Here is a 139236-nt window from a genome sequence, read left to right as displayed (position 1 = left end):
CTACTGTTTGCTGCTCCAAGCTACCTGGAATATGGATCCTGCATCCTCCGTGACTGATAAGCTCTATGATGTAATTTGTGACCTAATTGAGCTTAAAACCATGTGGAAGGAAACTGACAGTGATTACCAGAAGGAGGCTATTCGGTTTGCTTGTGTGAAAGTGTCAGAAAAGCCTTGGCTAGAGGACTCTATTCCAGACTGGGTTAAACGCTTCTTGTCAACTCCAGCTCATTCCTCTGCTAAGGTTCTGTGTGTTTCCAAGCCAATGCAGGAGGCCAATGCAGCCAGCCTTTAAGCTGGAAAACCAGGGTCCAGTACGCTTTCTAGCAGCTCCCCTGAACTCCTGTCTATCAGCTCAGCAGCTGTCTGTTCAGCAGATACCCTCGACTGCAAGCAATCTTTTGAGGGTACTCGCCTAGCCATATTACCTGGGAACCATGGAAGCCGGAGACTGGGAAGAAGACAACATGGCTCCCGACGCCATGCCCTGATTCACCCTCTCTTCAGCCCAGAGGCCTCACTGTCCAGCAGCCTCGAGCCCGTGCTGACCAGTGTTCCAGAGCTGACCAGTGTTCCAGAGCGGACCAGTGTTACCTGTGTTCCAGAGCGGACCAGTGTTACCTGTGTTTATGAGCCCGTGCTGTGCAGCGGCCCAGAGTCCATGCTGTGCAGCAAGCCTGATTCTGAGCTGTTCAGCAGTTGACCGTTGAACCTCCGCTGACGTGCAGCGGCCCAGAACCTCCGCTGACGTGCAGCCGTCTAGAGTCTCAGCTGACGTCCAGAGTCTCCGACGACAGCTCTTCAAGAGTCTTCCAGTCGTCCAGAGCCCATGTCGACCGCTCTCCCAGAGCCCATGTCGACCGCTCTCCCAGAGCCCATGTCGACCGCTCTCCCAGAGCCCACGTCGACCGCTCTCCCAGAGTGTTTGCTTACGGGCAAGCCAGTGATTTTGTCAATCTCCGGCGCCCCAGAGGCCGCCCCCCCCAGTGACTTTGCCGGTCCCCATGTCCCTGAAACTATCCTTGAGACCGCCCCAGTGACTTTGCCCTTGTCCTGTCCTCCAGAAACCTTGCCTTTGTTTTTGGTCAGACCCTCTCCTGCCCCTCGTGTCCTGTCGGCGCCCCTGTCTACCTCGGTTCCCGTTGCCTGTTTGGTTGACTCCAGCCCAGCTGACCCATTGCCTGTCTTCAGCCCAGCTCCAGAGGGGATTCACCTTCACGGACGGCCTCCAGAGGGGTTTGGCCTTCGCCTCCGTCCTTCAGAGGGGTTTGGCCTTCGCCTCCGTCCTTCAGAGGGGATTTGCCTTCGCCTCCGTCCTTCAGAGGGGATTCGCCTTCGCCTCCGGCCTTCAGAGGGGATTTGCCTTCAGAGAGGTTTCGCCTTCGCAGCCAGCCTTCAGAAGGGATTCGCCGCCGGCCTCCAGAAGGGTTTCGCCTTCACGGACGACCTCCAGAGCGGTTTCGCCTTCGCAGACGGCCTCTAGAGGGGTTCTGCCCTGAGGGGCTCTACCTTCGCCGACGGCCGCCTCTGAGTCCTCGACGTCCTGTTCGGCCACCTGAGGGGCTCTACCTTCGCCCACCTGAGGATCTTCGCTGTCCTGCTCGACCTCCTGAAGGTCCTCGATGGCCTCTTTGGCTGCCCAAAGGGTTCCGTCTTCGCTGCTGTCCACAGCCCTGGACTAGCTGGCCGCAGCACCTTGGTGCCGAGTGGCCCCTCTCTGTCCCCTGTTGCCGAGTGGCCCCTCTCTGTCCCTTGTTGCCGAGTGGCCCCAGTGCTCTCTGTTCCCTGTCCCGTGTGCCTCAGTGCTCTCTGTTCCCTGTCCCGTGTGCCTCAGTGCTCTCTGTTCCTTGTCCCATAGAGCCCTCTGTCCCCAGTTCCTCTATTTCCCTTGCCCCGTGTGTCTCTGGTGCCTTCCCTCGCCCCTCCGGGGTTGATTTGACTTTGACTTTTTGGTGTGTCAGCACCTTAGACTCCACTCTCAAGCCACGCCTACCATTTACAGACAGTGAGACAGTCAACTTAAGTGTGTTTTATTGTCATTTCAACCATATACACAAAACAATGTTTCACCGTGGTGTTACACATTTAAAATGTATAAAAACAACTGTAAACACCGAGTATAAACACAGCCGTAAATTTGCGTGGAATGCAGAATGGTCAGCATTTAACAGTCACAAACTCCACCAGCAGTTAGTTGGATACAAGCACCAGTCCATGTTAACACAGCCCACCTCCACTAGTCTTACCCGGCGACAGAGCAGCTGTCCTGGTAGCTGGATAGTCCGGGACACTGTTGTTCAGCCATGTTTCCACAACAAAAACACAGCAGTCTCTGAACTCGCGTTGGGAGTTTTGTTGAAGTTGTATGTAGTCCAGTTTGTTGTCTAATGAGTGGACATTTGCAAGCAGGATTGATGGAACAGGTGGCTGGCTAGCGTTAGCTTTCCACCTAGCTAGGTTATACTCCAGCTCCCGTTCGCGTTTCACCGCTGAGGATGTCCCCTCATGATCGCCCGCTCCGGCCGGTCTGATTGCCCGCTCCGGCATAACTATATCACTCCTAACCTGTAGGGCGGGCCGCAGCAACCTCTTATTTCTGAACATTTATCTCTCCCCCGCCCCCAAAGGCCAGTAGTCTACGAAATTTCCCAGTAGATTTTGTTTGTCCCACTGCGCCGCAGATTCCGTCTGTAATAAAGTTTCCTGGATAGTCTCCGATCTGTACCAATGTATCCCGGTGGTACACATGGCCGGTAAAAGTTTTCTGCTCCCTGTTAGCAAAGCGCCAAGATGGCTGACATTTGTTTTGCTTCGGTAACCTTCGGGTAAAGATGACAGTCCAACCCCCTCCGGGCGGGTTGAAAACATGCGGAAGTAGCTCCTCCTACTGGCTGTAGTCCATTGCCTCTGGGCAAAAAAATCTTCTGATGACGCAAAAATCGTTGTTTTACGTCATCGGAAGATTTTTTTCCAGACCCACAATACAGAGATCTCTCGTCTCAGGGGGACATGAGGAAGGGAAGCACAATCATTCAAAAATACTACCATGTTTCTGCTGATATAAAGCTTAATTCTAAATCGGTGAAGTATCCCTTTAAGTGGTGGAAGCATTGTTAAGTGACTATGGCTCTTGCAACCAGCACTTTAGCGGCCAGGAAGCCATTTCCTCACCTAAGATGACCCGATCAGATTTCACAAATGATAACAGAGAGTTACAAGAGACTCTGCATTCTGAGAAGATTATCAGCATGATCTCCTGATCACACTGATGTAAATTATGTTTACATACAGCAGGCTCTGTCTGTGCTCACTTCTCTGCTGATCTGGTAAACGCACTCTTGTTTTGGAGCCAACTGGTTTACACAACATAGCCAACACAACTGGATGCAACTACATGCTGGCTGTGCACATTAGACCTGCAGTTGCGCCCACAACATGTCACAAAATACAAAGGTTTATTTTTGCCCAAAGTTAAGATTACTTTTATTGTCTCATTGCATTTGTGAACATGTTTTTAAACATGCAAGAACAGCAACATTTGCATAAGTAGATATGGTGAACTTGTTAGCAAAGAGTTGCATACAGCAGATACAAAGCAACATTATCTGGCCCCTGGTGAATGCATGTCCAATATTTACTCTTCTCTGTTTTTTGTCTCTACCAACTCCTGAGGGAAATAAGCTGCTGCGGCTGAAAACGAGGCTATGAGAGCGCTGAAAGTGAACCAACAGTAAAGTTGCAGGCCGGACAGCTACATAATGAACTCAGTATAAAGCTCAGTAATGGTTAATATCAACTGGAAGCAAACTAATTGTGCGCCTTTGACATTTCTCACTTGTTGCTGTAGGCGTGTAAATGCTTGCAAAGTAGCAGGTAGCCTGCTTGTTTGCAAACAAAACAAACCTACAAAATGTTCCAACAATGTATGTGACTTTGTGCCAAGCAGCACTTTGTTTTTGTTTTGTACATTCAATCTGAGATGCAAAGGACATAAGCTACAAAAGAAGGATCGGTTACACTTTACCTGAAGGTATCTACATAGAGTGACATAACACTGTCATGAATGTGTCATAGACATAATAAACAAGTCATAAACGTGTATGACATAACACTTCAAGTTAGGGTTAGGGTTCATGTGTCATGACAGTGTCATGTCACTCTTATGTAGATACCTTCAAGTAAAGTGTTACCGAAGGATCTTAGAAACTACAACAATGATATTCTCCTCCACAGACATTTATCAACAGCAAGTAAAAAATAAAGTTCACCGTAAAGTTGAGAGGAGCTGCAGATTTTGTTGATAATTCCTTAGGTTCATCATTACGAGTTACCCTTTTCACCAGCTCACAGTGTTTTTGCATTGCCATTTGATATATTTTTATTAAAAAAAATACAGATTTTAGCCAAATAATTTAAGTAGTTTGAAGCAAGTAATTGTAAAGTAAATTACCAGATGGTTTGTAAGCACACATGATGATGATGCTACACATTAAAACTGCTTCCAGATGAATTGATGGTTCATTTTCTCACTTAAAGGTCCTAATTGGATAAACTGTTATTCTTTTACATCTGGTTTGATCATTTAGGTAAACACTAGCACAGCTTGCACCAAAACATTGTTAATAATGTATACATTCTAAATAAAACAGTGAAATTGTAGAGTGTCTGACACAGGTAACTGTAACTGAATGAGGTGTTTAGTGTGGGGGTCAGTATCACTTCTCGCAGTATCAATTCTCTCTGGCTCGAAAAAAAAATCTGATACACGCGGATGAGGCCTTGAGAGGAAAGAGCAAAAAGAAGAAAATTTAACCATTATCTTTGTTTACAGTACATCGGGACTGCTCTTTGTTTCCATGGCAACACTTTCAGTTTTGTGTTTGATCAGAAGTGCAGGGATGAAACAAGGTCACTCAACAATCATATCTCAGAGATAAAGCCCGCATGGACGGCACATGCTTTAACAAAAGCCAAGCTGTTTGTAATCTTGGCACATCGTATTCCTTCAGTGCTTAGCAACAGGCCCTACTTTTGTGGTGTAGAGGGTCAGCAGGTGTCAGCCTACACTGTGAGTACTAACAATGGATGTAATCAATAGGCAGGGCACACATTGTTTTCACTCACTAATTACAGCTGTCACTAATGCAGTAACAAGCTTTGCTGTAATAACTGCTCATAATTACCTCTGTCAGGTGAAATTGTCGAGTCAAGGACCTGTTATGGATCTATTTAAAGCTGAGGAAATTTAAATCTGCAATCAAGTGAGACAGACAGAGGATATAATTTAGTTATGTTGAGAATGTGTGAGAGAGAGAGATATTGGAAGACAAGGCATTTCCCAGTCTGTATCTCTCAATACCTGTTAATCCCTTCCTCATGGCAAAGATAAAGGAGTTGATGCACACTAGATGTTCCCAAAGGAAACATTTCATTCTCTATTAATTAACTATGTGGGAAAACAACGATGATCCTCTGTCTTTGAAATAAGAGCCTTGCCCCTGCACTCGGCCAATAAGATGATGTTCCCTGGAGAAGGCAGGAAAAGACTCAGTAGTCAGTGAGTCACTGCCTTGAAAATGTTTGGCTCCCTGTATCAGAAACAAGAATTCAAAAATTGGCTTGTTGGTTGGGATAAGGATGTATTTGCTGCTGGTTTTCACCTGCAGTACATCCTTATTCAGCACTCAGCCCCACGTTTCTTCTGTGTTTTCTCCTCATTTTTCACTCAGCGTGTCTTATTACTAGCCTCTCATCTCTTCTGCTCTGGAGCCATTTTTGTAGCGTGTCAGAGAGGTGCAGCAGCAGTCAACACAGAGTCCATTACTTGGCAAAGAGGACTTCCCATCCCTCGCAAATGACTGAGACTGTGCACAACCTGGAGTCCCTCTCGTTATCTTTGCTAAGAGCTTATCAAGCCAGAGTGGACAGGTTAAAACCGTGACCTGTTTGCTGAGCACTTGGCTTTCATTTTTGCCCTCACTTTTCACTTGTCGGTGCCTGTGGCCACCAACAGCACAGCAAACATGGACAAAGAGGTCTTCTCTACAGCTCTCCAGTCAAACGGCAATGATTTTGCTCCAGGGGAGGCAGAAAATTGCATCTACATTTTGGAGTGGAGTGCTGTAATGAGGCTGAGAGGAAAGCATGCAAGGAAGTTACAGGGTGCAGTCCTGAATATCTTTTTACACCAGGACATGATGATGCCATGTTGAGATTATATTTTTCTGCACTTTAAAGACAAAAGGCAGAGTAATTATCAAAATAACACACCACAGTAATACAGTTTGAATTGTGAATACACTGCTGCAATAGCAGACTGGAGTAACGATGCTTTTTCCCAATGTGTGTAAATGCAATAGTACGTAATAGCAGATCATTTTCTCAAAACCGCAGTGAGCTAAATATGGAAACGTTACATTATGATGGGGTGAGTGCTATTTGATACAGGAAGGGAGTGTAATTGAGCGGCTGAGTGGATTTACCTCTGATGTCATAACCCAGAAGAGATTAAGGAGCCTGAAAACATAAATCTGCTGCACCTTTGCATTAAATGCTGATGAAAAGTCCTCCAAAGCATATAAGAGAAGTGGCTGGATCACCAGCAGGACGGAGGGAGGGGTTTGCGAGGCTTTGATGGAGCACGAGAGGAGACACAGGGCTGAAAGGGGAGATCCATGTTGAAGGAGAAGGGAGGGTGGCAGAGCGAGAAAGAGTTGGACAGAATGTCCTTTGGCTTTTCTAAAACAATTGTCCTGTTACATCATTAGATCAGGGGTGTTTACCGTGTGCCTTTTATTTATTCAGCTCGGGGATGTGAATAATGTAGCACACACTGAGGAGGTTCCTTGTAGGTAGAAGGTGAAGACACAGTCAGATGTGTATGTGTTCGCTAATGTTTTGGATGTACGCCTCTTCGATTAATAGACACGTTGATGCTTTCTGCTGCTTCTAAATTTAGACATCATTCTCAAAGTGCTCAAGCACACCTTCTTGATTCCCATCATTAGCTGGTTGACTATTATCAGATACTGGAATGAGGTCATCCCCCCTGTGAGCATCACTTCCTCTCATTCCCCCTGAACTCTGGCCTTCACAGTGCCAGCCAAAACAAAACAACTGCCCTGATTGCATAAGACACACCCCTCATGCATGAATGTACTGCAGTGACTCCAGTAAGAGGATTTTATAACAGGTTTTAAACTTTAAACTCTAATCAACCTTCATTCATAGCTCTATCCTGCCAGTGAGTGGTTTATTCAGGAAGTCAGCCCAAAAAGCCAATTCAGCAGCAGCTCCAGACAGACAGACATACCCTGTTAAGCTGGAACTGGCCTTTGCAGTTGTTATATAATAGCTGCTGATGCTGATGGCACTGTATGATGAGAAAGTGAATGAGTCAGTTACTTTGGTGCTGGAGGATGTATCTATTATTCAGGTGCGAGTTCACCCTCGGGTGCTCTCCCATGTGCCCCATCTTCCAGCCAAGACTGGACACTCACTCAGCAGGTACAGAGATACAGCCTGTGAACGAGCATCAAGGGTGAAAGAGCTCACTGTGGCAGTGTGGCACAGTTCAGTTTGAAGAAGCAGAAATGGTTTTTATAGAGAGAAAAAATTCACAAAACGCAGTTTAAAAATTAACCAGAAAATATATAGTTATAGGCCTTTTCAGAGCAGATGTTTTTAATTGTTGTCATAGTAGGAAAATTACATTAATGATGGCTGCATTGTATTCTATTTAAATATCCCAGTTAGCCATGACAGCGTGACAGTAAGACGGCATGCACAATCACAGGACCCTGGAATTGAATCAGCTAAATGCAATTCAGCCATTATGTTATTATTTACACATGCTGCTTTTCCTACGTCATAATGTATTACAGGAAAGAAACCGATTAGTAGTTAGTAATTTCTCTATTTAAAAAGTATTAAGATCCATTTTTAAAAAGAGACCTACAGTATAAGAACGGCAAGCAAACAAACACACCTACAGCAAGGGCGTAAATCCCAGGGGGGTCGGGGGGGTCAGGACCCCCCCCCCCATCTAAGGGTTGTCCCCCCCTAGAAATATCATTAAAACAATGCTGTGTATTGTAAATAACATAATGATGTATACTTAAAATATCTGTGTAAGTAGTAAAACAATACAAACCCCAAAAATGCTTTTTAAGTTTAGAAACATTTTGAGCTCCCCCTCCCTTGCCTCACAGTGGTTTGGTCCACTGCATGCTGTAGGATCTGCACTAGACTCACCGTCACATCGGGTAGTGACAGGAATGTAGTAAGTAGGCGGTTCAAGGCTATTTTATTCACATTAAACATCGGATGAAGATTTTATTTTCTCAAATAGAAATTATGCTTAAATGATGCATTAAAAGTAATTAATGAATTAGTCATGACAAAAAGTTCGCTATGTTAGTTTAATATAATGTAGCCTAGCTTGTTTAATAGCTTGTTGGATAGAAATGCACCCACTACAACTAACGTTACCACGGCGATAAGCCTAACGTTATGTGTGTGAACTGATATTAGGGTTAATATTGAAGATCTACAGTTGTGTTTTGCTCAATATGAAGTTCAGTGGCAGATCAGTTAAAAATATATCCTCTGTCCCAGAAGAAACCTAATATTTATGTGGAGGACGCAAGATCATTTCATAATTATAATATGACCGCGTGGTGAACCTATGAACTCATATTTAGACATCTGACGTTACAGATTTGTGTTGTTGTTGCCCAGATAAAATGACAAGAGAAAAGAAAAACAGACATAAGATCCTTTTTCAGTAGGCTTACACCAAAACGCCAAGTAAGTACATTAAGTCCTCATATCAAGACAATTTTGTAACATCTTTATAAGAATGGGTGCTTATGGAAATACTAACGTCACTATGTCACAGGCAAAGGAGACGGAAAGAACTGAGGAACAGGGAGACCAGGGACAGTCAGGTGTGGAGTCTCAGGTAAGTGTGTTGAGCTTAGTTCATATTTTTGGAGGTGTGTGGCTGTCAGGGTGAGCAGATGAGCTTTACCAGTGGCTCACTAACTTACATTATGATCAGCTAATTTAACAAGTGTACAAAAGCATTGTATTTCTTTTATTTGGGGACACTTTTTGAAAATAAGTCATTATGTTTTAAGGTATTTTTGTGGCTTGATTGTAAACAACTTCAAAATAAATAAATGGTTTTAAAGAAGAATATTTTGGTCAATTTAGTCAGCTTTTTCATTGAATCAAGAGAAATGCTGAAAAGAAGGACAATGGTACAGTCTCCATGCTACACTAATGATAGTATTAAGGCTTTCCTCTGTGTACACATGTCCTCTACGAGTATAATTGGCTGTATTATTTGTGTCCCCTTCAAAAATTGCTCTTCCGAAATTTTATGTTTATTGTCCCCCCCTACTGTTAGATCAGATTTATGCCCATGACCTACAGTACTATTTTCTTCTTTACAAACAATTGTTGGCTTTAATTCTGAGAAGGTTGAAAATTATAGTCTTTTAAATTAACCCAGTATGGCAGCCACATATGGGAAATATAGTTGTCATGAAATACTAACATTATGCATGTTTTTGGTGTGATTTATACTGTAACATTTGAATGAGCTGTACATACAATTACTGCATCCAGTCAGAGTGTGGGTTGTGCACAATTTTCTTGTTGTGGCCTTGTTACTCTGAGGCACTATGAAAAGAAACATAATCCGTGAGAAAATACGTTTCCCTCAAAACGTAATTGAGAATGCAGCTTAGTTGTATGGGAACAATGTCCACTTTTTGCTCTACTTTTTGCTCTGTTTTGGTCTCCACCAACTCCTGTTGGGAATATTTGGATCTTTAATGCTCCACTATGTTCACCAGCTATTCGCTAACTGTGTGTCTGTATGCTGTTTGGTGCTGAGCTGGTAGTGAACGGTGGGTTTTTACAGCTTTCCTGTCGAAAACAGCTGCCTGTGGGCTGTGAAAACCAAAGCAATGAGTTTAAACGATTCCGCAAGTCTCCGTAGGGGTGAAGGGAACTACGGAGTGGGTTGAGCGACACCTTTCACATTAAACATTAAACATCAAAAAAATTGTATCCATTATTGATATAAAAATATTCATTAGATCAACTTGAACTCGTATTTTAAGTGCAGGACTTTTTGCTTGTAATAGAATATTTTTATACCATGCTAATTTTACTCTGAATACTTGTTTTGCCTGTTCCTTTTTCCCCTCTCTTTGCACTTTTCTCAGTGATTAAATTAAGGTTTCTTTCGCCTTCAGAGTCATCAAGTGACTCATTTGGAAAGTTACAATGCTACTGCAACCCTGGTACCATCAGATTTGCTGTCTGACATCTGTGTCATGATAATGGTTATCCAGGGTCCAGGGGCGTCCTACACACTGCAAACAAAACCACAATCAAGAGGAAAAAGCCCGGTGCTCTGGGGATCACGAGAGAGAGAGAGAGAGAGAGAGAGAGAGAGAGAGAGAGAGAGAGAGAGAGCTTTACTGTAAATTAAACAGATTTGTTTTGTGCCTGTGTCAGTCTGTAATAATCTTCAGCTTTGGGAACAGCCTTGTGGTGAGCTTTAAGGGATTTGAAAGCTCTACTTCTCTTTCTGTTGCCTCTATTAATCACAGCTCTCTGTACTGGAGTGTGTGGCAGCTTCTGGGAAAACAGGGGTTTAATGCAGGGTCATTATTACAATTCCATCCTGTTTCTGCTGTCATTACCACAGAGCTATGTGCTCAGTGACAAATACAAACAAAACTCACAAACCTCTTCCTCTTACACAAACACAGTGAAAACATTGTGATTCTCAGACGATATGGTGCCCTTGAGCACCTAACTGTGAGTGTCCTCTTTGTGACCTTGAATTTGAAAGGCTTTGGATTAAGCTCCTTATTTTTTGTGATTTAAAAAAAAAAGAGAAAAGAGAGTATAATACACATGATGTCCCTGTGAGATATATATAGGAAGGAATCACATAGAAATTTTATTTTTATGATAATAAATTATTAGTTTGAAAAATATTTTTGCATTGGTTGCACATAACATATTGTTATATGTGAATGTGGATTAAAGCTCAGTCACTACATTTAACAGAGAAGAGATAATGTCTTTGATCATGTGCAATAAAAGTCAATAAGGCCAGAAGGAAGCAGATGACACTTTTCACTTGTTCCGGGTATAGTTGAACTGCAGCCAATTGTAGCATGGAGATTACTGTCGGAAACCATAGAGAGAAAACTGATCCTCAATGTGTTTCTTGTCTATTATTGATATATGATATATGATTGTTTCTGCATAATTAGTGAGAAAAGGCATTGGTGGTGAAAACATCGTGACCATTTAGAATAAAAGAGGAGTTGGGGGGAAAAAGCAGTGTTTATTTTCATGTGTCATCTGAGGATTGCTGTATTGAGTTAAAGGAATAGTTTTTTATTTTGGGAAATACACTCATCTACTAAATGAGAAGACTTGAGTGATATCAACCTTTTCATCTAACTCTTGGCAAAAAAGCAAATAAGCATAGGCTATCTCCCAAAATGTTGCTATTGCTTTTTTCAGCGGGTTTGTATTTTGCAGTTTTTGCAGGAATATTTTTTTTTACTGTAAACTTGTGCATGTGCTGCTGTGGCAGAAGTCAAAATGTGTTTAAGGTTGTTGAACCACTGTGTCTGAGTGTCTGACTAGCTTAAAGGCTGCTTTCCTAAGTGTTCAGAACTCTGACAGCTGGCTTGCATTATTAACTTTGCAGCATCTGTCTGATTTCACAACATCCCACCTGCAGGACTCGGCTCTCTCTGGCTGGCTCTAATGAGGACAGAAGACATGAGCAAGATGGCAGTGGAGGGAAAAGATGAGGACTGAGAGTAAAAAAGCTACTGTATATACTGTACTAGTGTCTGACTGTAGTCCTCACCTGATGCTGATGGTTTTCATTTCAGTTGTCTCATAGGAGCTGGTTTCTAGAGAAAAGACCAGCAGCAGCACCACTGATAGAACTACGTTTTTAATGTAATGTGACTGAGTGAAAAGCTCACAAACTGTACTAAAGACATGGCAAGTTGTTGCATCAATGTTTCACTTTTTAACTCTGGCATTTTTGATGTTCTCATGAATATGTATGTCACGACTATTGCTGTCACCTAATGTTCATTTGGACAGCTAGAGTGAGTAATTCTTTTTCATCAGCTGTCAAACCAGAGAGAATAGGTTGTGCAGTGTGAGCCAGTGAGATATTAACAAAGACATTAGACCAGTGAAAGACAAAAACAAAAACTCTTTATTTCACTAATCAGTCTGTGGCCTTTAAGCTGTTTTAAATCTGACGTCATTGAACTGCCTTGCATAAAATATTACCATGTAAAATTCAATTTTAACATGCCATTAAGCCTCATTGGTCCCAGCTTTATTTTCTTCAAAATAAGTGAAAAATGTGACAGTAGCCGTGTTTCCATTCACATATTGTTATGCATTTTTAGAAAAGCTGTCTGAAAACAGCAAAATTTGATAAAACTTCTTTAATTGCTCAATGTTTTTACGCTGTTGCGCAAAGAACTGATGCGCTAAATGGGACATGGAAACGCCTTTGCTGAATAAGTTCTGACGTAGCGAACATTTAACTCACATGATCAACTGTTTCCTCTGTTAGCGTATTATATTAATTATTATGAATTATTATATACATTTTTCTTCGTCTCCGGACAGCATGAAACTTGGCCAATGCCTGCTAACATAAAAGAACAATTCAAACTTGCCCAATTGAACCAAATTCCTGACAACTTCTCTCCATTTTTCTGTCATAGATGGGTTAGATGCGGCCAAGGTGACTTGTTATGTTTCCGATCTGCATCTCTAATTCTTTTCTAATTACTGACGGATTACAGCCATGCATAGCCTATAGCGCCAACTTCTGACAAAACTACGCTGTATCTTATTCGTTCCAAACCAGTTGATGGAAACGCGCCTAATTCACATCTCTTTTTTGCAACATTTAAAACATTTGCTTAAAATTTGCTTGACAATTGAATAGAAACACGGCTACTGAGAGTGAAATAGTGTAATTCTAGTTGTTGCCATAGCAGTCGCACAGCAAGAAAGGAATTACAATTTAAACGTTTTGAAAGATTGTCCTCTTAAACATCAACTTTTTAGCTAGCAGAATTTGTAGGGATGGAAATGTCAATTGATTGTTCTGCCCACCACTTTGGTCTTGACAGAAATATCTTAACAACTATCAGATAGATTGTCATGAAATTGTGTACAGACATGGGTCCCTTTTCATCTCTCAATCATCAGGTCAAAATGTTGTATGCCTAATACTTGCTAAACTAATGACTAAAAAAAAATCACAGCTTTCACTTTAATTATTTAATTGCCTTATACCTTCTCTTCGTGAAGCACGTAATCACTGATTTTCATGACCGCTATATGGCCTACATTGTTATAATTTTCCCATCAGCCTCAGCTGTACTTTGTTTTAGTTTTTGCTCTAATCAACCAATGTTAACATGCTAACATGCTAATGTAAGATGGCAAACATTGATAAACATTATACCTGCCAAACATTTGAGCCTCACAGAGCCGCTAGCATGGTAGGCTCTTAGCCTTGTTTCACTGCAGCTAATGTTATAATAATAGTCCCATCCACCCGCCACTCCTGCATCACCTGCAGACTCTGACCTTAATAAACCCCCCAATCTCTGCCCAATCTCTGCAGGCTGAGCCTTTATGTTTGCCTGCGGGAAAAGACGAGGTCAGAGTCCACATGCAAACACCAACTCTGTACATATTCTGTAGTCACATAATAAATTGTTTAATGAGTTGGCAGATTGAAATGGATTTATTGAACCACCACAATAAAAAAAAAGTTTAAATAATGTTGGATTTCCATGTTGCTGTTTGCAGTATAATGATAAAATAATCTTATTAAATTGACTTAATGTTATTTGTTTAAAAGAATGAGCGCATTTGTTATGTAACTAAACATTTTCTCTATGGAGAGAAAGAGAATAATCCTCTTATGAAAAATAAAAAGTTACAGATTACATTGACTCCCATAATAACAAAATTGAAAAATCAATAACTGAAAGGTGCATGGCTAATAATACAGTACATCTGGGCTCAACTGTGCAGATGCTCACTGACAGTAAATGCACTTTTATCAAAAGGCTGAGTGTTCATATGTATGGTGGATATTGATGTTACATCTAAAACTACTGAGTTCAAGCGTCCTGATGTGAGCGAGGAAGAGGGTCCAGAATATAAATGCAAATATTCTGCCTTATCAGGACAGAAGAGACTTGTGATGTATGATGGGTAACCTACAGATGGGAGGGGAGGAGATGAGAAGGTTCTTCTTGCTGATACAACCATTAATCAACTGACTGACTGCACTGATTGGTTTCTATGAAAATTACACTGCGGCTGTGGGACATCCTTTGAGTTTGCTGTATGTATGTCAAATCATATGTGACTGTTGCTCTCACAAGAGATTGTTACAGAAATAAGCATCCACATATAGAGGTTTTGTTACTGCATGAAAGATAAACAGTAAAATAATACATTCATGTTAATGTGCTGCTCAGGACTGAGAGAGAAGAGTGTGATGTAACATAGTTATGAGAGTGGTATAAAGCTTCTCTAACTATTTTTTTCTTTTTCTAAACAGGCTGATGAAGACTTGCTTTTGAATCAAAATGAATTTGTTATATATTTGTTATATATTAATATATTTTTCAAACATTTTAATTCAAACATTTTAACTTGTTAGTGCCTGAGATATTTTCTTCTGCATGTTTTGAAACCTTGATTGTGTGTAACAACCTCAAATGCTTTAATGGAACCTCGCTGTTCATGTTTCATGATTTTTATGTACTTTTTAAAATAAAGGTAAGTGGGTTTAAAATGGCTTTAATGGTTTGGCCCTTACAGGCAGGAGAATCCTTGTTATTTTGATCACCCCATGTACTGGCCATACAGGGTATGGCCAAAATAACAGAAAAACTTTATGTTATGTTATCTCCTACTGTATTTCTGGTCCACCAGGTCCATTTAAATTGCTCTGAGCTGTATGGGCTTCTCACAGATGAAGGTTGTGTCTTGCCGCAGTGTAAAGCACAGCAAAGCCCCTGTAGGCCATCTGTGACTCAATCAAGGACATCTCACCTCACTGCACCACCAGCCAGATGCTACAAATGCAACCACAAATTATTCATGGACACTGTCACCAGTAGTATCAAAATGTCAACATCAAAAAGTTATTCACTAGATAGTTTCACTGGTAAGACACATTGTTATGATAATCAGAAATTAACAAGTGAATCAGTCCTATGACATGAAACTATTAGGCAAGTGAATAAAAAACTCGAAGAGGAGTCATGATGTTCTCACAATAAAAAGTGTGACACTTAAAAGAGTCATCGAGTGATGAGGTGGTACGTTTTTTTGCGTATTTTTCCAGTCAGTAATAGAGTCACTAGCATCATTCCAAATCTGAAACATATTGAAAAATAAAAATAAAATGACACTTTGGAATCAGTAGCAATAACTCAAATGCCTGTGTTTTTTTTAATTATTATTACAGTCTTGGCTCCATATTTTAGGTTTGGTGTTATTATGTGTCTCCAGACAGACAACAGCCCAGAGCGTTGGCCCTCATCAGTGACTCAATGTGTGCAGAGGATGACAGTGCCAACCTGGAGCCAACAGAGATTGCTAATTGTGTCTGTTTGGACTCCAATGCATTAGTTTGGGAAATCAAAAGGCACAAACCAGTTACTGTTACTGGTTAGTGTATTCTCTGGCAGTCCCAGGACTCCCAGCAAGCTATCCCAAATTGTATGATGTTTATTGTAAAAGTCAACTTAAAAAAAAAAGAAGTAGATTTCAGTCATGCAGTTTACTCATCAAACTCAAATCTTTGCTGTAAAAAAACGATTTCTTTAAATAGAATGTGTTTTGGGGTGTTGAATATGTCTGAATGGTCAGGGGTTAGAGAAGAATGCAGAATAAATGTTTAAAACTAGGCAGGATGAAATATGTTAAGATCTACATGCTCTAATAACTTTAAAGGAGTTAGTGAAGCATGTGGATCAGCATTTGGTGACACTCTTTCTTTCCATTTCCGTAGATTTAAACATACCCTAAGAAATCTATTTTGGATCACTGCTCTGCATTGCAACCTTATAAAGCAATAAATGTCATTAAATGTCCTGCTCTGTGGGCATTTACCAGTGGGCTTTTTAATTGTTGATGTGCCCAATAAAGAAGGATTGTTTCTAGGATTTCAGGTGTTAAATGTGAGAGCTCCCCCTACTGATGAGATCTGAGATCACAATGGAAACAATATTAGATCAGCAGCTGTAATTTAACATGAATCATCCCACCTGTGTTCTGTTAAATAGGGGAAAAGGGAAGCTTAAAATAATCACAGACCCAACATGGTTGCTAAACACATTGAACACTCCTAATGGCTGGTAATGCATGCTGTGTGTATGAGAGTGTGTGTATTTATGCTCTGAGGTTGTTGCCCTTTTCTTATCTGCTGTGGGTGGATTGGAGGGGTGGTGGCGGGGTTGGGGGGTAGGATGAAGGTGGGGGTGAGGGTTGGGGGGTGAGGAGGGTCTGAAGTCGTGGTTGCCATGTAAACCATTGTATTTCCCTCCCCTGTGATTGGTGCTGCTGGCATGAGCAAGTAGCTGCTATTTCTGTCATTATTCAACACCTCAGACACGAGCTCAGTCACAGGACACACACACACACACACACACACACACACACACACACACACACACACACACACACACACACACACACACACACACACACACAGTACATATAACTTGAAGAGTGGAGCATTAACAACACAAACAAAGAATCCTCTATACTTCAAAACGACTCAGTAGTAGCATCACATCTGGGATAATCATATTTAAAAACACTAAGGGCATTATTTATCATCAGTTGCCTTTAGTTTACTGCTAAAATAAATTTCAGGGGAAATTTAATATCTGATCCTGCCTTCTTCCTACAGATCATATGAGCGACCGCAGCAGCAGCAGCAGCAGCAGCAGCAGCAGCAGCAGCAGCACACAGTGTGATCATCAAACTGTCCAAGTTACAAAATCAACCCAAAAACAACAGCAGCAGGTTCATGTCGGGTAAACTTTGTCAAACAGTAACACCGTATTTTGATCAATAACTGAAAATGTGTTCAATTTACCAATTGATTTTTCAGTAACTAGAAGCACTGACTCATAAACTAATCAGGGTTTGTGGAGCTGCACTTCCACTGACAAATGAATCCCTCAGGAAATACAGTACACTGCATGAAAGCGAGATGTCACATACTGATGTGTGGGAAATGCAAATCCTGAGGGAGGAATAAGCAAGGAGGAATAAGCAATTTTCAGAGCATCAATTGAGACAAGAAAACCTCAAAATAAAGCCCATACACTGTGGGTTGGATAAAAAAGGGGATCACAGTAAAATACAGTAACAAGAAAAAATGAGTAGAGTTGACAGATACAAGCCACCTCAATACATCAAAAGGTTACTTCCTGTGTCCAAAGCACATTGTTATCAAATCATCTCATTTGGCACGATTACTAAAAGTGTGATTCACAGGGAGAACAACAAAGGACATAAGCCAGAGGCAGCAACAATGTGCCAATCTCTACAGTTTAATCCCAAAATAACATTTTCTAGCTAATACGATATCCCCAGACATGACACAATGTAAAGGAACAAAACAGGATTTCCGTACTAATTATCTCATGATATTCATAAAGTTCTACTGCAAAAGCTGCCAAACTGCCTCATATCTCCAATTATATCTCTGGGGCTGAGGTCGATCCAAACATTACTTAACCTGAGTTATTTTTGTCTGATATTACTTTTGATGCCAACTAGGTTGTGCATTGTAAGAAGAGTAGGCATAATGAGATGTACAGCTTCAGCCTACACATTTTTGGTCTGTCTATCATGTTTTACGGGATTATTTTGAAATTCCACTATGTTGTTTGTTGGAAGTAGTTACATATATAAAACAGCTCTCAAGCTTGATTCTTTCAGTTCCATTGAAGATTGTAAAGCTTTATTATCTGATGTTTTTATGACCCTTGTCAAGGACTCCAACTAACATTTTTTTCCTTTATCGATGGATCATTTTTCCAAAAAACAAGTTCTTTAAAACCAAGATCTTGTTTTGTCCAACTAACAGTCCAAAAATCAAAAATATTCTGCAAAATAATATAAAACACAACCATTTGCTACTTTTGCTTGATTAAACAACTGTACTATGCTTATATGTATTATACTATATATATATATATATATATATATGGATCATACTGTACTTCTCACACTGGTAAACAAAGTCATTCCTCAGGGCAGGGAATAGTTCAGGAAGTGTAAAATGTATGTTGTGTAGGCCGGGCTTTTGTAAATGTTAATCTCAGCTCATTAACATTAACCACTGGGATTCTTTTTCTCTCTGCGAATCAACAATGCAGCCTTGTGAGAGGGCTTTTGCCAGATTGTGCATGAAGGGAGATCTTGGGGAGCTGAGCACAAGGAGACAGAGAATCAGAGAAATGCTGATCCAGAGGATAAAGGTGATTTTTTCTCCAAGTTGTTGGCAACTTCTATGCCTGTCAGTGGAACCTGATGTAAGATTAGTTGGAAGGGTAGAAAAGCAGAGCCATCCCTTCATGAGGAGCCCAGAGGTAGTGAGACACTAAGACCCAGTGGAGAGCAGGGAGGCTGGGTGCTGCCTGCCCACCCGCCGCCTGCCTGTCTGCTCTGCACGGCTCTGCAGTTGCCCTGGGCGCGTGCCGGAGACAGTACATGTGTGTATGAAAGTGTGTGTCCAATCTTTGTGCATTATAGGTTGGAAGAAAGGAGCCCTCTCCTCATTTTCTCATCTCTCCCTTCTGCTCCTGCTCTCCCACCTGAATCGAAGACCTGGCTAGAAGACAGCTGAGAGGAGGGAGGTGTGTGTGTCTGGAGGGATGGGGAGGGGGACGGTCAGCTTGGTTGGGTGTGAGTTGATGACGAGATGAAAGGGGCCAGGTGAAGAGGAGACACAGCAGCGCCCCTCTCCTCTCTCTCTCTCTGTGATGTGGTGTGTCAGTGTGTGTTTGCTGTGAGTGGGGGAGAGAAAGCTAAACAGGTCGGCTCTCCTGTAGACTGTGAACCTGCAGAGGAGGAAGCAGCCCTCTCCAGACTGAGGTATGTTACCGACTTATCGTCACACACATCTCCACACATACCTGTCCTGTTAGCGGAGTGTGTGGGGGAGATGTTTGTGTGTGTGTGTGTGTGTGTGTGTGTGTGTGTGTGTGTGTGTGTGTGTGTGTGTGTGTGTGTGTGTGTGTGTGTGTGTGTGTGTGTGTTTAAATATATGGAAGTTGCTAGAAAAGTGGGTCAAGAGTAAAATCTGATTTAAGAGGACGATACTAGAGCCAGTGTTTTATTTCATCATATCACACCTCACATTATGTTTGTGTATCAATGTTAAAGGACACAGGTGTATGCTAATTTAAACTCCTGGTTGCTGCTGAGGAGTGAAAGAAAACAACAGGCTAGTTTTTTCCTCGCAGTAAACACCGTGTCATGTGCATATTATTGGGTCATATGGCTACCAGCCGGCAGCCGGAGAGATTTTGCTGCAACCTTAAATTCTAGTTTTGTTTAAAAAAAATTAGATCTTCTCGGGCAGAGTTTGATTCTAAATTGTACTTCTCTCATTGGTTTGATTACATTAAATGGGAGGATGTGCTGCATGTGAGCCACGTAGTCCCTAGTTTTTCCTTTTATTATTTAAATATTTCTGTTTGTGTAGTTTTGACTTGATAAAACACATTTAAAACACTACATTTTAAACAAATAACAGGCACATTCTTTTCAATTTGTATCCTTTATAATGGCATTTTTGCGGGTAATAAAAGGCCCTTTGAGGGACTAGAACATGTCACTTAACAGAGTTGTGGTAATAATTGACTTGGAGGAAGAATTTCAATTTTGGTGGTCCATAGAGCAACAAAATTACCCCAACACCAGAGAGCAATAAAACAATCAATGCTGATTAGATGAAGAATCTCCATAGGGCCGCTTCACAGTTGTTGACATCATAGCTGAGATGTTGTTTATTGGTTATTTTATTGGGCTGAAGGTGACTATAACCCTTTGACCTATTCAGTAAAGGCCACCTGTAGTATGCCTGCATCTGCCAGGTGATTGTCGTGCTAGATGTGCGTACATGGGCAGGAAAACAACAGGCAGGGATGAAGTCTGTTATACTTGTGATATGGAAAAAGTGCACATGCAGGTGTGCAGCATATGGAAATGTACCAAAGCCTTGCACGTTCCACAGTGTGTGTCGTGTCCAGGTAAGGTTATGACAGTAAACACAGCGCAGGGCCTCTCCATGACTAAACCATTGGCCACACAAACACTTGAAGGTGCTCTGCCACCATTTACATGAATTTTTGATTATAATTTAATGAAGCTGCATAGGTTTTATTCAAAAGAGTATTCAGTCTTTCAAAATGTATTCTGAGAACATGATTGTAATAATATGAAAAGTGTTTATTGATCTTCTACTCCCATCACTTCAGACAGCATGGAGCTCTGTAATGCAGAGTTTCACAGTTTATTTGCTCATCCAGTTTGCTTCTTGACTCTGTTAAGAGGGACATATGGTCCACTCTGCGCTTTTAGCTTCTCCCTGAGGCACCGGCTGCCCTGAAAACAACACATCTGAGGGTGCAGATGTCAAATATGGAGTAAATTATGACCCAGGCTGCAAGTGAGTGCAGACTGCATCAAGTCTGACGGTTTTACAGCTATAGCACAAGAGCAACACGACAACTCACAGCATCACAGCAACAGAAATAATGCAAAGGACTGCATTTAAAGCCATTTGGACAAATAGTAGATTGCTTTAGAATTAATCTAAGTCTGCTTTGATTTGTCTTTTTATGGGTGGATGGACTAAGAAAAGAGGAGTATATTGTCAGTATTTGCAACAGATTAGATTGATGGTTTTTAGGGATTTTCTCTTTAGTCTGCTGACCGTGTGTTTTTTGGGATGACAAATCTTTCAAGTTGTCATATTTCCAGACTACAACCTACTATCTAATATTTCACCAATGTTTTGGCTATATAACATAAAAAAAAAAAAAAATGTAATCTTGGATGTTGTTTTTCATCATTTAGTGACCTACATATATTATACACTATATATATTTTATATATGTTATATTTCATGAACGCATCATGCCATGTTGTGAAAATTAACATAAAACCTTTCTCTTTTGTTTCAGATCTTTCCAACTGAAGGTCATTTTGGAGAGAGAAGGACTTAAAGTTACAAGGAATTGCGTGAAAATTCCTCTGATCGTCTGCAGAGCTCCAGGCTAAAGTCTACCGGGTGTCAGGGCCTCTACAGCTCCAGCTGCCATGCCAGACACCACCGCCTGAGCTTCTCAGTGACACCCTATGACAGGGGAGGATGGGTGATGGGCCCGTGAAATTTAGCGGACTCTCTCCTCCTTATTCCATCCTCTCATGGAGCGCCCTGTCACACCGAGCCCCTCCTGGAACATTTCTTTCTCCGGCCTCCCCATATTTCCAGCCTCACTGCACCCGAATATCTCTAACGTGACCCCGCCCGTTGCAAGCATCCGAGGTGGGGTGGATCTGAACCAGTCCTTGGCGCTGTGTGCTATGCTCATCATCGATGTGTTGGCAGTGGTGGGGAACTTGGCTGTGATGATTGTCATCACTAAAACTCAGCAGCTGCGCAAGTTTGCCTTCGTTTTCCACCTGTGTCTGGTGGACCTGCTGGCAGCGCTGGTGTTGATGCCTCTGGGGATGCTGTCAGACCGAATCCTTGTGGACGAGGTGCTGTGTCGGAGCTACCTCTGCTTGAGTGTGTGTCTGGTGAGCGCTGCCATCCTCACCATCTGTGCTATCAACGTGGAGCGCTACTACTATATCGTCCACCCCATGCGTCATGAGGTGAAGATGACAGTTGGGGTGGTGGTGATGGTACTAGTGGGAATCTGGATTAAAGCCATTGTCATGTCAGTGCTGCCTCTCCTGGGATGGCTGCTCCAGGGGAACCAGGGCGTGAGGACTCCTTCGGTCCTCATTCACGGTCAGAGACACTGCTCCCTCCACTGGATGGGAGGCCGAACCACACGGCTGCTTTTCATTGTCTTCTTTACATTTATCTATTTTCTGTGCCCCGTGCTTATCATTCTGGTGGTCTACTGCAACATGTTCATGGTGGCACGGGTAGCAGCCATGCAGCACGGTCTGCTTCCCACTTGGATGGACACACCGCAACAACGGTCCGAGTCCATCAGCAGCCACTCCACTATGGCAGCCAGCCTTGGTGGAACTGGTGCCCGCACCACCCCTCAGAGGACTTTCAGTGGTGGGAAGGCTGCGGTGGTCCTGGTGGCAGTGGGAGGACAGTTCCTCTGCTGCTGGCTGCCATATTTCTCCTTTCATCTCTACTCGGCTGTGGTGTCTACCTCTCCTGCCTCTCTGGCCCAGCTGGAGGATGTGGTCACATGGATTGGCTATTTCTGCTTCACCTCCAATCCCTTCTTCTATGGCTGCCTGAACCGGCAGATTCGCGAGGAGCTTGGCCGACACCTGGCTTGCCTCTTCAAGCGGCCCAGCGAAGGGGAGCAGCTGCCCAGCCGCGAGGCCTCTATTGAGGAGAACTTTTTGCAGTTCCTTCAGGGCACTGGATGCAATCTGGAGCCCTGCAACTCTCATAGCAGAGCCAGCCCAGAGGAGCCAGAGACTGAGGGCCTTCAGGAATCAGCTGTTCAGCAGAACACGCCAGCTGACTTCCACATCCCAGGGCAGATCCTTGAGGAAACCTCAGAGTTCATACAGCGGCAACAGCTGAACAATAAGCTACATGTATCAGAGAACTACTGCAAAACATAACCAGAGCTGTAGCTGCCTCTCATGTACTGTCTCTTTTGCCATCTACATATAATCCAATAAATATACTAAGTTTTACTCATATTTTCTAAAATTTGTTGAACGAATACATCTGTTGTTCGTGCTACAACAGTGCTTTAAAGATCAAAATACAGTGAACTGCAAAACATGGTAAAATTTTTGAAGAATTTAAGTTGTGTTTCAGAGAAAGACAAAGTCGAATATATATTTTGTGCATCATCTCACTCGTATCCCCAACAGTCATGGAGCATTAGATGTTTTGAGAGCCATACAGAGTCACAGGCTGTTTTTCTGTGGAATGTTAAAGCTAAGTTCCCACTACAGCAGATGGATACTAAACCCTTGTTGTGTTAATCACGGGTCAGCAATGTGACAAACATCACATCAACATAAAGAAGTGCTGAAACTCTGTGAGAGCAGAGAGGGGGACACAGTTTTCAAACTTTATGGAAAACAACAAGAGCCATTAAATGAACATTTTGAGACAAATGCTCAGATAAATGTCAGTTTTGGAATGCATTCCTTGATTCATTTGTCATTAAAAGTTGGGTTCTCCATCAGAATATAATGTACAGTGTGAAATTAGTCATAACACATCAAACATACTGTGCTTCATTTTATCCTGTGGAATCTTTTATTATTGATATAACTTATGATCTAACCATAAAAACCATCTGCTGCACCTCTAGTTCATCTCCAAAAAAGTGTTATTTTGTTGAAATGCCTGTTGGAAGAAAAACGTAAGAAAATGAGGAAGAGGTAAAAGAAAAGGTTGTAAGTTATTGTAGCTGTCGTTGATTTAGGATCCTGGTTCCATCAAAGTGTATTTTTTCCACTTGCACAGCTTCTCATAACACCAAGGAAAATTGTTGTTTTCTTATTAGAAAGGAGTGAATATTCAGAGCCATTCCGTTTGAATTGTTCATTGTATTGAACAGGATTATTTCACAGCTATCACCTCCTCACCAAAATCATCTCAAATTGGTAGACTCGTGATTTCAACCCCTTCTACTCAAAGAACATTGTGACTGGTTTAATTTGTGTGATAGTGATGCTGTTAAGCATTTAAGCTTTTTAAAAACATCTGCTAACAGCGTAGTTAAACTGTTTGTTGAAACGAGGCTGGATGTGGACAGATTCAGACATCGCGACCGAGCAGTCCTCGTTACCCCGTGATGTCTGTGCTGTTTACAGGTAAACACGAGAGCAGTGTGAGTGCACTTGTGTTTGTGCTCAAAACAACCAGGCTTGTTGTGGCTACACAGCAGCACACAGGTGAGACAATGCAGACATGGCAAGCTTTGCCTTTGGCCTCATTTAGCGAAACATGGAAGACTCTGGTGATACTTTCTCTGATCTCAGGTGGAATACAAACAGTTTGCACAAGTCACACAAGCAGTGACAAATGTTCCAAAGAAAATTACAGGGCACAAATCTCTTACTAAACACGTGTTTGTCTCTTTTAATACTTGCTCTTTCTTGCTGCCTTCATCTATTTTGGACTGCTTCATACCGGACTGTTGGCATGATCACAAGACACCCAACACAAGGCGTACAGGGAGGTTCATATTTAGCTGGGAGTCAAAACAAAAAAAGGCCCCTTTGTCAGGAGGAGACACACTGTTCTTAATTTTCTTGCTATAGGACTTTGTTGCTGACTGTTTTGAGTCGTCACGTCATCTTGTTTAAAAATGTTTCTTTTGTGTCAACATGATGGTTCAGTATTGTGAGACGAAATCACTGCCATAATCCTCAATTTCCTACAGTATGTATCAGTTTTTTATTAGTAATATTAAAACTACAAAAATACATTATTATATGAATTATTAATATACAATTGTATGCAACAAAATAACATAAAACTACCTTTATTGATCCCACCAGCGTGCAGGAACAAAGGTTTAATCTCTTTAGTGGACTACAGATGGAAATTAGCCCCTGGGATATAATCTGGCATTTTTACGTGTACTGCTGTACAGGTGTTCAGATACCTGAAATAATAAATACAAATAAATAAATAAATTACCTCACTGAGCATTACTGATCATCTCCTCTTTATGGTAAAATGTTGTAATACATTTAGTGATATTTCACACAGTCTGGAGTTATTACAAAGCCCCTTAAGGTGATTGAATCCACCATTTAATCAGCAGGATTTCAGTTACCGTAGCAGCAAAATTGCCCTGATTAAATGCTAAACTGTATCTCTGCCACCATCTGTTGATTATGAGGAGAAGTAAGCTGTTATGAAGCAAATGACAGATAACAATCCCAGTTTCACAAAAATTCATGGACATTGTCAGCAGTTTTTTTCACTGTAAATCATTAATATCAATATGTTCATTTCATCTTTTTTTTGCTGAAAAGACAGATTCTTAATTATTAGGGTTTGTTTTTCCCTTGTTAAGATTTCCCTGTGTTTTGTTTACCCATCAGTTGAAATCATTAAAGACAGCAAGAAGATTAACGTGAGTGTTGTGGTTGTTGTTGTTGCCGTCGTAGTTACTGTATCGAACATTTTCAGATCAATAACCGCATCTATCATATGATCAATCCCATCAATCATCTCTTTCTCTCCTGCCTTCTGTGTGTGTGTGTGTGTGTGTGTGTGTGTGTGTGTGTGTGTGTGTGTGTGTGTGTGTGCGTGCGTGCGTGTTGTAGCGTTTCTCGATAACTGAACTAACACCCATAGGCACTGACCACCTTCTACTACAACTTCAGGTTCTACATATAATTACCCCAACTAAATGCACAAAATATTGTGGACTTTCAGTCTTTTCAATAAGTGCACTGATGGGTGAATCAAAGAAATTATCCCTTAAAGTTGTGGTAGGCACTTTATTTTCGGCATTGTTGGGCAAAATCTCCATAACAATCTTATAGCATATGGTAATTCAAGTGGTCTGAGAGAAGACTAGACTTCTGCACCTCCTGTGAAAATGTGGTCTGTGACGGAAGACTTTGGCCAATCTCAGGTCATTTCATAGAGAGAAAGGATTCCTATTGGCTGTTCAACAAATGCAGCTGTGCGCGCACACATCCCTTTTGTAAAAATGGCAGCAGCCTGCTACGAGCAGAGGCCGAAGCCATGGCACCGCCTCCAGCTGCCATCCGAACAAGGACACGACAGAGGCGGTGTGAGAGGAAACATAAACACGGCAGACGAGCCCGTAGTTTAGCCTTCTGCTAACCCTAGCTCACGGCTGCAGCTAATTCAAGTTCATGTTTCTGTAGCTAACTAGAGCCTTGAATCATTTCAAAGGGCTTTACAAAGAAAACGGGACGGCCATTCTGATAGAATTGCCGCTATATAACGGCATCAGGATGAACTGAATGACTTGTACTCCTACAGGTTACTGTAAGAAGCCGGTGCATGTTCGCCTTATGGGAGGGGCTGGACAGAGAAGGAAAAGGAAGAACTGCAAGAGGAGTAGGCCTACTCACTCTACTTTGAGTTTTTAAAAGTTTTTTTTTGTTAAATTCTGCCTCCCACAGCTTTAATGATTTCAAATATAAATCTTAAATCTGATGATGCAAAAAGCAGAATAATAGAAATAGAAATTGAGGTAATAGGAAGGGATTCAAGATTATTTAGATGTGGATTGTGCATAAGAAATTAATCATTTGTAAATCAATATTTCTAGGTTATGCTATATTTCTATATTGTTTTGGCATGTAGTTTCAGTTGTTATTTCACCAGAAAAATCCAAACAAAGATTCCACCATCCACCCTGCAGCTCGTACTCTATTTTCTTATTATCCTAATCTTCTAAACCTCTCCTGTGCTGCTCCCCATCGGACAGAGTGACTCATAGCTTTCATGTTGAGCCATGAAGGGCAGCTCCCGCAGCGCAGAGAAACAGTTCAAACAGCCTGACCTTTGTGATGGGATTCGACACGCCCAGTGAGAGTGCTCAAGGACAGATGCTACGATCATGTCACTCTGGGGGCCACTGGGTGCAGAGCACAGTCATTCAGTGCATAGGCGTAATAATCAAAACTGCCCCCCAAATATCTTATCATAATGATGAATGAAAAATATTAACTGTTTAAAAAACATCCCAAAACATGTGTGGTTTTGAATCTGCAGAAAGTTTTGAAAAACACAGGATAATAATATTTCACTTTACATAATTAAAGGCACACTATGCAAGATTTGTACCTTAATATAACAGCTTCGAAGTTATTTCGATGGTAAACAAACTCGTAGCAGGGCGAATCATCCCAATAGCAAAGCAGGGGAAGGACTCCGCTGAGAAAACCAGCAATGCAAGTTTAGGAGGTGGCACCCCGATAAATCTCGCGAGAATCACAAATTGCTTTACTGTCGGTTCTGCGAACATCGGTGGACAGCACCAGATATCTATTTCGAGTGTCTCTCATTATATGCGCAACATCCCAGATGACATAGCGAGACCGCCGGGCTAGCACACAAGCAACCTCTACCGAGCCTGTATCTGTCCAATGCCAGATCCCTGGTGCATAAAACGGACAACTTGGAATTACAACTCGCTGGAAATCGCTATGTTCGTGACTGCTGTGTTTTGATTATCACTGAAACCCAGCTTCACCCGAGGATACCCGATGCTAGCATGCAGCTAACAGGCCGCACTCTGCTCCACTGGGACAGGACTGAGGACAGCACAGCGCAGAGGAGGGCTCTGTATGTACATGCATGAGAACTGGTGTAATAACGGTACAATTATAGATAAACACTGTTCCCCTGACCTCGAGTACATGTCTGTAAGATGCCGACCTTTTCTTCTACTGAGAGAGCTAACAGTAGTGATCGTCACGGCTGTGTATATTCCACCCGACGCCAATGTACATAACACGGCGCTCTCTCTCCTGCTGGACACCATAAACGAATAGCAGCGGGCCCACCCCAACAGTGTTCACATAATCGCAGGAGACTTTAATAAGGCCAACTTGAAGACTGTACTCCTGACATTTTATCAACATGTCAACTTGCTTGCGTTCTATGTTGTATGTTGTTGTGCTTGCTTGTTGTGTGTCAGTTTTTACCACCACCTGCCTATACTTTGTATTGCACTTTTCTGCTTTTTTTGCAATTCTGGTTAGACGCAAACTGCATTTCGTTGTCTTTGTACTTGTACTCTACACAATGACAATAAAGTTGAATCTAATCTAATCTAATTCACAAAGTTGTTGATTCATCCATTGTTGATAATAAGACCAGTCCTACAGGGGGGAGGGGATCAGGCCGTAAGTGCAGAGACGGCTCTGCGTGAGTGGTATTTACGACACTAACGTTAAATAAAAAGTACTCCACAGTGAGTCTAGGGGTAGCTGTTTGACAAAAACGGAAACTGCATCGTATGCCTTTAAAGACAATATGCACTATAACTTGATGCAGAAAAGACCCAAATTGTTGCAGAAAAATTCCCCACAATGCAGGAAATTAAGTGTTTGATGCTCAACATTTCCTGAGGGGGGGGGAGGACCCCAAGAACCCCCCGTTTAGAATTTGTTCAATGATGAAGCAAACGGCCTCGCAAGATAGGTGGAGATCTCAACCCCCCCAAAGTTGACCCAAAGTTACTCCCTTGATTCAGTGGATGAGTTGGGTGTGTTTCTTATAAACTAAACGCCTAAAAAGAGAGCTGGGATCATCTAAGAGGTCACAAATGGGTTTGAAGCTCCCAGACCAAGAAAACAAGTCTATCTGTGAGCAATGAGTATAGAGGCAATGAAAGGTCTCCCTCACTAGATCAGAGAACTCAATCACATGAATTTCTCGTTTACTTTTAAAATCCTGACTTCTCTGAAATCAGCTGTTGCCTCGGTAACCTGCTGATGACAGCGCTGATGGGTCTGTTTGGCAGGAGGAGCAGGTGATTGGAGAAAAAGGAGCAAAGATGAAGATTATTGTTACAGACATAAAGTAATAAATAAAGACATAGGGCTACTATATAGTGGTTCAAAAAGTGAGGTATGGGGACCTTTGATTGGTCTATTAATTAATGAGCTGTTCACTATTAGCAATTCAAAATCAAAAGTCTTGGAATTCAATTTCTAAATCTACATAATAAATTCTTTACTTATCTACATTTAAAGTGCACCTTATTAGGAAGTGGTACTAGTATGATTCACAGCTGCATTATCAACCAGAAAGCTACGGTGGCCGACAGGGACAAACGCCCTGCAACTTAAGAAAACACACGCAAATAGACAAAACACAAGCAAATTAAGAAAACAACTGCAGTTTTAAATGTTTTATTACCATGAGTTTACAGACGTCTCTGCTGATTGAGTATCACCTGTGACAAACGAGAGAAAACATATCTCAAACATACTTAATATTTACTTAATATTTACAGTCTCTCTCTCTCTCTCTCTCTCTCTCTCTCTCTCCCCCCCCAGCTGCTCCCTCTAGAGGGCTGGAGAACTTCTGTTGTGTAATCTGGATGCTGCGTTTTTTTGTTGCATTTGTTTTTTTGCTTTTTGCATCGTTTCATATTTGCAGCGCGTTTATGTATTTGGTTGTGTTGTGTGTATTTGCAGTACGTTTGCTGAATGCTGCGCATGTGTTGTCACATTAATGAAGTTGTTTTTCTTTTTGCATCGCTTCTTTTTTCGGGGTTTGTGTGCTTTTCTTTTTGCATCGTTTATTTGCAGTGCGTTTATGTATTTGGTTGTGTATTTGCAGCGCGTTTGCTGAATGCTGCACATGTGTTGTTAAATTAATGAAGTTGTTTTCTTAATTTGCTTGTGTTTTGTCTATTTGCGTGTGTTTTCTTAAGTTTCAGGGCGTTTGTCCCTGTCGGGCACCGTAGAAAGCTGTATCAACTGACAAAGAAGGCTATAATATGTCATCATGACTGGCAGGTGTAGAAGGTGGATAAAACAATGCATGTTGTGAAAAGGGTGACATTAAAGCCAATGTGGAGAGAACAAAAAATAGAATTACCTGTTATGAAAGGCTTCTTGTTGCCATAGTAACATGATGTCAAATAAAATTTGTCCTATCCATTTGTTCACAGTCTGACACAAATACTGGTGAGGTTAATTCAGAGTAGGCTACTCATAGTGTGCGATATCACATGAAATCCAATAACCTGGTCTTCTGTTCATATCGCTACATGTTTGATGGACTCAAAGTTGCCACTAGATCCAATAGAACTTCTATAGTAGGCTAAGGCGACCAGGGAAAAAAGAGCTTTAAAATTAAGACAAAAGATTGAAACTGAACCTGACCTCTTGTAGCCTACCGAAGAAGTGCGTCGCTTGTTGTCATTTAGCAGTGAAGTGCAGATTGGATAGATCTGTAAAATCTACACCTGCAGGTCAGCTATAAATCCACTGGAGGCGCTCTCACTCCACATAAAGCTGCTGCTGACTGTAGGCTAAATGTAAATGTAAATGTGTGTTCAGCTTGTTTGAAACTACACGACATCATAGTTCACAAAGGCTTCTAAGGAACATATTGATTTGTATCCGACTCTTAGCAATATTTAAGCTACATAGGCAGAATGAGCATATCTAGTAGTTTAGAGGCGACTACATTTCCCATCAGCCTCGGGGGCCGCATCAATTTTCCTTTTTCAGTGCCGTTTTCTTGGTTTGCAGCTGGATCAGCTGGATGAACGCGCGACTGCGCAGCAGCAATAGTATTGAGGGAAAGAATCTGCTGATTTTTATTGAGAATTTTTCTTTAAAAACGTTGGATTATACGACAGATTTTTCATACAAGTTTCTACTTAAAAGTAATTCGATTTCTGGTTTTCTATTTTTTTATGTTCTTCTGTGAGTCTAAACTTCGGACGATTTGGATAAAAAATATTTTAAAACATCTGTTCGGGGAGTATTTTCGTTTAACACCGCGTATTTGATCACCTGTAGCCTACAGGCAGCAGTGTGTGGACTGAATCAGTGTCAGCATCAGACTTCAGTTGGACAGACGAGCCTCCGGTGCCAACGCCTTTTCTGCCTCTCTCTCAGCTGTGAAACTTCACACCGACTCAAGGGCTCGTTTGACGGCGTTTCCCTTCGACTCATGAGCTGCTGAAACTACAATCCGACACTAAAGAAGTAGTTTGAGAGTGAAAATGGGCTGCACGATCAGCGCCGAGGACAAAGCTGCGGTGGAGAGGAGTAAAATGATTGATAAAAACCTGCGGGAAGACAGAGAGAAATCCTCCAGAGAAGTGAAACTGCTTCTGCTCGGTATGAACTGTGTTACTGTCTCTTTTTAATGCATACAATCAGTTTAATCACAATGAATGTTTGGCTACTTTTCACTTTTACACTACAGTCTTTATAGTTTATGACTCCATACACTCGTCCTCCTTCTGTTGGTTTAATGCAGCTGTGGTTCATCATGTGTCCACTGACAGAACCTTTTTCTTTAACTGTCTATGGACAGAACTTGTAGAAGTAAACCGGATGTTGGTGGTGAGAGGCAAATTACTGTACTTTTAGCTTTTCTATGAGTTGTGGAAAGGTGCTCAGAGGACACTACGGTATGTTGACTTGTCACAAAGCATGTTGTAACTCATGGAGGCCTGTTTTACTTCAGTGCCTACAAACAAAACGTTACAGCTGCAGGGGAATGCTGACAATGCTCATACTTTAGCTAAGCACTAAGAAATTGGAACGCTTAACTATTGGAGCTGGACATTATTGTAGTAGATTTAATTTCTTTAGTTGTTCCACATCATTTTGGTGTCTAAGATAATTAAACAAAACAATTTCTGAGTCAGATTTGTCCATATAATGTCCCATAATGACTTCTGAAATAGTTGAGCTTCACATTATCACAAGTTCAATGTAACGAGTAGCCTATCAATAACTTAACTTGTGCTTTTTTCTTGCTGTATATCTACAGACTGTACATTAAGATACAGTCTGTACTGAGTTGTAGGGCTGTGCCTGATGATTTCGTATTAACCTTACGATTACTTGAATAGCCTATTAAACATTTGGACCATAAAATGTCAGAAAATAGCATAAAATAAATTTCCTAAAGCCCAAGTTGTCTTAAGATTGCTTCATTTGTCCAACAAGCGTTCAAAACTTCAAAAATTATTCAGTTTACCATACCATCACATAAGAAAAGCATCAAATCCTCACAATAAAGAAGCTGGAACTGGCTAATGTTTGACATTTTTGCTAGAAAAATCACTCAAATGATTAATTGATGTATCAAAATCATTGCCAATTAATTTTCTATTGATCGACTAATGGATTCATCAACTCAGCTCTATCTGTAGTAATTTCACTTTTTAGTTAGACATTAGATAAAATATTGGGCTGTTACAGTTAACTTCAGGTTGTCTCACTGGAGCAAAATTTCAGCTGCATGATATTGGTGACTTACAGGTTCAGTGTCATGACTTTTTCGACACTGTGTACGGATTTCCGTCACAATATCACACCTGGTCAGAGGAACTGTTTGACAGACAGCTGTGTAGTCTTTGTTCGTAAGGCGACCACTATTTATGCCATCACAGCAGCGTAATTTAAAAAAGTCATAAAACAATGACAAATTGTCCCTGTTTTGCTTTAAAACAATCAATGGAAGGCCCCATGTGTAGGATTTGAAATTGTGGCATGCTGACACACTGACACCTCAGCTATGTTACCAATGAAGGATATGCTAGAGTGACAAAAGTCTGTTACGCGTCCTGTAGCGTTGAGAGGCTACTATCTTCAGTCAGTGACCTTATGCTGGTCGACAAAAAAGTCGACATTCCACGAGACTATACTTCCTTTCGTTGTGGGAAACGTGTTAGCAAACCCTATTTTCACATCCAGCAGATCAGAGGAACATTAGCCTTTATTAGGGCCCGAGCGATCGACAGTGGCGAAGGCCCTATTGAAACTGAAGGAATTATTATTATTTTCCCAGCAAATGAATTGCCAAAATTGGCGGTCGCATCAAGCCTGGTGAAAATGTACGTATTTTAAGGGTTTCGGGAACAGGCGCACAAAAATGGCTCGCTAGCGCCACCTACAAAGTTAAAACAATGTAGCCCCTGCAATGCGTTTAACGTAGACTCACAAAACTTGGTACACATATGTAGCATATTAAGACGTACAAAAAACGTCATTGGAGCCATACCCTGAACCCAACAGGAAGTCCTCCATTTTGAATTGAATGTTCGAAATTAGTGCGATTTTGGCCATTTCCACATCTCGTACTTTAACGAACTCCCCCTAGAGATTTCATCCGATCAACTTCAAATTTGGTCTGTGCCATCTTAAGAGTTAAAGATGAAAAGTTATCAAAAGAAAAACTTTTTGTCATAGGGCATGGCCGTGGCGGGGCGGCCATTTTGTGCGTTTCGCCATCGAAACAGGAAATGGGTGTAACTTGACAATTGCCTCAAAACGTTTTGTAATTCATAAGACTCTAACTCTGAGGACATTTACCGGACAAAATTGACTCAAAGTCATAGCCCCCCCTAGTGGCAACAGGAAGTAGGCCTAAAAGTCAATACTTGACCTTTGCTATACTTTAACAAACTCCTCCTAGAGATTTCATCCGATGGACTTCAAATTTGGTCTGTACCATCTCAACACCTTAGAGATGAAAAGTTATTAAAAGAAAAACTTTTCGTCAAACAGTGTGGGCGTGGTGTGGCGGCCATTTTGAGTGTTTAGCGATGAACGAGAAAGTGGCTGTAACTACAGTGTACATTTGTCATATCTGCTTGAAATTTCCCACAATCAACAAGAGTCCAGGCCTGAGGCCATATACAGGCCAATATTGACTTTTGGTCATAGTGCCCCCCGCTGGCAACAGGAAATCAGCCTTATATGACAAACATCATCCGATTTACATGAAACTTATAATGTGTGGTCTACATGTGATACTGAGCCGCCCCCTATACTTTAACCATGCCCACTTACTCCGGCTCCCCCTTTCATAACATTTTAACCGTTTAAGGTAGACCCTTGTGTGAGGTATCATTGAACTCAGCAGAGAGTTCCTTCTTCATTGGTGATGTTTGGCCCACCCCCTTTGCTTAAGCCACGCCCCTTTCATAACTGGTGACCCGTTTAAGGTAGAGTCTTGTGTGAGGTATCATTGAACTTAGCAGGGAGTTCCATTTTCATTGGTGACGATTTGCGGTGTCTGAGTGCAAGGAGCGGCATCCGCCAGTAACCCCGACGTGCGCAGAGGTGCGAGGTGCGAGTGTTTATGGCCAACTGTTGTTCGTCCAATATTCACTCTCTTGTAGCTCTGTTTTGTTTTCCAAGAGCTCCTGGTAGAGGTATCTGGCTTTTAAGCTGCTAAATGCTCCTCTAAGTTCACCAGCTAGTCGCTAACTTTGTCTGCTGGTGTACAGTGGTTGTTGTTTTTTTTAGTTGGAAAAGCTGTTGATGTGGCCGGGTTGGCTCAGTGGTAGAGCAGGCGCAGATGTACTGAGAGGTTTATGCCTCGACGCAGAGGTCCAGGGTTTCGAATCCGACCTGTGACAATTTCCTGCATGTCTTCCCCCTCTCTCTCCCCTTTCTCACCTAGCTGTCCTATCAAAATAAAGGCAGAAAAAGCCCCAAGAAAAGATGCTGATGAGAACGGTGAGAGTGAACCAAACAGTACATTTGTGGGCCGTAAAACCAAAACAAAGCTGAAATACACTAAAACGCTCAGTAGAGCTTAGGGGAACTGCAGAGTTTGGTGATACTTCTCTGTGGGTTCATCACTTCAAGTGAGCTCTTTCATATACACATCAATTTATTCATTGTTTATATAAAGATATTGATTAGATCAGCTTTAACTAAAGCTACTCTCTGAGCACCTTTTGTGGAATGTTTTGATGTGAAATAAAAATAAAAAAAAATTCATGTCAAATGAATATGATGTGAATCATGACGTGAAAAAGTCCTCACTTATTACCAGAATAAATGTACAAAGTATTTAATGAAATGGATGATTTATCGTTCAAAAGGATGAGTGCAGATGCAGTTATTAAATTAGTCATTGAAATTAAATCATCACTACATTAATTTATGCAGCATGACTTTACCTGAAGACATTACAACATAATGCACTGATTGCACATGATGCCCACAGAGTGCTGAGTCTCAACAAGATGCGTCATTTTATTTATTATGAAAAAAATATATATGTTAAAGCAGACATATCATGCTAATTTTCAGGTTCATATATGTATTTTGTGTTTCTACAAGATCATGTTTACATGCTTTAATGTTAAAAAACACATTTCTCTTATACTGTCTGTCTGAATATACCTGTATTCACCCTTTGTCTTTAAGCCCCCCTCCCAAAAAGCCTAGTCTGCTCTGATTGGCTTGTGAGAAAAATATGGTGCACCTTTGCAAAGCCGTGAGGCGAAATACTCAGATATGGGCCGTATATTCTAATGAGCCTGCATGGGACAAAGGAAGGGAAGCCAAATCTGAATGGCTTGTTGAATCCCATGTTTCCGGATCTAGGCAGCCCACAAAGAAATGACTTGGTTGTCTTATTTTTCAGTTTGTGGGTTGCTAGGCACTCCAGATACCGAAATGTATGTGCACAAGCTCTGAAAAAGTGTTTCATGATATATCACCTTCAAACATAGTAAGGATAGTATCTGTGATTTGTTCTGGAGGGCCAAGAACAAAGTGTTGGATAAGTCCCTGAACTGTTTTAGATCAGACTGTGTTTTGTATTAAGAGGGGAACCCTATTAACTGTTAATCGCCGAACAGCATACTGGGTACAGCTCGCTCTCCGTCGCTCGCTACAGTACATTCAAGAACAGATGGAGACTGGAGACGTTTCATTGTAGCAAACTCACATTTCAAGCATCAGCAATGTAACTTTCAGAATGAACACTTTTGTTACTGTAAAGAGCCTGTTCCTAAATTGCTAGCTGTTAGCAAATGACACGTATACTTTAGCATTGCTAGTGAAGGCAACTATGTCATGGCAGATGTGTATTGCACAGGACCCAAGGAAGCGCATTGTCAAGTTTGAAGTTGTTCTGATGAGCGGTTCTCGAGAAAGCTGCAAGCAGCAATACCAGAGGCCAAGCAACATTCAAAACGTGGCCTGTTTAGAACAGGCAATGCACTAGTTTTTACAAAGAAAGGCAGTTGTCCTTTTATGTTTGCACCTTGATCTAAAATATATGGCAGAACAAAACCATACCAGTAAATCTGCTTTCTACCATTTCAGAGTAAGTTATACCCAGAACTGTGAGGAGATTTTTATCAAACTGTTTCCACTGTTTTGTTGCTAGATTACAGCCTGATTGCGTCGTTTTGTTGCATGGAAGACAAGCTATTTTAGGTAGTTGAGCCCTGAGGGGGAATGACTAGTTTAATGTTGGATCACTTTGTCAAGGATACAGATGAATCCCACTAGCCAGCAGCTAACTGAGCTGTGAGGATTAACTCCAAACCAATATGTGTGGTGTTGCCAATGCAGGTCTCATTGTATGGACACATTCATTTTAAAGTTCTGACCACAGAGTTGAGGGGAAGCGATTTTTCCAGGCAGTGCCCTCCACTCCCTGTCTGTGCTGGAACAAGAGAGTTATAGGGGAAAAACAAAGATGAGTTTGGCTGCTGCTCTTTGTTCAAAACCACAAAGCTGGAGAGCCAACTCAGCCGTCCAATGAGAATGGTCTCCTGTTTGACCACGAACAGTAATTCATATAACAATCTGAATTTCAGATTCTTGTTAAATGAGGCTTGGTTTAGAGTCTGACTTCTGCATGGGTTTGGACAACTCAGTGATCTGTGTAAAGTTGGTTTGTGAACTGGCAGGAAGCCATGGTTGATGATCAGCCAAAAAATGCCATGAATAGGAGAATTGGTGACTGAGGGAAGGGATCAACACAAATTGTCCTCCCTGTCTGTGTGAACGTGAGTAAATCTCTTTTGCTGGTGACAGCTTTACTAAAGAATTTGTGGATTTAATTCTTGTTGGACGGCCATCTGAACATGAATCTACTAGAAGACTCCTCGACAAAATTCCTCTGCTAAGGATTCCTAACTAGCAGTAGGTGTTTCACCACCTTTTAGGGAAAAAAACAATATTAAGACAATGTACATCCTTATTTAAAAAAAATCACAGGTTCAGACATGTTCCTGGCTGCTTTAAAAAAGAAGCAGGTATCCATATTTCAAATTCCAATGCCAGAAAACGCCTTCATCCTGCAGTTGCTGATAATTATTGTGGTTATATTAAGCAAAAGGGGCTTCACTACCAGTGTAAACTCACCCCAGATGTTTATGGAAATAATTTCTCACTGGTTGTGTGAGTTTGACATCTAATGTTTAAAAATTGCTGATTCTACTGTAGAGTTAGCCAATGTATGGCACAGAGGCAAAGCACTGAATTGCCTCCACAGATTCTAGCAGTGACTTGGTTGTGTATTGTAACCATTGATCTGTTAGGGGGGCTATATTTGGCACAGCCAATCAATCATGCTGCCAATTTGCCCCAGAGGCCAACTTTGGTACTGCAGCAGTATACATGAAACAAACCAGAAGACGGTTAGCAAATGCCAGAAGGCCGATGCACTCTTGGGCCGATTTGGGCCACTTTAAAAAAGACAAAAAATGTGGTAACACTGGTGTTTCACACTAGTTTGACAAAAATATGCAAGACTGTACGGCTGCAGCCTCTGTCTTCGTACTCCGGTGTTTTGGGAGTTAGAGTATGTAATAATATGTTTTATATATGCAAGCACTTCCATTCTATTCTAGGATGGTGGCATGGTAGTTTATTTGAAGGTTTTATGAATTGCTCCAGTGTGTGTGTTATTTAAATATGAAAGCCTGTAAGTGAGAGATCACATCCATGTCGCTGTTGTAGTGACTCCTAATGGTTGTTGTAGCCATCTTCACAGAAGGGCTAAGGTAGTGTGAACCTTCCCTGTCCATTATCATTAAAGAGGTTGCTTTGCTTCTGTAAAAAGGGAATACGAGATCATGAAAATAATTTTCCTATTCAATAAAGAAACCTGTGCTGGTTGACAACACTGCATGTTGTGATTATGCTGTTGTGCAAATATACTGTACAGTGGGTCAGATAACAAGTTTGTTTTGTTTAGATTGCAGACAGACTTTTTAATTATATGTGATGTTTTTATGGCCCCTCTGCTCTCCAACGCCCAGATAAGCATAATATCTGGGATTGTCTCTCCAGTGGAAAAACACTGGCTCAGCCAGGAGCGTGAAAACGGTTTCCTGTTTGGCTGATTGTTGTAGAAATACGGTAAAGGTTCCTCATGTGAAATTATTGTTGCAGTCATCATTATCAAATGGACTTTATTGTAACTGAGCCTATGATATCAACAAGTCATCAGTTCAACATTTGTCACAGATGGACAATATTGTGAAAGCTCTCACTTCCTTATGAGGCGCCCCAGCTCATCACACTACTCATTATTTCCCATGATGCTCTCTGTGTTTCTACACCTCTTCAGCTCCAGCCTGTGGTATACACATTTCATGATAAGCAGATAAATAGCAAAGCAGAATTAATGCACCCATATACCCAAACCGCTGACTGGTGCATCAGATCGCTGCAGCATGCAAAGGAGAACTTCATGACCGTATACATTCCCTCAGGCCCCAGTCAAATGCCTGCTATTAAAATTGATCTCAAGCATGCTTTTTCTTGTTTTCATTTATGCAAACATACTGTACACTGCATTATTAAATGAGATCAGATTAAGTTCATCCACTATGAAAAGCTGGTTTGACCCATCGTCCATATGAGAGGTGTTTTTGTTGCTGCTCTCGTATAACTACTGTCCCTTTTTTTCAGGTGCTGGGGAATCTGGGAAAAGCACAATAGTAAAGCAAATGAAGTAAGTTACAGCTTGTAACACAGTCCTGATAACCCTGCACATGATATTATACCAAACTCCTACATCCTGTTAGAAACTTTGACGCTATTTTTGTATTACGTTGACGAAAGACAGTCCCTCACTCCCACTTTTAGCTGCAGCCTTGTTGTCAGAGGTTAATATGGTGGGAGAGCTTTGGCTAGAAACAGGGTTCATCTTTGTGGAAATACTGTGGAGGCAAAGTGGGACCCTCATTTTACTTTGCTTAGGCAGTGTAGGAAGCTCCCTTTTGCATAACATGTTAAACAATGGCCACAGAGGCCAGCCGTAGCCTGGCAGGACCTGAATAGGCTCCCCCAGTTCCCACATTAGACATGCTGCATGCTCACCAAAGCTCAAATTCCAGCACTAATGACAGTGTTGCATGAAATGTTTGAAATCTGTAATCTGTTAACATTTGTTAAAGCCATTGTTCACACTGTCAAATATTTATATGGACACCAAGAAATTCTAACAGTTTGGATTTTGTTTCTTTGTCAGAATTATTCATGAAGATGGCTACTCAGAAGAGGAGTGCAAGCAGTACAAAGTGGTGGTGTACAGCAACACCATCCAGTCCATCATGGCCATCATCAGGGCGATGGGCAGGTTAAAGATAGATTTTGGGGAACCTGCACGGGCAGTAAGTTAACTACATTCAATAAACATGACTTTTAAAGAGCCACATTCTCATTTGTGATATGAATTATTGCCTTCATTGCCAGGACGATGCCCGCCAGCTGTTTGTCCTGGCGAGCTCGGCGGAGGAAGGGGTAATGTCGGCAGAGCTGACTGGCGTGATTCAGAGACTGTGGAGAGATGGTGGAGTTCAGACCTGCTTTGATCGATCACGAGAGTATCAGCTCAATGACTCTGCTGCATAGTGAGGACTCTGTTCACTTCTCTACATACAGACTCACCAAGGGCCAGCTACAAGCTTATACCATTTGTCAAATTACAGATGCCTGCACTGTGGTTCAGGGAAAATAATCTGCAAAACAAATGGTTTCTCAAATAATTTAGTCTTGCAGTCAGTCTTCATAGAAGAATAGAATAGAATTCCTATTGTCAATGCACACACATAAAGACAGCACATCGTATCACACTCTGAAAACCACGCCCACCGGAGGGGAAAACATTCGGCGCCACAACATGCAACTAAGAGCTGAAATGCTAAAACAAAGTGCCTGTAGCTACAGGAATATAGTTAGTCTAAAACTGACTTTTGGATATTTGACTTAGTAACAAAATGCTTCCTACACACGTAATGTTGGGCATAATGTTAGGTTGGTGTCAGGATCCCACAGTCTGCTGCAGCTTATAAAAAACTTAGTTATGGGTTCTTTACCATGTTAGTGCATCCCACCACACGGCAGCTTTTTGGCATTTTCTGTTGTTTGCTAGCAGATGGAATTGACGAGGAGGCAACTTTGGAGAATTGTTTTCCCCTCTGGTGGGGGCGGGACTTAAATGCGCTCTGTCTCTATAGATATCCTGACGGTGCTTTCACACACATCAAACATTAATAACAAATAGAGAAAAATACAAATATATATTATAGAAATAAAATATTAATTTGCTGTGACCTCTTAAAAACTAGGTCACTATAATAGCTGAGATATTGCACATTGGCTGAGTTGTGGCCCTATACAAGTAATATGGTTGGAAATAAATGGGTACAAAGAAATACACAAAGGTGCAGTTGGAATGTAAACATCTGTGCAGTGTTCTATACAATGCAGCTGTAACTGTAAGTATTGTATTGCTGATGGTCAATGTAGACAGTCGGTGTCAGTGTTTGTCAGTGTTCAGTTCTTTATGGCTGTGGGATAGAAGCTGTTTTTAGTCTGTCCGTGATTTGATGGACCTGAAGCGTCTATCAGAAGGCAGGAGGTCAAACAGATGGTGTCCATGGTGGGATGGGTCTTTTAGTATGTTGGTAGTCTATATCAATGGCATTTCATTTACGTGGTAGTTCCGGTTTCGCCGGATGTCCCTCATTTTCGAATGGATGTCCCTCATTTTCGGCCGGATGTCCCTCATTTTCGGCCGGATGTCTCCTCAGATCTCTGCAGAGTAAATCGAAACAACTAGCTAGACTATCTGTCCAATCTGAGTTTTCTGTTGCACGACTAAAACAACTTTTGAACGAGCACATGTTCCACCAAAACTAGTTCCTTCCCAAGGCTATTTTGCAGAGGTAGCGTTGCTGTGTCTTCCCAAGATGATTGTGATTGGTTTAAAGAAATGCCAATAAACCAGAGCACGTTTTTCTCTTATCCAGTAATGTTGTGTGGAGGGACCAGAGTCAGACCTTCCTCTGCATCGCTGTGGTGAAAGGTCTGGCAATGCAAGACTATTATGTTGGCTGTTCTACTGAGGCAGCTAAGGCTGAACCCTTTACTTAATCCTACAGCAGAAAGGATTAGTTGATTAATCAATCAGTCAGTCAGCAGAAATATAATCAACATCTTCTCTGTTGTGAAGGTTGGCTCTTTTCTTTATTTTATGTGATAATAAACTGAATATATTTAGGTTTGCGACTATGGACAAAACAAGAAATTTGATGACATCACATCGGCCTTAGGAAATTATAGTTTTTTTCATATCATCATATATTTTATAGACCAAACAATTAATCTAATAGTTGAGGAAAATAATAAATAAAAAAAATAATCTTCAATTTGCAGCCTTACCTGATTCCAAATCAATTTCCAATGGATCAAGTGTAGGTTTCTTGATATTACTCAACTTACTGACACAAATTCCAGATGGAAGTGAAACTGCTTCAACAATTTATAGGGAAGTTAGAAATTTGTTCATCCCTCTCCTTTCTCTTAAACTGGCAACGACATTTCTCGTAATCTTGTTTCCCTCTTCATAAGAAGGTAGACAAGTTTGACTCCGTAGTTTTCCTTTCTCATGGCTGTAACATTTCCACTGGAACAAAAAGGGAGGCAAGATGTGTCTTGTTCTCCATGGTCTTGTGTCAGCTTGTCGTACAGCTGATTGCATTCCTGAAAAAGGAGAAACTTGATGGGAAAATGTTTCTGTCATCTTGCAGCTGTTTATATATTACTTCACTTGACAAAATAGTTTCAGATTATAATGATAGTCAACCACTGGATACAACTATCTGATGAAGAAAATAAAGCAGTATGAGCTAAATATAGTCCAGTCTTATATTATCTTGACATAGATAAAGGCCAATGTTTTCTGTTGCTTTAGCATTTATATCACACTCTCCTTGAAAGAAAGTTGCTCAAGGACACTTTCTTTATTTTGAAAACAGCCTGTCATGGTGCACTTTGTCCACACTGCGAGTCAAGAGGACCCAGTGTAGTTAGTCTGTTTATACTCAACCCACAAGGAGCCAGTGTTTATCAAGCACCAAAATATGAGCCCATATTTAGTATGGAGTCCTCAGACGTCTGTCTGCAGAGCAAACCCTCGACTTCACCAGACATAAGTGTCTTTTTTTTATAAAAAAAAGAAAAGCCCTGGATAAACTAATATTCCCACGTGATGTCTGTTTTTATGAAGCACATATTGCCTGTACTGCAGATACCGCTACAGCAAATTTGTACTGTGATGTGTGTATTGCCTCAGGGATCATCTTCATACACCCACGTCTTCTGTTTCTCAGCTACCTGAATGACCTGGACAGGATCTGTCAGCCAGACTACATCCCGTCTCAGCAGGATGTGCTACGCACACGTGTAAAGACCACTGGCATCGTGGAAACTCACTTCACCTTCAAAGATCTCTACTTCAAGTTAGTGTTGCTGTAATTTATGTGCTCATGATGGGCCCTGGCCTCAGATGGGCTGCTTGTGCCATAAAAATAACGTATTAAGCTTAACAAGCAGTTAGGGCCTGAGCTGGTTTCAGTCAGCATTTAGATGTTCTCATTAACTAAACACAGGGATTCCCAACCTGGGGGCCTGGACCCTCCTAGAGAGATTATTACCGGGGCAGGAAACACTGAACAACTAAATTCTGCTATACAAAATTATGTTTATTTTTTGGACTCCAGTCTTTGAAATAATCTCTGAAATACTGGATAGTTTTACCTCTTCATATGCAAATTGTGATGATGGGTCACAAGAAAAAAAGGCTGGGAGTCATTTTATTTTATGAGTGTGATGTTGTTTTCTTTGATCCATTATCTAACAGCGGATGATCATCGTTGTCACAAAAAATGAAAACACTTGATGAAAAATGACTTTTTCACATGCATTACATTTTATGTAATATCTCACTGTTCTTTATAATGTATACTAGATCTATATCCATGCTGGTTATACGCTATCTGTCTGTGTTTATCATGTTGTCATAATGCTCCCTCATCATATTGATTCATTTTGTAGTTATTTTATGACTAATGCACCTGGTCACAGATGATTTTTCTTTTTTAGAAACTGCATATTGAAGTGCCGATTTTCAAGCCTCTTTTATAACTCGTAAATGCTGCTGACTGGCATTCAGCCTAATACGACCCACCTTTGTAGAAGTTAATGTGATTACATCTCTTCAGTCCTTTTACATTATTTCATTATCTAGCTCATGTACTTATACATATTGGTGAAACATTACTGTGCCTTTGTAAAACCATAAAAATCGCTCAGGATCTGGAAATGTGTAATCACTGAATTGGTGTTGAAGCACACAGCGGTATTTCATTTCTGTGTCAGTTAAACAGCTCTGTGCAGATTCATTTTGCCTCTGAGGGCCTCAGGTGGACACAGAGGCAGCAGACACAAGCATGCGTGTGTATGTGTGCTCTTGCCCTGGATTTATGAGGACACTCATCTTCATAAAACACTGGAATTAAAATGGCATTACAATTCAAATAAGCACATATCCACTGTGTGTGTGTGTGTGTGTGTGTGTGTGTGTGTGTGTGTGTGTGTGTGTGTGTGTGTGTGTGTGTGTGTGTGCGTGCGCGTGCGTGCGTGTGCAGGATGTTTGATGTTGGGGGTCAGCGCTCGGAGAGGAAGAAGTGGATCCATTGTTTTGAGGGAGTCACATCTATCATTTTCTGCGTAGCGCTCAGTGACTACGACCTCGTCTTGGCTGAGGATGAGGAGATGGTAAGTGATGGGTGCAAAATTGTGTTCTATTGAAATGTCCTATTAAGTAATGACAGTGTGACAGTAAGCCGGCTTTTACAGCTTGTAAGTGCTGGCAAAGACACAACAGTACTTCTTCCATTTAGATTCAGCAACTAAAAGTCATGTAAAATATGTTTTTTATTAGTCTGTATCTTTTACGATGCTTTTGGTACACATGCTATTTTATTTACGTGCCACACAGCCTTTGATTCAGGTCGGAGTAGACATCAAGCATAACCGGCACTGTGACAGTTGAAACCGAAATGGTCATCATTCATTTGTATTATTCACACCTGTGTTAAAAGGCCTATTATGGGTAAGTTCACATCTGCTCTTTCCGCAGAACCGGATGCATGAGAGCATGAAGCTTTTCGACTCCATCTGCAACAACAAGTGGTTCACGCTCACCTCCATCATCCTCTTCCTCAACAAGAAGGACTTGTTTGAAGAGAAGATCAACAGGAGTCCGCTCACTATCTGCTACCCCGATTACCCTGGTGAGACAAACCTGTGTATTAGCAACTTATTGAAGTTTTAACGTGAAATTGTTATACAGTGTGTCGTCGCTCTTGTGTTTCTAGTGTGTGTCTAGTGTTTTGATGAATGGAAATGATGATTGTGTGATTGTGCTCTGGATTAATTTGACCTTACTAAGAGAATAAAGCACATTGGATCTCATACTGATTCTGCAGCAAAAGCCAGTTTTGTGGTTGCAGTGTGTGTTAAATAAGCTTTGAATATAAAAGATGTGCATGTTTGATCTAGTGACATTTTTACCAATCAGACAAAGGCTCTGTGTTTTACTGTTAAGCTGTTTTATCGCACGTGAACGTCATCACTATACCAGCATATTAAGTTTAACTGAATCGTTCACTGTAGCCCATTTTGCTTGTCAGTTTTGTTCACCCAGGTCGTTCTAATGTCAATGATGGATTTTGACAGTTTTATCTATTTATAGTTCTCTAACACAAGAGTTTGTTTCACGGTTCATCATTTTTAAGTTCTTAATTGTGAGCATCACTAAAGGCGTTTTCTACAGAGCAGTCACACAATTTAACAGCCGCTTGCAGAATAAATTGCATGAAAAATTATGAGTGCCCTTGTTTGCATTTCAAATGTTTTGCTGGTCACTTTTTTCACAAAAAACAAGCTCAAAGCACCATGTATCCCACAGTAGAATGAACAAAACCTGCATCAACAAAAAATAACAAATATTTGTAAAAGGTGACAACCGACAAGCAGCTCACTGGCAGGAAACCACAGCTGGTCACAGATTAATGGCATCTTTGTTTCGCTTTGGTGTGTTTAACCCATATTGTTAAAAATAAGATGAGCTGTTTTCCAGAGATCATACAGGATTGTTCCATGTAAATTATAACCAACTTCTTTTTATAAACAACTTTTTTACTGCAGGTGGCCACTCATACGACGAGACTGCAGCTTATATCCAGTGCCAGTTTGAAGACTTAAACAAACGAAAGGACACCAAGGAGATCTACACCCACTTCACCTGTGCCACAGACACCAAGAATGTGCAGTTTGTGTTCGACGCGGTCACCGACATCATCATCAAGATCAACCTGACGGAGATCGGGCTCTACTAAAGCTTCAGGCCCTGTAGGTCAGCACAATGACTTTAACCTGCACTACTGATTATGCAGAATGATGCAGACATGGTGTTGTTGTCATAGCCAACAGTTTTTAGATTGTTGCATCACCGCAGAGACAACAGTCAAGTCTCTTCTGTGACTTTGCTCATGTGTTGGCCTGTGAGGTCCAGAGTTAAATAGCTTCATAACTATAACTATATTCATACTATACGGAATTGCAATGGAATTTGGCTAAGACACATCAATCTTAATTACTTGGTCATCACCTGAGTTTTTATATAGTGCCGCTAACATGTATAAAATTCATGACAGCATACATTAAAAAAAACTATTGACAGAATATGTCAGCCTCAGCCTTCATACTGAATAAACTGGGCCCATAAAAGAAGTCAGAAAAATACAACTGAACAGTAATGTGAAACCGACAAGGCTGGCCAAACTGTTGAAACGCATGTGGGTCAGACTCCATCCAAAACATAAAAGTACATTGATATCAAAGATCAGCATTGTTTTAACATTTTTAAACTCTACACATTACTAACTTAGGCTAAAAAAAGTGCTAAAAAAACTAAGGTTAAAGTTAAATATAACAAACAGTTTGGCTTTTTACTGTTGCTGTTACTTTTACATAAAAGCTGACTATAAATGAACATGACCTAAGTCAAATGAAGTTTAAGAAGGGTTAAGTTAAGAAAGAGATATATGTGGATGTAAAAATGCTAACATACTTAACACAGTGCGAACAGGGCTAACAGAAAATTGAATTGAATTGTAAAATTGAAGTTATAAAGTATACGTTATTATTATAAATAAGGCAGAGATACGTATTTTGTGTGTGGATGTAAAAATGCTGACAATGCGAAACGTTATGCTAACAAGCTAACATGCTAATCTTTAAAACATCAAACATGCATGCTAAATGTAACCATCAGAACATTGGCATGTTTCACATCTGTTACCATGCTAACTGTGTACATTTTAGCATAATAACATTAGCACTCAACTCAAAGTAGAGAGGCTGAAAAGTGTAGCTTACACTGAAGTTGTTCCCATCTGACATTTGTATATATACCTAGTATAAATAGATGTTTTCCATCCAACTATTTTTTTCTGGTGTGTAAAGAGCCAAAAAACATCTAAAAATGTAATTTATCATTACCAAGCAGCTTATGAGTGAAGATGTAAATGACATGTTTAGGGGCATTATATTTATATTCAATATTAATTAATTAATGTTTTTTTCATTTACCTTGCAGGTGTCTGGAGCAGAATCAGGACTTCTGGGCAGGTATGTCTTGTCTGCAGAGGGTGTATGTGTTACTAAGGACTGAGCTGGTGGCCACACAGCATGCCGGACCTAAATTCCACAATTTGCGGACTTGATACTACAATTGCTTTTGTCTTAATAGATGTTATGATGCAGAGCATACTGGGAGGAAATTATAAGTGTGGGAGGCTTGTGAAATGATCACTGTGAGATCTGTGGAGTCCTGTCATATTTAAGACCTTTGCATCATTCGGGGGCTGGCAGGAAAAGCCCCTCTGACGTCTCTGACACATTTATACTTTGTAATGTACAAGGACCAAAACAAATCCATCACTGCATTTCACAGTTTCACAGCTGAATCATACAGCAATTTCACATGTAAATTTTGTTCACTTTTTTCTGTTGCATCTTCTCTTAGCCTCTCTTAGTCTGTATCACATCACTTTTATTGGAATAATTGCATTTTATTTTCATTTTTGAGTTGCAATTGTATAGTATTTCCACTTCTGGATGTGTGAATGCAATAACTTATGTATGGAAAGAAGGTTTTTTTGTGAGCAGTTTTGATGTATATATATCGTAACCTTTTGGGTCGGGGATTAGTTAGCAAGAGTGTACTCAGTAGCAACACGGCTGTCTACATAGTTAATTATTAACTAGACAACATTGTATTGAACAATATTTTTATACATGAGACACATCACTGCAAATCAATTTGTAAAGGGAGATCTTGATTTCCCTGTGGGTTTTTTAATAGTTTTAGAGTTTGAATATGACTAATATTATTCAATCAGTGGTTTTTCAAGGTACATTTTTTAATCCTATGGATATCAGTGAAGATATATAAACACATAAACATACAAACATAAAGTGGGATAGTTTGAAATAGCCAGAGGCTGTTTTTGTTTTCTTTGGCTGAAGCCATCACATAATAATACTACTACTACTACTACTAACAATAATAATAATAATAATAATAATAATAATAATAATAATAGGAAGTCTGTTACTGATATACAGAGTACTGTAGTGGAGCACAGTTTGGGTTGCATCACTAACTTCCTGCACAGAGAAAACATCCCTGAAGGTTCAAGTTTAGCTTTCTGTACATTGCTGAAGTTGTGTTTTTTTGGGGGTTTTTTTTAACATCATTAAATGATGGCACAAAGTTGTCTTCCCTTCCTTACACCATAATCTTACCACAGGCAACACCAATTAGATGTTATCCACTCTGAAGATTTGTACTTAAACCATGCAGGGAAGGAGGTCATGTAAATTGGAAACATTATTTTTAGACTTTGACACATCTGTATGCTTGAGCTGAGGGCTCAGTTTGTTCCGACTGCTGCACAAACCACAACTCACCAATATGTCCTCATTGTCCAACCTTGTATGTTGTCTCTGTAGTATAACACTCCATGGAAATGTATTAATGACATTAGTTATTATCAGAACATAGATTGAAAATCAAGTCAAAATGAGAGCATGAATGGACAGATACAGCATATTAATTTTTTATGCCAAAAATCCCCAATTTGTTCAGTTGAAAAGATGAGGCTAATGATATTCTATATTTTTCTTTTTCTCAAAAAATCCCTTCTCTCAAAACCTTCTGACTTTCTGTCTGCTGCACTCGGCCCCAATTCCATTTTAATCAGAAGAGACTTCATAATATGTTGATATGTTAGAGTATTGGGCGATTAGACTCCATTGCAACGTTAAATTATAAGGGGTAGAGAGGCTGTGGATATATAGGAATATCCCCCCGATGGAGTCTAGACACTGGTGGAGGTGATGAAGGGATAAAGGAAGCCTGAAGATCTGAATGGATGTGATGTGAAGGCTTCTGATGGAGAAACCCTGGGCGCTGGGAATGATGAGAACTGGAGGTGAATGGGGTGAAGGAGGGTTGAAATGTGAAGCATAGTAGTCTTCCTGAATGAACTTACGCTGAGCTTCATTAGTTCCTAATGAAGACATAAATCTTCAAAACAAGTCACAAATGTATAGTTACATTTAAAGCCTAAGAAATTTACTAAACCAGCTAGGTACTGTAGTTCTGAGCAAATGTTAACCAGACTATTTTCAGCTGTGGAGTAGTACAGTTTGGTATGCTAGTGAGTGTTTACATCTGCAGAACGAAGAATGTGAAATGAAAGTCAAAAACTACAATAGCAATTAATGTGTATTTAATAGTTTTTAAACAATAATGGAGGTTTATGGCTCAGAGGAATAATCATTGGATAAATTATTTGTTGGTTTTGGTCGTTTCATGGGATTTGTTAATAACATTAGACTCATCCTTTAAGGTCTGACATGTTTCTCCATCTGTTTTAGTAGACTCTTGAGTGCTTGAGAGTTTCAAAATGTAATTTCTGGCTAAAACACCTTAGCAGTATGTCTTCCTGTCAGGGAAGTCTCGCTTTACCAGACCTTCCTCCACAGCGCTGTGGAGGAAGGTCTGGCTAGTCCACACAGCACTCCGAGATAGGAGAAAAACGTTCTCTGGTTTATTTATAACGATTTATCACTGTCTGGATTTACCCTGCCAAGATCTGAGGAGCAGTTAACCATAGTCCTTATAAATCCACCGGAGCTTAGAACGTCAACACAAACACAAAGAAAGCGGAAGGTGAGGGACACCCGGCCGAAAATGACATGACATTGGATCTTCCGGCAGCACCGGAGCAATCCCCTAAATGAATCGTCGTCGATATGGACTACAGTCAGGGTTATACTGCATCTTTTTTCGCAGTTAAAATTTTGATGGACAGATGGAAATACTAATGAACCACACTGGGAAGAAGCTTGACAGATTGAATGAATTCTGCCCTACTTTGCCCTGGAGTTTGATTTAAAAACAAAGTACCAAAACTAACATGCAACTTTAAATATGGGACCAAAATAAGCTCTACTGTTCATTCAAATCTAGTGATGATAGTTCCTCTTGTCAGCTCCAAACACTGATTACGCATTGTCCTTGCTTGCTGTCAAATTTGATGAATCTGTCACTGCACAATCTTGTCACAGTGAATCTCAACGTGCAGATTAATTACCGCTTTAATTTGTTTTGCTCTCTCAATAGGTATTTTGTTAATGAACTTCCATATGCTGCCATCTCCCCTCTGACTAGAACATGGTATAATAGCGGCATTGTCCCCCAAAAGTAACAGCCTGTTCCTTCAGTGTCGACAGCCCTGTTGTTCCTCTTTATTCGATATACATTATTCAGTGATTGACAGTGTGATTCTGCAGCAAAGAAACAGAGACACAGGTGAAGTTAATGCATCTTTATTTCATGCCTCTACATTTCATAAGAAAGGACAAACTCAGTAGATTTCATTCCCTTTTCATAATAAAGCATCATCTCTCTAGTATTTCACTCTCTCTCATATAGATTTATCTTTCAAAATATAGTGAATTACCTACTCTTATGTACAAAGTTTCTCTACTGTGTTTGACCTGAAATTGATTTATTCAAGTGAATTGAATACAATAACACTATTTAGATTAGATACATGTACAACTTGGTTTGTAATCTGGATAAACTGCGAGCACTGGGAATATCTGAGATATTTGCTTAGCAACTTTTTACAGTTTAAATATCAAGACCACAGAGTCTACTGTACTCAAAAACAAAAACAAGGTTTCAATGTTGCTATTCAAAATATTTATATTTTCCCCGATTTTATTGTTTTATTTATTTTTACAGAGCTTGAATTTTAATAGTAAATATAACTCACGATACAGTAGTCAAAAGGAAGCAACGAGGATCGAATGAGCAACTATTTCATCTTCATACCTTCAAACCAGCAGCTTCTGGTGTGAGACAAATACTGTACTTTAGAAAACCTTGTAGAAAGCTGTATGTCAACAACAATATGGTGACTCATTAGTTGTTTCAACCCAGCTGGGCGTGCATTGTGTTGCAGGGATGTACTGTTGGAGATGCTGATGTGCTAGAAGCAGTCAAGGACCGGGACTTGGCATGGAAGCGATGACGTGAACACAACAAACTTGTGGATCTTCTGTGCTCCAACAGTACACTTCTCAGTTAATGCCAATATGTGAGGGGTTAAGGTAGGAAAGGAAGTTCTGCAAAGAAGAGAAACAGTTAAAAATCAACCTCAAACATGTTGAAATCACTGTATAGCATATGTAAATATAAATAATATATTTTGCAACTGTCTTTTAAAGGTAAACATGTTGCCACATGTATAGCTACATAATATTCAGGTTGCAAGGTATGTTTGTAAAATGAAAATTTAACTTCCTCTGCAGCTTTGGCAGGAACTGGTTTTAATCACAAATCACTACAGGGATTGCTTTGTGCTTCTCATTATCTTGCTCATCCTCAGCGGTCCGAAAGGGTCTGAATTGTCTGTGTGGTTGGAGTTTGTGTTGGCTCATTTTATGGTCAGAAGTTGTTGCTTGGCAACACAAGACTGCTAGATATGATTTGCTGTACGAGGATTAAATTGAATTGTCAGGGGTCTGCCTCATCTGGACCCTATTACTCTGTATCAACAAAGTCCCCGGGAGTGATGTGGTCACCGCGCACCTCTTTTCACTCTGGAGCTGCTTAGAAAAGACCGCAATCTTTAAGGTTTTCTTTGATGATGATGTCTGTCACAGCGTTGAACACAATCTCGACGTTCCTTGTGTCTGTGGCACAGGTCAGGTGGGAGTAGATTTCTTTCACACCCTTCTTCATGTTCAGGTCCAAGAACTGCTTCTTGATGTAGTCGCTGGCGTCTTCGTACGTGTTGGAGCCTAAAAGAAATGAAGGTTGTGAACATGGGAGTGGATTTATGAGAAGGTTCATGAGTTTTGTTATAAAAGTACCTTGATCCTTCATCATACATTAATCCCTCTGCATCACAGTGTCAGTCAGCTGACATGACGTAAGTTTAAAACATATTTTATTTGAGGGAGCAACACTGAGAATCCTTACTTAATCAATTTAGTCTTCCTTATTTATTTTTTTTTTCTGAGCAGTTTGGGTCACAAGTGAATCTTAATGTGTTGTGTTTGTCTGCATTCTAGTGCAATTTACCAATTGGTTTGCTCTTTATACATTCTCCCAGTACAGTCTCATATTAATCAAAGCTGAAGCATGACTTGCTGGCAGCTGACAGTGATCCACTCTCACTGCATGCCTGACAGATGTAATCTCACCATGTCCCTGTCCATCTAGCCTGATATTCTCACTGCTACAGCAAACTTAGTCCTGTCATTTAACTCACAAACCGTTAAAGCAGCATCAGTCGGTCTTACCATCATAGTCTGGAAAGCAGATACTCAGATGGACTTTCTTTATCTTTTCTTCAAACAGATCCTTCTTGTTGAGGAAAAGCACGATGGAGGTCAGTGCAAAGAATCTGTGGTTGCAGATACTGTTGAATAGATGCAGGGACTCATGCATGCGGTTCTGAAAAGGTCAGAGAGGGTTTGGTTGAGTTTACTAGCCAACATGTCATCTCATGTTTTACGATCAGGTAGTGGAGTGTCAACTCACCACTTCGTCGTCCTCTACCAGCACCATGTCGTATGCACTGAGAGCTCCGCAAAAGATGATGCAGGTCACACCCTCGAAACAATGGATCCACTTCTTCCTCTCTGACCTCTGGCCACCCACATCGAACATCCTGTTCACCACACAGAAAGTCACAACAAAGTCAGTCCTTGAGATCGCTGTGGTGTGAGGTTTAGTCAGTTTTGCTGGTGTCAGACTTTTGTTTAGGGCCCCCTTGTGAATTACCTGAAGTGCAACTCTTTGCAGGAGAACTGCTCTTCAATAATACCAGTTGTTTTGACTCGAGATCGCAGCACGTCCTGCTCAGTAGGGAGATAGTCTGGTTTGGTGATTCTATCCATTTCATTGAGGTAGCTGAGAACAAACGGCACAGGAATCAGGCCTCAGATTTGAAATCATCTTTATCAATAAACACTAAGCCAGCAGCCTCTTTAGTTTTACGTGTAACCCCTCTGCTGTCTCAATCCCAGTAGTAGATATGGACTCACTAGCCAGCAGAGTCGTTCAGTTGGTACTCAGCAGCTCTATCATAGCCAGCCTGTACACCAGAATCTTTCCACAGCTTCATGATGACATCAGCCAATTCAGCAGGCATTGTGCCTTCTTCAATGGAGTCTGCCAAGTTCTGCAGCTTCTGTGCAAGCTCCTGTGGTTTTAATGCACACAGAACAAAGATCCATCATCCCCGGCACATTACTTCAACTTTTATAGTATTTTTATGTTTATAGTATAATTTTAGTCTGTGAAAATGAGCTAAAATGAATAACAAGTGAATCATGTCTGGTGTACATCTTTTAAGTGTTATATGAGACCTGTGAGGTGGTCGAGCCAAAATCAATGGCCAGCATCTCCATGCCTCTGATGATAGCCAAAGCAGACTGCAGGATGTTGCCAAAGATGATCGCTCTGAACTCCAGTTGTTCTTCTTTTGTGTAACCACCCTGATGTAGAATCCTATGCAAAGGTAAAATTGTTTTAGTTCAGGGAAAAGTTTTGCTACAATAATCCTCTGCTGAGCTGGTTGGAAATTTATATATCCCTAATATATAGAATATTTTTATAAATAAATTGTGGAAATAAGAAATATTAGGATCTTGAAAGATGCTCAGTTTGGAGTTCATACAATAGAGAAACAACCTACAGCGCCACCCTGTGGTTTGTTTCTGGCCTCACTCAGCTCTTATTGTCAGGGTGTAACTAACTGCACAAAACAAGTGCTGACAAATCAGAGTAAGCGGATGTTTGCCCTGTTGACCTCTTGTCACTGCAAGTGAAACAGAGCTGAGGGAGCTTTGGCCTGCTGACTGTATGCCTGCATGCTTTTTTTTAATCTTATCGATCATATGACCGATAAGATTAAAAAAAAGCGTTCATTGCTTCCTACTGACATGGTGTGGATGACACACAAAAAAAAACTAATATTATCACTTATTTTAATACTTACTTCATTTGTTTTACGATGGTGCTTTTCCCTGACTCACCAGCACCTGGAAGAGAATAAAAAGGTTAGCAACAACACACATAACTGCTATGTATCTCTTTGACATGCGACTAGAGTAGAAACACACTGTAAAGCCATAAACAGCCAAACAATGTGCTTGGATGATGCAATTCAATTTAAAGGAGCAGTCTGGCCAAAATAAACAAAAACGCTGTGACTTTGACCTGAAGTGCAGTCTACCTGTTACCTATAGATAGTTTCTGGATGAGTTTAAGTTTGCAGTTGTCTGCCTTTATCACATCATTATCACAGAGTTATGCTAGAGTAACTTATAAGTAACATCTCTATGGAAATCATGATAATGCTATTCAAAAAAGTCCACTAATCACTGTTTTTTGTATTAAAGTTTCCCTGTCTATCTCCATGCAAATAGATGTGTTAAAAACTCATTTTTCATATGTTGTCCTAGAGCCAAATGTAAACAATATATACAATATTAATGAATATAAAATTAATATAAAACAGAGGCACAGAAAGATACTCTATAGCGGAATAGGCAGAGCAAACTACATAAGTGACACATGTAACAAATCAGCTACAGTCAAGAAAAATTCAGGTGGAGGCAATAAGTAGCAGATTGTTGTACATTGAGCACCTTATCCTGTAACAAATGCCACTGAACTCCAGTGTGTTGGCAAACATCTCCAAACTTTAGCAAAACAAACTGAGTAAGGCAATCCAGACAGGACGAGAAACATGTTTTCATTTTTAGGGAACGGCTTCTCTGAATGAAATGTACCTTTGGCATACATTGTACATTAATGCATCATGTGGAATGCTGTTATATCCAATTCAAATCATAGTTGGATGTGCTGGCTGAAGAAAAGCTTGCAGGCAGATCAGGCTCTCTGCGCACTGTAAGCTAACTCAGACCAGAAGGAATTTATCGCAGAGCAACCAAAGCTGGCTGTCCTGGAGCCACATTAGCTCCATCCTCAGACTTTAATGCTTGAGCATTTAAAGAAACTCGTGTGGCCTCATCCAACCCTCTCTGGGAGAAACTATTGGGTTTTCCTCTGCTAGCAGTCATTAGCAAGTCTTTGAGGTGAGGTAGTAAAGGTGGCACTGTGACAGTATCCAGACTGGTTTTCATCAGCTGTGAATATTTAATGAAGACTGCCTTTATCTTCTCTGTGAGTCATTCTTTCGCCTTGTGCTCATTAGTGAATGTGGCTTTAGGCTTTGCAGTGACATTAAATCTGGGCTTTAAAGGGGAGCTCTGTGTCCATTTTGATCCTGCTAAAGATACCATACATAAATTATAAATTAAATGGTGAATATTTTGCAGACAACATTTTTTCCGTTTTAATATACAAACTGTAGGAGATTCCATAAAGACTTGCAGCATAACAGTTTTGGAAGTTCCCATTTCGGTTTCTTTAGTATATCTTTTGGTGGAAGTCTTTGCAAAAGCTATTTTTGCATATCCTAAATATTCAAGGAGTTTTAAAGTTTATTAAGACATGTACAATTTCACCAATGTGTATTACTGTTTCGCACACCTGCACACAAGGACCTAACCACAAATATGTTTAGTTCAAATAAAAATGTCACAATGTCCACCAGAGCCCACAAGATGGCACTCTTCTTATCTTTACCCACTTAATTCTTATCTCTGATACTATACTGCTGGAGAAGAAGCTCCCCTGTGAATCTAATGGAAGTAGATATTAAGTCTTTGAATAGTGTTTAAGACACTATAGACAGATAAATTACACTCTGAAAGAATAATGCAATGTTGTGAGACATAACATTTATGGTTTTAGTAAAATAATGTCTCAATTAAATACTTTATTTTAAACATCCATCACCGTCAATGCTCTGCAAAGATCGATTATTTAAAATAAAATAAAAAAGTCACCTGACTTCTATTTGATAACATTATTGTATGCATTATTGCATTTGTTATGTCACAAAAACCAACTCTTCAAATAGAATCAGCAATAATCTAAATGTTTTTTTTACATTGTCTTCTAGATTTTCATCAAAATGTTTACTGGTAATTTGACACTGTGAATGTTGCTGCTATAACGTTGGTGGGAATAAAAACACATTTTATACTTTCTGTGCGAGTTGACGGGTCAACACAGACCTCACCAAGTGGATATGCACTAAACCAGTTAGCTAATTGGCTTGACATATCACAGCTGGGCTGTGATTCATTTAGACCAAAGGCTATGATTGTTTTAAGCTCCAATGTCATGAAAAGTAATTTATTTTAAGACAGAGAGAAGACAATCTAAGTACATTTTGCCACTTTTTGAAATTTAATGTCTTTGTCAAATTATATATCTATTTCTAAAGCTTTCATGGCTAAAGCCAATGAGACATTTTATTGAGACATTTTAAGTTCTGCAACTTCTTTAAAACAACTCACCATAATGGTAAAACCACAACTTAAAACAGCTGCACAAACTCAAGTCTCTGCAGTATTTGTATTGTGTGTAAGTATAAGAAGTTAATGTGAAAGTTTAATACTTATATTTAGTTTTTAAGTATACTTTCAAATCTGTTCTCTAAATTCTTTAAAAGTATTCTCCTTTTTTGAGCTTCATCTCAGATCCTTGTGTTAGCTTTACATCCTGCAAACTTATTTCACTTATCTCCCTCTACTTTACTCCCGCTAATGCCCTCTCAGTTTGCACAAGCTTAAACAGTCCTCCCCCCTTTCCAATAAAACTAATGTAGGGCTTTATCCAGAAACAATTCATCTGCACAGCCTGTAAATCCTCTGAGCATACCATATCTTACATCTAACTAAGCAGAGAACAGCTGTGTTGGAGCAGTTTGATGGCTCAAGGTGGCTCATAGCCAAGATTTGAAGACTATGCAACAAATGAGTTAATAAACTCAAAGTGAAGCATCCATTGTTAACTTATAAATACATTATTATGAAATAAATGATCATCTGCTACATAAACTAACTCTCATCCTAAAACTTAGAACCAGTTGTGAACCTCTCAGGGTTCAATGTAAGCTGACTAAAGCTACAGTAAATATTTTTCAGTTACACCTGTTGAGTGTTGGCTGACTGCATGATTCATATTCTTCTCTGGAGACCTGAACCTCCACTGAAAAGTTGTTCAATCAGAGATGGAAAGTTAAACGTCAGTTTGTCAAGTACTGAATTTTTTGACATGAAAACCCATCAGTCTGAGCACTTTGATCATCTGCAATCTGGGACAAAAAAGAAAACTTGGTGCAAAAAGACTATTCATTAGTTCACTTACCAAGCAGTAATAGCTTGACTGTTTTAGCATCCTTATCAGCATCTTGTTGGAGTTGCTTTTCCAACTCCTTGGACTTTTTGTCCTCGGCGCTTGCTCCTGCACCCATGCTTTCTTCCTCCGCAAACTCAAGATCCTCAAGGATAGAAATTTTGACGGTTCTCTGTGAGCTGAAGAGCAGAGAATCTGGATGCAACACTAATCGTGCTGAAAGGCGATTTCCGAGCGGAAGGGGATTGGGAGGGAGGTGCTTGAGATTGGCTCCTTTGGCCTTTTTCGATTAGGTGATCAGAAGAGACCCGTACCTCTCAAGGATGAAATCAATTTAGCAGCTCTGACCAGCAAAGATCCACCCTTTAATTCCTTTTGACTAAACCCCTGACTTAGGAGGTGCCTCTTCCTGATTGGCCAGCCAATCCAATTAGTGTAATAAGGGCAGTAGTGAATGATGTCAAGCAAAGGAGAAAATAAACTCTCTACCTGGGCTCAATGAGAGTCATTGATCTTGTCACTCATTGATTTGATATGTCGATAAAAACAAAATGTGTGTAACTATTATTGTGTGTGTGTGTGTGTGTGTGTGTGTGTGTGTGTGTGTGTGTGTGTAGGGAGGAAATACACTATGAATTACTCAATACAAACTGTATTTCCTGTCAGCCTCATCAGCCTGTTGGTATTTATACATATACAATTAATTAGGTACACTTGTACAATCTAATGTGGTCCAATACAACAGCTCAGCAATAACACTGTCAGAAAGGTGATAATTCTACTTAGTTTATTATTGAGGTTGTATTTGGTGGTGGTGTTGTACTGGAGTGCATTATATTGAAAGGTGTTTTTAATATTCTGCCCCTCTCATGTATGTAAATAGGGTGGACAAAATATTTATCTTTTATGTAGTCCAGTTCAATGTTACTGCAAACTACAACCTCAATAGTAAACATGTAGTTAAACGAACAACTCTCTGACAGTGTCAATCAAAATTGAACATTATTACCTTCATAAAGGCAGAATTTATGGCAGAGCTGTTGTATTGGACCACATTAGATTATACAAGTGGCCAGTGAGTGTATAGATAAAAATGTGGCAACTGTTTTTAAATATTTAGAAAGAAATCACTGGGATCAATACGTCCATTTAAATAAATGTGTTGTAAATGTGTTGCTCTTTTGATTCATGTTGTATTTCCTGCCTGTTAGACTTTTGACTTCAATGTCAGTCACATGGATGAAGCAGAGAGGCATTAACGTCTCATAAACTACTTATAGTTAAGACGTTTAAATCCCAGGTGGTGTGGTGCATGCTAAATAAAGTAACTGTCACTGCACTGTGCTGTTTAGTGGGGTCTAAGCAATAACATAACCAAATTGTGTTTCCCAAGTTACATCCAACATAATTTAAACTTATCTCAAAAATATTAATGTTTTCTTTTAGCCAGAGCAGCAAGTTTTTAAGAAATGAGGTGGGAAGTTATGTGCAGTACGCGGGTTGGAGCAGCTGATCTGGGAGCATGTCAGCCCTGTGGGATTGATGGGTGGAGGTCAGTGGGACTGGTGTTAAGGGCTGTGACAGCCCTGTGTGTTGTAAGAGGACTTACACTGAGATATCTGAGGTTATAAATTCAGTCAGAAGTCAGGTTGCTTATATGTTTCCCAACAACAAAGTGTTTACAACGTGTGGTTTAGTTTCATAACTTTAGAGTCCCAAGCTCTTTAGTTAAGCTTTTAAATGTATCTTTTACTTTACATACTTTAAAAAGCCTTGTATTCGACACAGGAGCGTCATATTTCACAGTCGATTATCAATTACTGATGTAATGACACTGCTATGGAAACATTTATTGTATGTAAAAGGATAGGTTTACATTGTTCAAGTGTGTTTTAAATGTGTTTTAAAGTTCAGCTGAAGCTTAATGAAGCCTCAGATGTTTGGAAAAAAAAGAGCATTTCATACTAAAAAGATTGATTAACTTAGATTTGAATGTGAATTTAAACAAAATATGAATGAATGAATGTGAATATTAAGTTCAGCTGAACTTTAGAAATGCTTTTTATGAGCTCAGCTGTAGTTCAGAGTGGTAACTCTTCTTGAAGTTGATGCTGAGTTTCTTTTTCAGTTTGTGTGCTGTACAATTTATTCCTTTGGAATATTAGAGCAAAATGTCTATATGACATGACTGTACTGTTACGAGTGAAGGTGAAGTCCAGGTCCTGAATAGACTCTTTAAAACCTCCTTAGCAGGTTTTATCAACTGGGTAGATGAAGTGCAGGTCATCACTTCCCTGTGGTGACATCTGCACTAGATTCTTGTCAGTGTGTCTTCTGTGATCTTCTGCAACACGCTGCTGCATAAACTGGCATATCAATCAAGAACGTGATTTTATGTTTATGGCTTCAACATATGGAGATATTTAATACAGTGTGTGTTGTGTGACTATAAGCATGTTGAGACAGAAATATCTGCTTATCATTCATTAGTTTAATTATTGTATGTTTTTGTGTTTAATGTGCTGTGGTGATTATGGCTAAAACTAGGCTGATGTGTTTGTTGTGTTTAACTTCAGCAATACATCAGCAGTAGGACATTGTCTTTTAATCAGGCTTCAGTTTTGGAGACACACCCAGCAGCTGTTTAACTGCACAGTCATCTACATCACCCCATAAAGCATTTTCTTCTTTTTTTTTTAATCAAGTAGAGTCTAATAAAAGCAGGCAGCAACGGCTCAACCTGAACAACCTGGGAAATATTGTATTTTAAAAAGTCCTTTTGTAAAATGTGCTTGTATTGTTCGGCTGTGTTTCTGCAAGTTTCTGCATTGTAGGAGGAGCAGGTTTAAGAGAACTTGGATCAGACAGTCTCAGTGCCAGTTCAGTGATGATCAAAAAGGCTCAGCGGGAAGCTAAAAGATTGACAGACTGAGATCTCTGAATAAGAAAAAGTGTGACACATGAACGAAGGTGAAAACAGAAACAATGATTGCACAGAATTTCCCAGTGCCTTTAAAGATCTTCTTTATAAAATCTTTGTTTCCTGTTTTTTAAAGGTGAAAATATTAAGTTCAACCTTACAGGCAATAAATACACAATACAGTATATCATTTCACTCCCGAGTCTTTTGTAAAACTTTAATAGCCCAACAAACATAAAAAAACAATACTTTAGGCGTACAATGAATGCATCAAAAAAACAGTAAACCCACTTTCCCTTTCATACTGCTTCACTTGCATCATGTCAGAGTCCAGTCCTGTGCTGAGATACTGAACATTACACTCATGTCATTCTGCCTAAGCATGTAGTGCTAATTGCCTGGGGCAGGGTGTTTCAGGTCTAAATCCTCAAACGCTTTCAAGCAGGCTAATCGCAGTAGCACATCTAGTGATGGCGGCCAATCCCATTAGGAGATGGATGGCGTAGCCCCGGTTTGTGCTCAGTCCCTGCATCTCTGATCTGTTGACAAGATTACCCACAGAGCCTCAGATCAACCCAAGAGGAAGGGGGATTAACATATTGTCTTTTTGGGCAGTGGGTGCAGGGAAACTGAACATGTAGGACTTGTGTTTTTAGCAACATACACATCACGGTGCAGAAAGGAGGTCGCACTGTAGAGCCTCTTTGAACGAACATCTGAGTAGGGAGATAAATAAGCAGATAGATAATAACCAAAGATCTCTGTTAAACCAGTGATGTTCCTATATCCTATCATATCATATCATATCCTATATGTCAGGATCAAACTGACAAACTAACTTGTGTTTGATAGATACAGATGAATCGTGTGTGACTAGTGTGACTAGTGTGACGTGTGGTGATGTTACTTTGTAAAACCTCTGCAGACTCCATTAGGATGTCCCCACCTACTGATGAGCTTGTGGTTTTACTCGACAAGCTTTTCTACAAGTCTGGAAAAAAATATAAATAAGTGAACTTCCTCAGATGACGCATAGGGGAAGCTTGGTGACGCCGTACTGTCTGCGTACTGTAGTAAGATGTTGTGATACTCGCCGTTAATCCTCTTACACAAAACATCTTGAAACTCCATCATATAGCTACCATTAAAGCTTTAGTGCGTAAGTTTTTTATATTAATGAGCGTCCGTTACATTCAAGACATTGCCAAATGAGTTGCTACAAAGCTAATTGGGACTCTAATGAACAAAGCTAATCTCAGTATGGCTATGTTCAGAGGATTGTGTCGTCCGGTGACTTACCTCTCTTACTGGGACACTTAATGGAACTGAGCCATCATTAATGTCATCTATTTCACCAGTGTTTTCCTGCTATGACAAGTCAGAATGTCGGCTGTGAAAAAGGTCTATTCTCTTGTCAATGACTGCATGTATGGATGTGTCTTTGCCATAGGAGAAACTGTGTGTCCAAGGTCAATGTATGTTTCCCTGCAGTTGAAGAGGGATTAACCACAGACAGATTAACTTTAGAGGCAACGAGTGAAAATAAGTTAGAGTGCACAAGGAGTGGAGTTAAGGTGATTTTGTTCATGGATACAGTACAACAGACTATTTGTCCTCATTCAGCTGTTCACTTACTGTCTGATACAGCAACACATTGTGTTAAGCTGTCTGCAACTCTCCATCACTGACAGGCACTGCATGGAACCACAGTGAAATTCAGAGCACCTGTTCACCTGAGCCATCCATCCTCATCTGCTCTGAAAATGTTCTCAGGGCAGAAGATGTTGTCACATTACAAATAACCCATCATCTTATCAGCGTCATCGCTCCTGCAAAACACCACACTATTTGGATTCCTCAACATCCTTCACTACAAGTGTTTTTACTTTGGACCCATTAACTCTCACTGACCATGATCTTCATTTTTACAAACATTAGACGGATACATCAGCTTGTCAATGTTTGATTCTCCGAAAGATAAAAACCTGACAATCTCTGAAAAACCCAGAAGGTTGTTTAACAACACTAAACACTGTTATGAAGGTATTGCCAACATATTTAAAGACTATTTTAACCATCTGGACAACAAAAAACATCAGCTGCACAATAAAAAGCCTGCGTCCTAAATTGCAACTCTGTTTCTAATCCAAACAAATACAGACTGCAGTATGACGTTGTGTTGCAGTCAGTTTCACTACTTCCCCATAAATACCACAAGAGGGCGACAGCTCCACAGTGCACACTCTGCTCCAGTGCTCTTCCTTCCTGTTTTTTTACTTAATCATTATTTATCAGTTAGTTTCCAGTTTCTCATTTCACATTTTTAAAAGTGGAGGATTGTATATAGTTTTTGTTTTACACATATATTTATGTGGTTTTTAGCCAAGAGGTGACTCTAACTCCTTCAGGACTGAATAGACATGGAGTTTCGGTCAGGATGGCATTGGATAATCCGTTTTTCAGCGAGCTTCTAGTCTGTATTCATTTGTGCTCTCATCTGCATTTCTGGAACAATTAATGATTTCTGCACATCCTGCATTGATGTCAAGGTAATTACTCTTGACAATACTTGAGTACTTTAATTGTGCAACAAATGTTACTCGTTTTACCTAAAGATTTGTTTTGGAAGTACATCTAATGTGGTGTTTGGTTCACTAAATGTGTTCTTTGATTTTGATTATAATGATTTAAAGTCTAGCCATTCTCTGTCCTTTTCTTTATTCTTATTTCCCCCTCTGAGATTTTTCAAAACAGCAAGTTGATTTCCCAGAACACTTTGTACCGCAGGCTGCTCTGTCACTACTGTCCTCTCTTGTCACACTTTCTCCACTCACCGGCTTGTGATAAGTCACAATAATCAAATAATAAGAATGAATGTGATGATAAAACAGACACAAGAGTCATTCAGGAAGGAAGGAGCCCCACAGAAAGGGTGGAACAGCACTGAATGTCGAGTGTATGTGATTATACACTGAAAATAATTAGAGCGGATATGATGAGTCGATTAATCAATTACTTGACTTGGTTGGTTTATGACTGTTGGACAAAAAAAAGCAATTTGAAGATGTTTAAAGCCCAAAAGAAAGCCCAAAAGACATTGTGAAGATTTGTTTTTACATTTTACAGACAAACGATTAAACAGCAATAGAAAATAACTGTCAGTTGCAGCCCAAAAAAATAATATATACAAGACAAATTAAACAAAAATTAGTGTGTCAAGCTATTTTTCATCCAATCACCTTTGAATTAATAGTCACTTGACAGTTTTTTTAGTTCCATGTAAAAATTGTAACTTTTGTAACTGTTTCATGAATTCAGCTTTTGTCTGTTAATAATTCTCCACTTCCACGTGATAGAAAAGAGAGGATGACTGAAATGATTTAGTCACAACAACGTGTGCTAATTAGCACTAAACAAGTACAGCTGAGGCTAATGGGAATGTCATTAGTTTTCCTTTTTTGTTTTTGGTTATAAATCAAAGTATTAAACACATTTTGACCTGATGATGCAGCTAGATGAAAAGTCAGAGGATCACTAAGTCAGTAGGATTCATCCTCTGGGCACAATGAACGTCTGCATAACATTTAATGGCAATCCATCCAATAGTTGTTGAGAGTTCTCAGTCTAGACCAATGTAATGGACTGACAAATGCCACGTTTCTGTAATTTTAAGTTTTTTTACTTTACACCACAGACTGTGAATTACTATCATTATTTTTATTGTTCATTATCAATATTTTTATTGATGTAGAATGTACAATTTTTCTCCCCACTGGTTTGCCCACACATAGATTAGGTTGTCATGGAAACAGCAGAACTGCAGGCTGCTGTGTGTGTTTTGTATCCTCCGTGTGTGTATTTATACATGGCAGGGGGGAAGCCAAGCCCCTCCATCCCACCCCCAGCCTCCATCAGCGCTGCAGCTCAGGCACGAGTGCCTTTCGGAGTGGGTGGGGTTTGTTTCGCTGCAGAGGGATGCTCCACAGCCCCACGCTGGACCAACCAGTCTGGAAATTCCTGCTCACAGGCACGTAGCACACACACACACACACACACACACACACACACACACACACACACACACATACACACACACTGACTGCAATCAAACCCCCTCGAGCTCCCAGCATCTATGCTACATCTCTTCCCTCTCCTCTCTTATCTTCTCCTCCTCTCTCACTCTGTAGCTCTTCGACGCTCCGTCCTCAGCAGCTCACTCAGCTCTTCCTTCCCAACCGTGCCAAGCTAAACCCTACAAACTGGGATCATGTCCTCCAACCTGCCCCCAGTGACCGCTGCCGGGGCCAAAAACAAGCCCATCTCACCCTTCAGGAAGCGAGGCAGCCTGCAGTATGCAGCAAGCACAGGTGAGTGGAGGGCGCATGGGGATGAAGAGGGTGAAGGTTTGAGTGTGTTGTCTCACATAATCTCACTTGTGTCTCTGGACTGTGCAATGTGAATTTTGTATTATATTTAAATTTCTGATTATTTCTCAATGGGCAAAAAGCACTCATCAGAAGAAGATGCAGGGTACAATACTTTTTCTCTGTGAGAAGTTTCGGGGAAATGCAAACCTGTTGATTTGGGAAGGTAGGAGCAGAGGATGCTCTTTGTGAAGGATTTCAGCATTCATACTCATACTCATTCACAGCTTTTTCCCTCATCCCTTATTTCCCGGCTTGTTTTATACGTAAATGACACAACATGCATACATACATTCTGTAGCATCAACCAGAAGGTAATTTTCAGTAGGACCAGCCAATGCTGTTTGAAAACAGTTTTTGTTTTTGACGTTGTTGACATGTTGCATAACTCGTTTTCAGATAGGATTACCTGCTGCTTTATGTGTCAGTGACCCTTTGGCTTGTGAAAAAATGCACCTAAAAATACTTTATGTGTTGCTTAGACAAATGTGATGACGGTGTATTTCATTTAGCCTGATGGCAGTATGTGGCCTGGAGAGAATATATAGGTTGGTACCTCAGGTCTTGATCCCCCGCTGAATGAGAGGATTAACCTCCACTCTGATGTATGCACACGCTGGTCAGCCTTTCATCCAAACTACAAAGACTGTAGAATGACCCTATGACGAAATGTCAGCCATTTAAATATCCCTCCCTCTGCTCAGTCAGTGTCATCTCTTAATCTAAACACATTTTCTCTGGAACATAAAAGAGGTTCATTCAGTACATATTAATATCATGCATTTAATGACAAAAAATTGGTGTACTTGTGTCAAGGAAAATGAGTTCTTGATATCTTGAAATGTGTTTATTTGTATTGGAAGCAGATGGTATAATCTCCCTCCACTGGCAGATTTCTTTAAATATATTAGAATGATATAACACACACACACACACACACATGGCCTTCAAAATATGCTGTATCTTTAAGAATCACCCATGTCATGTTACCACTGGGGGCATATACCGACAGAGACGTTGCTGTGACATTACGATGACTGTCAAGGTGGTCAGCGATTGATTTGTAGTCCTGACAACAAACAGCTGGAGGTCCGTGTGATTCACCAGCCCCTCCTCCAATCAGGATGCTCTCTCTGTGATTATCCTCATTTATTGCTTAAAGTTGACAGTGGCTGTTAGCAATTGCTCTGGAGGGGTACATTGTCGCTGGAATGATGAGAGACAATCTTGGCTTTTATATTCAACAGAGACAGATTTGTTTTTCTGTTTTTTAGAAATATAGAGGACTGTGCACATATTCTGCCTCTGTGGTTTGATTTAGAAAGTCTCTGCTGAAGCACATTATGATAACATTCACATTTTATGTTGTTAAAGCATCCAGGGGACCATCTGAGTCGGCAAAGATGACATTTAGGTGACTCATTGTCTGTTGGTTTGTTTTTTCAAAAGGGCAGTAATTTAGTTTTGGGCAGATAATACAGTTCAGTCTGTGTAAATAGTGATACGTGCAGTTAAAACAAGCTACAGATACACAATTGTTTAACTGTATTAGATGGACTAATACATGCCAGTGTTATGTCTTTAAATGTTTAATAAATATTTAATAAAGTGATTGCTATAATTAAATCTGCTGCAGTCGCTCATAACAAGATCATAAATTATTTATCGTCTGACACTTTTATTTCACTCGTCTGCCTATCGATTGTCTAAATCAATACTTGGCATGCTGCAGGAGCTTTGTTTTATTAGATTGTTTCAATAAGAATTCTGAACTTCAGATCCAATCTAATGGGCCAGTCAATGAGCACAGCAGAGTGGAATAGACGTGGAAGGCTGCAGCACATCTAATTGGCATTAAATGAGTTTGAATTACTCACATCTTAGCATTCTTTAAAGGTCATGGACCCCCTATACACATAATATAGTGCTCCATGTCTATCAGACAGCCCTTTGCTCTCTTGTGCAGTTATCACGTGAAGAGCTGAGGCAGAGTGGTGTCCATATTTAGCACACTATTGCACGTTTGTGGAGTGAACTCTGCAGAGAACAGCAGTGTGTGAATCACTTCTCTGGCTGTGAAAAAGGTAGTTCTGATATTAGAGAGCCACCCACTCACCAGTTTGTCTGTTCTGTGCCTCGTGCTGTTTTACACTTGTTGAACCACTCAAATCAGAGAAGAGCGTTATGTACCAGCATATTTGCTGCTTACTGATGAAAGCTTTTTACAGTACAGTGCAGTAAGTGACATAAACAGCCATTATTATATCATTTAAGAGCAAAAACACTCTCTTGGAAAATATGAACGTATTATATAGCACTATATTACTTTTCAAATATAAAGACAATGAGATAATAGAACAAATCACAAGAGCACATAATATACATGATAAATACATATTTTAAACATCTTGTGTCTTTGATAAAAAAAATACTCCATTACAAGTAAAAGTCCTGCATTTAAAAGTACACTAGTAAAAAATACTGAAAGTATCAAAATAAAAGTACTCATTATGCAACAAAAGGGCTCCTGCCAGGATTATATTATCATATATTCTTTTATAAGATTATTATTACTGATGCATTAATGTGTAAGCAGCATTTGATGTTTGAGCTTTATATACCATTTGCTAGTTGAACCTATACCAATCATATTTTATAAACTGATCACATGCTTTGTAGGTAAAATTGTAATCTGCAAAGTAACAAGTAATTATGGCTGTCAGATGAATGTAGTGTAAAAAGTATGTTAAATAAGTATATCATTACTTTCCACCTCTGCAGGAAAGCAATACTACAATAACATAAAACATGAAATAACTACAATACAATCAGAGCATCATTCAGAATGATTATTTATACAGTAGAGGAGGTGGATAAGGGACCTTTGAACACATTGTACTTTGCCCACATCTTGTTCACGCCTCCTTTAAATGTGTCACTTCTTGTCATCGTTACGTGGCCCCACATGTTGGGGTCTGTGCCAGAAAACAAATAATTACAGGATTGAGACCCTGTAGGTTAAATGTTAAGCCCCATCACTCCCCAGTAATGCAATCAATACAAATAATGATTGACCACCCCAACACACCTTCATCCGATAACCTTTAGTGAGTCACTCCTCGTGTGCATCCACACTGCATACTGTTGTTTAGTTGTCTGTGTCTCTGCTGCTCATATGAACCAACATCTGGCCTGTTAGAGGTCTCATGGACTTGTGCCCTGTGGGTGGGACTAATGGCGTGCTGATGCAGTAGATATAGAGTTACCTGTTGCCAGCTGCCGTTTGCAACACATCAACCTGTGGACCTGTGTCTTGTTTGAAAGGTACACTGCATGCTGCTGTAGACGTAATCTGAAATTAAAGCAAAACTATCTAGTGGCTGAAATATTGTAGTGTTTTGTCTATCGGCTCCTTTTATTCGTTAGTGGAAAGTTAACTACGTTCATCTAAGTACTGTTCTTAAGTACAATGTTGAGGTACTTGTACTTTATTAAAGGCATACTATGTAACTTTTCCCTCTTCTGTTCCCCTACAGGTTGTCTCATTGAAACTACAGCTTGCACGGCTGTAGTTCCAATGAGACAACCTGTAGAGGGACCATTTGTGTTTCCATTTGATTCTGCTTAAATTTCTATTCCACTACATTTCAGAAGGAAATACTGCGCTTTACTCTGTTACCAGTAGGTGATTGGGGATGCCACCCCCACTTGTTAGCAAAATGACCAAAATTCATGTCCCTTGTTAACCTATATATTATATATAATAATAATGTATTATTATATATATAATATTGTCTAAACTATGTAGCTGGATAACAAATAAACTGAAGACATAACATTACTTAGAAATGCTAAGAAATTGTGAATGCCATGTTTTCACAATTAACTAAACAATTAATTGATCAAATTAACTTAATTGATAATGAAAATCATTATGCAGCCCTGGAAAGTTCATACAAAACATGTCATCGTGTTATAAAATATGATGCATTGCTAATGAAAGATAACATTCTCAAGACTAGTAGTTTTCAACCAGCTGCAAAATCAAAAGGCTATTTTAATGAATCAATAATAGTAATATGATAATATTAATGAATTTAGTTTGCCAGCCTTGGGGGTTTAATCTTCTTCTTTGACTGAATGCCTTACACCAGTGGTTCTCAAACTTTGTTCACTGATGTACCCCCTTTGAAATATTGTTTTAGTAAAGTAACCCCTGACCAGAGCAAAACATTTTTGGTAGAAAAAAGCATGTATAAAGAGGCACATTAAAGAGCTGCACCATCAGTATCTGATTTGACATTGTAACTGAAAAACACTTAAATGCTATTTCAAATGTTTACAATCACCAAATTCATTCATTATTATAGTATAATTATTTTAGGAATTATGCATCGTATAGTGAGGTAATCTCGGTCTAATGTTAGACTACATTGCAAAAATATCACCATGCATTCATAACCTCGTGATTCAGTGAGAGTGAGCCCAAAACATCGGAAAGTATGTTTTTGTGACATTTCTTTATTTACATTTTGACAAAAAGAAAAACCAATAGCAAACATCGATCTCCTCGGCTGTAAACCGCTCCTGGCGTGCGCCCATGGATGTATTAAGAACGTGCACCTAGCAAATCCACCATTATAATTAGAGATGTTCCGACTCTGATACTGCCTAAAACGCTGGTATCGGTATCGGGAAGTACTGGAGTTTATGCACCGATCCAATACCACATAATAAAGCCCTAAAGAAAATCTACGTTAAAGTAGTTTATTTATGTTCTTTTTCCGTTATAACTGACTGTCAAACTGCATAATAAAAGAAAGTTCTGTGGCATTCATGTTTCAGAAAGAGTTTAACCTGAGCCAGACCAATAACAAAGACAGAAATAATATCACATCCATACAGGGATAGTAGTATACAGTTGTTAAAACATAATAAAATATATGACACACTGGTATCGGATCGGTACTCGGTATCGGCCGATACGCAAGTTCAGGTATCGGAATCGGTATCGGGAAGCAAAAAATGGTATCGGGCCATCTCTAATTATAATAGCAATCCGCCATGGAACAAGTGTGCCTGCTTTTAAAGGGAATGGAAAATAACGCTCTGATTGGTTTATTGCACGTTACGCCCAAACCACACCTATGACTAATGTAGCTACTTCAGACCAACCCATTTTAGATTTGCATCAGGCGCAAGAGTCATTTATCCCACCGGTATAATAGCAACAGTGCCCGAGATCCGCCCACAAAACTACTTGCGTTTGGCGTTTGATACTTGCGTTTCACATCGTTAAAATAGGGCCCACTGCCTTAAAGGCATACTATTTAACTTTTCCCTCTCCTGTCCCCCTACAGGTTTTCTCATTGGAACTACAGCTCGCACGTCCCACCGCTTCGGTCCCCCTACAGGTTGTCTCATTGGAACTACAGCCGCGCAAGCTGTAGTTCCAATGAGACAACCTGTAGGGGGACTGAAGAGGGAAAAGTTACATAGTGCCTTTAAACCATTACAAGCTGGTGTTGATTTGTGTGTGATGCAGCATTCGGCCATCAGAGGGAGTGTGGTCCGAGTAAATGCAGCTGCGCTGATTAATCAATGAACAGCAATCTTGTTTGTTGTTCTCCTCTTGACAAACACAATAATTTAACCTTGAGAGACAGAGCGGTCATTTGCTTGTAGTCAGATTGCATTTGACTCTCTGTAGTGCCCAGGGTTTTTTTCTCTCCAGCTTGCTAGCAGTGCTTTTCAAACTGGATTGCTCCAGTTTCAGAGCAGCTCTCTCCAAAAGGATTTGCAGTATATATATATATATATGATGTTCAAACTGAAAATAGAATAAAGCGCATTATTTTTGCTTTTATAACAGACTAGTGCAGTGCCCGATGAAAATGTACCTGTTTGGAATGGGCGATTGCTTGGCCTGTGGTATTGCTGCTTGTAGAATTCTTCAAAACCAAATTGTACCCCAAAATTACTTAAAGAAGGACCCCAAACCACATAATATGCAACTCCCCTGTATAGCATACTACTGACTTACAGTTTAGGCTGCGTCTACATCAGTGGAAGACATTGTACTACTGTATTTACCTGACAGAGAACTGGGCAGATTCAGAATGTAATCACAAAATATCACAATGAAAATGTGGAGTAATCAGACATTAGCGTCATGGACTTATGGCAGTGTGCTACCCATCTGGCCCGTTATGAGAGCTAATCACCACATATCTGCGTTCATCAACCACCAGAACCGGACCATGTGTGTGTGCGGAAAGAGAGAGAGAGAGAGAGAGAGAGAGAGACGTCTCGTCGTATGATCATTAACAAATTTAACACTTCAGCAGAGGTGCTCATTTCTATACAGGTTTAGTGGCTTGACGGTTAACGGTGATATGGATTCGATCCGCGGGGGTATTTTGGACGGTAATGTTATTAATGTAAGTTAGCAGTAGACTTAATTAACCCGACCCAGGGCGAGTCTGATGAAAACTGGTTCAACACTGAGATTTTCTTGCATTGCACAGCACTGTGAAGGAATAATCTCCGAGATTACGTTATGTTCTGCCCAAACACGCCCCCAAACACAGACACACATACAGATACGTCTCGCTGCCACTTGTCTGTAGCTGGCTGTGCTTTGCATGTGTGGGATTCTGAAAAGTCCTTAAATTCAGGAATTGTCGTTTGTTTATTTAAAGTCAAAGACAGTCCAAAGTAGTGCATTTTTGTGTGTCTGAGGTGTATGTCACATTTTAGCTGCCAAAGCTCCGCTGCTCTCTGTCTCTGGTCCTCTGGGTGAGAGGGGGAGTGCCCAGCGGCTAGAGCGGCAAAAGCCAATATGTGCTTCTTTTACCTATATATTTAACGATATCTTTTGCCTTTCTTATCTAAACAACATCAAACTTAGCACTGCGCTTACTCGTGCCCGTAGCAAGACACCTGTCACGTTTGAAATCCATCGGACTAACGGTTCGAGAGATATGCGCATAACACACAGATAGACAGACAGACAAACAGACAGACAGACGTTCCTGCAATTTAGAAACGATTGAAGGCTGGCGAAAGTCTGTATTTTTTTCTTATTGTCAACAAACCTCTTAAAAAAACAAATCCAACAATTCATATATGTAGTATTGTCTGTGCCTAAAATTATTTACGGTTTTTAAATAAACAAATAGTATATTTATGTATATATACAGTATATACCATATAGGCTAACACAGAGGGGGTAGGTACAACAATAACAACAAATTTATAATGTGAATGTTGTCTGCCTTATCTTTTGTAAAAAAAATAAAACAGAGCACAAATGCTTAAATAAGATTCTGCATTAGGGTCAAAAGACAACTTTAGTTAAACTCTACACAGTATTGAGCAAGAGAAGATAAGATAGGCAGTGCAAACACTTGCAATGTAATGGAATTCTTAACTAACAATAGATTCAATAACATTTGTCTGTAAGGCGTGAAACAATTTCTGAAAAGCTCAATTAGGCACCCATGCAGGTATGGATATTTTCTCAAAACTTTCTTGACTTAAATGTCAGGAACATTGGATAAATGTCTCATTGTTTCGATCTGCCATGACTGGATTGTTTTCATTTTTCATAACATTTCTTTTGCAATACAAGCTTTGGCTGTTATGCAGAGCAAATTTGCACTTGGTGCAGAAGTATAATTGGGAGAGATATGGCTGCGGAGAAACTTGCACACAATGACAGATTTCACAAAAAGTCATCATTCTGTCTCGGAATGAATCAATTGCATCAGTTTACTGAATTATTAATATGTTATTTCATCCATTTAAGCATACACACAGTTCGGTGTTTCTAGCATGGGAAAGCACATTCCAGAAATTACTGCTGCAACCATAATTGGGACAACGTGCTGGCCCTTTAATTTCATTCATGTGAGAGGACATGGAGGGATACAAGGTCTCATTTATTAAACAGTCATCTCCTTCCTACTGCTGCTATTCAGCTGGCAAAAAAAGACCATGACGTGTCAGACCTTACAGCTGAGCCAGCACCATTTTATTTACACACACAGACAACACAAACATCCTGAACACATGGCCCCCTCAGCAAAACACAGCACAGAGGATAAAGTAGAGGACAGGGGGGTGCTGTTAGAGAAACTAACGGCAGGAGAACCCACATCCGGCGGTTATGTACGCCCCCCCAAACCCTGCCTCCTCTCCCTCCTGTGGTACGTTCCAGATAGATGTCAGAGGCATTTAAATGAGGAGGATCAGCTCCAGAGGCTGCTAGTGCAGCGACAGCTGGCCTGAACAAGGAGGCAGACAGAGCAGAGGGAGGTCACACACTGGGATGTGAGGGGGAGTTAATGGATCTGCTGGACCAGCTCTTTGTACGTATCACATGGACAGATTAAGGGAATACAGGATGTGACTCTTGGACTCTGTTAGTGCGTCGATGTGAGAGCATATGTATGTTTTAGCCAGTTTTTATCATTTGACTGAGTGTTTCAAGTGTTTCTTTCTTGCTTCTCTCTCCATCCCTCCTTCGCATCATGTTTAACCCATCTTAAAAGGAAAGCACACGCTATCCTGGGCCATTTGCTGTTTGGCATGCTCCATCTCCCTGCCAGGACAGCCTATCTTTCCCTCTCTCTGTCTCTCTCTCTCCTCTCCCAGCCCTGCTAGCTGCTGGTTAATGCAGGCTCTGAGGAGACAGGTACGCTCTCCCCTCATCCTGTGCAAAAGCACAAATAACGCTCTCCTCTCTTCCCCTCTAACCCTCCCCCCTTTTTCCTTTACCTATTTCATACTCACACTGCCACTCTCCCCTGCCTGTCCTTTAACTGCTTTTTGTGATAGCCCTGAGCAGTGCTGTGCTGTTTCGTGTGCTGAGGATAATATATGCCAATTGATTGTCCCTCAAACTAGCTTTCTCATGTTTTTTGGAGATGGTATAAAGGTGCAATTGTGCACAAAGAAGCGAAGCAGATCGATACACCTGCAACTGTAGGATCTGATCGAGAGGGTTGTTTTCAAGGCTAGTGGGCATCCTGCTTTTATATTTTTAGCATTCCTTTTCTTTATGGTTCAAGTGAGAAGGCTGAGAGCAGTAAAGGAACACAGGAAAGAAGTTTCTACCAAATTCGAGCTGCAGACATGCAGTTAAACCAAAGAATTTCATTACACATCTTGAGAGACGTCAGCTGTTTGATGCAGAGCCATGAGAGAGGCTGGAGGAGTAAGCATCCTTTAGAGGAGCAGAGGAGCGTTGTTAAATCCAGCTTCATGCTCCCTGCAATGCATGAGTATTTGTCCTTTAGACGCGACACTTCCTATGTGATAGTGAGCAGCCAGATTTAATTTGTTGTATGCTGAACTGTGTCTCTGCCATATTTTCTTGTGAAACACTGGAGTGTAAGATAAGTGACATTTTCTTTCTGGTTTTATAGATGTGTTAGTTGTGGAAGCCAAACAGCTTTGAGTTGATATTCTGGGACCAAAACTGGGGCTGAACTTTGATTGTTTTTTTTGTCTCCAAAGCACAAAGTATCAAAAAATCTCAAATACTGTAAGCTGGCTTCAAATGGCTTGTAAGATTTGTGATCTTGTTTTTATATTGTTCCTGAAATTAATCTAAAGGTAGCCAGTTTTAGACTATTTTGTTTTATGTATGCAAAAGAAATTTTTGTTTTTATTTGAGACTCTAAATTACGGGTTATGCAGAAAAACATATTCAAAGGTACTAAAAAGGGTTGTTTGTTATCTGTGCTGAAACTGAGTGAGACCTCCAGTGCTGCTTTGTTTATATTGGTATTCCTGCTTTCTCAGCAGCACTGACACATGTGAGCTGTGAGTACATATTGGTTATCGCTGTGAGACATTTGCCACAGAGGTTATGAGTCACTGGCATTTCTTGTGGGCTGAATACCAAATCTGCATAGTCAATGGAAGCAGGTAGACAGGTGTTGATGATGCATGGCCTGTCTGATGGTAGAAAACACAGAGAGAGAGAGAGGATGAGGTGAAATAAAGGGAATCTCTTGATATTAAGTATAATCATTCAGAATGATGTACTTATGTTGAAATGTTATTCCATTCAGACAGGGATCCTTGTTGGCCTCTAAGAAATTATGACGTTTCCTGACAAAGGCAAGGGGGGAAAAAACAGTACTGTAGATGAAGTTTCACACAATATCTCTTGACATTATGACCTCTGGCCTGTAGGCTTCGGAAAAACGTTCCTCTTGTCATCTCATCCCCGAGGATCTGTTACACCGCACCATCCAGTTTGACTTAGACTGGAGTTATGGTTAAGACACTATGACCTTATTTTGAGGCTGTGGAAGATGAGCAGATGTGTAGCATTGTCTTTGGTTCAACATGTTGTCGTATTAGACACCTCCAATCTGTTTTACTCATGTTGCATTGAGCCCCCGTGCTGCTGCTTTCCTCCAGCTCTTATTAGATCAATGAAAGCTTTAGGAAACTCGATTAGGTGGTATATGTTCAAGTGAAATGTGGCTGACTTTAATTTCTGAGTGGTTTGCTCTCCAACTGCAGGGGGATGAGTTGTTATGTAACCATAGATGCTACTGATCCAAATATAGCCGCCATTAGGGGATTAGCTCCGGGCCCCGGCAGGCTTGGCTAGGCTCAGCTTTGCTGTGGCCCAGTATGGATGTCTTTGCCGCTGGTCGCCTCCTGTCCTCCACACCAGTGTCCACTGTTATCACAACAAATTGATGTGCGCCCAGACCAACAGCAGAGATAACATCTTTGCCGGCCATTACATCACACAGACATGCTCCCTCCTATCACAGGAGGGCAACTATCTGTGGCTTGACTTTGTGTCCCTTGTGACTGAGACTGGAGGACAGTTTGTCATCACAGCATGTGTCCTCATTTTTGTTTATTCAAGCTGGCTTTGGATAGACAGATGTTACTTACAATTGTATTATTTCTTATTTATATTTATAATTATTTAACGAATGTGTCCAGTAGAGGTTTTTCCATAATGTTTGCATATAATGCAACATTTGTTCTTTCGCTTTTAAATAGTGCTGCAACTAACAATTATTTTACATTATCAATTAGTCTGCTGATTATTTGTTGCAAAATGTCCATTATATACAGTATTTCTTAACTCACTAGATAAAGTCTAAAAATGTCTTGTTTTGTCTCACCAGAAGTTCAAAACCCTACAATAATGAATTTACAATCATAAAATGCAGTAAAGGCAGCAAATCCTCACAACTAAGTAGCTGGAACCAGGAAATGTTTGGTGTCTTTACTTGAAAAATAATGCTTATTCAAAAATAGTTCATAGATCATTGTTATTTATTTAGTTTGATTTGAATTTACTCAGATTCAGTGCTCAATGTTGGATCTCCACTATTCAGCCTTTTAAAGGTGGAAGCACTTGAATATTTATGCGCTGAAGAAGTTTGTTTCCCTCTGTTTTTGCTAAAGTATTTTAGTCTGAGATACTTCTGTGTTTTGACGTTGCTGTCCTGCTGTGCATGCAAACGTGTTCAGCGTGTTGAGTGGGATGTGTTGATTGGACAGTGTTATTAAGCACAAGGTGATAAACAACGTAGTGAATTGTGGTCTGGCCAATGATTGCACCATCACCTCTTTTCTCTTTATGGCCACCATTCCACCTGCCTACTCAAGTGTTTTTGTACCTTTTAATGAAGCTTTTTGTTGAGTTCTAATGGCCTCTCTGGTCTCATTTACTGTCCCCATAGAGCAGACAGATCAGACATGCTGGGTTGAATAAATCAGACTCTTAATTTAGATAGGGCACAATAGTACAAAGACATTTCAGACTGCAGGTATACCACAGTATACCCTCTTTGACCTTCTTGTGTGTATGGCCTATAAATACTGACAGACCACAGGCCCAATGACACTCTAGCACACACAGGATGAAATATTTAACAGATTGATGAATATTTCAGTGGCAGGTGCGACGTTTCGAGGGAAAGATTAATATCATTGCAGACAGGCTAAATATACACCTGGGGGGAAACACAGCAGTGAAGGCATTGTCTGTTTCTCACAGATGAATGCCTAACATCTCTGTTTTTTTCATCGCTGTTGACAACTTCCTCGCCGTCCTTGTCATAAGACCTTTTTCAGTGACCATCCCCCTTTGTTTTCCCTTAGTTTTTTCCTTTCCATGACAACTGGGTTTGTACAAAACTTCTTGTCTTGCAATGGCAACAATGGAGAGCATTAGCCGGTGTATGTGCTGATGGGCTCCCCACCTGAATGGTCCATTGTGTCTTGAGGAATAAACAGCCGCTGAGCTCAGACCTCCACTGTTGTGGAAAGACCCACTGATGGATGAACAACAAGCTTCTGCAGACTGATTTGGTCACTATGAATTAAGTAATTAATTACATTCATTATGTTGAAGGAATTAAAAAAAACTCATAAAGACTGAGTACTCTCATAAAACTGATTTAGCTTATTCATAGTCATGTCTATCCCACTTTTTCAATGCTTGGTAAAATGAGAAGATGTTTTCTTTTCTTTTTTATCAAGATTGATAATCTCCTTGACAGTAATTAGGGTACAGCTGTTGCCAGCGAAACTGATTTATGATCTTACTGAACTGAAATAAGGTGTTACTTGTCTGACTACAATAAGATGATACTGAGGTCCTTAATGTGCTGTTCTTTATTTCTGGACATTCATCAGTTCTTCAAAATATGCATAGTTTTCTCACTCATTTTATGATTTCTTTCCCTCTTTCCCCTCCTCTTTATCTCCAGCTGATCACCGTGGTGCCCGCCACCTCCTCACTTCCCAGAATTCCTTGCCTGGGATCCCTGTGGCCTTGAAACAATCCATTGACCTGCGTACATCCATGGACGGGAAGTACAAAGATATTGCTGAGGTTAGTACTCAGTGATTGTGCTCAGTTATAAACCCAATAAATGAAAATGTATTTTGAACTGACTCGTGGCTAGATGTGTAGACTAATATAATGTTGTTTACTGTATGTGTGAAGGAGCTGTTCTCCCGCACACTGGCAGAGAGTGAGATGCGCAGTGCCCCGTATGAATTCCCCGAGGACAGCCCTATCGAACAGCTGGAGGAGAGACGTCATCGCCTTGAGCGACAGATAAGCCAGGATGTCAAGTAAGTGCAGTGAAAGGAAGGAGGTTGTTAGTTAATATACAAACGTGACGATATTTGCAGCCAGACTCTGCTCTGATGATCCTAAAGCTAACAATGATGAGCCTCTTTTTGTTCAGGTTTGAACCCGACATCCTCCTGCGAGCCAAACAGGAGTTCATGAAGACTGACAGTGCCACAGATCTCGAGTGAGTGTTTTCACTAGCTATAGGCAACAGTGGTGTCATTATCCATTGAATGTATATCTTAAGTACCAGAATAGAAAATAATTTAAGTCATTTGTTTGTTCTCTCTATTATTAGATACATGAAGGAGAAGAGCCAATTTCCTGACCTGCAGGACCTGGTTCCAGAGAAAGAGTACCAGCGAGTGGCTATTTCTGGAGATGAGAAATGTGGGGTAAGTCAGAATCACAGTAATGCAGGGAAAAGGAGAACACTTTTTCTTAGTAGAAGCACTTTGCCCAGAATTCCTTTTGTGGCATTTCTTACTCCTCTCTGAAAAATACACCTTTTTTTCTTTTCTTCTCTTTATTCCTTTTGTTTCATTTATCTTCCATCAAGGTTCCCTTCACAGATCTGTTGGATGCAGCCAAATGTGTGGTGAAGGCTCTGTTCATCAGACAGAAGTATATGGGTCTGTCGCTGCAGAGTTTCTGCAGGACCACCGCTCGTTACCTACAAGAGCTCAGGGAGAGACCTCTGGACTTAGATAACTATGAGGAGGAGATCTCAGAGACCGCAGTCACTGCAGGTATATATATATATATATATATACACACACATGTACATATCTACACCACCACACTAAGATCTTTATATACTGCACACTTAATTCATGCATATCCAACAAAAGGAGGCCCTGATTTGTGCTGAATCAATTGTTCGATTATTTCTCCAACAATTATAATAATTGATTGATCTTAAAGTATTCAAGTAATTTGTATTTTTCTGGTTACATCTTCTCAAATTTGAAGATTTGTTGTTTTTAGTTCTTTTTTTTTTTTAATCATTGTTAATTGAATAGCACAAAAAAAGTAAGAAACTTCTGGAAGTGCTACAGACAGACATGCAATAGATATTGCATCAGTAGACAAAAACAACAATCGATAAATCAAAGTAACAATCAACATGAAAAATTAAAATCATTGTTATTCACAGCTTTATTCGTGATTGCTCCAGAAATTTGATTGATGATGATGTTAGATTAGTAATCTTATGTTAATATGGGAATATAAATCATGTCCATTGTCATGTACCGTACTCTCACATTAAGACATAAACGGGCACACCCACAGATTTCACAATCCATCTGTCACACACCCCTGACCAGGCTGTCACAGCGTGCAGGCTGTTCAAATGAGACCTTAGTTGCATGTGTGTTGCCACCTCGTTCAGAGCCGTGACACAGTGCAACATTCTGTCTCCTCTCAGATGCCACAATGCACCCACCTGTCTCTAAAACGCACCCCTATGAGAACCAGGACCCTGCCAGCATGCCCCATGATATGGGTTACGGCTACAAGATGGTGGATGGTGTCATGCATGTGTACACAGCGAGGAACATTATGGAAAAGTGAGATATTTATGATGAATCACTTGCATGCTTGCACCTCGATGTGGTTGGATGCTTGTCTGTTTTTAGACTCAGCTCACACATTTTGTTGGCAGCAAAGAGTTTCCTGCTTAAGTTTTGATGTCGCCAACAGGAGCACAGAGCTGGACCTGCCGTATCCAGACCTGCAGGAGTATATTGCTGATATGAACGTCATGATGGCCCTCATTATCAACGGACCAGTGTACATTTTCCTTATATAGATTTTCTTTTTAAATGATACCGTTCAAGTTGTTTATCACAAGACTTTCTTGTCTCTTTCCTTTTCTCATCTGAACCACATTGTCAGAAAGTAATCGTAACTTGTTTGTGTTTCTCTTTGCCACAGAAAGTCCTTCTGCTACCGTCGTCTGCAGTATCTTAGCTCCAAGTTCCAGATGCACATTCTGCTGAATGAGATGAAGGAGCTGGCAGCACAGAAGAAAGTCCCACATCGAGACTTTTACAATATCCGTAAGGTGAACTTGGAAGCTGTTTTCTACTGAGCCTAATCAAAATTATTTATTGTAATCCAGAACCGGACTCCAATAGGCTATATACTTTTTTGTCTGTTTTACAGGTCGACACACACATCCACGCTTCATCCTGCATGAACCAGAAGCACCTTCTGCGTTTTATCAAAAGGGCCATGAAGAAGTATCCTAAGGAGATTGTGCGTGTGGAAAATGGCAAGGGTCAGACACTCATGGAAGTGTTTGAGACCATGAACCTGACAGCCTTTGACCTGAGCGTGGACACCCTGGACATGCACGCAGTGAGTAACGCCCATGATGGATAGATCAAAACTGTTTTGAAATGACGAATAGGGACCAGACAACAGCTTCAGTTAATCAATGAGAGATTGTTTGAATCACTTTCTTACTTGCAGGACCGAAACACTTTCCATCGCTTTGACAAGTTCAATGCCAAATACAACCCCATCGGCGAGTCCATTCTGAGAGAGATCTTCATCAAAACAGACAACTACATTGAGGGGAAATACTTTGGCCACATTATTAAGGTGGTTACTGAATCCATTAACAATCACTTTACCACCGATACCTGCAGAATGAGTGTATGAGACGGACACTGGCCCCTTCTGCTGATTGTTTGTGTCACTGCTTCTCAGGAGGTGATGGCAGACCTGGAGGAGAGCAAATACCAGAACGTGGAGCTCAGGCTGTCCATCTACGGACGCTCCAGAGACGAGTGGGACAAGCTGGCCCAGTGGGCTGTCAAACATCGGGTCTACTCCACCAATGTGCGCTGGCTTGTGCAAGTGCCACGACTCTTGTGAGTAACCCCAGTGGTGGGAAGTATGATACTACATTTACTCAAGTGTTATACTTAAATATTGAGGCATTTCAACCTCATGCCACTTTGTATTTCTATGCCACTACAAAAATATTTTAGTTAATGTACACATTTCAATTCTACATATAAAACATAGAATCAATGTATGATATATAATTCGTTATAGATATAACCACCCAACAGAATATAAAGTATTAAAAATGCCTGGATAGGAATTAGAGGGTCTTTAACCTTTGTAAAGACAACCATCTGAAAGGTGACTATCACATTTTATTCACATTGATTTTGAATTATTTTTGACAGTGACAGACTTTTACTTAACTAAAATACCTGACTACGCTTACATCACTGCGTAGCCCTTATTGAGGTTTACAAACAGCCACATCAGTCGCTAAGCATCTTTAAAATATATGAGTAAAAAGAGAACAAGAAAGGTAACATTTCAGCAATACAACCATACTCTCACAACTGACTTCTTGATTTGTCTCTCAAAGTGACGTCTACCACACGAAGAAACAGCTGTGCAACTTCCAAGAGATGCTGGAGAATATCTTCATGCCTCTGTTTGAGGTTACAGTCAACCCCGGCAGCCATCCAGAGCTGCACCTCTTCCTTCAGCACGTACGAAGTCTTTGCTGTGCAATCAGGAGTTTATATTATTCATATGTAGCCACACTTCAGATGGTTTCATTGATCTCTCGTTGCTCCCTGACACAGGTTGTGGGTTTTGACAGTGTGGATGATGAGTCGAAACCAGAGCAACATATCTTCAACCTGGACAGTCCGCTGCCAGTCAACTGGACAGAGGAGGACAACCCGCCCTACTCCTACTACCTCTACTACATGTACGCAAACATGACTGTGCTGAATCACCTGCGCAGGTACGTACCTACACTTCAGTCTAAGTGGTTGCTGTTTTTACTCGTATATTTCTCAGATTCAATGTATGGACTCATTTTAAGATTCTTAAAAAGTCTTAAAAAGTACTCTTATGCTTTTCACAATTATGCAAAATAAAATGTATATATACAGTAGGAAAACTATTTTTGCCTAAATCCGGGGGATTTCATTGTTACAAAATACGATGTTTTTTTATTTATTTATTTGCACACATATATGACATTTGCATAAAATCCAGATAATGAAAAAATAAGAAATGCATAAGGAGAGGTCAAGAAGCCACAGGCGTATATGTTGTTGGCTTTATTTGTATTATTACTTAATTTATCTTAATGTAACACCAAAAATAAAAATATTGAAAAAAATTGAAATACTACATTTTAGTTTTTTATCCTTGACACAAAACCAGTTTAAAACATATTAAATATCCAAGACAAATTGCAGTTTATTTGCAAATAATAATGGAATAACAAACATTTCTTCCCAAAGGTTTACATTTTTTGTCTTTCTTATATTTTATCATATTTTATGAATCTCATACAGTAGAATTTGATTACAGTTTCACCTTTTAACATGTCAGCTTTTCTTTGTTTTCCTTCACATTTTTCCTGCTACAATTCATAATATGTTTAAAAAAAATCTTTAAGTAATACAATTATTAGAGAATGAGAGAATGTTTTGCATGTAAATAGTTTGAAATGAAATAAGATTGAATAACTATTAAATTAACAGAGCAATTACAGGACTCCAGCTCTTTTAAAATGTTATAACTGTAGTAATAGGGTAACAAACTACAAAATACATTCTTATCCTTTTTGGATTCATCTGCCCTTTAGTAGTCATCTGTTTTATATTTGAGTCACTGGAGAGCAGCAATGAATGTTCATTTATGCAGACATACTTTGCCTGATTGTTTAGAAGACAAACAAAGCTGAAATCTGTTACAACCCTTTAATCCGTTGAAGTCACCCTCTTAGTACCTGTGTCTTTTTTGTTCAGGCAGCGGGGGTTTCACGCACTTGTCCTACGTCCTCATTGTGGGGAGGCAGGGCCGATCCATCACCTGGTGTCTGGTTTCATGCTGTCAGAGAACATCTCCCACGGGCTGCTGCTCAGGAAGGTGTGACCTCAAATATCACAACAGCTGCTTTATTAGTCTAAGAGTTTGTGAGGAAATGATTTAATAAAAAAATTGTGCCAGGCCTCGACTCAGCTAGATCATGTTTATTATGTTTGTTAATGAGTCATACTTTAGTCATAATCTCACTTCTTTACTCATGGAATGTACTCCTAGCGCATTGATTGTTTATTACAGCACACAACATTATGGCTTATGTTGCTCCAGGCTCCTGTGCTGCAGTATCTGTACTACTTGGCCCAGATCGGTATCGCCATGTCTCCTCTCAGCAATAACAGCCTGTTCCTCAGCTACCATCGTAACCCTCTGCCAGAGTACCTGTCCAGAGGCCTCATGGTCTCTCTGTCCACAGACGACCCTCTGCAGTTTCACTTCACCAAGGTCAGTGCCAGTCAAACATTTGTAACACCTTACATTTTAGATTTTCATTTAAAATTTAAAATGTGGAAATAAGTAATATGGTATAAGCAAATTGCTATAATAATGATACTAAGGGATAGTTATATATATAGATGAAGTGAAGAGTAAGTTTTTAAAAAGGCACCTGTATTGTAAGTATGTAGTATGGTGGCTTAATTGGCTGCCTTCTCCTGCACACTTGTCCTCAATAAAACATGAATTAGACACTTAGTCTAAGACTGAAAAATTAAAAAACTATATATTACAGATTTTATTAGACAAAAGGTGTATCTATTTAAGCAATTTTAATTAAAGTTATAATCCTCAGTATTTTAATTATCAACACCTATCTTTATAACATTTATGGTTCTGGCAGTAGAGTCCACATTGTAGACTTTTCAGTTGCAAGACAAATAGTATATTGTAATTAACTTTCAAACCACCACCATTCCTATGAATACTTATTTTAGGGTATTTGCAGATTTAACAAAAAATGCTACATTGTATTAAAAGTCCTTCAACAAGCAGTGCATGCTTAACTGTGATATTATCGTGTGCTATGTGTAGGAGCCCTTGATGGAAGAGTACAGCATTGCTGCTCAGGTGTGGAAGCTGAGCTCCTGCGACATGTGTGAGCTGGCCAGAAACAGCGTGCTGATGAGTGGATTCTCTGATAGGGTATCAATTATCTTTATCTTTTTCTCATTATCCAGTGTTATACCGTGGTCTGGGTGAATACTCAATTCTGATTGGCTGCAGGGTGTCCATAAAAAAAGTGATATAGGATACCTACTAAGTAGTTCCGGTGAATGGATTAAATAGCAAGGTGACCAGTAAAACTACAGCAGACGACTACCCTTGGCTAAAAATAACTTACTTTAAGATGCTTCTTCAGGTTGGAGGTGGAGTAATTTGGATGCTGAAAGGAAGTTGGTTGCTGGCAAGCAGAAGTTGCACTGCAGTGCACAGTTATATTTCGTTCTCTCTTCTCTTTCTTTAATGTGAAATGCTGTTTGAATTTCCAAGATAGAAACACATTCCTGCCCTGTCTCTGTTGTGCCGGTTCCGGCTCCATCTTTACCTCTATCAGTGATCACGCAAATAGCTAATTTTTTTGTTTTCATATTGGGGCTTCTGGGAAATGCATGGAGTTGCAAGAGTGAATAAACCCGTGAAACAGAGAAGTATCGTCATGTAATCCATTGAGTGCGACTTTACATTCTCCTACATGCTGATTTACTAGCCCCAGAGCCGTTGAAAGACTAGCCCCGTTTGACATGTTAGCTAACGTTAGCTAAAATTAGCTCATGGTAGCTTAGACTGCGGTTAGATTTTTGTAGTATGCAGTTCGGGACTACAAATACAAAAATCTAACTGCTTGTTTAGGTACACATTCAGCCAGTTGGAACAGAAGAACACACCAGAATAGGCCTGTTTAGTAAGCTGTATGTGATGGCCGCATTCCTATTTATAAAATGGAATTCAATGTGGAAGTAATCCAAGTATTCAGAATACGTTACTCAGATTGAGTAACGTAACGGAATACGTTACAAATTACATTTTTAGGCGTGTATTCTGTACTCTGTAACGGAATACGTTTTAAAAGTATCCTTCCCAACACTGCCCTTGGATCTTGTAGCCACTCAGACTGCTTTTACCGTAATCAGAAGCATGAAACATGTTTTACTTACTGTGTAAACTTAACTATAGCCCTCCCTCCTCGGTCTTTTGTTCTGCAGATGTTGTGCCCTTAAAAAGGGGAATAGTAACGGGAGAAGGATGAGGAAAACACACACAGCTCTTTCCTTCACTCGTCTGTATTGAATCTTATTTTAAACAATGCATACAAACAACAGACAAATATATATATATATGCGCACACTCAGTTTTAGGACCACAGGTATCATGAGTGTATTTTCAACATGTTCTAAATTATCTAAATTATTGTTTTAACCAAATAAACACGACATGTAAATTATATTTTTAACAAGCTAAATTATCATGGAACTTTCGAATAATGTATTATTATCCATCATTATATAATGTATTTTTAAGCTGTTGACTTATCAATTTTTGTCATTATGACATGAAGTAGACACAAATATATACATATATAAATGAAACAGTAACACGCTTAAACACCAATGTCAACATTCAGACTCTACGGCGTGGCCACGAGGTATCCGGCTACTAGCTTACACGTCTGAGTTAGCAAGAAATTCAACAACAAATAAGTCCAACAAAAACGTCTTTTCCATGTATTTAAAATCACAGTAACATAAAGAAAAATACTATCAACATGTGTTCATAAGTATACAGTGCTTTGCAAACAGTAATTACCTTAAAAAGGGGAATAGTAACGGGAGAAGGATGAGGAAAACACACACGCAGCTCTTTCCTTTACTCATCTGTATTGAATGAGGAAGAGTACCGCGATCCCCATAGACAGTATATAAATGGACCAACAGATCCCGTTGCTCTGGACGGAGACCAGTGAAGTATATTAGAAGCACTTTTCCGGTGATGGCTGAGCGGTACTGCGCAGCCTCCAACTGAGAGAGACGATGTAGATGTGACGTGAGCAATGTGTCTGAAAGTTGTAAGTCTTCTGGTAGCTGTGCCAAGAGAAATCTCAATCATTCCCAATCTTGCAGCGACGGAGAGCGTAGGTATATGTAAGGAGATAACATAGGCACAGGCTAATTATTGCTAACTAAAATGCTAGTTAACATTAGTAATTAAACTTAAACAGCTAACGTAAGTCGAAACTGCCTGCGAGCTTCTCCTGTACTATATGGTAATTCCTCTACTATGCGACGGTAAGTCGTGTGGTTATGACACAATCGTTAGCCTATTTTTACAAAAACGTCTGCTACGGAGCCATAACGTGAGGTACAAGGTAATGGAGCCTTTTATACATTGTCGTGTTTCTTTAGAAATAAACAATGGACAAAAAAAAGTATTTAAACGCTTCAGATGTAAAGTTATTCGCTGTCAAAGTGACGTCAAAATGAATGGCAGTCAATGGAATGCTAACGGGAGGTGATGGCTTGGTAGCATCCAAATGCCGCCATAGGAGGTTCGAGCTCTGAAGCGAAGCTTACCCCCTTGGCGATCCCCCTACTGGAGCCCCTAGGCATTACCAACAGATCGACGAACCATTAAACCACACAGATAAGGATCTGAATTACCTATCTGCATTCCTCTTCTTGGTGTTACTCACTAGTTGCTTAGTCTTCATATACATTTACAACTACCATAAATGAAAATACATATTTTGAAAATAGATACTATAGTACTGTGATATCAAACTGAAATGAGCTTTTTTAAATGAATGATGTTTAACTCAAAATAAATTGTATGTATGAATACATTGTTATATACAACTTGTCACACAGACAGTTTAATTTCACTTTTCTTCTGGATCAGGTGAAGTGCTCATGGCTCGGACCGAAACACATCAAGGAGGGGCAGGAGAGTAATGACATCAGGCGCACCAACGTTCCTGACATCCGTGTGGCGTACCGGTATGAGACCATGTGCGAGGAGTTGAATTTAATCACACAGGCCATCCGCACAGATGAGCTGGAGACCATCGAGGAGGAGGGGAGTCTGTATATGGGAGCTGTGTAGGAAGAGAAGTGAACATGCAGCACAACACAAACACAATTCTCACTCACTACATTCAGTTTTCACATCAGGACTTTGTACAGATTTGCATATCAACATACCACACCTGTGAAAAGAGAAACGCTTTGTACAAGAAGATTATGAAAGTTGCTACGGTGGCGGTGTGAGAGAGGACCTAAAATCTGTGTATCCAAGGTGTCTACTTCCTTTAGTTTCCTTTGTTATTCTTTGTTTACTTTGTCATGGGGAGTTCACGATGATTCTCAATGTATTTATTTAAAATTTTTAGATTTCCACGGTTTGTGACTACATTTTGTCAATGTTTCTGCAGTTTTTCTACATACAGGGCTATAGTTACCATGATACTGAGGTCATGTTCTTTTGGTATCTTTTCTGGCAATTCTTGGGGTTTTAGTGACTTTGAGTGGAGTTTACTTTCTGCAGTTAAAAACTTACACATGGTGAGTATTTTCTTAGGCAATATTTATATTTATTTTCTTTCTTTTTGAAAGGTATTTATAGACTCCAAATATTTCATTTGGTCTACCTTTAGCCCCACAAGAGACAAAGTTCCTCTATTTTAGTTAGTTGTGATTTCCAGGAGCTGGTTGCACCAGCTGTTAATTTCAAACTTAGCATAGCTATAAGTGCTTTCTAAGTTGAGATTTATGTATCATCAAAATAAAACATGTTCCACCACACAAAGCTCTTACCAAGAGATTAGTTGTTACTAGCTATTTATGCCAAGTAACTGCTATCTAACAAATTGAACTAACTGGCAAAGATAACATTAGCTTGCTGATAACGCTGGTGAGGTCAGAGCAATCGTATATTGACATTTACATTTACAAAGAATTGGCAGTTCAATATGAGATTGGTGGACCTCCAAAAACTTATTTTGGAAGTTATATTTGCTTGTGATGCACTTCATGTTTATTATGTTATTATGTTGACTGCTTTTGATTGGACAGTGCTACAAATGTCTCCTCGCAACCGATTTACACATTACTAAAGTTTTTACATTTTAACATTTCTTAAGTTGCTTTAGTGCAACCTGACTTAGTAATATCCCAAGTTTGAACTGAAGTTAGCTTGAAATTGTTACTAAGAATTTAGAAACAACTGTTAACACACAATTAGTAATGGATTGACGAACAGCTGGTGCAACCTAATCCAGAGGAATTTCCTTGAAAGCACTACCCCATTTAAATAAAACTTGTAAATATTAAATGAATAGCTAACTGAATAAATAAAATTGAAAGATCCAAATAAAATAACTCAATTTGGTGTCGAGGTGAGTGATGGGTGAGGCGAATTACAATTGATGACCTTAGTATTTCTAAAACCTGCTACAGCAATGACTACTTACCAAATCATAAATCATTGCAGCACAATTAGTTTAAGGTGTGATGCAAAAACCTTTCAAGAATATTCATAAAGTCAAATTAGAAACACTGCATGAATCGTTGTCTGTTTGGTTGACATAGTGTAATTATCCACAGGACAAATACCTCATGCTGTATAACTAGCAGAAAAATCTCCATCCTCCGTATTCCTGTTACTGGTAACAGCATATTTCCCACAGATGTTCTGTGTCTCATATTCTTTCTGTCTTTACAGTTATTCAGCAGAGTTGCATGATGTCACGTCAATATCTGATTCTGGTGTGCGGTAATGCTACTCAGTTGTAGCATCTTATGATACTAACTCTTATTTTGTGACATTGTTTCTCCTGACAGTCTGAACAGTAACTCTGATCTGATACCATCTTTCCTTGCACACATATTTAAAACACATACATTTGAGTCATAGTACAGTGAATGAGGCATGATCTGTTCCTTCAGTTTTCAATCCTTGCATGAGTCCAACTAGTGCCAAATTCATGAATAAACAAATTTTTAGAGAACTGAAAGTCAACTAACTCGTGTACCCATTTTTAAACTCCTGCCTTCAGTATAGGTCCTGGTGTTATCTGTCAGGCTATTTGTTGCTATTCAAAAGTACTACATGTCCCTCCCAGAGAAGTATATGTGCTGTTTGTGAAATATTATTTGTTTGTATTATTTGTGTCTTAAAAAAAAATAAATGTTCACATTGGAGTGCTTGACTTGCTGCAGTTTTTACAACCAAAATAGTAAATGAATGTCTTCTGAAACTGAAAACGCAAGTTACAAAAGTAATAAAGACAAAAAGAATTTAGACAAATAAGGTCTGTTAGTTTTACCTTTAGAAGTTGATAGTTAGTAGGTTTTCTGTGGTCATTTGTGTTAGTGGGTAAAAAAAAGTGAAACAAAGAGTGCATTGTGTGGCGTGTCCATAATATTCAGCTCATTATACTCCAATGTGGGTCAAAGTGAGCAGAAAGTCCCTAAACAAAATTCAGACCAATTAAAAGGTAAAAGGTAATGAGTCTAGAGCCTATATTGGCTACTGCGAGAAATCGGCTAACCCACATTAACCTTGCATAAAAGTTATTTAATTCATCTGCTTTTATCTCAATTATCGGCTTTATCTTAATTATCAGTTACTTTTTGTGTAGGCTAGTAGCAAATTATTGCACCAAATAAACTATTTTGTATGCAGGTTACTCCATACTTTTATAGAAGGTCTATTACAGTAATCCCTGCATACATTCTTGTAGTAATAAGGTGACCAGATTTCTGAGACAAAATCCGGGGACATTTTCAGCTCAGAAGCGTAAATACCTCCAAAAAAGGTAATGTTGTTATCTTTGTAAAACTTAAAACGGGGACACTGCCCAAGGGGCATCACAAGACCTAGAGCTGCACTGGGGCACAAGCCCCCCTAGGGGAGTCCATGGGCATGCTCCCCTGTAAGAACATTTAGTCTATTTTAACGTTTAAATGCATCAATCTGCTGCACTTTGAAAAGAAATTCAGAAGTAAGACTTGATCATTCTTATCTATGGATGTAAATACTGTAACTATTTTGCACTTCAGAATTTTAACCATGCACACACAGGTTGAATAGTTTTTTCTTCATATTTTTGCATTAATGTCACTAGGAAGCATACTTTCTTTTCTTTCTTTCATTCCAATTTCAGGTGTGTCAGTCACAGTGAAAACCGGGGACAGGTCACCGAAACCGGGGACGTCTGGTCACCCTTTTGTAGTAGCTTACCTGTACCTAAAACGGTATTTCTAACAGAGAGCAGCTAAAATTGTCCAAACATCGGGCTGAACAAACAACTCCTACTGTCTCATATTCAGTGTTGGGAACGTTACCTTAAAAAGGTAATTAGTTATAGTTACTCACTACTTGTTCCAAAAAGTAACTGAGTTAGTAACTGAATTACTCTATAATAAAAGTAACTCGTTACCAGGGAAAGTAACTATTTGCATTACTGTTAAAAAGAAAAGTTGCTATATGTCAAAGAATTTGGCATTCTAGAACATATCTGAGCTCTGAGCAGCGCTTGCTCTGGCTTGAATTTGCGCGTGTAGGGTGCGCGAGTCAGCGCGACTATATGTTTGGTAAATGTTTTCTTTCTTTCATTCCAATTTCGGGTCTGTCAGTCACAGTGAAAACCGGGGACATTTCCGGGGACAGCTCCACCCGGGGACAGGTCACCGAAACCGGGGACGTCTGGTCACCCTTTTGTAGTAGCTTACCTGTACCTTTTATTGTGGTTTCTCTAGCTATGTCATGGGAAAAGTCTGGACTTGCAGCCTCAGCATGATTCTGCATCTGTTTGGAAAAATAAGATTTCCATAAACAGTACCTGGTGTCAATCATGTAACGTTACATTTGTTATATCAGATGGATGTATGAAGCAAAGCTGTCGATCGTATTCATATTCACACACCTTGAAATGTATTTGTGCAAACAAAAGAACCGGTTAACTTGTGTGTAACCGCCGCCCGGTTTACCCCGCCCAACTCCTAGGCTCGTGGTACCTCACAGGCTGCAGAAAAAAACCACCTCACTATCTCAGACCAGCGCTGTTTAAAGGCAGCCAGCCACAGTTTTTCTCGGAAAGTGATCCAAAATGACCATGAAACTGGCTTACTGGGATATTCGTGGGGTGAGTTCAGCCGTCTTCCTTGTTAGTAAAGTAACGTTAGCTTCTGTTGTTTGCAGCGCTGTTGATGTTAATCTTAACGGCTGCCGCTGGAGAACATCCACCAGACCCCGGTTTAAAAAACACACCGCGTCCCTGACTTTCAAACTCTTCGTATCTAGCTAACTTACTTCCTAGTACTGACATTTAAATTGTACTAACGCTACATGACGTATAACAACTGTATGCATATCGCTCCGTGAAATGTTATGTAACTACGATACACCTGGGCCTGGCTCCGTGTGCACATCACATGCTGAAAATGTCGTCAACCTCACATTTGAATCAACTGTTGCTTACATTACTGTTGCTACTAACGTGAACGTTGCTAACGTTAGCTAACCTGTCCGATTTTAAATTAGCAGTAGCGTTAATTATCCGGCGCTCTCTCTGGATGAGCAATGTTATCAGTAAAATTAACGGGCTGTAACGTTAGTATATTTTTAAAAAGGACCAATAAACCAAAAAAAAAACGGTATTTCTAACAGAGAGCAGCTAAAATTGTCCAAACATCGGGCTGAACAAACAACTCCTACGGTCTCATATTCAGTGTTGGGAACGTTACTTTAAAAAGGTAATTGGTTATAGTTACTCACTACTTGTTCCAAAAAGTAACTGAGTTAGTAACTGAATTACTCTATAATAAAAGTAAATCGTTACCAGGGAAAGTAACTATTTGCGTTACTGTTAAAAAAAAAAAGTTGCTATATGTCAAAGAATTTGGATTTTTTTTTTTTTTTGAGCAGTTTTTTTGTTGTGAGGCAGAAAGATCTAGCTTTTGCTGCTTGGAGGACTTTGCTCCGAGCCCTTCTTTGCTAGTGGATGGTGAGGTATCATCTGTGGTGGAGGTATCGGTGTTTTTGGCCACTAGCTTTGTAGATGCGTGTGTCGTTGTGAGATGCTTCATTAAATTAGAGTTCCTTACAACGGATGTCGACAAAGTCTTCGCTCCTGGACGTAATGTACACATTACATGCACGTTCTTGCCTTTGACCACAATGAATTTGAAGTAGCGCTTATATCTCCACCTTGAAAATGCCAACTTTTCATCGGATTGCTCCTGACTCGCCATCTCTGCTGCTTCATCGAATCTCTGTTTAGCTGTTGTGTGGCGCGTGTGCTGGCATGTGTGTAAAAACACTGGCTCTGATTAGCTACCATGAAACATGACTCTGCCTTAGCCAATCATAATCGCTTACCTCGTTATTAACCCACCTCCTCACTAGCTGTGAGCCAGGGGTGCGTTCGGATTACAGTTTATTCAATCAATGCATAGTAACGCACCGCATTTAACGTCCAGTAACGTTAACGGCGTTGTAACGACGGGAAAAGTAATTAGATTACCCCGTTACTGAAAAAATAACGTCGTTACCTAACGCCGTTCTTTTAAACGGCGTTATTCCAAACACTGCTCATATTTTAATTTATTTTATTAATTTTCGATTAATCGGCCTTAATATGACATTAATTTTACGTGACCAAAACTAAGCAATCAGTTAGTTTTGGTCAACAGCCTTGCCTTCTTTTTCTTTCTTTTTTGCAGGTGCTGTACACCTTGTAGAGTTGTCAGACTTAAAAACCTCAGTGGTTAAAAAGATATTAAACCGCAAAACTTCACATTTGAGAATCTGCAGCAAATGTTTTGTATTTTAACCTGATAAATCACTTATATTTGTGATTGTTGACACAAATACTTTATTGATCCCTTTGTGAAATTGTTCAGTTACAGTTGCTCCCAGTCATATTTAAGGCTTAAATAAGAGTACAAAAAAAATTTGAGTTGAGGATTAAACAAGTTAACAGCCCCAGCTTACATCCAGGACATGGTCAAACCTATACCCCAACCTGCCCACTCCACTCTGCATCAGCCAACCTGCTTGCTGCCCCCTCACAGCGAGGGACAACTAATCACTCAACGAAATCCCGACTGTTTGCTGTCCTGGCTACTAAAAGGTGGATTGACATCAGGAAGGCCGAAAGCCTACGCATCTTCCGACGAAGGCTAAAAACACATCTCTTCCGACTGATTAAAATTTTTGTGATTTTATAAAAAATAAAATAAAAAAAAAGACATGTAATAGAGCTCAACAGTCCCGCCCCTCCTCTGAAAGACCTTGGGTTCCGGAAGTAAATTTCCCATTCATTTCTCCCATTGACGTCTGGAAGAATCCGTATATAAAGAGTTTTAGACCACGCCTTAGGCTAACCAGATGGTACGTGACTCATAAGCATACAACGTATCATTTCCAGTAAAAAAACGAACAGAAAATCCCCAAAAAGTAAAAGGTACAAGACTTTGTACATATCGTCATCTCAGAGCGAAGGAACTACTCATCCCATGAACCACCGCGCACCACTGAAGAAAGGAAGCTAACGTTAGTTTAGCTAACAGCTAATTCGGCTAACCGCTAGCTGAGACAGCATGTAATAACTTTAAAAGACCCTCAAAATAAAACCTGAAAATAACCGTTAACATATATAACGGCTGTTACGTCAGCTGTAGACGGCTTTACCAAGTGTTAAGTTTTAGTTAACGTTATTTTAGACTGAATCAAGCTGTCAGCTAGCGGTTAGCCTAATTAGCTGTTAACTAAACTAACGTTAGCTTCCTGGCAGAGGCCAACGTCAGAAGCGTGGAACAGATCGTGATTTGTGCAGTGTCATAAATCCTTGTGACGGATCGTGCAGGCAGCAGAGATCGGGTACTGACACCCCCCCTCCTCACCAGCATGAGTTCCACCAATATGAGGCATCACTGTGGGATTATGGGATTGTTCAGGATTGTGGGTAATGAAGTACTTGCGAATTGCGAATAAAAGACATTTATCTCAAAACAAGGGTAGTGCCCCATGATTTGTGGTGTCTATATGAGCATATACAATCGCTGAGTCATGTCGGCATGCTGGTTTTAAGTCTACCATCGACGGTTACAATTTTATGGCTTATACTCCAATTTGTCAATAGAGAAATTGCATTGTATTTTTACTTCCGGAACCCGCTGTGGGCGGGACTGTTGAGCTCTATGTAATGTAATGTAAAGACTTGTATCCATTGTAGCCCTTAAACAATTAACATGCTCTGATTTTTGGACACTTGTCCAGCTTGCCCAGCCTGCTCGCCTGCTGCTGGAGTACACCGGCACCAAGTATGAGGACAAGTTTTACATCTGTGGTGAAGGTAACTCACCAATTCAACTGACAGATACACAGCTGTCATATTTTTAACCAAAGAAGTGGCCTAAGTGTCCATACAACATACCTACTTATTCATCTAACCCACATTTCTCTCGCACAGCTCCTGACTATGATAAGAGCTGCTGGTTTGATGAAAAACCAACACTTGGAATGGACTTCCCCAATGTAAGGGAGTTTAACTTGTGAGTATTAATTGAAGTGTAAAGCTGGTTTAAAACGTCAACTAATAATGGTATCATGTGACATCTCACCATAGCTGCCCTACTTGGAGGATGGAGACAGGAAGATAGTGCAGAGCAATGCTATCATGAGATACATTGCTCGTAAGCACAACTTGTGTAAGTATTGTTTATTCCACATATAAATAATTTGTTCAAAAGAGTTTCAGTTTAATGTAATTTTTTATTCATACATTGTGAATGTTTCAAAATAAAATATTTTGAATACTTATGGTCTCTTAAAAGAAGGAACCGCACAATTATACACAGGTTTCAGGTGCAGTAATAATAATAAATTGAATTTATATAGCACTTTTCACGAACTCAAAGTCGCTTTACAGAGTATAGATAATAAAGACAAACAAAACAAAACAAGATTCAGGCACAGATGAAAAGGGGAGGGGCATGGGGCTAGGGATAGGCAGTGGTGAAGAGATGTGTAGTTGTGAGGCGACTATGCGTTACAGGGTTTTAGACAGAAAGGGGAGGTTGGATATTGGGCGGTAGTTGTTGAGGGAGGAGGGATCCAGACCAGGTTTTTTAAGGATTGGGGTGACAGTGGCAGTTTTGAAGGCAGAGGGGATAGTTCCAAGGGACAATGAGTTGCAGAGATCCAGAGTAGAAGTAGGGAGGGTGTTGGTCCGAGGCTTGATGAGGTTGTTCATTGTGGAGAAGAGGGTTCTGGGGTTTTGACGGGTTGGTGAGGATGGTGGAGAGGTAAGTATCTGTCTCTAGTGTCTTTAGTCCCTGAGTGTCTAACTAAATCTGACCTAATCCCAGGCGGAGAGACAGAGGATGAGAAGGTCCGTGTGGACCTCTTGGAGAACCAGGCGATGGACTTCAGAAACGGCTTTGTGAGGCTGTGCTACACTGACTTTGTGAGTACTACATTAAAAGTTGAATAACATTGAATGTGTCATGTTACGCCTTCAATAGGGCCAACATCACCTCTCTTAAATCAGGACAAGATGAAGCCAGGGTACCTTCAGATGCTGCCAGACGTACTGAAGCAGTTCTCAGATTTCTTGGGAGACAGGAAGTGGTTCGCTGGTGACAAGGTATGTCAGCCCTTAAACATGGGAGTCTTCATATGTTGAGCACAGTCATTTTTAAATTTGCATTAATCAGTTGTTTTTTTACACCACAACCAGTGTTGGGGAGTAACTAGTTACACATAACGGCGTTACGTAATTTTATTACAAAATAAAGGGAACTGTTACTGGGAAAAAATTTCATTAAATTACAGTTACCTATAGTCATGTTTCCATCTAATTGTCAAGCAAATTTTAAGCAAACTTTTAAAATGTAGCAAAAAAGAGAATGCGTTTTAGAAGTGTTTTAAAACTAGACTACGCGAAGCGTAGTTTCGTCACAAGTTGACAAGTTGCAAACCGGCTTTAAACCAGTTTAGAAGCTAAATTCTTTGGCTAAATGGAGAGAGGGAGCATTGTGCAAGTTGGCCAGCTGTGCAGAATACAGGGTTGTGGCAGAGACATTTGGTGTCAGCGAGACAACCGTTCACCACTGTGTATATGCGGTGTGCAGGGCCAAACAATTCAAGCTGTTGAAACAATTCGTCAATTTTCCCGACGTGGCTGAGGCACAGACAATAGCGCAGCGCAACTCCACTATGCACCTAGTGCCACAAGTGTATGGCGCACTGGATGGGACCCATATCCTTCCCCCATCTCATATTAAAGAGGTGCTGAAGTCTGACATTGTGGTGGCTGTTCTTCAGAATTAAATTATAATAATCTGAATTCATGTAATGAAGGATTTTAAACTGAGTTTGGCAGTAGTCAGTGTTGAGTACTGCTGTAAGGTTAACACTGCCAGGTTTAAACTTTTGAAAATGGTTAACAGTAGAATACATTAATTAGAAATTTAGAAAAGTAATTAAATGTAATAAGGTAAATGACTTGGATAAGTAAAGTAATTGTTACCCTATTTAAAATTGAATAGTGTAGTAAATGTTCAAAGTAACCTTCCCAACACTGGCCACAACAGGCGGAAAATCATGTTTTACATTGACATCAGGGCATATGAAGTAGCATTCACATTTGGAGTTGTTTTGATAAATCTAAGTGTGTCTTGAGCTGCTAGATGGTCACTAACATTGTCTGCCATTTGGTGCTGCGCAGGTAGTGTACAATAGATTTATTAGAGCGCTTTTGCTGAAAACAGCTACCTGCTGTTGGAAACACTGTTTATTTGAGCTGATGAGGTGAGACGAAACCAAGCACTAAATTTGTGAGTAGAAAAACCAATGTAATGTGAAATGGGTCGCTAATAGTGACAAACACTCAAGTCATTTGACTGACTGACTGGTCTAAAAACAACTGTTGATTAGTGCTACTTTTGAAGGTTAGTTTGGGCTATTTTTTGCTTTCAGCATGTTTTTTTATATAACGTTTCTTTACAACAGATCACTTTTGTCGACTTCATCATGTACGAGCTGTTGGATCAACACAGGATGTTTCATCCTACGTGCCTGGATGACTTCAAGAACCTCAAAGATCTTTTAGACCGTTTCGAGGTGAGAACAACTGTTGTCAGATACAAACAGCACATCTTACACATACTACTGAAAGTTGCAGTCAAGAAATAAAACGTCCTGCACTTTAGCACCTTTTGTCTTCCTCTGTGTTGTTGTGATAGTGTGTGTGATGTCTATAGGTAAATGTGGAGTTGCTCCTGTGCTGGTCTTGCAAAGTAATTTTTTAATGGTTTGTTATATCATAGGCTCTGGAGAAGATTGCTGCCTACATGAAGTCAGACAGATTCATGAAGACTCCTGTCAACAACAAGATGGCCAAGTGGGGAAACAAGAAAGAGAAATAATGCAAAGAACAAAAGTTCCCAAGTGCCACTGACTCAACAACTTGTAAATTCAGGACTAGAGATAAGATTGATTTAGTATTTCTTTTTATAAGTGATTTACTAACTAGTTCTGTAGATTTCATGCCCTTTAATCACGTTCTACAGTTACCCAAATATGTATGTGCCAGTTCTAAAATCATTTGCAGTTCAGTCAGAATTATGTAAAAAAAGATCCAGGTTTGGATTGATATTATAAGCAGAATTTAACTTTTAATTTGAATTAAAGCACTTAATTTACGTGTCACATTTTAAAACATTTTTGGGACAAATTAAAGTAAATATTGTACTGACTTATTTTCTTTGAGTTTGTGAATCAATTTCAACATCACTTTCGCACAAAGTACATTATAAGTGAAATAAATTAAGTAAAAATTAACACAATTATTGCTGCTGGTGATACATTACACAAAATGTCAAGTTTCATTCAGTAAAAGTGCTTTCCCTTAAACAACAAATGCTGAAAGCAACAAATGTATGACAAGAGGATGAATTAGACAATAATTCCAGATGATCTGTAGATGAAGTCAGGAGAAAACAAACCAAAGTGAAGCAGGACATTAGTAGCGGCCGTTGTACAGGCCCGATGGTTCACTGGCGAGCTGTAGGGAACAGGATCAAACATTACTAATGCGCTGCAGTTGGCTGTTGGGCAGAAACATGTTCCACGCCAACATGCGCTCTTGGAGGTAAACAGTCCTCGAGGGGGTGACATACATAGAGCTTATCAGAGCGTTTCCATGACCACAGTGGTAAACAAACTGCTGTGCTTACTGCACAGAAGGAAGAAAAAAAAACAAAAAACGGACGATTGAATGTGTGTCTCAATGTGTCCTAAATATGCTGATGCATACAGACCTGTTCAGCTAGGGCTTCGTCAAACTGGTCAGCCGTGGTTATTTCGAGCAGAAGTGAACCCAAACAGAAGGGGTCAGCTTTCTCGTTTCATGCTATAGCGCACATAGCAGCAATTCTCAGACTGCATTACAATTTTCAAGTGACACATTCCAGAACGCAACGCCGCATGAAATCGATATTGCGTAGTTTAAAGCGTTTATGTACTTGGTGGACCCTGTTTCTGCCCTTAGTGTGTGCATATCACATGGCATTACTTACCGCAATGGCTGATTTAATGGCCTGAAGCTGGAAGAAGACCTTGCCTCCTTCCTCAGGACACACAGTCCTAATCTCATCCTTGGTCATCCCCAGAAGCAGTTTACCATTCAGCACCCCGAGGCTGGTTACAGTGCTGTACACGACAAGTCATGAAACACACAATATCTGACTTCATCATGCAATACAAGTCTTATTTAGAGTACAAGCGTCGTACAGAATAGCTCCCAGTCCCTCTGTACATTATTTCACTCACATTTTGGAGAAACGTTTGTACTCCAGCCAGGCTTTGACCTCAGCAGGTGAGGAGGACATGTCCAGAGTCACAGGACCACGAGTGTCCCACTGTGAGGGAGCATGAAGAGAATAAAATATCTCATGTGAAATGTTAAGTGGTTATTCAGCGGAGCTACGTGTAGCTTACCAGTAGAGCTTCCATGGGCCCGTCGCTCTCCATCTGCTCCAGAACATTCTGAGGAACGTTGCCTTCCTCATTGCGAGCGTTACGAACAAGCCACCATTGCTTGGATTTCTGAACCACCTGTAAAAAGCCCAAAGAACAAGCACCTGAATGTTGATAATGGCAGGAATGATTGCCATTATCAAGTCCGTTGGAAGCATTAAACAAACAGCACGTTTCTACTGCTAGATTTGTTTTATTTTAATTTGCCAGCCTGTCACTGAATTGCAACTGTTATCAACTGGAAACTTAAATTATAGACAAGTAATTGCACTGTCAGTGGTTAGTTTTATAGTTATAATGTCAGGAAATTATTTATTTATTTTATTTTTATTTGTACATCCAGTGTAGAATACAGTATGGAACACATTGGCTAGACTGGCTGGAAAGATATGAAGCTGTTTGTGGTGGGTAACTAATATATTTCCTGTCCAGTGAAAACAAAAAAATGAATTTGAATTTGTTTGATAAACTGAAGGATGTGTTCCTTTATTGGTTGAGAAGATTATCCTATTTCTTAAGATAAATAAACAATTTAACAACCCCCCCTGGCTCAGCTGGAAATCATCACAAAGCTGAAAATGGCTATTTTTCAGGTCAGCAATGCTACAAACATATGATAATCTTATAGAATATGATGCAGTGCTGTAGATTAAACTACCCAACAGTATATAAACAAGTTAAAATTAGCACCACCTTAAACATCTACAGATACACATTAATGCAGAAATAATATTAATCCAGAAACATTATATAATAGTTATTGTACTCTTCATACTTTAAGTACATTTTGCTAAGAAAACTTGCATACTTTTACTTACAGTTTATGAATGTGGGACTTTTACTTGTAGTGGAGTATTTGCACAGTGTGGTAGTAGTACTTGTAGTTAAGTAACATAAATTATGAATGCTGCTTCCAACACTGGTGACTACATCTGTTGTCCATTTTTCTTTCTTTTGGAGCCGAAAAAATATTTAGCATTTTTGTAATTTGTTAATTAAAGTTTACGCTGCCCAAGAAAAAGCAAACCAGGGATTTGAACAACAGTCAAATGGACTTTTGGACAATGGTTTTGTAACTATCCCATGACACATATGCTGTCAGTTTTGTCAGTCAAAAACCATATCCAACTCCACTGACCATGTTTTTCATCTCACCTGAACAACATCTCCCTTCATAATGCTTAGCTCTCGGTTGTTCCTGGCCACGAAGTTGTAAATGACCCGCATGTACAGGGATGGCTTATGGGGGCTGGGTGGTAAATGCTCGCTCCTCCTCATTGGACCGCTCCGATTAAGGAGTGGGGAAGGCGTGTGTGAGGGGGCAGGCGGCTGCCAGCCATCGTAGAAGTCAGGGATGTAAAGTGGGACATCGTCGTCCGGCCATCTGGACCTATGAGGTGACAGGAGGGCAGGAAACTTAAGCCAAGTTAAAAACAAAAAGGGAGTATCTAATACTGAAGCGTAGAACAATTCCAAATTTTGCTGTACAATTAACTGTCTCAGAAAAAATTGAGATTAACAGTATAATTGTGTCTTTCAGTCAAATTGAAAAATATTTATTTATTTACCTTTTTTAAACAAATTAAAGATTTGAATGAATTCCAGGATATATCTTTTGGTTATATCACTGTTATGTGACCCAGATAATGTCATAACACAGGCCCACTGCCTATGAATTAAACAACACCTCTTTATTATCATAAAACTACTTTCTAAATGTATCCCCGCCCTTGTCATTTTTGTTGCTATGAACATGTATAGGATCAAGTGCCAACAACCATTGACAACAACTGAAATAATAAAACTATAGTCCGACCAATTGACACTTATATAATTACAATTTGGCATACGTAAACAAAATCGACGATTACCAGTCATACGCCTTCAGACCTTAGCTAATGTTATTCTATTGTCATTGCGGTTAAACAAAGACATCATAATTATATAAACAAATTGACAATTAAGACAATTATGTAATAACTGTTTCAGGCCCACTGAAGTGACATCTTAACTTGATTTCACGAACATTGTTTCTACAGTAATGAGCTTTTTCAGACACAGTAAGAAGGCAGGTCCTGGCATGTCAGTAGGAGTTATAAATGTTTTATTTACAAAATGTTTTCGTACCACATTCTAATGAGGCCCCCTTCATGAAGAGTTTGTAAAATAAAATTAAAGTAATAGTTCGACATTTTAGGGAATCTGCTTATTTGCTTTCTTGCAGCGAGTCGACACCACGTAAATATGAAGCTTGAGCCAGCAGATTGTTAGCTTAGCATAAAGACTGGAAACGGAGAAACAGCTGGGTTGCACAAAGGTGAAAAAAAATTACATTTATGTGTTTATCCTCTATAATGCCGCTATTAAAAGTAAGTGTGGAAAGTTAAACACTAGTTGGTCTAATTAATGGTTCATAACTGATCAATAAAGCATTAGTAAACTAATAAATAAAATGATGTCATCCAATGTATTTCCTTGTCCATTGCCAAAATTAACTACTCAAGCAGAAAGTACAATCTTAAACTGAAATTAGCAGTAGTTTAAAATTAAAACACTCCTGTCTATCATGTTTTCCAAAGAACATGAATGCAGCATTAACTCTGACCTATATTTACATATCAGCAAAAGCACACACTACGCCCCAGGTTAAGGCAAGTCTGGGCACTTAAAGGTGCACTTACAATCAGAGAGCTATATATGAGAAGGTGACAAGCTTAGTGTGTGAGGGTTATAAAGGCCGTCCTACCTGGGGAAGTTCCAGCAGTCTCCCAGAGACCTCCACAGCTGGTCTTCCTCCGGGTTGACCACCTGACGGAGCAGCTGCAGGGCCGCCTCTGTCAGCAGGGGGGAGAGCACAGTGGGAGGTAGGTCTGCAGGATACTGAGGCAGTATCTGTGGAAAAAATGAAGGAAGTAGAGATGTTGGTATCGCCTCCGATACTGCCTAAAACGCTGGTATCGGGAAGTACTGGAGTTTATGCACTGATCCGATACCACGTAATAAAGCCCTAAAGAAAATCTACGTTAAAGTAGTTTATTTATGTTCTTTTTCCGTTATCACTGACTGTCAAACTGGATAATAAAAGAAAGTTCTGTGGCATTCATTGCCTGTGTTTGTTCATGTTTCACAAAGAGTTTAACCTGAGCCAGACCAACAACAAAGCTAGAAATCATATAACATCCATACAGGGATAGTAGAATACAGTTGTTAAAACATAATAAAATATGACACACTGGTATCGGATCAGTACTCGGTATCAGCCGATACACAATTTCAGGTATCAGAATCGGTATCGGGAAGCAAAAAATGGTATCGGACCATCTCTAGAAGGAAGTATCAACTTTTAAGGTCAAGAAAAATATGAACACAGTGGAGTGACAATCGCTGTAAATAATTGGTGCCTTGAAAGTAGATTCACCCAGGCAAAAAAAAAAAAAAGTTTAAAAGAGCTCACCATGCCTAAACTAGTGAAGAAGATGTGGACAAAGTCAGCAGCTGTGGGGCTGGTTAGTGCCCCTTCCAGCTGGCCCTGTAATACAAAGAGCTTTTCAGTCAGACTGCAGCCAGCGCACATTTCAGTCATCACATTAGAGCGTTCACCCAAAATCTTTCCAAACCACTCTGGTCAATTTATAATCTGCGGAGACATTTAAAGTATTTACCAGCAGATTGAATCCATACTTGATTTTTTGAAGACAGGAGATATATTCCTCCCAGGGTGGCAGACTGACAGCTGCTGCTGGTGCTGCAGGAGAAAAAAAGAAACGTATCAGACGTGCTATCAGCATGTCAGCACCTATAAGGAGGTCATTTATAATCATTAATAAACATTAACAATAATCATGTTCCTCTGCCTCCTCTCAGTGATCTTTATGGCATTTGCAAGTTTCCACCGCGTTCAAAGATAAACAACCAATCATTTGTTACTGCATTGCCTATTTCTTGCCTCAAATGTTTTAAGAAACATATTTTAGTGAACTGTTTAGCTGTACAATGAGAACATTTGTGACCAAGTCGAGCCAAAAGCAAGCTTTGCCCACCAGACGGGCAAACTTTCTCATTTTACAGCTATTAGATAATAACAAAGTCAGCCTATTACCACCTTAAGAATATATCAAGGGTTAAAGGACTTATGTCTCAGCAGGATTTGGAAAAACTTGTCCACGCTTTTATCTTCAGTAGACTTGACTACTGTAACGGTGTCTTTACAGGTCTCCCTAAAAACTCAGACAGCTGCAGCTGATTCAGAATGCTGCTGATCGAGTCCTCACTAAGACCTAGAAAGTGGATCACATCACTCCAGTTCTGAAGTCTTTGCACTGGCTTCCTGTACCTCAAAGAATAGATTTCAAAATACTTCTGGTGGTTTATAAATCCCTAAATGGTTTAGGGCCAAAATATATTTCTGATCTGCTACTACACTATGAACCAACCAGACCTCTCAGGTCGTCTGGGACAGGTCTGCTCTCTGTCCCCAGAGTCAGAACTAAACAGGGGGAAGCAGTGTTCAGTTTTTATGCGCCGCATATCTGGAACAAACTCCCAGAAAACTGCAGGACCGCCGTAACTCTCAGTTCTTTTAAATCAAGGCTGAAGACCTTTCTTTTTGATGTTGCCTTTTTTTAATTGCTTATACTGCACTGTGTATTTTATTCTCGTATTTCATCTGTTTTAAAAAATGGTATTCGTTATTTGCTTTTTGATGTCTGATTGATGTAAAGCACTTTGAATTGCCTTGTCGCTGAAATGTGCTATATAAATAAATTTGCCTTGCCTATTAATATATGTTTCTGAAAACATTTGAGGCGACAAATAGGCCCACTGGGTTAGAGACTCCTCGACTACAATTGGTTGTTTTCCTTATGCCATTAGGAGCACCAGGAGGAGGCAATAGGAAAGTGATGATTTTCAGAGATGAACTGATTCATGTAGTAGTTTGAGCAAATATGACAAAAAGTTATTTTTAATTATAGTTATAAACTGTAGCTTTAATTAGATGTGCCCTTGGAAAGATAAACTGGAAAAAGGATATTACCATTTTTCTTTGATTTCTTCTTCCCCAACGCATGTTTTTTCTTGCTCTTGTCTTTTTGTGGTAGAGAAGACTCATTTGCTGCAGCAGACACTTTGGCCATGAAGATCTCCAAATCATTTATAACGTGGTTTAAAATGTCCTGTGAAAAGGAGCACATGCATCAAACTGATATAATCCACTACCTATGACTTATAATTTGTGGAAACGGTTCAATTGGCAGTACTGACTGTGTTCCTCTTCATGTTCATTTGCTCAGCGACCTCTGTGCTACTCTGTAATTCATGAAGATCAGGATGGTGCATCGTTGCCTCTTGTGGGGGGAAGAAGGGTGGAGATGGTATATTTTCTACAAAGAACAAAAATTCATTGTTTGGAGACAAATATCAATGTTGACACAGTACAAAACGTACTGGATAGTTTATTGCTGAACCCATTTTATTTGCACAGAACACATCCATAAACTTTTGAGATATTTGAGGAACTTAAAGGAGTTTCTCCTCCATGATGAAAGATTTTTTTCATATGCTTTCAGTGGATGCGATCAAGTCGTACCTGGTTCTCTGCTCCTCCACTGTGGGTGCGGGTGGTCCGGTGGTGGTGGGGTCCTCTGTTGCTGCACAGGACGAGGCCCAGCCTGCCAGAAACTTCCTGGAACATTTTGCCCGATGATGTTCTCAAGATTACTCCTGACATCCACAACAGACAGTTAATGCATTTTACGGTTCAATTTATTTTCAATTAATGTGATTTTATCTCCCTTTAGACTGTATTCATGTGATGTGACATTGTACCTGATGTCAGACTGGTCTCTGCGTGGCTCCACAACATCACGTCCTTTTTGTGCTGCCTTATCCAGATCACTCTTGACGACTTGTGCCTGGTAAAACAGACCTGCTTTAAATCAAACTCCTATGTGACACCAGCAAAAAATGCTTGTTATGAAATAATGGTTTCAGAGATTTTACAATTGAGAATGACTATCAGATCCTCCCTTCTCTGGAAGCTTTCAGGAGATCAAAGATACAAGGAAGAGGTCACTGAGGGTTCTGGTGAAATGTGACTCACCCCAGTTTCCTCACACTGGAACATGAACACCTGAGGGATGCGTTTATTGCATTGCTGCACAGTTACTGTCAGCAGAGAGTTGTAGGCACAGCTATCCAGCACAGCTTTGGTTTGCAGGATGCAGCTCAAAGGCAGCGACTCCAGCTCTGCCTGCAGAATCAAGATTGAACAGAACAAGCGCAATGACGACAGGTTTATGAAATACAGCTAATATTGAAAGTATTTACACTCAGACAAAAGTGGAGCTATGACCCTCTGAAAATGGTCACAATTCCTTTTTCTAGTTCCAGTTTTTATTTTGTAATAAATCTAAATGTCAGACACTGAATGCCACACGAGGCCAATGATGGAAATAAGTCCAGGGCTTTGTCGTTCTATCCCTGACAAAGTCTTATATGTTGTATTTTTACTCCGCCGGGGAGAGATCACAGGGCAGATGCACACATTATTTTTCACAGGGTGCGACCCGGGATGCTACAGACAGACACTTAACGTCTCATGTTAAATACAAACATAGCAGAACACTTTGAATGAGATGTTCAACAATTAAAGTGGAATGTTATGATGTCCACATACTTTTGGCCATGTGCCATACTTGTTTAAATTATCTGAATCGTGTAGCTAGTAACCTTGGTCTCGATATCACTGAGCAGTAGATATCCACCCTGAACCTCCATGATCATCTCCTGAGGCCACAGACTACTTTTGGCATCCAGCCTCTTGAGCTTGGCCAAGCAGTCGTCTATCGTCTTCACCTCCTGGCCGTCCAGCTCACAGGTGAACAAGTGCTGCAGAGTCAATGTGGAGAAGTCATGGATGAAGAGAGCTAAAGGTTGTACTACGTGTCCATGCTGGTGCAGATTTCAAAATCACTTACCTCCACTCTGACGTGAAAGTTGTCAGGATGTTTGCTCAGCGCCTCAGAGTACTCCTTTCTCTGCACTGATGTAAAGAAATTTGTATTTAAAAAAAAAAGGTGTGACATTTTGTTATCACAAAAACAAAATAATTCGATGAGGTTTGTTTATGTCTGGGCATACTGTATATTGATTTCCCACTGGGTCTGGACATGTTGTTTCTCTGCAGTGGAGCCCCCTTGAGGTCATCTTGTTGGAAAGCTCGCCTCTGCTGAGGGAGGTCCTCCTGTGAGAAACCCCTGAGGTATAATAAGCACAGTGATCGGAAGATAAACCCCCAGCTGCACTGTAACCATAACACAGCAGTGTTGTATCATGGAAGGACATGAGCTGGTGTTTATAGTGTTGGAAAGAATCTAATTGGTACTCAAACGCTTCAACAAATTAATTCCAGTGACTTGTTAACCTGAAAGTGAAATTAAACTTACTGACCTCGGGGAATACGAGAAAGGCCCGTTGTTTCCAAACATTCTCAAACTACGTCTGTCTTTTTTGGAAGTTTGTGTGTTGAAAAGTTAAAGCTTCAGATTGGCAAGAATTCCTTAAGAGCCACTCCAACCTGTAAGAAAAGAGGTTTCTCATGCTGGTAATCTGACACAGTACGAGTTGCAAAAATGAAACCAGGACAAATGGTTGCATAGACACACTCAAATGGATTTGTTAACCCAGTTGGAATATTTATCTTAAAAGTAAAACTAACTTCTCAAGGCCAAAATATCACGTTCTTCCTTTAACAAGTTAAAGGTTGAATTCACAAGCAATAAAATGAACCTTTTCTCAGTTCAGCACTCACAGCACACCACTACAGTCCCTCCTGGTTGTGCAGTTAGTGTTAGAAAACTTTAGATAGATTGTGATTACACTACCTTTTACTATTTACCAGTATCTTGTGATTGTCACATGGCTACAGTTGCTGCTATTCAGCAAAAGGTGCATAGCTTTGCTTTAATACTAACTAAAATGCAATCAGAAGCAAATATAAAGAACAAAGAATGCAAATTCAACCACCAAAAATCTAATAAAATGAACAGATTCAGTAATGATTAATCTGGAGAGTTCACCTCCTTCACCAGAACAAATTGTGGATCAATGAAGGGTATTTTGAAGCAGACACACATTTTACAAACACCTGCTGCTCCAATTCAGTAACAAAATGTAATCACAAGTACACATATTAGTTGAAATCCATGTCACATACCTCCTGGATTGAATGTAGGCTGCAAGTTGAGTTTCCTGTCAACAACCCACTTTCTGCAAGACAAACTTCTGAAGAGGACGTAACGCCACCGTTAGTCAACATTTATTCAACCTCCTTCACTAGAATCACCTCTAATCAAATCACCTTTACATAATGTATTCATTACCTGTTACTGCCAGCTCTGCTCTGGTGTCATCCTTCCCTTTTTTTTTTTCGCCCCCAATAGCAGAAAGCATCTGCTCCTCACACAAGACTACCGAGAAAATTTCCTGGATTTCCTGCTTGAAGGCACCAGGATCAAAGTGCAACGATCTGACGGGAGTGACGGATCAAGAGGGTTGGCCCGATTTGTCATTTGAGGTATGGTGAAAGGAAATGCATCTCTGGCTCGTTATGAGTCCAAAGGTTTTGAATGCTTCACAGTATCTCCTCCAGAGTGATCAAAGGTCTTAAGTGCTCCAGAAAATGTTTCTTTTTACAATTATCTAGCTCAAGTGTAATCTATTATGGCTATAAAAATGGTGGTGACGGTAATTATGTTCCACATTCACACCCAACGTCACTGACGTAATACATAAGCATATGCTTGAAGTGGAAAAACACAAACTAGCCAGTTGAAGTTGGATAAGAGAACCATTTATTTCACCATCAGCTGACGTGTAAATACTGTACACACCCATGACATATTGACAGACAATCTTTAAAGAAGAAATAGTTTATTCTGTAAATAAAAGTGAATGTCTCTTCTTGGGACCACGAGTTGGGGATTAGAGAAGTCTTCTCTGAAGACTTGACAGTTTAGGCTGTAGCTCTGGCCTGAGTGGCCTTGGCCAGAACCTTCAGGTCTGAGATGCACTTGGCGATGCTCTCTTTCTCCTAAAAAACAAACACACAGATATGAAGCTCTGAAGTGTCACTTGTTGATACATTATATATTTGTACAACACAGTAAGAACAGGGGATACAGTTCATTGAGAAATCCCTAATAACTTCACAATAAAGATAATTTTATCATTGTGATGATTCTTCTTTAAGAACCCTGTCACCTCATGGATTAAATATAGATTATTTAGTGTTTTCTGTAAGGTACCTCTACATATGTTTAGACAAAGTTGTTAATTATGTTCATCTAGAGCTGATATTTAACATTTGCTATACATCTATCATTTTCAATATCTATGTATTTTTAACATAGACATTTTTATAACTAACATCTCTATATATGATATGAAAGTGGCTCTTGTAATTTTATTTGAAGTAAATGTGATTGGCTGCAGCTCTTGTTTGTTTGATGTAGTAATTTGCTGAAGGCTTCTTGATTTTTCTCACCCTAAAAGGTGGAACATGATCTAACCACAATCCGATGTGTGACTAGGGTGTGGCTTATATAACGTTAACATCAGTGCATGTGTCTGACTTAGATTGTACAACGTCAACTGAATAAAAAGAGAAATGCATATGGAGCCAGAATGTGTCACCCTTTTCACTACTTTCAAGTCTACTTCCAGTGATCACCACCTCAATACAACCCTTGGTGTGCGTTACTTTTCTATGTTATTCTGATTTGTATCATTTTGTCAGAAAACTATTTTTTCTGTTTTGTCAGGCCAGTTTATCCTACGGGAGTTTACAAAAAAGTATTGAGGTTTGATATCCAGGCCTTAAAAGAACGAGGTGCCCGCACTCTGCTAATTCTCCCATACGTTTATTGTGCTGCAACGTTTCGACCCTGCTGGGGTCGTCACATTTTGCCTGAGGAAGACCCAGCAGGGTCGAAACGTTGCAGCACAATGGAAGAATTAGAAGAGTGCGGGCACCTCATTCTTTTAAGTTGTATCCAGCCCCTTTTGCCCTGCACCTCACCGGTGGGGATGTGCACACTACCACTACTGCTCTACTTGATATCCAGGCCTGACAATGAAATTGTCGAGCATGAAAACAACGTGGCAATTGTTTATTAAATTAAGCAGAGAATATAAAATTGCTAACTTAATTTCCCTAAAAACTAATGCAACAGTATACACTCCTTTCACATACGTTAACATCCAAACTAAGAAGCATCATCTAGCTTGAAGCTTCAGACAGTTTTGACACAAAAAGACTGACCTGCTGAGGAGTGATGCTGCCAACGACACTCTTCTCCACCCAGTTGACCATGTGCTCCTGCTCCATCCGGATGTGGAGATTCTGCAGGGCCACCTGGTAGTCCAAGCGCCTCTTCACCTCATTGGTCACCATGTGTAGCCTCTCTCTGTAGTTGGTCTCCAACAGCATGGCCACATTGTTCTGAGAGGAAAAGAGGAGTCCGTGCAGTCCTTGTTAACCACACTGTCAAAATATCTGGTCTACACTTGTGTTGCTAAAACTGTTGGCGTTTAATGCATCTTGTCTGAATTATACTGGTTTTATACATGTTAAAATCGCCATTATTGAAGGAAAGAAGAAAAACGTCAATATAACTGGCAATTCTAAACTTTTGAATGGTGGCTGTGGTAGTGGGCAGAATTTCATTATGAACTGTATATTTAAAAAAAAGACTGAAAATATATAATGAGAAGCAAATGTATCACTGCAATTCATTGAGACAGCTGGCTGGTGTGTCGCATCAGTGTTGAATGTAATGACCTTTATTTATTTATGACTCTTATTTTATTTATGGACTCTTATTTTTGAAGATATTCATTTATTTTTAGTATTGCAGCTCCACACATTCATAGTAGCCGTTTCAGGTTTCTTTGGCCAATCTGTGATGTTGTTGCAATTTCTACTTGTTGCCAGCAGAGGTCGATAAATGTCAGAGATCACATAAAGATGCTGGGCAGCTTCCAGCAATCAATATGGATTGTTATGTAAATATGAAGCACTACATTATGAACGATTAATATATTGGAAAATAAAAATGTCTACCAATCTATGCTGCTTACCCTCTTAGCGTCGAAGAGCATTGATCTTCCCTCTGCTCTCCACTGTTCCTTCTTCTCATCCTCAATAGCCTGAGCCAGGCTGGACATGGCGAGGTCCTTCACCTCCTGAGCCTTGGCCACTTTCTCCTGCAAACACACAGAGAGCAGGATCACAGGGGTGCTTGCAACGGTTGTGCACAAAAGAAAAGGACCAATGATCTTTGAACAGTTCTTTAACAACAAAAAACAGTTTAATCTGAAATCTTAAAGTATCCAATTATTAACCAAAAAAAGAAAAGATGAAAATGCAAATATGTATGGTTGCCAGCCCACCTCATTCAGTTTGTCAGCAAAAGCTGCAACACTTGGACCAAATTTCTTGACACCATAGATGATGACGGCACCGATGGAGGCGGCAGCAAAGGTCTCATGGTTGATGACATAGATTTCCTTGGAAAGCATGTAGAGGAGGAGGCCAGTGCCCAGCATGTAGGGTCCTAGTGAGGAAAAGAAAAATGTAGATTTTTCATTGTAAATGAAATAGTGTTCATGCAGCAGCTTATTTTTTTTTCATGACAATTTAAAATTCAGAGATACAAAGCATTGTAGCATTTAACACACCAAAAATAACCCATACATATATCCATATGCACAGTAGGAGTGCACACACGATGTGTTACTGTCAGATGTCAGATTTTATCAAATTAAATGTGGGACTAAGTATTCATATCTTGCACATACTATGACTTATTGAAAGATTTCAGTTGACTTGTTTAATTACCGATGGAATAATTGGTAGAATACTCAACTACTAAAATAATCGATAACTGCAGCCCTAAACCGAAAGTTGAATCTTGCTTCTGGCTACTGACCTGTGACTCCAGTTTTGGGGTACAGGAGCTGGAAAATCTCCTCTGGGAAGATGCCATGACGGACTTTGCCTCCCTTCTCTGGCAGAGGGGGCACTGGGGCCAGACTCTGGGACGATGTGTGCAGGGAGCGAGACGCCTGGACCAGACTGTGGGAGACAACATTATTAATAGCTTATATTTAGGATATAGGATTTATATTAGTTGTTGCTAAAAATGTATCATGTTAGTAACAAATACAGTAAATAAAACAATTTCTAAAGACGCATACCCAGCTCCAAGGGGACCGCTGCTTTTCAGGCCACTGGCTGCAAATAGAGGAGAATAGATGTAAATTCAGGGATGCAACTAGCTAATGCTTGTGTGTGTGAATGATTTCATTTATGTTTAATCTGTTGATTATAAACCTGTTTTAATTAAAAGCTTACCATTATAACCTTCATGAAGGTTGGATGTATTGCAGAGCTGATGTATTAGCTAAGTGGAACTAATAAATTAGCAACAAAGTGTTTATTATGACAAAAGTCAACAGAAACCCAGTTAATCGTTAGAGGATGAGGCCATTTTAATACCTGATGATAGCATAATATTAACTAATATAAATGCCTGGTAGCAACTAAGCTAGCTTCAAATTAACAACTTGGCAAAGCATTAAAATAAAAAATAAACACTTTTGGTTTTGAAACGTGAAGCCAGTGGACTTTATTCTTACTACAAACGTAAAGAGCACAAAACCGACCAACACTTGCTGTCAAAAGGTGACATTTACAGGAGTGTAGAGCTAACGCTAGCTAAAGTAGTTTGGTTTGCTACAGTAAGCTATCGTCCTCTAACTTAGCTGTAGTTATGTCTTCTAGAAAAACATGAAATGCAACACAGTCAATAGTGCCACCAAAAACTGTTGACATAAAATATATAAGCAATAGACTAGCTACAGTTTCAGAGCGTATACCTTGCTTGTAGCTATGCTAGCTACTTAAAGCTAGCATTAGCATGTCTCTCATTCAATGTGCGGCCTTCACTTTACCCTTCAGCTTCAAATTAACTTTTATTTCTCCTGCTTGACAGTTTGGTTATGCCAGAGCTGGGTGAGTTTTATTAATTAATAAAAGCAAAATGAATGCATACCTGACACAATAACGAGCCTGGACAACATGTTTGAAGGATGAAGTGTCGAGTTCTTGCTACACAGGGGCACCCTTGTTTCGGCCTCTTCGTGCCCTTCTGCAAAGAGCCACAAGGCTGGCGGAAACACGAGATATCCCCCTGAAACATCGCGAGAGTAGAATAGTTCTAGTTTTGGAAGTAACCGCTAGATGGCGCTTTACGACAATTTGTCACTGTCCTGACGTTGAATTGGGATTAATTGAGGTAATGAAGGAAGCCTACTAATGGAGAGATTTTGAGGTTAAACATGATGCTAAGATCCAGTTTTTTGGGTTAATTAATATTGGAAAAAACTCAAGACTTTAATCAAAACTTACACCAAGTAAAATATAGGCTAACATATGAAGTCAGTCAGTTTAATGCAAATAACACATACCGGTACACAGGCATAAACCACCAGCAAATGATGAAGCTGATGTCATTTACTGCTTCATCAGATCAGAGTATTTAACCCATTTTAATGAAAAATGAGACTGCTGTTATTAAAAAAAAATAAAAAAAAGAAGTAAATTTCCAAGAGGCAACCACACACACCGCACAGCTCTCTCCCATGTGGTGTGTTTTATCCCAACCTGTCTGGGTCTGTGTGTAATCTTGGGGCCCACCCGTGTATGGCATCAGTTTGATGCGAGTGGCTGGTGAGATAGAGGAACACATGACGCTGTGGTTCACTTCACTTCCTGTAAAAATTATGCTCAACAGAAACAGCTACATGTGAAAGACAGACAAAACCCCCGTACACTATTTCAGAAGAGTGAGAAAATGGATGACTTCTTAATCACCTCATCAAGACTTTTTCCTACTGAATGAGATGGCATCGTAGGTAAGATCTATCATGTGTTTCTGCTTATTAAGCAACATTTTATCTTTGCATTATCTTCCCTCCACAGCCTCAATCAACACTTGCCAGGGCCTATAGTCTGTCTTTGACAACTCTGATACTCAGTGTTAAAGGAGCTTTCTGAGAAAATGCAACAGCAATACAACCACTGCAACTTCTAAACTTCTACATTACATGTACAATTACTACTACTAAAAGTACTACTATATAAGCTGCTACTACTACTGCTGCTTCTATTACAACTGACCCACATGGTTCACAAAGAAAATGCATTTCTGTGCAACACAGAGCATCCTAAATTTTATTTAAAAGATACTGTTAAGGCTATGCATTTTGCTTTATTTTATTATACATTATTTTCCTTTGTTTAGGTAAAAGTCTCTAGACATTAAACTATCAGAAGTGTTTGTTCTTTATACCACCCAAGTTTTAGGGCATATTTCAAGTGTTTTCTATGAAAATGAAAAAATAAACTGAACTGTTAAATACAGTTATATGTTTTAAATATACAGTATATATCTGCACCTGCATCACTTCATATTTTTCAGCTAACTATAACATTTCATACACATCAATAAATTGTGTTTATATTCTAAATCAATTGTTTACATACCATATATTTCATCATTAGAAATAGTTATAATCAATCTCCTGATACATTTTCGCTGTAGGCTTGAGGCACGGTAACAGCCAGAGGAGCTGCCATGGACGCCCTGGCAATCACTGGAATACAGCTCTCCCCAGTGAAACACTTTGACCAATTAGTGGACATCAGAGCAGAAAAACGTGAACACCTGCGAGGACGTAACAACGTGACATCATGTCGCAGCCCTACGAGAGAGTTTGACACAAGACTGATAAAGAATGAACTGAAGGAAAAGAGGCATCTTGAGTTTCTGAGGAGGAGATCAGTGAGCCCAGAGCTGTGTGGTTTGAATACTACAAACTATTCTTCCAGGAGAAAACCTTCACCAAAGACATTTTCAATGAAACATCACAGTTCAATCAGCAAGTCAGAGGCATTGCATACAAATATTAAAAATACTCCCACTGCTAACGGGAGGCATCCAATGATGATTTTAACACCAAATAGCAGCATAAGTGATGGTCCAAGCACCAGCAACTGGGTAAATATACTTTGGCGTTAGTATTATTGTATGTTTCATCTTTCCACGTCCACAGGGAATAACATCTGCATCTTCTTCTCTCTCCTCATTTCTTCAGGCTTCATTATGGTCAGAACAGGCAACACTGATGAGACAAGAGAAAGGCCATGCAAGAAAGCAAGCATCTACCTCCACACAAGCGATAAAGGAATCAAACCAGCACAGGATGAAAAGCTCAGATAAAAGAGAGAATAGTATGAATGGTAAATAGCTTGCCTCGTTGCATAACATTTTGACCAGAGACTGTCAAATTATTTTTCATACTTATAATGCTGTTTTTTTTTGTTTTTTTAAACTTTTTTCTCAAAGCTCAAAAGACAAGCATCAAAACATTCATCCAAACAGAAAAGATTCATCAGAAACTCTCCATTCAAACTGAAAATATTCTCAAAAAAAAGATACTGCAAGAGACCAGTGTGCAGACGGAGTGAGTTGAATTTAAAACTCAGATTTGATGTCAGATGCAGCTGTGATCAGTGTTTTATATTTCTATAATGAGATATTTTCTTCTGTGCAGGTCTGGTCTTGTCACTGTCAAGGAGTCAGTAAGTTTCAAACTGTTGCTTTATTCACTGGGATTTTAAATCTAAATTGCATATTAGAAAAAAATAAGATTTAATGAAATGTAACTGTTTTAATGTCTATTATCTCTCACATAATAGGATCTTCAGAAGTTAACTGACTACTTGCAGGTAAACTATTATTTCCTTAAGTAATCCTGCTGTTGGTGTGTTCTTTAAGTCACTTTGACAGATGAAATAACACATTCTTCCTATAATAAATGAAAAGTTAAATTCATCTATATAAGAATTTTACTGATACAGCCTCATTTATTCTGGTATGACCTGTAGCTTATGCTGACTTATGGTGACTAATGTTAGCGAACTGACATTACTGAAATAAGTTTGTGACTTTTCCCTTCTTGTGCTTCTGTTACACTATATTTTATAATTTACTATCATCCAATACTTGTCACTTGTGGCTACAGTGGCTGTTAATAAGCAACAGATAGTTTTTCTTTGTTTGAAGCTACTGTATGGCCTGGAAGGTTAGCTAATGGTGGCTAATGTTAGCTTGATTTAACTTACAGTAACTGAAATAAGTTTGACTGAATGACTCTTCTGTAGCTTGTTTATATCTCCTGAAGCTACAGTAAACACCATACTGTGTGACGTTAATTGCCTGCCTTTCAATGTTTTAGGACAAAAATAGAAAAATATTAGTTTTATTTTCACGGACTACATGAGATAACCACTGATGTGGTGACCATAATTTAAATATAAGGTTAAAACCTGAACAGAAGATGGCTTAGTATTTGCATGTTGTTGTAGCTCTCTCTCCTCTGCTGTGTGTTTTCTGCCAGGAGGCCCTGTGGAGAGAGGAGGCCATGAAGAAGAAGCTGGCAGCCCTCCAGGAGAGCACATCAAACCTCATGAACTCCTCCAACAAAATATGGATGGTAAGACTCTCCATCAGAATGCACACAGGCTATCATCGAGCACACCGCCAGTGTTTCACAGTTACAGTCTCCAAATACCAAACACATATCTCTTGTTTATAAGGGCATGTTGTTTCTTTGGTTCCCTGGTTGATATTACACTGAAAATGTCTTCGTCACAGTTGTGTGCACAGCAGTGTATGGCAGCTGCTACCTCAGGAAGGCCTATGCAGTCTGTGGTTTGGAGCTTCCTGCTTCCGCTCTAGCCCATACTGCATAGGACGAGTGCAAGCTGTCATTCTTCTACAGGAAGGGCGTGACAGTCAGCAGCTATTATAGGTGCTATGCATCCTCATTAGCTCTCTTTTGACTACTCTGGCTGTAATGAATGGAGGGGAAATATTTGTGTTTCCCTTTTTGTTTTGTTGATTTTTTTTATTTAAATTTGAACAGCTGTGGATCTAGAAGATGATGTAGTTTAAATAATAGTTTAAATAATTTATGCTTTTTCATTCTCACTCAGGTATGTCATTCTCAGGCAACTTGTTATCTTATATATTTTTTCACACTCATAGCAGTATGGTGCTGCAGAACACGCAGATATTGTGATCTTTCTTGAGGCTCACTTATGCTGCAAGTTCCCTTTGTGCACCAGTGAGCGCAGGCAGTGAAAGAACATGCTGTCACAGACTCTGGTAGATGAACCATTCATTTTCCATCTGCAGGCTACAACGTGACAGCCAGTCATTTCCTTTCTAACCCACACAGGCTCGCTGCAGTGAAGACCTGCTAAGAAACAAGATCAAGGCTCTGGAGGCGCAGCTGCAAGTCTGCCTGCAGGTAAGAAAAGCAGCTGGTGGTTAAGTGTTTTAATGTTTTTCTTTTAAATATTATTTCTATGCAACAACCCAAACATTTTGTCAAACAGCCAACTTGTTTTACACTTTCACTATGTCATGCAGTGATAGTGCAGTGTGTCTCCTTCATGGTTTGGGTTTGCTTCTCACCCTTTAAGTGTCTGTAGGTTTAACTCAGCAGTGTTGTATTCTTACAGAAGTTTCCCAAGGATGGAGTGAAGAAGCTGGTGATACAGATGGAGAAGCAGAAACTGGTGTATGAGGAGAGGGTCCTGGTCGCCCTGCAGAAGGTCACACAGGAGAAAACTGAAGCGCTCAGCAAAGCTGCGACAATGCAGGTCAAATATAGCTTTTAACTAACTTTTGACTATGCTGAAAGACACATCAATGTCACTAACTTATTTCAGTTTTCTGGTGATAAATGTGTTCTGTTGACATATTGCAGCTGGATTTCTATGGTACTTTGTATTTTTTGCCAGCAGGAAGCGCTAATTACAGCAAAGGCAGAGGCACAGAGGTGGCAGAGCCTTTGTGAGCAGCTGAAGCTGAGCTCTGGACAGCTTAGGGAGAACCAACACCTCAGTAATGACCAGCTGCAACAGCTGCACAGCCATGTGGAGGTACGGTATAGACAGTTGGACCACGTGGATGGCCAGAAGATTCAATGTAAATGGTTGTGAAAAACATTTGTGTCCTGTGCAGCTGTCCAGAGGCAGAGAGACCGAGCTGAGGGAGGAGGTGGTTTCATTGAGGCAAGAGAAGAAGGAGCTACAGTACAACATGTGTGTTCTGGAAGAGGACAACCAGATTTTAAGAGAGGAAATCCAGAACCTCAGAGGCAAGACACTTAGACCTCAGAGTCATGTTGTTATAATCTTTGTAAGATTTCAAATACAACATGGATCCTTTATTTAAACTGCTTTCTGTTTACTAGATTGCAGCAATGAAAGCCAGGACTTAATGATGCAGGAGCGTCTGAAATCAGAGGAAGCAGAGCCACAACTGACGGCAAGGAGGGACTCTCAGGTGGAGGAGCAGCTCCGTCACACTCAGGAGAAACTCCGACTCAAAGAGAGAGAGGTAAAGTAGAACAGTGTACTACAGCACATTCACAAGCTTTGTGTTTTGTTTGCTTTCAAACTGCCACACTGGTGATAATTACAGTTAAGTCTTTCACATAAAGCTAGCTTCACTAATGTGTTAAAACTATTAAAAATGATTGATGATGTTCAGCTTACACACTCATGCTGCTAAATTGAGACTAGTAGTACACTAGGTCACATTCAAGTCACAGGTTAAAGCTGTTCATTTTATAAACACTTGTAGGCCGGGCCATAGGTTAACTCTGGGTCTTCAGAGTTGAAGGAGACTGAGCAGCTGTATGATAAGTAACAAAATGCTTGGGCCTGTGTGTCTGTCTCCCAGGTCCCAGGCTCCCAGATAACGCCACACACACACACACACACACACACACACACACACACACACACACACACACACACACACACACACACACACACACACACACACACACACACACACACACACACACATCTTGGGTTCATGATTTAGGTAAGCAAATGTGTTTACGGCACCAGTAATATCTTTGTTTGCATCGAAGGTTAGAGAAAGCTTGTATTTGTTAAACAGCTAAAATTAACACCTCCAGCATGAGTTAAATACACATTGAAAGGGCAGAAATCCTCAGAGTTGGGATGGCACTCCATGACACTACACTGTGGTTAAATTGTACTGCTTAATCCTAATTATCTTCAATCGAGATAATTGATGCTTCTACATAAATCATTAAAGTCTCCTGCAACTTCTTCAAGTCAAGAATTTTAGCTCTTGGGCGCCTGGGTAGCTCACCTGCTAGAGCAGGTGCCCATATATGGAGGTTTACTCCTCGACTCCTGTCATTCCTATCTCTCTCCCTTTTCATGTCTTCAGCTGTTCTATACAAATAAAGGCCTAAAATACCCCAAAAAGAATAAAAAAAAAAATTCTACAACACATTTCATATTACTTGCCCTCTTTCATGGAAAACATTTTAGAGATAAAGATACATTTTGCCATCTCTGGCTTTACACACATATCTTTAAAGATCACCTGCATTGTGTGTGTGTGTGTGTGTGTGTGTGTGTGTGTGTGTGTGTGTGTGTGTGTGACTGGCACAAAGACATCTCAGACAAGGTGGAGAAAGGGTTGCTGCTGTCTCTAGAGATCTGAAGCGCCAAAACAATAAAAGTATAATACATTTCAGTATATAATTCCAACCACAGTGCAAGGAGTTGCAGACAGAGCTGCATGCCATGGAGCAGGAGTGTCAGTCCAGCCAGGCCCGGCTGTCGCAGTGCAGGGACGAGCTCCGGCAACTCAGCCACCGCCGCAAGAGACCGGTGAGCTCTGTGTGTGTGTGTGTGTGTGTGTGTGTGTGTGTGTGTGTGTGTGTGTGTGTGTGTGTGTGTGTGTGTGTGTGTGTGTGTGTGTGTGTGTCCTTGCTACACTCAAATGCTCTGATTTGCCCTTACATTGTCATTGTCACATTTTCTGTACCAATTTATTTTGCTTCAGTTTTGCTGCAGTGACCAAATCAGCTACAACACAACATCAGCAACAATGACTATGATTCCCTGCTTATATGTACAGTACTATATATAACTTTGACATTTCTTCCCTCTTTATTTAGACACAGTGTGGCTCCTGGTGGAAGATGTGTGTGTTCTTCCTTCTTCTCCTTGCTGTGGCAGGGGTTGCCATGTTGTGGCTGTGGCATCCTCCTTTCAGGGAGCAAGTTGAAGACCTGTACTCAGACATAGAAACACGCATTGAAGACTATCTCATGGACATGGCCTCTCCTCAACACTCAGGCTGTTTTAGACCGATATGATAATGTCACTGTTCAGGAACATATTTTTTGTTGTTTTGTAGCTTTTCTAGGATGTAGTTTGTTGATATTTTTGTATTTCATTCAGTTTTAGACATGGTACTCAAAGTGTGTGTGAAAATGTTGTGTTGACATGTGTAGGATGTTTGCAGAAAGTTCAAATACAAGTGAACACTTCCAGAAATAATCGTGTTTTACATGATATGATATAAAGAAATAGTGATTACAAAAAGAGTTACTGTTTGTGTAGTTTTCTTGAAAAAGATTTTTAATGTTGGTGAGTTGAAATCAAATAAAGTGACATTGGTTAGAGTCTGGAGTTAATGGTGCATTGGGTTAAGTTTAACGGGAGATACGTGAGCTCTCCATAGTGAAGACATTGTAAAGAAGGGACTTCACTTAAGTTGGTCAGAGTGGACAGTTTCTCGTTTTATCCTTGTGCATCTTAAACAAATCATCATCCACCGACCAACATTTACTCTCCTTTGGATAAGGTCTCATCCTACTTAGAGAAGTTCCTGAGTACCACTGGACTCATCCATACTTACCTAAAGTCTGTATGACTCCTACACTGTCTTAAACCTTTTAACTACTATATAAAAATATAAAATTGTACATGAGTACAACAATAAATGTATTTCATCACATTTCACCAGTGCATAAAATGTTTGTTATTGCATTTAAACAAGATAAGCTTTTGTCAAGTGTATCAATACTGACTTATAGTTTAATCATTGGTGCATTTGCAACACATTTCATGAGCAGAGCTACTATAGAAGATTCTATTTCAGGTCTCTATTTCATCTGATTTTATTGAATTTTAAATTATAACAGCAATAATGCCAAAAAAATAAGACAGATATACAATTAAATTAAAATGAAATTATATAAGTATAGATTCTTTTTATACAGAATATCTTTTAGTTTGGTTATGGCCATATTACTCCTATACTAGATCATGAAGTACATGATAGGAAGAAAAAAAATAGTTTTGTCGTTAGAAATACAAATGATTGTCACTGCAAATACTGTATCAGAGGTAGAACTGTCCCCATCACAGTTAAGACTGTGCCAGTGTTCAGCATTAATTGTGTCAGTTATGTGATGGCACTGTGTGGTAACTACCAGCTGCTCATGTCAATGCTAAAATGACAGAATAATAAGTTTCTACACAAATGTTCATGAACTGACAGACGACACCGTCTATTGTCTGATTACACTCAAACTCAAAGACAAAACACACTATTGTTCATTGTATTCAGTGGTTTTAACTGTTCCAGATAAAGCTCCATTCTCAACAGGCACTGACGCAGCACAACTACCACACAGATCTTTCACCTACGTTTACCTGCATGCTCCCCCAAATACACCACATTGACTGAGGTCAATCTCCTGGTGAAACTGCTACTGAAGGTAAGAGGCTGCAAAGTGTGTGCAGATGAGTGAAGAGAGTTTTTGCAAAATATTTCACAATATGACTAAGAGGATCTTACCAAACAGAGTTTGTTTTACATACAGAGTGACAACCCTCTGCAAGATGAGGACTGCAGTTCTGCTGTTTGTTGTGGGGTTGTGTGTGTTGAACGTCACATCTTCCCTGAAAATCTGCGCTTTCAATGTCCAGAGTTTTGGTGAATCAAAAGCAAACAACAAGAAGGTCATGGGAATTCTCCTAAAGGTATTTTACTGTGCCGTGCATAACAACTAAAGCAACATCCACACAAAACTAGACAACTGATTGATCTTTTTCCTTTCTTTTGCTCCCAAGATTCTTTCTCGGTGTGACTTGTGTCTCATTCAGGAGGTCCGAGACTCCAAAGGAGCAGCAATACAAGCTTTGGTTAAGGATCTTAATAGGTACAAGCTTTCTTTGGTTCAAAAACTGCTAATTTAATAAAAATCTGGTGAGGCCTCTGTAACACCTTCAACTTTAAACGTACCTCATTGATGTTGTTGTCAGCAGATTTGACAAATCCAACTCATACTCCTATGTGGAGAGTGAAAGGCTGGGGAGGAAGACCTACAAGGAGCAGTATGTCTACATTTACAGGTAACCCCTATGAAACACAAACCGATGCTGTTGATGGTCAGTTTAACGTGACATTCTTAATGTTGTCTTTTTCCTCTCTCATCTTCTCCAGGAACAATGTGCTGACAGTCAAAGAGCATTATCAGTATCCTAAACTAGAAGGAGAAGGGACAAATGAAACAGATGTTTTCTCCAGAGAGCCTTTCATTGTTCGCTTTCACTCCCCTACGACATGTACGATAAAATAAAAGGCATCTTTAGAATGATACAGGAAAAGAAATTGCAAGTTAGTACACACCAGCTTCACGAAGATAGACTTTCTTTTCCTGGTTCTGGGTTTTTAATCATTCTCTGTCACTACTGATGATCCGAGGAAAAAACTAAATCACGCAGAATGACAAATGCAGCAGAGTGCAAGCAGCCAGAAAACAAGCTGGGTTCATCCTCCATGATTGAGGTAACAATAACAGTTGAAATAACTGATTTACTGGATTTGGAGGAACAAAAGAGAGGCCTGCACTTGCGCAGACATCGGAAACCTGGATAATATCATAATTGTGTATACAGGGATATTAATAATCCGGTTTCTCTGTGTTCCATGTGAACACCGTATCCTGAATAAGATCAAAACCAGGAAAAGACTGAAGTCTGCATGTGAACACATTCATTGAAAATGTGTCATAATGTTTTTTTGTTTTTTTGCAGTGGTGAAGGATATTGTCCTGATTGGGCAGCACACTTGTCCGAGAAATGCGATGAAGGAGATTAACGAACTGTATTCTGTCTTCAAAGGAATTTACAAGATGTGGAAGACTGATGTAGGTTAAATCGCATCATCATCATCATCATCATCATCATCCTCCTCATCCTCATCCTTAAACTAATTTTGGTCATTTTTGTATCCATGTATATCTTGGTCAGAGTTCCTCAGCTTAGCCGCCTCATATTGGTTTCTCTCTTTCACGTAGCCTATGATGAGATTTATGAGTAATTTCAATCTGTTGAACTTTCCTTTTTGCTTCCTTTCATTCATCCAGAATGTAATAATCTTAGGAGACCTCAACGCTGGCTGCAGCTACGTCACCATCAAGGGCTGGAGAGCTGTGCGCTTGAGGAGCGACCCCAAATTTCGCTGGCTAATTGGAGATGAGCAAGACACTACTGTCCGTGAGAAGACGCACTGTGCCTATGACAGGTCTGTGACTGCTGAATACTACATAATTCTACTGAAGTCATAGAAGTAGTACTCAACAAATACTTTGCATGTATACTCTCTATAATGATATGATTATTATAAGGGCTTTCTGCTGCAGGGTAATGCCTTACAATATGTTTTTTTTTTTTTTACATTTTCAAACAGGATCATTGTCCATGGACGTGAGATTATTTCCAGTATAGTGCCAGGTTCAGCTCAACCGTTCAACTTTAAAGAGAATTTCCATTTAACAGAGGAGGAGGTAAACATGTTAAAACTATACCTTTCTTTAGTTCAATGTTAATTATAAGTATATATATATATATATATATATATATATATATATATATATATATATATATTTAACATTAATCCTGTTCTTCATTTTTAGGCTCTTGAGGTGAGTGACCATTTTCCTGTTGAAGTTGACCTGAAGCCCAATCACCGCTACCTCCTACGCAATGAGCTGTAGGACAACCATCAACAAACCCGGATGTCTTGATTTTAACTGTACTTTTACTGGATTTTAGTTGTCAAAATAAAATAAAAATTCCCAACAGAATATTCACTGATAACAATTGTTCTTTTATAACGACTCTAACTCATCATCAAAGTGGCACTGCACTCATCTTAGTTACATAAGACACCAATAAACAAGAGTTGTTTCAGCATGAAGGAACTGCATGTTTGGCTGCTGGAGTTTATATTGTGCATCGGAAAATCTAAACCACATCAAAGCTGACATAATTTCATGAGCTCATGAAGGTGAGTTCCTGCAGCAACACAAAACACAAAACATTACTTTTGCGATTTCACTTTTCAGAGAGACTTTTTTTTTTTTTTACACGTGATTATCTTCAGTTTTATGGTAAGGCTTACATAATGTTGACATTTGTAGTTATATATTTATCCAAATATATTAGTTTTGATGTGTAATTTATGCACAGTCTGTTTGACAGGAAGCCACTTGCAGCAACAACAGATGAGAGTGACTTTGCGCTCTCTTCCTTTCTGAGAAGAGATTATCTGTGGCAATGCAGTAATGCTTGTCTTGATATAACTTCTGCTATATAAACTACTGTTTTCCCTCTTTGAAAAGATGGAACAAAGTTTTGCAGATCTACTCAGTGATGCTTTTTCAGGTAAGAAATATGTCTTGTTGTATTTATTATTTTTTTCTTTCTTTTACTATTTACTAGCAGTATTTCATTTTCAAATGATGGTGTTGTTACAGAAACATCTGTTCCATCATTCCCTGATGGAGATTTGGACTTTGAGAATTTAAATTTTGATGAAAAATGTGAGGAAGACAAAACAGACATCTCTCATGAAAACTTACTTACAAAAGAAGACGAAGCTCTGCAACAGGAAGCAACTGGTCCAACTGCAGTTTCGTCTGGCATAAAAACTAAAGATATATACGTGGCTGAAAATGTTGATGAAAAGCAGTGTGATGATAAAAGCGATGAGGAGGATTTTGAAGGTGCAGGGTTAATGAGCATGGCCAAAACACCGGTGGAGGATTACACAAGCTCAGAGTCTGAACAGGAAGGCTCTGTCTCTGGAGAAGATGAAGAGAATGAGGAAGAGGATATGGGAACAGGAGAAAAACCAGGGGATTTGCTGAGGTTGGTTCACTGCAGTGACGAGTTTTGCAATGGTAATAAAGAGGACAGGGTCTTTGCTGAGGGACCACCTCTGGCCCCGGAGGGTGCTGAAAACCCTCAAGTTAGAAATGAGGAGCAAGGTGAGGGTGAGAGTGATGAGGAGGAGTCCTATTTTGAGAGAGTCCCTAAATGTGGCAGTGAGATGATGATAAAAGGTGACGGGATTGAAGAGGATGAGCAAGAGAGGGAAGAAGAAAATAAGGAAGAAGACGTGTGTGATTCTGAGTGTGAGGGCATGAGAATCGAACAAGAAGAAAATGTTCTCGCTCTGTGCTTTGAGCAGAATCTTGAAAGTCCTTGCAGAGATGGCCCGGGGAAAGCCAGTTTGAAGTTTCCAGAAATATCAGTGCAAAATCTGCAGGATCTTATTGCTGAAGTTGATAGTGAGGATTATGGAGAGAGAATGAAGGATTTCTCAGGGGACGAGCACCAAGACGCAGGTGAGAGCTTTGCAGATTATCCCTCAGACTTGTCTTCTTGTGAATATATAGAAGGTGGAGCAAAAAATCAAGAGAGTAATCACCAGTCAAACGCCTTGGCTTGTGCATTCGAAAGCTGTTCAATTGCAAAGCAGAACACCTGTCTGGAAAGAGCTGTGACACATGGAACAGGGATGGGAAAAGCTGAGGACACTGATGAGGAGAGAGACGGGTATCTGTACAGCAGAGATTTAGAGGGGGATGCTGATGAGTTCAGGGGCTTGGATGTGGCAGCTGGAGAAAAAGAGATTGTGGAGAATGTATCGGGCGATGCAGCTGTAACAGGGTTTGATGATGGAGGTGAGACAGGTGAGAGTGATTCCTACATCTCCAGTGATAATGAGGACGAAGAAAAGAGCAGCAATGAGGAAATCATTGATAGTAGACAAGATCTTAAAGGCAACAAGCAACGGGTGGAGACTTGCGGCGGGAGCAGTGCAGCGTTTCCTGACGATGATGACGACAACAGAGTGAATCCAGCCGATTTCGACATAAATTGGAATATAGATGTGTTGACAACTGATACCCTTCGGTCTGAAGACCTGTTAACCACAGAGGACACAGACAAAGCGGAAACACTGCCTTCATATGTGACTCAGCGTCCTCCAGAAGACGTCAACAGCTACTCAACAACCACAAGCCCCTCTAACCAGGGATCCCTGGATGATAGTTTCTTCTTCAACACTGAACCTGAAGCCTCTAGGATCTACGAGCTGGGACAGTTGGGAGACGACGAGTATGAAGAGGAGAGAAACTGGGAACAAGAGCAAAAGAGAATCAAGGCTTTCTATGAGTTTTATGACAGCGACGAGGAGAATGAAAGACAAGGTAAGTGAAGATGATGAATGGCATAATCTTTATATGGAATAACATTTTCAAACAACTCGTCAGTTTCCATTTGTGCATTTTTATAGGGAGGCAGACAAAAGTTCAGTTTTGTGCAGATCCATTGTCTCAAGTCATTCACTATGAAACTGACAGGTGAGCAGACTTTCTAGTAGGTTTTCAACTTTTTTTTCCCTCTTCAACTACAAACTTAGACAGATCTAAACGAAAAACAACTGCGACTGCTTCCTCGTTTCTCAGCAGTGACAGAGACTCAGTCAGCAGCTCCACAGAAGGGGAGGAGGACCCGAGCTCTGCAGAAACATCTGAGGTTTGCATGTGGACACATATGAACACACATGAAAACACATACGCTAGTTTTTTTAAACTGCTTTGTCTTTCTCCAGGAATGGAGGGAGCCTGACCACACCATGCAATTGACACCGGCTCGTGATCCCCCGAACACTCAGCTACCAGAGAACGTGCCAGATATCAGCAACACACACATTTGTACCAAGAAACACAAAGTACTTTACTCACTGGCCTTTACTTGAACATTCACTTTGTTCATTTGTTACTGAATTGTTTGGTTACTTTTACCTCTCTGTCCTGTCCTTTGTTCCCACAGTGTTTCAACATGCTGAAGCTGACACTGAAGATGGGTCTGGTGATACTGACAGGACTGCTGATGTTCTGGTTTGCCACAGACAAAGCGGGCTGGCTCAGCCGCATGTCGTTCTTTTAGGTCAAAACCTAATTTTGGTCCTTAAAACTTGTTCACATGCTTACGGGTGATAATAGAAAAATCCAAAATGACAATATTGTCTTGTAAAAATGCGATGTAAAGTGCTTTCATACATTCATACTTGTGTTCTGTTGTCTGTAACATGCAATGTTGTGCTTCATAAAGAGGGTAAAAATCTGGCTTGTTTGTGTTTCTTAAAATCAATCACAAGCAGCTGTTGAGCCATGATACTTTGCAGATAAAAGTTTTTACAAACACAATCAAACCTTTTAAAAGATACAATACATTGTTACAGATATTACAGATTAAACTATGCAACAGTATGTAAAGTGGTTGAAGTTAGTTGTTGTTTGCGTTATGTTAATGCTTCAGTAGTAATAATCAAAACAATATACGACACAGACACTGAAAAGGGCTATTCGGCTTAATGAGTTATTCTTATTATTTTTGATATGTTATGAAGGGTTACATTTACATTTTGGTGTCACTACTTTTACTTAAGTAGGCTAAAGGATCTGAATATTTCTTCCGCAATTGAGTAATATGACAAATAGAGAACAGTCTTGTTACATTAATATGAGCATTAGCTTTACCATTAGCATTAGCATTAGTAAACATATATTAATATCATTAGCCAGCTGGTGGCGCTGCTTCATTTCTGGAAGAAAAAAATAAAACAGAACAGAAATAAGAAACCATGGAAGAAGAAGAATGTGTCAAACGGAAAACGGAAATGATGTACCACTGACGGAAGGCGCAAATGTTTTTACACTCGGGTCAACATAGGAGGGCGGGGTTTACTCTCTCTCTCTCTCTCTCTCTCTCTCTCTCTCTCTCTCTCTCTCTCTCTCTTTCTCTCCCCCCCCATGCTTCCAAACTCCCGTTCGACTTCACACAGAGGACCGTCCCTACCGCCCGCGCGACGAAACGAGCTCCCGCTTATTATCGATGGGAGGAGTTGTTGTTGCTCTGTTTTTGGCCACCGAAACTAACAGCTCAACTGAAACAAGAACACACACAAAAAACATATATAAATCAAGTCGCAAACATGTCTTCGCTAAGAAGTAAATCTGCGCAGGACATTAGCGACCTGCTGGATGAATACGGGATAAAGCACGGGCCTGTGGTCGGTGAGTGGCTCTGATTCAATGTTTACTTTGCGCCCGTTTTCGAATCAACGTTCACGCCAGCTAATTAACTTCACAGGCCTCCCCCTACCTGGGTAAAGTTACTAACTACTCCAGTAGTAGTTGTTGAATTTCCGTGTACATTTGATCATTATGTCTCAACTGTACGTTGTGTGTGACTCTCATTGTACCCAGACTCCACCAGAAGTCTGTATGAGAAGAAGCTAAAAGAGGCCATGGCCAAAGGGAAGAAAGGGAAACCATCACCTGACAAAACCTACTACAGAGAAGAGGGTAACTGTTGTATATTCATTTAACATCTACACAGCATCAAGCTTTACTTTGATAAATACATGTACAGTCCACAGGTGTGCCAGAACTTACAGTATGTCATTTTACATGCCTCAGAGTTTACAGGTACAAGTGTAAATGTTCAACAGAGGATTAAATTGGACATTGTTGCCCCAGTCTTAAGCATGGTCAAAACTGAAGCAACATAAACCAAGATATTCTGACTTTTAGTTCCTTATAACCTTAATGGGACCTACCTGGTTAAATAATTAAATAAAACATAGGATACTACACTTTCCATAATGCAGCTACCACAGGCTCAAGCCTCAAGCCAAAAACGAGATCATCAAGGTTAGTTTTGATTAGGGGTGAGACGAGACACCCAGCTCAGATTTTAACACTATTTTACAGAAAACTTCAATGAAGAAATAAGACTGGAAAAATAGTCCTTTATTCAATCGAAAGTCACAAAATGAAAACCGAGCACTGAAAGGTTTTGCCATAAACTTAAATGGCTGGCTTCTCTCCTGTATAACTACAGTTACACAGTTACTTACACCATATGTATGGTGGAGAGAGTCTCTTCACTCAGAGAACCAATATTACAACATGGCAGTAGTTGAGACCAAATGTGTTGTACTTGTGTGGTATCCTAACTGTAATATCTTAAGAGTAATATTGAGTTACAAGAATGCTTATCTGTAAGCTATATCAGTTACTTAGCTATGAAGAATAATAGTTAATTTCCTTATACTGTTTCTGAAGTTAGCTGCTAATAACGGATGTCCCAGAAGGAGGCGCTATTACATTGAGTTCTGAATCAGAGTATGTTCAGCTGTCCGGATGTTGACCCTAGTTAAGAGAGACCCAAGAAGTTGTTGCTAGTCAGGGACATGTGAAAGTAACTTGTAAGACTGTCGCTGCTACGTCAACCGGATCGTTGGTCTGATTGGTTGAAGGACTATCCAATTGCGCCCAGAGGCCCATTTGGAAATGGGCTGTGAATGAACGTTCCCCAGACCCACTCTCAGTTACAACTGAGAAGGTTCTGGTGTCAACCAGGCTAGCTAACTGGATGAGTAAAGGGCAGCAAAATATACTTGGACAGAAATTACTGTACTTGTGTAGGCTACTTAAGTAGTGCAAATGTGTGGGTAATAGTGTAATTAAAATATACACTGGCACTGACACTTCCTGATGTTTGTGTTTTAATTTTAGAGGAGGAAGTCACCTATGAATACAGGACACCTGTAAGTATCTCTGTCCATGGTGTTTTTGTGTATTTGTCGCCTGATTTTAACAACAAAATAATTAAGTCAATTCCATTTATATTGCCCAATGTGTGGGCACATGCCGTAATGTGTATGAAATAGGACTTAATACTATTTGTTTTCTTAAGAAGGGGAGTCCCATGGAAGGACCAGAGATACAAATATAAATCAAACGTAACGTTAATTCAATGCAGTGACAGTTAAAGCCGTTGGGCATATAGGTATGCATTCTTTATACCAACACTGTTGTAAAACTTATCACTGCTTCCAATTTTGCAGGTCAGGAGTGACGGTGCAGGAGACAGGTCAGTTCTCTTACAAATCCTCTGTTATTAGCTCCAAACATGCATTGCCTTTCTTCTATTCAAGTACATAAAATTAGCAAATACAAATGAGTCTATAATTTAGTAATTACTTTTTTCTTGTCTGTCTAGTGGGTCTTACATGAGGTCAAGACCAGAGTGGAGTGAGAGAGAATTCGAACATGAGTAAGTTATAATTATATAAATGCTATGCAATAGTTGTTGCTGTCTCAGTTGGTGAGGAGTATACACATACTGTATGTACTGTTTTATGTCACTCTCTACAGGACATCCTACTCGAGCTACTTAAGGTCAAAGCCTGAATACAGAGGAAAGGATTTTGTTGATGAGTAAGTGTATTTATACAAAGTCAAATATCGTCATTAGATGTTATCAGCCTACAATCTATTTAGGTTCAAATTTGCTAAATTGTCACTTTTTTTTTTTTTTACTTCAGTACTTGTACCTAGGGCTGGGCAATATATTGATATCGTGATATGAGACTAGATATCGTCTTAGATGTTTGCTTTCGTAATATCGTAATATGACGTGTTATCTTTTCCTAGTTTTACAGGCTGCATTACAGTAAAGGGACATCATTTTCTAAACTTTAGCTGTTCTTTTATTTGCCTTTACCCACTTAGTTATTATATCCACATCACTGATTATTATTTATCACAAATCTAATTGTGTTAATATTTTGTGAAAGCACCAATTGTCAACCCTACATATCATCGCAATATCATTATTGAAGTATTTGGTCAAAAATGTCATGATATTTGATTTTCTCCATATCGCCAGCCCTACTTGTACCTTACTTACTCACTATTTCCATTTCATGCTACTTCATGCTTCTACTCCATTACAGTTCAGAGGCACTGCACTGCATTTGTTAGAAAGCTATAGTTACTGGTTACTTCAAAGATTAAGATTTTACATACAAAATTTGAGCTTATAAAATATGATTGTGTTTTATATTAAAAAAATAGTTATATCAACCAACTACAGCAACAGTAAAACTAAGTACACATTAATGCATCAGTATCTAGAATGGCACTCAGGAAGTCGTTCTTCCGCCTCGCTGTGTTCATGAGCTTGAAGCCATAATGTGGAAACAAATATTGCTCAGAGCATTTAAATAACGCATTGATAGCAGTTTCCAGTATTTGCATTACAACGATTAATTGTTTAGTCTAGAAAATTGTCCGGGGGGGAAGCCCAGCACAAGTTTCCTCGAGCCCAAGGTGACAACTTCTTATTTTGTCCGACGAACAGTCCAGAACCAGAAAGATATGAAATTTACGATGGTTTAAACAATTGATTATCAATAGTCTTGCTGAAGATCTGTCAAGATGACATTGATTATCCCATAGGGGGGGCAGCACCGCAATTATGTTCAATTGTGATTTTAGGTAACAATAAATCTTGTCACCTCATTGTTGTTTAACCAACATTACAGTTGTTTGAACCAACAATAACACCGGACTTACAGGTCAAAACAAGGTCACATTTAGTGCTACTTTGTGATGGCGAATTTCAATTATGTACTGAAGCATACTTCATTTAATTCCCTTTCAGGCCCGCCATGTACGACACGCCGTACGCTTACAGCAACTCCTATTTGAACTCGACACCCATGAAATCTCAAGATGCCCCAAAGGCACCAAAGTCATCTCGCCTCATCCCATTGTGGGTTCAGTTTGCGTTCTTCCTGGCTGTGGCAGTCTTCCTCTACTTAGTTTTTTCCAGTATGGAGACAAATGAATCCCTCAAAGGAATAGAATGATTTTCTATGATTTTAATTCATGCTCAGTTTAAAAGGATATTATACTTTGTGCATTTTCATGGAATGAATGTGTTTTGGTTAATGCCTTTATTTTAGACATTGCTGATTTGGGCTTTATGCAATATTTCTTTGCTTTATAATTGCAGTTTATTGGCTTGCTTTTGTTTGTAGGTTGAATTTTCACTACAGCACCACTGCTAGAATATATGCCATTTTAAAGGGATATATCACTCAAAATTACACACAATTCTTCTTCCTGTTACCTGGACAGTTTAAGTGTGATCTGTTGAAGTTTTGGAGATCATCATCAACACCACCTCCACAGCACAGTGCACCCACCAGTGTTTGGCTTGCAGTACTGAATATGTCAAGAAATTACATTTAAAACTCACTCCAAAATTATGCCACAGTTGCAGAGTAAATATAGACAGATCTTGATAGTTTATCATAAGATGTCTCATATTAAGAAAGAGACATTTTGATGTTGACTTGAGTTTTGTTTGGCACATGAAGCATCACAAACTGCAAACAAGATGCCAGTCATTTCCGTTGTACTGTGGTGAGCCTGAGCCAATCCTATCTACTGTAAGCCTCAACGATTCACATTGAATCAATCTGCATGGGAAGATCACACAATCTCATCAAAATCACATCAGAATTGGACAACTAATCTCATTAAAACGTCATAGACCATTGTATAAATTTGAGATTCCATCAAGAGAAATGGTAAAATTTCACCAGATCTTGAGCAAGTTTTGGGACAGAATGTGTCTTTATTTCAAAACCAAACACCCAGACTCGTGTCAGTGTATTAATCAATCTGCAGTTCAGTATCCAAGGTATTGCACCAGATCTGTTTAGCATCCCAAAATGTTCTCTTTTTTTTCAGTGTTACAGTACCTGTTAATAAGGGGGAAGTCTATGATTCTGTGTATATTGTTAATATGAAGATTGACCAAAAGAATCTTACAACCTACAAAGTTTACATTATCTTGGGGTACAACAGTAGTATAACTTCCTTTTGTTAGTTATCAGAAATAACTATAATACAGTACAGTTGGGACAGTTTTCAGACCAGCTGTAATGCAAGTGCCTCAGTGGTTTTGTAAAATTATTGGGATGTAATTGTTTTCAGTGTTTAGTTGGAAAAAATGTTCAGTTACACTTTACTGGAAGGTATCTACATAAGAGTGACATGACACTGTCATGAACGTGTCACAAACAAACAAGTCAAACGTTTATGACAACGCTTCTTTTAGTGTCATTCGGTTTTTGTCATGACAATTTATGGTTAGGGTTCATGACAGTGTCATGTCACTCTTATGTAGATACCTTCACGTAAAGTGTTACCAAATGTTTTAGTTCATGTAAAAATATGAACTTTTTCACGTTACACGTTTCAAGCTGTAATGCTATGTTTGTGCTTTTTTCGGTAGAGATATCACATTTGTACTACATAATCCAACCTTTACATCCTGTAGAGTTTGATGTGATTTGTTTTGTATTGCTGTTCTATAACTCAAAAATATTAAAGAGCTTGTATATGTAAACATTTTAAGCGCCACATAATTAACTCAAGGGCAACAATACATTTTAAACGTTTAAATAACTGGTTATTAAAATAAATGAATTATATGCATTATGTTAAAAGCTTTTTTCTCTTATGTAGTTTGATCTGACGCTATAAATTAAATACAGTACATGCAGAAATACAGTATTTAAAGATTGTCAAACAAAACACACTGAACCCAGAATCTCCAACAACAGCCGCATTTTAATCAACTACAGCTTCTATTAACTTTTAGTGCAGTAATGTACATATTGTAAATTACATAAGATGCATAGTAGGGTTAGATTTAAAATACAAAAACATTCTAATCCTTAAGGATCATTGATCCGTAAAAGCGAGTACATAAGCTAGTAGAGCCTATCATTAGAGTTACCTGGTAATAAATACAAAACGTTTTTAAACCGCTTTACACCGACCTGAGGGACCCACATCAGTTTCCCCAGTTTAGCGTTTAGTTGCCGTTTTCCACTCCAAACATCTGGCGCCATGGCAGTAGCCAAGTCTGAGCGAATCTGAAGTCTAGCTGGGACCACTACAGACTTTGAACTGGATATAAACTTAGCACAAAAAGTAAGGAAATTTGTGTTTGGTAGATTATTTCTCTGTGGTAACAATGCTTTTTAGCAATAAATCTTATACCGTTGGAAAGCCTATTTAGGTCCCTTTCAAATGGTGCCCCATTTGTAAGGAACATGCATTTGTGAGATGAGCAGCAGCGCTGAGTACATGGGTTGCGCCCATGAAAAATTTGCCAAATAGCTTATTCTGCCATTGACTCGTTTGGTGGATTGGATGATGGGGACGACGCGGAGAACGCTATGCTGATTGCTGCACCGATAGATAGCATCTCCCTCACTGGAAAAATGAGGCTTGTCGTCATTGGAGGCAATCTCAATGTAGAGAGATATAGAGATGAGATTCTGCAATCAGTGGCAATCCCATATCTCCACAGTCTGGGACCGAACTCTATCCTCCAAGATGACAACGCTCGCCCCCAACACAGGGCGGGGTTTATCAGAGACTACCTCCAGAATGTGGGAGTGGAGAGGATGGAATGGCCTGCCAGCAGTCCTGACCTCAACCCCATTGAACACTTGTGGGATCAGCTTGGGCGTGCCAGAGTGACCAACACAACCACGTTGGCTGACTTGCGACAAATGCTGGTTGAAGAATAGGATGCCATCCCACAGCAGTGTGTGACCAGGCTGGTGACCAGCATGAGGAGGAGGTGCCAGGCTGTTGTGGCTGTGTGTGGTTCTTCCACACGCTACTGAGGCTCCCGTTTGTGAAATGAATAAATTGTTAAATTGCCAATATGTCTTGTTTCTTCAAACTTCAATCATCCAATCCACCAAACAAGTCAATGGCAGAATAAGCTGTTTGGCATTGGCAGAGAAGATTTGACAAATTTTTCATGGGCGCAACCAATGTACTCAGCGCTGCTACTCGTCTCACAAATGCATGTTCCTTACAAATGGGGCACCATTTGAAAGGGACCTAAATAGGCTTTCCAACGGTATAAGATTTATTGCTAAAAAGCATTGTTACCACAGAGAAATAAACTACCAAACACAAATTTCCTTACTTTTTGTGCTAAGTTTTTACTGTCAGTCTTCTGTGGCCAATGGCTCACATTTCACCATAATACAAGACTTAAAAGCCATTGTTTCCAAGCAGTAACACTAGCCGGAAGTTTGGTATGATGTAGGTCTATGTTGGAGTCCAGTAAAAACTGCCTCATCCAAACTGTACTGAACTTTTCCGAAGGTGTGGTTGATGACGGACCAAGCTGTTTGGTTCCGTTCTGTCTCCTGAATCCACGATGGATGCTGTGTGAGCCCTCTGACTGTCCACTCACTCATGATTCTGCTTGAAAGATGAAACAAAATGCTTCACTGTAATTCACTAGTGTGGCACAATTAAAAACATGGACACAGATGAAAAATTAAATATCACAGTGCCTATAAAAAAGTATTTGCCCCCCCCCCCCTCTATGAAGTTTTAATGTTTTATTCTTTCACAATATTGACTCAAAGTAGTTTTAATGTGGATTTACTTTTACACAAAAAAAAATCCTTCAAGATAAAAGTGATCTAAATTAAATACCAAAACAATACGTTTCAAGTATTCACTCCTTTCAATAGGAGACACCTGAATTATCACTGGTGCCAACTGGTTTTAGAAGACACATAATTACTTAAATAAAGATCACCTGTGTGTGGTAAAGGGTGTACAAATACTATTTTGTAGGATTGTGACCTTCAATACCTTTAGTGATATGTTGCCTGCATACTCCATCATAGCTTGTTAATTGATAAGGCAACATAAGTGTTGTCCACACCTGTAGACAGAAGAACATCTATTACTCTGGGTACACAAACAGGATGTTTTGTAAAAAAAAAAAATTAAAAAAAAAACATCTCTGTGAAAAGCTTAAAGGCCTCTGATGAAAAAAAAAATGAAAAAAAAAGGTACTTGCAGGTTCTGGTCTCTCGCTCCAATTCAGTGGGCTTCTTCTCCTTGTTACACAGCACCTTGGCCACAATGATTAAAACGATGACAGCTACGACAAATGTCAGGCCTGACACAAGCCAGCTGATCCCCATTGGACTCAGTACTGGATCTGGGTCTGAGGGTGAGAGGAGTTATCTGTAAATTACATACAGGATGGGTTTTCATAGATGGGATTATAGCTACTGATACAAGTACAGTTGCAAAAGAGGAACACATAAAAGCTGTACAAGTCTGCTTGTAATATATTGGAATATTGACATAGAATATCAGTGATTGTTATTATCAGTGTCACCTCTGATGGCTATTGGCAGGGGTTGGCTTTCTCTGGAGACAAAGGTGCGCCCACCCAGCTGGACCCGATACAGGCAGTAGTAGTAGCCCTCGTTGGAGCTCTGGGCGTTGGGAAAGGTGAAAGTGACGGACGGTGTGAGGGCAGGCAGGGACTGGCGCACTGTGCCGTTGGAGCGGATCAGACGCAGCTGGAAGGAACCTCCTGGGTACTGCTGCGGGGTGGAGCAGGTGATGTTAAAACTGTGGCCTTTAATGACGGAACCAGCCGGGGCCTCAGTGGACGTGTTGTACCAGTGTTGTGGAGTCAGGAGTTCCACTGTGATCAGTCAAAAAGGAATTAATTAAGTTAATACGGGGAATACAAAGGTTTGATCAGGCTAAAAACAGTCCTACCTCTCTTGAAAAGATGTGGATTTTGTTTGAACCCAACTTGGGCCTGAACCGTAAAACTACCATTTTCCTTCTAACCCTTAAATGTTTTTATAAAATATTCTAAAATAAAATGGCCTTTTCGGTTGGGTTATACTCCAGATGTTTGCTAATTAATAACCAGTGAGAGTCACGTTAATAACAAACTAGAAAAATCGGATTAAAAAAGGCCATTAAATGCTTAATGTAATTGCCTATACCAATTGTGAACATGGAAAACTGAAATAAATCAAAATTCATGACAATTATATGAAAAACAGCTGAAATTAAACAAAGAACGATAATACAGAGTAGCAGTGAAAATAAAAATGTGTGACAAAATAACCTAAACCCAAAAGGTTCTCAAAAACTTAACTCACTTTTTGGAGCTTTCAACTGCATCTCACAAATCTTCCTCAGCAAATGGAGCTGGTTAAAGGTAAACTGCCTTTTGTGCTTAGATTATTATTTTTGTTTGTCTTGTATATTACACATCTTATGTGCTGTAAGTTAGGAGTAAACAAATGTGGAAAAAAACCTAATTCAAGGCGAGGGACTTAAGAGAAATCTAAATTGGTCACACCCATAAGGTTTACTTGGGCAGAAAATAAAACGTCTTTATATAGACTGCACAAAAAAACAATGTGCTATGGTAATGGCCATTGGTGCAACAGACTTACAGTCTTATATTGATTAGACAGTGTGATTATATGACGTACCAACAGTGATATTGATGGAGTTGCTGGGTGGAGAGCTGAGCAGCTGAGAAGGAAAGCCGCTCTTGATCCTGTACTGACAACTGTAGCTGCCCTGGTGGAAAGTCTCTATGTCGGACAGTGTCAGCTCCGCTTTTTTCTGGGTCTGGTCCGCCCTCTGTGTAACCAGTGGTGTAGACACTCCATGCTTGTACAGGTGAAAGTCACTGAGGTGACCCTGCAGGATACTGCAGCTGAAGCGAACAGCCTCGCCAGGAGAGAACACAGTGTGAGGTGACAGCAGGGTGAGGGTTGGCATTAAAAGGGTACCTGTGAGTAAAGACAGGTTAATCACAAAATGTAAATGATATCATGAAGTCATAAAATGTGAATAAGGCAGTGGCAGTAATCCGCAAATGCTATAAGCCTTCTGGTAAACTAAATGGATCGATTACAAACTGGCATGCTCAATGTCACAGGTAATGTGTGTCTATTCCAGGTATTTGTCTAGATTACCATATTTAGGATATAAATGTCCAGGTTACTCTACACAGGATTTAGTGTATGTTTAATGTACCAACTCAAATATGAAATACTTGAATCCTGGAAATTGTATGCAGTGAGTATTTGAATTTGTATGCATATATGTCCATCTGGCACTGCTCCTTGGTAGATGAAATGCCTTAACAGAGTGGAGCCTCACCTGAGCATTTCACCACTGCATCATTCTCATGGGTGCAGTAGGCGTTACTGTGAAGGACAACAGCACAGCGTGTCAAACTGGACTCATGTCCGGAGCACTGGACATGCCGCAGCCAGATGGGTCCACTGCCTGCACCATATACTGAACCATGAGGGGTAAATTCAGCTAAGCCACAGCCCAGCTCCAGGCACACCACATTAGACTCTCGGGGGTCCCAGCCATGGTCACAAACAGTCCCCCACTGGTTGTGAAGGAGTACCTCAACTCTGCCAGAACACTTGTTCTCCCCATCAACTAGTCTGACCCCACCTGTGGATCAGAGAAAAAATACTTAGAGACAGAAAGTGTGGGAACAGCTATGGATGCAGCAGGTTTATATCTTACCAAAAGCTGTAACTCCATCCCACAGAACACCTAACAGGCCTTTGAGGAAATTACAAACATGGAATTATTATCATCAGGTGAATACAGAATCAAATCCATTGAAAATGCCAACAATAGCAGCTATTCACACTCCATGCAATTAATTACTAGGTTGTTCAGTTTCGGGTGAAACTGTTTTGAGAGGTGTTTGATTCAACTTTATGGTCATTCTGGAGGCTGTAGTTTGAGATATTTATAATATCTTGCTCACCCCAGTTAGCACTTGGTGAACTAGCGATAAATAGTATAACATCCCTCAGGCACACAATACAATTCAACAGCACCACAAACGTTACAGTCTTCAAAATAACCATATAGTTAAACCTCTCTAAAACGAACACTGAACATTTTAACCTTCATGAGGTAAACATTTAATAACAGGCCATTGTGTTAGAATGCTTAATTTTGAACTAGGTAGCTAGCTAGCTAGTTAGACCCAACAAACTAGCAACCGAGCGACGTTAACGTTAGTTACGTTAACCAATACAATGTGCTAGCTAGCTAACTAAAGTTAATTGCCAGTTATTATCCCGTTGCATAATCACACAAACCAAGCTAACGTTACCTAAGTTAGCTGGTCCTGCTTAAGCGTTAGCTGGCAAACAAGCTTAGCTAACCATTATTAGCTGCTCACCTGTTAAAAGGATATGGAGGAATCTCAGCATCGTTCCCCTCACCCTTCCATCAGACGAGCGGTGGGAAGGAGGCACATTGTCGTAGTGATGATGCTTACAGCCGTTGAAAGCTAGTGACCGCACAAGACATTAGCTAACGGCTCAGCAACTTAAACGTTAACCAACTGACACTTACGGCGCGGGTGTAACGTGAAAGACATGATCGAGAGCTAACCGATGCTAACTCTTTGACAAACAATTAATTCTTGTCTCGAGAATAGATAAAGTGAGGATGTTGAGGAGGAGTCCGGGTGGCAGTCACCATAATATGATTTTTTTCTCCATGAGACTGTCAGGATAACGTTAGGAAAACGACATACCGTCAGGCCGCCATACTCACGTTAAGGATCAGGGAGGTTACACGTCAGCCCGGTGCTGAACCGTTTTCCTTGCGGCAGACAGAGGTCACCACAAGCCGCAGCGCTGCATTAAAACCTATGATTTACATCCGTTAGTTTTCTCATTTTGGAGGGTCACTACTCGGGACAGAGTCAGAAATACAGACAAAGTCATCGTTTTTACTGTGTCTGTAGTGTATTTGACTTCAACACCCGGAAGGCCAGAAGACTATAGCTGAAACGCGTCATGTAATATTCAAGAAATAAAAGAATTTTTGTGCAAAAGGCATAAACACATAACGCTAAGCGGAGCTGAATCTAATTAGCTAGCCAAGTCAAGGGTTCTCCAAAATAACTAATTCCGTTAATAGCCTACTCAACGGCATTACATCTTATTGTGTTAATCATGGACATAAATGCTTGATTAAAGTCACAGCCTATTGGTACCAAAATCCCACTTTGTTATCCCTGTACCAAGGCTCAGCATGGAAACACTGGAGGCACAAATAGGGAATTTCATACTAAAATTCACAGCAGACATTTTCACTTCTCATAGTAGGAAAAGCACAGGCGTTAGCCTACAAACACTAGCAATGGCTCTTTTCTATTCATGTGTTCCAGTGAGAGTGACAAGGATGAACAATACAAGAAACCTGAAATCAAATCTAAATGTCATTACTTTAATTATTTACCCCTGTGTTCTTCCCACTGTGACAAGTCAAAATCTATTCTGGGGAAAGTCCCATTGTTGTAATGTCATTCAGTAACATTTACTTATGAGGAAGAGAAACGACAGTCCTGGTCATGTGCCTGTTCTTTCTAGTTGGAGAGGACAATGTGGATCAATCAACCAAAAACCACCCCAAGGAAGGTATGATTCACGTTGAGGAAAGATTTCACACTGGTGACTAACGCATGTTTTCCTGTCAGAGATGACTAGGCTTTCCGGTATACATGCAGTTTAGTGTCCCAAATTCTCCATACAATGTCCTTAATTAATGATGAACCTGCTAAGCCACCTAAGAACAACCCCAGGTTTCTTTTCAGCAGGCTGACAGACTCACAGCTTTATTAAACCATGTATTCCTATAGCTCTCAGTAGTGATGACTTAATGAACG

General features: G+C 39.9%; 12 protein-coding genes and 2 long non-coding RNA genes across 22 annotated transcripts; 8 read left to right on the top strand and 6 right to left on the bottom strand.

Annotated features, from left to right (window-relative positions):
- Positions 1–18733: 18733 nt before the first annotated feature.
- On the top strand, positions 18734–25453 carry gpr61 (G protein-coupled receptor 61). Its single transcript, XM_078254848.1, has 2 exons — positions 18734–19227; positions 21324–25453. Exon 2 carries the CDS (start codon positions 21568–21570, stop codon positions 22966–22968), a length of 1401 nt encoding a protein of 466 aa, XP_078110974.1. The 5' UTR covers positions 18734–19227; positions 21324–21567; the 3' UTR covers positions 22969–25453.
- Positions 25454–30560: 5107 nt separating this feature from the next.
- On the top strand, positions 30561–47962 carry gnai3 (guanine nucleotide binding protein (G protein), alpha inhibiting activity polypeptide 3). 2 transcript variants are annotated; one of them, XM_078254842.1, is made up of 9 exons: positions 30561–31173; positions 38743–38785; positions 39305–39446; positions 39529–39686; positions 42450–42578; positions 43767–43896; positions 44261–44414; positions 45331–45538; positions 46784–47962. In XM_078254842.1, the coding sequence occupies exons 1-8, from the start codon at positions 31056–31058 to the stop codon at positions 45519–45521; spliced, it is 1065 nt and encodes a 354-aa protein (XP_078110968.1). In that variant the 5' UTR covers positions 30561–31055; the 3' UTR covers positions 45522–45538; positions 46784–47962. The 2 variants fall into 2 exon arrangements, with proteins under 2 accessions (XP_078110968.1, XP_078110969.1); XM_078254843.1 differs by having other exon boundaries at positions 30562–31173; positions 45331–45534.
- LOC144520805 (uncharacterized) lies at positions 39600–41876 on the bottom strand. Its single transcript, XR_013502252.1, has 2 exons — positions 41500–41876; positions 39600–40872 (listed from the first exon to the last, which is right to left on the bottom strand). It is a non-coding gene; the product is annotated as an uncharacterized LOC144520805 (long non-coding RNA).
- Positions 47963–50110: 2148 nt separating the features above from the next.
- gnat2 (guanine nucleotide binding protein (G protein), alpha transducing activity polypeptide 2) lies at positions 50111–57167 on the bottom strand. The gene is made up of 9 exons (XM_078254847.1): positions 57062–57167; positions 53775–53817; positions 53143–53284; positions 52819–52976; positions 52556–52684; positions 52313–52442; positions 52072–52225; positions 51356–51567; positions 50111–50889 (listed from the first exon to the last, which is right to left on the bottom strand). Exons 1-8 carry the CDS (start codon positions 57165–57167, stop codon positions 51377–51379), a joined length of 1053 nt encoding a protein of 350 aa, XP_078110973.1. The 3' UTR covers positions 50111–50889; positions 51356–51376.
- A 19987-nt stretch (positions 57168–77154) lies between these two features.
- ampd2b (adenosine monophosphate deaminase 2b) lies at positions 77155–88594 on the top strand. 2 transcript variants are annotated; one of them, XM_078254838.1, is made up of 17 exons: positions 77155–77279; positions 77394–77524; positions 77641–77709; positions 77824–77920; positions 78085–78274; positions 78955–79096; positions 79230–79319; positions 79464–79593; positions 79695–79889; positions 80004–80135; positions 80244–80407; positions 80923–81049; positions 81146–81309; positions 82328–82448; positions 82674–82847; positions 83433–83543; positions 86295–88594. In XM_078254838.1, the coding sequence occupies exons 1-17, from the start codon at positions 77250–77252 to the stop codon at positions 86496–86498; spliced, it is 2271 nt and encodes a 756-aa protein (XP_078110964.1). In that variant the 5' UTR covers positions 77155–77249; the 3' UTR covers positions 86499–88594. The 2 variants fall into 2 exon arrangements, with proteins under 2 accessions (XP_078110964.1, XP_078110965.1); XM_078254839.1 differs by having other exon boundaries at positions 77162–77279; positions 77397–77524.
- Positions 86410–90401, bottom strand: LOC144520806 (uncharacterized). Its single transcript, XR_013502253.1, has 3 exons — positions 90322–90401; positions 90134–90203; positions 86410–86490 (listed from the first exon to the last, which is right to left on the bottom strand). It is a non-coding gene; the product is annotated as an uncharacterized LOC144520806 (long non-coding RNA).
- Positions 90402–90412: 11 nt separating this feature from the next.
- Positions 90413–97162, top strand: LOC144520803 (glutathione S-transferase Mu 4-like). 2 transcript variants are annotated; one of them, XM_078254844.1, is made up of 8 exons: positions 90413–90540; positions 93678–93753; positions 93871–93935; positions 94027–94108; positions 94769–94866; positions 94951–95046; positions 96414–96524; positions 96731–97162. In XM_078254844.1, the coding sequence occupies exons 1-8, from the start codon at positions 90505–90507 to the stop codon at positions 96827–96829; spliced, it is 663 nt and encodes a 220-aa protein (XP_078110970.1). In that variant the 5' UTR covers positions 90413–90504; the 3' UTR covers positions 96830–97162. The 2 variants fall into 2 exon arrangements, with proteins under 2 accessions (XP_078110970.1, XP_078110972.1); XM_078254846.1 differs by lacking the exon at positions 94769–94866 and having other exon boundaries at positions 94925–95046.
- Positions 96417–106757, bottom strand: eps8l3b (EPS8 signaling adaptor L3b). The gene is made up of 18 exons (XM_078254841.1): positions 106657–106757; positions 105891–106017; positions 105582–105697; positions 105419–105483; positions 105171–105329; positions 104542–104691; positions 104268–104353; positions 104029–104162; positions 103704–103822; positions 103477–103615; positions 102104–102186; positions 101896–101970; positions 101188–101333; positions 99597–99831; positions 98403–98519; positions 98235–98323; positions 97982–98114; positions 96417–97467 (listed from the first exon to the last, which is right to left on the bottom strand). The coding sequence occupies exons 2-18, from the start codon at positions 105926–105928 to the stop codon at positions 97426–97428; spliced, it is 1926 nt and encodes a 641-aa protein (XP_078110967.1). The 5' UTR covers positions 105929–106017; positions 106657–106757; the 3' UTR covers positions 96417–97425.
- A 513-nt stretch (positions 106758–107270) lies between these two features.
- atp5pb (ATP synthase peripheral stalk-membrane subunit b) lies at positions 107271–112267 on the bottom strand. 2 transcript variants are annotated; one of them, XM_078254834.1, is made up of 8 exons: positions 112168–112267; positions 111557–111694; positions 110700–110736; positions 110432–110577; positions 109893–110056; positions 109581–109706; positions 108763–108942; positions 107271–107532 (listed from the first exon to the last, which is right to left on the bottom strand). In XM_078254834.1, exons 1-8 carry the CDS (start codon positions 112250–112252, stop codon positions 107455–107457), a joined length of 954 nt encoding a protein of 317 aa, XP_078110960.1. In that variant the 5' UTR covers positions 112253–112267; the 3' UTR covers positions 107271–107454. The 2 variants fall into 2 exon arrangements, with proteins under 2 accessions (XP_078110960.1, XP_078110961.1); XM_078254835.1 differs by lacking the exon at positions 112168–112267 and adding an exon at positions 111972–112032.
- Positions 112268–112302: 35 nt separating this feature from the next.
- traf3ip3 (TRAF3 interacting protein 3) lies at positions 112303–119096 on the top strand. Of its 2 annotated transcripts, XM_078254829.1 has the most exons (14): positions 112309–112418; positions 113108–113563; positions 113661–113805; positions 113912–114029; positions 114120–114147; positions 114265–114294; positions 114966–115061; positions 115809–115880; positions 116095–116235; positions 116380–116517; positions 116600–116735; positions 116832–116977; positions 118180–118296; positions 118587–119096. In XM_078254829.1, the coding sequence occupies exons 2-14, from the start codon at positions 113141–113143 to the stop codon at positions 118785–118787; spliced, it is 1791 nt and encodes a 596-aa protein (XP_078110955.1). In that variant the 5' UTR covers positions 112309–112418; positions 113108–113140; the 3' UTR covers positions 118788–119096. The 2 variants fall into 2 exon arrangements, with proteins under 2 accessions (XP_078110956.1, XP_078110955.1); XM_078254830.1 differs by lacking the exons at positions 118180–118296; positions 118587–119096 and adding an exon at positions 117323–118172 and having other exon boundaries at positions 112303–112418.
- A 1210-nt stretch (positions 119097–120306) lies between these two features.
- On the top strand, positions 120307–122634 carry dnase1l1l (deoxyribonuclease I-like 1-like). Its single transcript, XM_078254836.1, has 8 exons — positions 120307–120462; positions 120553–120641; positions 120748–120834; positions 120926–121047; positions 121519–121631; positions 121851–122008; positions 122174–122270; positions 122400–122634. Exons 1-8 carry the CDS (start codon positions 120322–120324, stop codon positions 122478–122480), a joined length of 888 nt encoding a protein of 295 aa, XP_078110962.1. The 5' UTR covers positions 120307–120321; the 3' UTR covers positions 122481–122634.
- A 97-nt stretch (positions 122635–122731) lies between these two features.
- On the top strand, positions 122732–125903 carry LOC144520792 (uncharacterized). Of its 3 annotated transcripts, none has more exons than XM_078254827.1 (7): positions 122732–122773; positions 123108–123150; positions 123243–124982; positions 125069–125135; positions 125244–125310; positions 125387–125506; positions 125608–125903. In XM_078254827.1, exons 1-7 carry the CDS (start codon positions 122768–122770, stop codon positions 125722–125724), a joined length of 2160 nt encoding a protein of 719 aa, XP_078110953.1. In that variant the 5' UTR covers positions 122732–122767; the 3' UTR covers positions 125725–125903. The 3 variants fall into 3 exon arrangements, with proteins under 3 accessions (XP_078110953.1, XP_078110954.1, XP_078110952.1); XM_078254826.1 differs by having other exon boundaries at positions 122733–122773; positions 125241–125310; XM_078254828.1 differs by lacking the exon at positions 125069–125135 and having other exon boundaries at positions 125195–125310.
- Positions 125904–126585: 682 nt separating this feature from the next.
- LOC144520798 (uncharacterized) lies at positions 126586–130680 on the top strand. Its single transcript, XM_078254837.1, has 7 exons — positions 126586–126854; positions 127047–127145; positions 128361–128392; positions 128693–128718; positions 128848–128901; positions 129003–129065; positions 130294–130680. The coding sequence occupies exons 1-7, from the start codon at positions 126773–126775 to the stop codon at positions 130499–130501; spliced, it is 564 nt and encodes a 187-aa protein (XP_078110963.1). The 5' UTR covers positions 126586–126772; the 3' UTR covers positions 130502–130680.
- A 1575-nt stretch (positions 130681–132255) lies between these two features.
- Positions 132256–138267, bottom strand: LOC144520795 (uncharacterized). Of its 2 annotated transcripts, none has more exons than XM_078254831.1 (8): positions 137740–138267; positions 137067–137105; positions 136683–136991; positions 136004–136309; positions 134878–135192; positions 134551–134700; positions 134340–134412; positions 132256–133940 (listed from the first exon to the last, which is right to left on the bottom strand). In XM_078254831.1, the coding sequence occupies exons 1-7, from the start codon at positions 137768–137770 to the stop codon at positions 134369–134371; spliced, it is 1194 nt and encodes a 397-aa protein (XP_078110957.1). In that variant the 5' UTR covers positions 137771–138267; the 3' UTR covers positions 132256–133940; positions 134340–134368. The 2 variants fall into 2 exon arrangements, with proteins under 2 accessions (XP_078110957.1, XP_078110959.1); XM_078254833.1 differs by having other exon boundaries at positions 132256–133937.
- Positions 138268–139236: the final 969 nt, after the last annotated feature.

This window comes from Sander vitreus, chromosome 7 (assembly GCF_031162955.1).
Source record: "Sander vitreus isolate 19-12246 chromosome 7, sanVit1, whole genome shotgun sequence".
Classification (NCBI taxonomy): domain Eukaryota; kingdom Metazoa; phylum Chordata; class Actinopteri; order Perciformes; family Percidae; genus Sander; species Sander vitreus.
The sequence above is the reverse complement of the archived record's forward strand: the minus strand, read 5'-3'. Positions and strand labels throughout refer to the sequence as shown.

What these genes read in the sequence shown, in the direction of transcription:
- gpr61 (XM_078254848.1), top strand. Translation starts at nt 21,568, where the DNA reads ATGGAGCGCCCTGTCACACCGAGCCCCTCCTGGAACATTTCTTTCTCC.
- gnai3 (XM_078254842.1), top strand. Translation starts at nt 31,056, where the DNA reads ATGGGCTGCACGATCAGCGCCGAGGACAAAGCTGCGGTGGAGAGGAGT. An exon ending in TTCAAAGATCTCTACTTCAA is followed by an intron (nt 42,579 to 43,766) that starts GTTAGTGTTGCT and finishes GTGCGTGTGCAG; the next exon opens with GATGTTTGATGTTGGGGGTC. An exon ending in CTGCTACCCCGATTACCCTG is followed by an intron (nt 44,415 to 45,330) that starts GTGAGACAAACC and finishes TTTTTACTGCAG; the next exon opens with GTGGCCACTCATACGACGAG.
- gnat2 (XM_078254847.1), bottom strand. Translation starts at nt 57,167, where the DNA reads ATGGGTGCAGGAGCAAGCGCCGAGGACAAAAAGTCCAAGGAGTTGGAA. An exon ending in TTGGCTCGACCACCTCACAG is followed by an intron (nt 52,977 to 53,142) that starts GTCTCATATAAC and finishes TTAAAACCACAG; the next exon opens with GAGCTTGCACAGAAGCTGCA. An exon ending in TGCAAAGAGTTGCACTTCAG is followed by an intron (nt 52,443 to 52,555) that starts GTAATTCACAAG and finishes TGTGGTGAACAG; the next exon opens with GATGTTCGATGTGGGTGGCC.
- ampd2b (XM_078254838.1), top strand. Translation starts at nt 77,250, where the DNA reads ATGGACGGGAAGTACAAAGATATTGCTGAG. An exon ending in ACTTTTACAATATCCGTAAG is followed by an intron (nt 79,594 to 79,694) that starts GTGAACTTGGAA and finishes TCTGTTTTACAG; the next exon opens with GTCGACACACACATCCACGC. An exon ending in TGCACCTCTTCCTTCAGCAC is followed by an intron (nt 81,050 to 81,145) that starts GTACGAAGTCTT and finishes TCCCTGACACAG; the next exon opens with GTTGTGGGTTTTGACAGTGT.
- LOC144520803 (XM_078254844.1), top strand. Translation starts at nt 90,505, where the DNA reads ATGACCATGAAACTGGCTTACTGGGATATTCGTGGG. An exon ending in GTTTTACATCTGTGGTGAAG is followed by an intron (nt 93,754 to 93,870) that starts GTAACTCACCAA and finishes TCTCTCGCACAG; the next exon opens with CTCCTGACTATGATAAGAGC. An exon ending in TTGGAATGGACTTCCCCAAT is followed by an intron (nt 93,936 to 94,026) that starts GTAAGGGAGTTT and finishes ATCTCACCATAG; the next exon opens with CTGCCCTACTTGGAGGATGG.
- eps8l3b (XM_078254841.1), bottom strand. Translation starts at nt 105,928, where the DNA reads ATGTTTGGAAACAACGGGCCTTTCTCGTATTCCCCGAG. An exon ending in CCTTTCTCGTATTCCCCGAG is followed by an intron (nt 105,698 to 105,890) that starts GTCAGTAAGTTT and finishes ATTATACCTCAG; the next exon opens with GGGTTTCTCACAGGAGGACC. An exon ending in TGAACATGAAGAGGAACACA is followed by an intron (nt 103,616 to 103,703) that starts GTCAGTACTGCC and finishes TCCTTTTCACAG; the next exon opens with GACATTTTAAACCACGTTAT.
- atp5pb (XM_078254834.1), bottom strand. Translation starts at nt 112,252, where the DNA reads ATGTGTTCCTCTATCTCACCAGCCACTCGCATCAAACTGATGCCATAC. An exon ending in TTACACACAGACCCAGACAG is followed by an intron (nt 111,695 to 112,167) that starts GTTGGGATAAAA and finishes GCGATGTTTCAG; the next exon opens with GGGGATATCTCGTGTTTCCG. An exon ending in GCAGCATCACTCCTCAGCAG is followed by an intron (nt 107,533 to 108,762) that starts GTCAGTCTTTTT and finishes TTTGTTTTTTAG; the next exon opens with GAGAAAGAGAGCATCGCCAA.
- traf3ip3 (XM_078254829.1), top strand. Translation starts at nt 113,141, where the DNA reads ATGGACGCCCTGGCAATCACTGGAATACAGCTCTCCCCAGTGAAACAC. An exon ending in GGAAATCCAGAACCTCAGAG is followed by an intron (nt 116,736 to 116,831) that starts GCAAGACACTTA and finishes TCTGTTTACTAG; the next exon opens with ATTGCAGCAATGAAAGCCAG. An exon ending in TCCGACTCAAAGAGAGAGAG is followed by an intron (nt 116,978 to 118,179) that starts GTAAAGTAGAAC and finishes TTCCAACCACAG; the next exon opens with TGCAAGGAGTTGCAGACAGA.
- dnase1l1l (XM_078254836.1), top strand. Translation starts at nt 120,322, where the DNA reads ATGAGGACTGCAGTTCTGCTGTTTGTTGTGGGGTTGTGTGTGTTGAAC. An exon ending in TCATGGGAATTCTCCTAAAG is followed by an intron (nt 120,463 to 120,552) that starts GTATTTTACTGT and finishes TTTGCTCCCAAG; the next exon opens with ATTCTTTCTCGGTGTGACTT. An exon ending in CAGTATGTCTACATTTACAG is followed by an intron (nt 120,835 to 120,925) that starts GTAACCCCTATG and finishes CATCTTCTCCAG; the next exon opens with GAACAATGTGCTGACAGTCA.
- LOC144520792 (XM_078254826.1), top strand. An exon ending in CGAGGAGAATGAAAGACAAG is followed by an intron (nt 124,983 to 125,068) that starts GTAAGTGAAGAT and finishes GCATTTTTATAG; the next exon opens with GGAGGCAGACAAAAGTTCAG. An exon ending in TTTGTACCAAGAAACACAAA is followed by an intron (nt 125,507 to 125,607) that starts GTACTTTACTCA and finishes TTGTTCCCACAG; the next exon opens with TGTTTCAACATGCTGAAGCT.
- LOC144520798 (XM_078254837.1), top strand. Translation starts at nt 126,773, where the DNA reads ATGTCTTCGCTAAGAAGTAAATCTGCGCAGGACATTAGCGACCTGCTG. An exon ending in AAAGCACGGGCCTGTGGTCG is followed by an intron (nt 126,855 to 127,046) that starts GTGAGTGGCTCT and finishes CATTGTACCCAG; the next exon opens with ACTCCACCAGAAGTCTGTAT. An exon ending in AACCTACTACAGAGAAGAGG is followed by an intron (nt 127,146 to 128,360) that starts GTAACTGTTGTA and finishes TTTTAATTTTAG; the next exon opens with AGGAGGAAGTCACCTATGAA.
- LOC144520795 (XM_078254831.1), bottom strand. Translation starts at nt 137,770, where the DNA reads ATGCTGAGATTCCTCCATATCCTTTTAACAG. An exon ending in CCTCCATATCCTTTTAACAG is followed by an intron (nt 137,106 to 137,739) that starts GTGAGCAGCTAA and finishes ATTTCCTCAAAG; the next exon opens with GCCTGTTAGGTGTTCTGTGG. An exon ending in TGCAGTGGTGAAATGCTCAG is followed by an intron (nt 136,310 to 136,682) that starts GTGAGGCTCCAC and finishes CTTTACTCACAG; the next exon opens with GTACCCTTTTAATGCCAACC.